Source organism: Aptenodytes patagonicus, chromosome 2 (genome assembly GCF_965638725.1).
Source record: "Aptenodytes patagonicus chromosome 2, bAptPat1.pri.cur, whole genome shotgun sequence".
Lineage (NCBI taxonomy): Eukaryota > Metazoa > Chordata > Aves > Sphenisciformes > Spheniscidae > Aptenodytes > Aptenodytes patagonicus.
In genome coordinates, this window is record NC_134950.1 from 24,986,684 (window position 1) to 25,130,476 (window position 143,793).

At 43.1% G+C, this 143,793-nt stretch overlaps 3 protein-coding genes across 5 annotated transcripts; 2 read left to right on the plus strand and 1 right to left on the minus strand.

The window, feature by feature from the left end:
* Positions 1–4,117: 4,117 nt before the first annotated feature.
* NIPAL2 (NIPA like domain containing 2) lies at positions 4,118–61,270 on the plus strand. Its single transcript, XM_076329356.1, has 11 exons — positions 4,118–4,275; positions 22,544–22,612; positions 25,322–25,493; positions 40,342–40,401; positions 42,386–42,507; positions 48,513–48,609; positions 52,884–53,019; positions 55,398–55,486; positions 57,208–57,271; positions 58,585–58,679; positions 58,995–61,270. Exons 1-11 carry the CDS (start codon positions 4,171–4,173, stop codon positions 59,087–59,089), a joined length of 1,104 nt encoding a protein of 367 aa, XP_076185471.1. The 5' UTR covers positions 4,118–4,170; the 3' UTR covers positions 59,090–61,270.
* Positions 61,271–80,866: 19,596 nt separating this feature from the next.
* On the minus strand, positions 80,867–108,092 carry POP1 (POP1 ribonuclease P/MRP subunit). 3 transcript variants are annotated; one of them, XR_012994585.1, is made up of 17 exons: positions 107,925–108,092; positions 105,880–106,056; positions 104,852–105,027; positions 102,155–102,403; positions 100,626–100,713; positions 100,139–100,314; positions 99,262–99,512; positions 99,035–99,128; positions 98,126–98,237; positions 97,032–97,151; positions 90,370–90,485; positions 88,806–88,997; positions 87,763–87,917; positions 86,576–86,920; positions 85,444–85,744; positions 83,385–83,677; positions 80,867–80,883 (listed from the first exon to the last, which is right to left on the minus strand). XR_012994585.1 is itself a non-coding variant. In XM_076329358.1 (16 exons), the coding sequence occupies exons 1-16, from the start codon at positions 108,043–108,045 to the stop codon at positions 83,663–83,665; spliced, it is 2,688 nt and encodes an 895-aa protein (XP_076185473.1). In that variant the 5' UTR covers positions 108,046–108,092; the 3' UTR covers positions 82,593–83,662. The 3 variants fall into 3 exon arrangements, 2 of the variants coding, with proteins under 2 accessions (XP_076185473.1, XP_076185472.1); XM_076329358.1 differs by lacking the exon at positions 80,867–80,883 and having other exon boundaries at positions 82,593–83,677; XM_076329357.1 differs by lacking the exons at positions 80,867–80,883; positions 83,385–83,677 and having other exon boundaries at positions 83,988–85,744.
* Positions 108,093–108,438: 346 nt separating this feature from the next.
* Positions 108,439–117,065, plus strand: RIDA (reactive intermediate imine deaminase A). Its single transcript, XM_076329359.1, has 6 exons — positions 108,439–108,557; positions 112,397–112,502; positions 113,077–113,131; positions 114,013–114,081; positions 115,724–115,779; positions 116,211–117,065. The coding sequence occupies exons 1-6, from the start codon at positions 108,493–108,495 to the stop codon at positions 116,271–116,273; spliced, it is 414 nt and encodes a 137-aa protein (XP_076185474.1). The 5' UTR covers positions 108,439–108,492; the 3' UTR covers positions 116,274–117,065.
* The last annotated feature ends 26,728 nt before the right edge of the window (positions 117,066–143,793 follow it).

Below are 143,793 nucleotides of genomic sequence, written 5' to 3' on the forward strand. Positions count from 1 at the left end.
ACTGACCCAGCAAAGATCTGCTGGTGGACATTTAACTCAGAAACATTTCTGATCATCCTGCACAAGCTTGGCACTTTTTGCACTGATCTGGCACTAGCAGCCATGTCCTCTGAGCAGCAGGTAAAAGCAAGGTTTTCGACTTTCTCCTATATCACCCAGCTGGGACCATCAATCCCAGCAGTGAAGTTCACATCACCTGGGCTCTATCGTCACAGTGGAGAGCAGATGGTGGTGGGAACACCTGGGTACCCTGGAGGAAGGGCTGTTTTCCTATTTGGCAGAGGAGGAAACCGTAACCTCTTTCATTTTCTGGCTTTAGGGAGTCTTGGTAACTGTGACCAGAGCCCAGTAGTCAAGGATATGGACTCTTCTCCGCTAAGTGTGGTTCATTTACAGTCACAAAGTGTAAGCTCAGAGAAGTGATGGGACATGGGCAGGCAAACACTAAAGGCCCTCTTGTTTCCTCTTCAGACACCCAAGTGCATTGAGTATCTGAAATGAAGTGACCCTGGTGACAGGTCAAGCTATCCATGAATGACTTCAGGAGCCTAAAGTGACTAGAGTTAGGAAACTACATTATGACCCTGTTGGCTTATGTGATCCCAATATCAGACAAGCCAGAGTTCAGGGAGACACATGGATCAAGCATTTTCCCAGATCATCTAAACCTGAGGTTGATAAAGCACCATTGCAGTCTCCAAAACCTTGTGACCCAACAGAGGAACATCATCTTCTGTTAACAAAGATCCATGCTTGGCCAAAGAATATCAGGCAGAAATTCAGCATCAAAGTGAGGGAATCCATGCAATTAAAACCCACAATAGTCCTTCGTGTCTCCATTGCACAGAAGTAACCCAAACTGTTAAAAGCCTGATGGGAGCCACTAGAGAAGGTGGATGTCATTTCTCAGGCTGTGTAACCCCTTCTCTTCTACCCCAAAATGACTGGCAATAGAATGGGAGGAGTCAAAGATTGCCACCTTGCAGATTACTTAGTTTAATCAACCTTGAGATTTGCTAGCAAACCAACTCAAGCAGCATCTACTCTATCTTCACAGGTGCTGCACTATCTATCTCCTGCTGTGTGCTACTCGGAGGGAGTGAGATGCTGCTCACAGGGAGAATCAGTCCTGTCCTGATTCTGATGTGGGTCAGCCACCACAGCCAGGCACAAACCTGTACTGCTGTTGCCTTTGCCAGGGTGTAAAGACAGACAGAGCCAGCAATAGCAAGTCAGGTCACCTTCCTGAAGAGACTTTCCCTGAGGTATTTCTTGAGCTACCCCAGATTCCTCACAGTACAACAAAGACAACAACCAAAAATACACACGTAGGGAATCATATATGGTGCATTCTGAACACACCCCCATTGATGTGATCCTGACTCTGGTGCCAGATCTCTGCTGTGCTGTTTCGCTAATATATTGTGGTGCCCACTGAAAACACCTTATATTTCCATGGTTTGAAGTGGCTCTAGTCCATTCTGCTGGCCTACCTGGCAAAGGACACCCCTGCTTTGAAGGACCCTCAAACAGAACTCGACTTTGGGCAGAAGCTTGCAGCACAGCTGAGCTCCACTGAAAACTGAAAATAATGTTCTCAGTCAAAACATCCTGCAGATCCCATCTTCTGCTTCCACTCCATGGGACGTTTCATCAGAATATTTTCAGCGTCAGTCCCAAGGCCTTTAGTACCTTTATGCCAATCACCTCAGCATCACTTTCAGACTGAAATCAGCAATGCACAAGTATAGGGACATTTGCACATATTGAGTTGGTTTTCTAACAGAGGGTGGTAACTGAGCAGAAATAGCTTCTAAAATGCTGTTTACTTTTGTAATAGGGCTGGCTTACAACATACAGCAAGGTTAAATTCATCTGAATAACTTTGGGCTTTTATACATGCAAGTCAATCAGAGATTTTTCATAAATAAAGGACGCCATAAGGGCCCCTGGTGTGTTTAGACAGAGTGGGCATGTCTAGACCCAGTGCGGAACAGTGATCCATCACTGCTAGATCAACTTCAAAAGCAATTCAACAAGGGCTCCACATAGACGTTTCAGAAAACCTGTTCCAATAGCTTTCTTATGCAAGAGAAAACCACAGTCACATTTGTATTTTAGACAGTGAACCAACAAGAATGAAGCAAAACAACGGCAACTGTCCTCAACAGATATTTTGGGTTGCTCCTCTCCTCCCACTCCCCTTACACTCCTTTTCAATCTCTTACCAGCTTGCACATTTTTGGCAACGGAGAACCATACTGCAGAGGTCACTGGCAGCCTGGTGAGGACCGCTGCGGCTTTTGGCTACCAAAGACAACTTCCCCAGCCTGGGGAAGCGTCGACCTCTTTGCTCCCCATTTTGAGCTGGGGCAGAGGTGACTGTGGGTGAAGGAGGCAGAGGAATGGGAGAACTTTCCTCAGCCCAGCAACCTTTGAAAACCAGTTGCTGCTTTTCCTATTTGCCCCAGGATCTGCTATCCAACAAGTGGAAATTGAGGATGACAAATAAGAACATTAGCCTGGTGTTTCTACTAAAATGATCCGCCTTGAAGTAGCTGATGTTGACACTTAAATTGTCAGCAGACTTCCAGTTTAGTGCTCCAGTTAGAAGAATGGGTCCATTCACACTTCTCTCTGAGCTATTGTTTCAACTCTCTCTAGACCGGGCAAATATCACTGCAGCAGTTTACACTCCAGTTCCACTTTAAAGGGGTTTTTTTGCAACCATAACCCAAATTGCCTAGAAACTTTTTTTTTTTAAATGTAAGCTTAGACTCTGGAAAATAATTACGCAACACTGTAAAAATAGTCTGCAGCAATCTACGTAGCCGTGAAATATTGGAGCTGGGTTTTTTCAGTGTACCTACGTATACATGGCTGCAGCTAGCTCCAGTATTTACAGAGAACTCACTGGAGCTGTGATCACAGAAACTGGTATTTCAAGTTAGGCCACAAACATGAACAAAACATTTCTTGTTATAAGGTAAGGTTTTGTATTTTGGGGTGTTATATCATCATCTAACTGAAGCACTACCTTGCCACTTCTGCTTTTCCTCTATCACCTTCTGCCTGGTTTCAAATAACATCCTTGTGGCTAATGCAGGCACTGTTTATGTAGTCATAGAAGAGTATTAATTTAACTTCAGTTTATTTCCTGTAATTGCATGTTTCTTCCATTTTTGAACAAGTTAATCATACTGAGGGGCTGTATCCTCATTTCTCTCTGCAGTCAACTTTGCTGCTGCTCATTTCTATTAAGTATCATATCTCCTCACTTGCTGGAAGCTCACTCCCCAGCCTGCTCTCCCACTTGCTGACTTGTTCTCTTCTCTCCTGATGCATCTTGCTGATGGTAGGACCACCTACCACGCAATACCTCCGAGGTACAGTATGAGCTCTCTATAGGCAGTTATCCTGTCCAGAGCCTGAAGATGTAGTGGCTTAATTCAGTCTTTCTATGCTTCTCTAGAAGCCTATTTCTGTCTCCCATGTAATTCTGCCAAGCTCCTGCCTTGCTAGCTCCTACTCTCCATTTAAGGAGGTCTTTTAGTTGTTGTTTTCCTCGGGAGAGCTTAAGTGATTAAATCGAAACTAACAGAACAAATGGATAAAGCCACAGCCTGGGAACAAACCCATTGCCTGAAACCTCTGCAAAGAAACTATTCAGGAAATACTCACAAACGAAGAATACATGGCAGAAGTAAGAATTTTTGCAAGTGACTATATGCATATGGGAACAACAACTTCCAGCTCTTGTAACCTAGCAGTGAGGAATTAAAAATTGACCATTAGATTTAGGCACTGATTTGAAGGAGTTAAATTCCCAGGCTACCTTTTCAGAGCAGGGTGGGGCATTGGGGAAGTCAGAGAGAGAAAAAAAAAAAGGCACCTGAATACCCTGGGAAGGAGCAGCAAAACCTTCTGTCAAGGTCCCCTTGCTCTCCTATGCTACAAATACTCCCCAGCTGAGGGTCTCCCGGTGCCCACCACCAGCCACAGCCCTCGGCTCCACACACCTGCATGCGGGGTGACCCACGCGAGCAGCCTTTCCCACGCCAGGAAGCGAGTGCCACGTCCCGGTCCTGCTCACCTCTCCTTACAGCCACCCATCCCCACTGGTGTGACAGCGCATGGCATGGCCAGTGGCTGGGGCCTGAGGGCAGGGACATGGGCATCCTCCCTGTTTCAGAGTGGGCATCAAGGAACGCAACATTTGGGGGGCCAGGCGCCGGGAGCGGGACCCTCTCCAGCCCCTGGTACAGCACACACAAGGTAAGTGCCTGCTGTGCAGCTTCATGCTGGGGCCTAGAAATGAGCGGGCTCAGGGAGAGCAGGGTAATCATTTCAGCCTCTCCCCACTGTCCTCCGAAAAGCCCCCTTCCAGCACCCATTTGCTGCTGAGACCTGTGCCCTCTTCACCCCATTGTTCAGCCTGCGCCACCCTGGCTTCCCCCTCCAAGCAGTCCTTTCTGAGTAGGAACCAGGCAGAGAGCTGTGCTGTTCTGCACTAGAGCATCACTGGTTTTTGTCATCGGTGTTTCTGTTGCTGTCAGTGCTGACAATGTATTTGGGCAACTGCAAAAGAGAAGCTGAAGTGGCCCCTGAGAACTAGCAAGTTGTAGCATCTGCTAACAATAAAAATGAATTGGAGGTTGATTAAACCCTTTACCTTTTCCCTGCTTTTTGCTTCACAAACTAGGAGGCATTGGAGGATACTCAACATTCTTATTTTCACTGCATAAGAAGCAAACCACTTTTTTACGATGCAAAGTATTGGTATAAATTGTGCATAAAATGGCTTGCGACTAACTGCTCTCCTTTCTCTGCGAGCAGCCTGGTAGCGGGTCATAAGCTGGGAAAGGTCCCAAAACCTTTCCCCTCTGGATTCTGCATTTGCTACTGGTTCGATATCTGGACGGCAGGAGGCATTTCTCAGCCCCATGTTCTCAGAGGGAAGGAAAACTGTGAATTCCTGTGCTTGGGTCCCCAGAGCAGCATGACTCCTGATGGCTGGTGGCAGTGCTTCCCAGCATCAGAGCTGGGATCTTTTATGGGAGACAAGAGTGTGGAGCCAAGGGTTACTGTGGGTTTGGGAGTTACGGTGCTGGGTCTAGGAGTGCTTGCAGAGCTGCCAGAGGAAGGCAGCAATAGGGAACTCCCTTGGCATGGGAACACCCACCTGCGCATCACAGTGGGGTTATCATTTTGTTTGCAAAACATGCCAGCCCTGCTCCTGTACTTCTTGGGGTGGTTTTGCGAGGATTGCTGTGTTTTCAGCCTGGTAGTTTTCTGGGAAGACCTGAATCGTTTTTTAGTGTTGCTTGGGTATCTGCGGGCGAGGCTGATTTTCTGTGCTTCCATTTACTTGTAAAGTTGAGGCTTTGGAGCAGGTAATGGATAACTATGGGTCATGTGTTGCTGCCAACCTTCATTTTCCCAATAGTTAAATTCTTCTGTGCACCCCCATTTTCACATTTTACATTTTTGGAAATATCAGAAACCATTTCCTCCCTTCATTCCCCGCTATCCTGGCTGTGATTCAGTGGATCAGCCCAGTTTCAGGTCTTCACACAGGGGCTCTTTCCCTTCCCCTTTTCTTGAGGCCATTTCATCCTCTTGGTTTGGTTTGAAGAGGAGCACTTTGTTTTCTGCTTCTACAAGAAACCATAACTGCACCAGCTCTCATCTGCCTGGAAACATCCCAGGAAAGCTGAGGTGAATTGCTTGCAGGGGTGGATATTTTTCAGCCCCTTCAGCCCCATGAACCATCAGGAGGTGAAAGAGTGAGATCCTCTTTCAAAAGCCTCTAGACATGAGGGGCTCAGCACGGTTTCCAGTCACAGCTGCCTAGTGCCACGTGGGCATCAGAGACATTCACGTGGCATCAGCAGATCTGACACATGCATTAGGGAAATCCGTGGCACTAGAGTAAGCCTTAAACAATGTCTGTAAACACGCAGCTCCCTGGAAGAAGTTAACGTGCCTGTGTCCACATGGCTGTGTAATATAATGCCTCCTTGTGCTGGCATTACATTTCTTTGTTTTTTTTTTAATTGGGGTTATTCTCCCGCCAGGTCCCTGATCAGGCTAATTGGTGCTAGCTGTCGGCATGGGGGTAGCAGTGGGAATGCGTGGTTCTGGGAAAAAAGGGTGGAGGTAGGAATTGGCCTTGGCATCAGCATGGATGTAGCTTGGTTGATGCTGCTCGAGGAACTGCATCTCTGAAATCTGCAACACAGGATCCTGTGCTCCCACAGCCTTCCCTGTCTCAGCCCTGCATTGTTCGTCATGGGACACAGGCGTGTTTAATGATGCAGTAAAATCTGATGAAATATGTACTTAGTTATCTAAAGTATTTCCTGACAAACTAATATTATTGTAATATTTCTGGGTCTGCTGGAGTAATGAACGTAAGAAGCCACCACATGTGGATTTGGTCTGCTTAATAGAAAGTGTATGTAATTGCTTCAGTTTAATCCTTTTTTGTTTCCCTCAGCACTTCTCAAAGGTTGTTTATTTATTTCTAATATTGTTGTTTATGGACAAAAACATTTTGCAAGATCAGCTGAGATTATTAACTACAATATTGATCTTGGTTTGACTTTGTATCAGAGAAGGAGAAAAGAGCTGGGTGGCATTGGTCAATGAAAGCTCGGGTGTAATACTTCTTCCATAACTCAGTAGTTCACAAGGCTGTTGTGTGTAGTCACTGTGTGTAGTTGTTCAAGTGCGGAAGCTAAGCTGGAGATGGAAATTCATTTCACTTCTGCTTCTTTTTTCCTCCTTTGCCTGTCTCTTAAAAACTTGGAGTTATTACTGGCTGCCCAGACACTCACCTTGAGAGATTGTTTTATTTCATGGGTTGTGGTAATAAATAATTTCGGCTTTATATTTGAGGTTTAAAATGTTGACAGCTCCTTCAGATGGATCTGTGGCCTCTTGTCCCATGACAATATATCACAGCCTGTCACAGGCCCTACGTGCAGGTGGTGAGTATGTGCAGCCAGGAAACCTGATCCTTCGTGTGGTCTAATCAGCAGGCAGTGGTGGCTGCTATCAAGTGCGATGAGAAATTCCACGGATTAAACACATGGTTGTGAGGTCTTTCTACACTGCCTTTTATCATATACATGAAATCTAGATTTCATGTGAAGTGCCACAATTAAGATTTTTAGCTCATTCTGTTCAAGGAGAAAGTCTTCAGTGCTTCAACTCACCCCACCTTGCTAAGGGCTTGATGTCTAGTGCCATTGAGCCTCAGCAAGGTTAGGGCATGGTTTGGTCCCGTTTTTTTCCAGTAGCAGCAGAGTCCCTGCTGGTACTTCTTCCGCCGTGTGGGCTGCTGCCCCTGTGCTGTGATAGACCCAGTGCAGGAGGGCAGGGAGCTGCCACCATGGGGAGGAAGATTACTTCTCCATTTCCCTTGGATGAGGAAGCACCCCAGAAACAGTGAGGGCCTCTTCAGCTGGCACTGCCACCAGAGGAAAGAGTTGTCATGGCACATCCTACAAACATTCACCAGGATATTTTAAGCACTTAAACAATGAAATTTCCAACCATAGTTTTCAATCAGGGAAAGCTCTAGAGCAAACCAAGGTGTCCATGGAAGTGTGGGTGGGAGTCAAAAGGGCAGGATGGCCACAGCGTACATGTGTTTCAACCAGGGCAGCTTTCCTCTCCAAGAAGCAACCATCAGATATTATCAGGCTATTAAAGGTGTAGGCAAACCCTCCTGGTTTTTCCACTTCAGGAGCTTTGTAGGGTTTTTTTAATGCCATTTTCTTGGTCTCTGTAGGGTACCTCATACTGCAGTCTGCTCCCTGATAGACTGCAGATGTTAACTATTTCAGGTTAATCAGTAAACCAGTCCCCGAGCATGGCAAGAGTAGAGACAAACATGTCCTCACCCAGCTCTCTGCTGTTGTACTCATCTCCGAAGACTATAGTGAAAAGTTTTTCCTCTTCCCCCCATAGCTCCTTATTCTAAAACTGTTCACTGAAAGCAAACAAGGGTATCAAAACACTGACTCTATTTCATCGTGTTGTTCTTTACCTGTCAGATTTCAGAGTTCACACAGTTTCAGTTTCCTTTATCTTATGGGGGAATGTGTATGGGAGAAAATGCACACTGTTTTCTTAGGTGGGAAATGTGTGGTATTTTCAGCCCTTATAAATGAAAAGTTAGGAAGAGGACTTTGTTCAGCCTTTCAAATACACCTTTTTTGAACCAGTCATAGGGAATCCAAAAGTCAAAGCTTATAATGAAGAAATATTGCAAACAGTTGCTGCCAGAGCCGATGCATGCTCTTCTGGTGTTGTTCTGCTGTCTGGAATCCAGCAGTATTTCCATGGCTTAGTCCCCATTTAATTAAGCTCTGCTAGAAAAGGATGTGTGGCTTTGGGTCATAAATGCAGGACTGTCAGCTGGGCCAGCTTTGCACCCAAGCTTTCAGGCTCTGCCAGAGCTGTGGGTCTGATCTGCTGGGGGTTGTGCTCTGATTAGCTTTAGTGTGAGCGAGAAGCTCACATGAAAAAGCAAAATAGAGCACTGGTTAGAAAGGATCACCCATATGTTTTTTACAACCTCATACATCCATTCTGCCTTGCCAAACATCAACTGTCCCTGCAGATGTAAAGACCACAACATGTCTGGTGTGAAATGAGCTCACAGCTCATTGTGTGCTAAGTGCCGCCTCCAGGTTAAAGAAAGATCAGCTGCTGCATGGGAACTTACTCATTACTCAAAGGTAAGGGATATAAGTACAGGAGAACCTTACCCCTTGCCTGTCCCCTTGCACGGTACCATAAGCATGTTTGTATCATCGCGACTCTCAAATTCCTTAGGGAAATGTAGCTTTTTTCGTTCAGTCGCTGCAAGCAGAGTGGGAGTAAGCCATGGAGCTGTTTATACCTCTGAAAATAGAGGACGCAGGGGATGGGGCAGCAGGTCTGGAACAGATGCCCTGGGTGGGAAAGTAGCCCAAAGACTGAAGGTAACATGCAGCTTTCTGAGCCAGCCTGAGAAGTGACCTGTTTATCTGGTTTCCACCAGGCACTACTCTGGGTCCCAGAACAGCCTGATTTCCTAGTGCTGTGCTATCGGCAGGCCTCTATCACCCTGCTTGGGTTTCTCCTACCAAGCCTGGAAGGAGTCAGGAGCCTGTGGCAGTTTCCCCCCAAAGCCCAGCAAGGTGCTGGGCAGCAGATACAGCAAACCAACTCAGCTCCACGTTTTGAGCTTGGGGCACACAGTCCCAAAGCAAATGCTATTGATGGGAGAGCTCATCCTCCATCTCTTCTGGACACTTTCATCTCTTCAGCATTGCTGGCAGACCTGTTTGAATGAGTGCTTCCTAGCCTGACAACCAACAGAAGCTGGTGAGCAAAGCCCTTTTATTTAGGCTGACAACTCACAGTTCATTTTGACCGAAGCAGTCTTAGTGGCTCCTCCTGGACGCCTCAGCCAGGACATCGGAAACAACTGCCCTCGCAGGGCTGGGGCCGTGCTGAGCACCAGTGCCGAGTGCCTGTTCCCTGATTCTCGCTGGGCTATTTTTCCCAAATCTCAGACTGTTTTCAATGCTTCCCCTCCCAACAGCTGCTATGGTAAAATGAGTTTTCAGTTTTTCTGAGGACATTAAAGAACATGTGCATTTGATTTTTTTTTTTTTTAATGATTAAGGTGACAGTGAGTTAAACAGGAGCTTCGTAATTATGCTAATCTGTTTTAAGAGGTTTGAGAATGTTAATGTGGAAATTTCTAGGCAATAAGGAACATTACAATTCTTGTCATTTGTCAGAAAGTGGGGTGCAGAAGACAAATGCAAGGAAACTTGATTCAGAAGTTACACATATCCTACCTAGTGCAGAAATTAGTTTTGCTTTGGACTGCTTCAAAATGGTATTTTACAGAAAGATTGGGGGCATAGTGCAGACTCTGTCTGATATCCAGCTCAGCCACTGACTACAGGGCTTAAAACATAGGCACTGCTCTTCAGCACAGTGATCCAGAGCAGCAGAATCAGATTTAGTGTGGAGCCAGCAGAGTAGGGTGAGTGCTCCTCTTCCCTTAGTCAGCACTGAGTAGGAAATACCAGGCATGGGACAAGTCTGAATCCCTACCCTGCTTTGGAAGTGTCTGGCTCAGTGCAGCGCTTTTCCCTCCCTACCCCCAACTTCTAGACTAATCTGCAAATAATGGACTTTAAATTAAATTGGCCATGGCTACTGTGTTGATTTTGGTGTCTCACAGCCTTGTCTGGGAGTTGCAAGGTGATGTAGGGTGAACGTCTGGCTGCTCAGGCAAACACCTGTCTGCTACTGAGATTTCATGAGGTTGCTGTGTGGATCTAGGACATCGCTGCCACCCAAAGAGGTGGTGTTGCTCCCATCTTGAAACTGTGCTTCTGCTGCTTCATTTGTCCTAGTGCTCATTTGACTCCTTGATGAGGCAGTTTGTCTGGCTAAATCGACAGGAAAATACTCATTGATATAATTTTTTAAATAAAAATTGCTCTTCTCATAAAATCTCACTTATGACACTGTGGCCCCTTACGATTCTGTGACCCAAAGAAGACTTTATTGCTCTTTGAAGCGGAAGTATGATCTTTCTCTTCCTATGCTCTTGAAGTCTGCTTTGAGCATTGAAAAAAAAGGTGTCTGAATCTTATCCTTGCATGTCTCCAACAGTCTGCTGGATCTGATTAACTCCTGTTTGAAGGAATCAAAAGAATCCAAATGACTCAAATAGAAATTTGACCAAACTAAAAAACCAAGGCTTTAGAAACATGAGCAAACAGCAGACTGTGCACTTCAGTCATAAGGGACATGAGGGCCTTTGGCTAACCTAGTAACTGGAGGCTGCAATTATTCCATTTGGAGTTTTGGTGACATGTATAAACTGTTGTGCTCATGTTTATAATGTCACCACAGATTGTCCCAGAAGAATGGCATTTGTTAATGTGAACAGTTGGGAGATATGCTTTCCATTCTGTGACTAATCTGGACTTTGAAACGTACTGCCAGCAGCTTCAAAAGACAGCCAGTTGGTGTGCGAATCAACGCCAGGCCTGGAGCATAGATCTTAAGAAATGTGGCAGTGATATTTGCAGAGTATGCTCAAAAGTAAATAGTCAATATCAAACCAAACAGATGTGTACTGCTTAAACTGAGGTTATACCAGTATAACTGCATTCTCCTCCATGATGTCCACGGTTGATTTACATCATCTAGGCTAGAAGCTTTGGCCTTGTTTGGTGATATGAACTGTTTAGCTCATAATGGGGAAATGAAGAGAGATTATGGAACTGTGATAGAGAGAAATCACAGGATCGTTGGAGTTTCACTCTTGGATGAGGCACGCAGTGCCTCTCTGGCTATATTCCCCTTCATATCCTGCTGAGTTCTGCAGAAACAACCCTGTGATGCAGAGACCTGTGGTGAATGCAAGGTCTGGACCATGATGAGTGCAAGGTTTGGAGGAAACTCCTCCATGTGCGGAAGCAATGACTCACAGCAAAGCAAATGCTGGCTCTTTGGACATGGCTTCTTCATGCTGGCTGAGGTGAAGTAGTAACATAGAACTACATCTCCTTTTGTGGACAAGCCTAGCTCTTGCTGACATTTAATCCCCTAGAACCAAATCAGCTTCATGGAAGCTAAAATCTCCACCAGAGTCTTAGCTAACATGTCCAATGACTTAACTGTCATCCTGCTCAAAACAAAGTCATTTTGCCAGCTGATAATGGATTACATTTGAAGCCTTTTTCTTCAACAGCCAAGGATATCTCCACTGGAAAGAGGTTCCTGTGAAAAACAAGCAAAATATGGGTTTTGTGTACATAACAGACTTGTACCCAGATAGTTAACTCCCAATTAAAACCTACTTTATTTTTTTGGGGCTCCAGCTTGGGAGTAAATGGATCGTGACTCCATTTACTTTGTTTTATGACTCTAACCTACTATTTCTTAATGTTCCTCTTCTGTTTTTTTTTTTTGGGGGGGTTGGGTTTGTGGTTTTTTTTCTTGCTTTGGAATTGTCACAAGGTTTTTGTATTTATTGACTTCTAATGACATTAATCTCTTTGCTCTGTTTCTCTCTCTTTCAGTGACAGTCTTTTGCTCCCTGCAGTGACTAAAGCACCATGAATATTATCATTCAGTGTCTGTGTTATCATGCAGCAATGACTCAGTCATCATGTCAAGATGATGGAGAGCAAAGCTTGTAGTGTCTGCAGAAGCTTCAGTCAAACAAATAATAGCAGCTTTCATCTGATCGAGACTCTAGCTCCATCTCTTGACTATTGTACTGGTTTTGGCTGGAGTTAATTTTCTTCATAGTAGCTTGTATAGTGCTATGTTTTGGATTGTGATGAAAACAGTGTTAATAACGTGGGGATGTTTTAGTTATTGCTGAACAGCGCTTGCACAGCATTGAGGCATTCCTTGTTTCTCATGCTGCCCTGCCAGCGAGTAGGCTGGTTGCACAAGAAGTTAGGAGGGGACGCAGCTGGGACAGCTGACCCCAACTGACCAAAGGGATATTCCATACCATATGACATCGTGCTCAGCAGTAAAACCTGGTGGAAGAAGGAGGAAGGGAGAGGACATTCAGAGTTATGGCATTTGTCTTTCCAAGGAACCATTATGTGTGACGGAGCCCTGCTTTCCTGGTAATGGCTGAACACCTGCCTGCCAATGGGAGGTAGTGAATGAATTCCTCATTTTGCTTTGCTTATGCATGCAGCTTTTGCTTTACCTATTAAACTGACTTTATCTCAACTCATGAGTTTTCGCGCTTTTACCCTTCTGATTTTCTCCCCCATCTTGCTGGGGAGGAGTGAGCGAGCGGCTGTGTGGGGCTGAGCTGCTGGCTGGAGTTGAACCACAACAACTACACGTCAGAGGCTACTAGGACAAACTAAAAAGCAATGAGTGGTTTACGAAAGCATACAGATGATAGCATCTGACTCAGGAAAAGAGTGCTCAGTTCTCCTTCATTTTTTTAATTCCTGAAAGGGAGTAGACAGAATTTATCTTCATGGCCCCATCTCTATAGTAACCCCTGTCAAGAAGAAACTTTCTAACTATTATATCCCATACTAACACTAAAATACTGGAAAAAAAGACATCAAGTTCTATATGGGAGAATCCACATAAGGTACAGTTGCTGAAAGAGCAGTAATACTCAAAACTGGGAAAAAACCCCACCACCTTGTTATCTCTTTAAGTGCAACAGAGAATATAAAAAGGTGATAAAGGTACCTAGAAGGGATCATCCAGCTAAACTGATTTCTGTTTTCTGCAACAGAAGGCAACTATGTAGTAGATGTTTTGGATTATTGTGAATCTTGGCTTCTTGTGGGTGTCTAGAACACCCACTATGAACTAGAAAATGGTAACCAATACTTTAAATCAGGTTACAGTTTGTAGTAAAAGATCAAAATGCACAACTGCAATGTGTCACAGGGCGACAGCTGGGAAAACATGAGCCCATTGCCTATATCTCAGGCCCCTGAAAGAAATTTGCATATGAGATCATTTCTTTAAAGAGTTTATTTGTTATCCCCAGATTTGCATCTTAAAGCTTTGACCAGAAGCATCTGCAAATTAAATGCATCCAGTTGTGTGTTTGTGTGTGTATGCACCCATATACATACATGTGAATATTTTAGAGAGTGCAAGACCTCCTGTTTTTAAATCATCACTGATAATCTAGCAGTTGTTTATATTTAAATGAATAATGTTGCTAACCAGAAGGTTCTGCCTTCTGGAGTCCAGTCATTTTTTTTTCATTAGGAACTATCTGTAAATGATTAACACTCTCTGTGGAAATGAAACTAGGAGAGCCAAGTGCGTGAGGTACAGGAAGGAAAGCAAGGAACTAATGTACAGCACCCCTCCTCTGTAGGAACAGCAGACTGGAAGGGCCTTTGAGCTGCCCATTCCCCTGCCATAAAATCAAGTAATTCTTTTAACAGATGGATCAAACTTCATTCTAAGTGCAGTCAGATCTGTTCTTTTTCCCTTCCCCTGTTGTTACTCCTGTTAGAAACTGTTCTGAAATGCCACTGGCTTGGAAGTGTCCTCATTTCCAGCCTACATTTACCCCTGGCCTGCATGTGTGACACCGGGGTTCAACAGCTGAGCATGTTCATTCGGGTTGTGATGTGGAGAAGCATTTTCTGTGCATATCAAAGGGAGGGTTAGTTATAGCTAACAGAGGATTAATTGAGACAGGATGGGAAACAAACCTGCCTTTTTTGGAAAGTGATGCTGGAGAGGTGCATGCTGGAAAAGACATGCCATTCCCCCTCTCCTCTCAGTTGGTAAAGGGACATTTTTATACAAGAGTTCTTTTTAGGATTTGGTATATAATATATTAAGCTGGCTACATTGCTGTCAGGGTTTTGTGTATCATCTGATTTAAGTGGAATTAGAAATAGTTCATTTGTACTCCAGCAAGACTTACAGGACAAGTACAAGGAAGTGATCGTGCCCCTGTACTCGGCACTGATGAGGCCGCACCTCGAATACTGTGTTCAGTTTTGGGCCCCCCACTACAAGAAGGACATTGAGGTGCTGGAGCATGTCCAGAGAAGGGCAACGAGGCTGGTGAGGGGTCTGGAGAACAAGTCTTATGAGGAGCAGCTGAGGGAACTGGGGTTGTTCAGCCTGGAGAAGAGGAGGCTCAGAGGAGACCTCATCGCTCTCTACAACTCCCTGAGAGGAGGTTGGAGCGAGGTGGGTGTCGGTCTCTTCTCCCATGTAACTAGCGATAGGACGAGAGGAAATGGCCTCAAGTTGTTCCAGGGGAGGTTTAGATTGGACATGAGGAAAAATGTCTTTACTGAAAGAGTGGTTAAACGTTGGACCAGGCTGCCCAGGGAAGTGGTTGAGTCACCATCCCTGGAAGTATTTAAAAGACGAGTAGATGCGGCACTTAGGGACATGGTTTAGTGGGCATGGTGGTGTTGGGTCGATGGTTGGACTCGATGATCTTAGAGGTCTTTTCCAACCTTAATGATTCTATGATTCTATAATTCTACAATAACAAGAGGGAATGAGCTAGCTATGCTTGGTTTGGAGGCATGTTTGTGTGTACATGCAGAGCAAGCCATCTCTTCAACAGTACTCTCTGTGCCTTGTCCTGCAACCTGTTGTAACACTTAACAGCGCTATTCACCCAGTTGTTCAGATAGCTGCCTTTTGAGCTTGCCTGTCTTTCTGAGTACAGGCAGAGCTAGCTCCATCTCGCAGGGCATGAACTGGTACACTCCAGCTCCCCATGAGCCCTGTGTCCCCTCCTCGGCTCTCGATTTAGGGGTCCAGGGAGTCACATGAAGCAGGGAGAGGAGCAGCGCAGCCTCTCAATGTGAGCCAGGCTGTAGCTTCTGGGAATTAATATACCTAGGTTTTGAGTGCTCTGGCTTGAACCTTACCTTGTACACCAGGTCAAACAGGAATATCCAGAAAGCCTGCTCCTGGGCAGCAATAGAGGAGTATCCGCAGCCAACTGGCTGTTCTGTGGTAGAAGCTGGTCAGGCAATGCTGGATTGCCTCCTTGTTTCTCCTGGGGGACCTGGAGACTGGCAAAAGTTTATAATCCTATTCTTGCTTTTCCTGGTATGTAATTTCTGTAGTTGCCTTGGAGGTGTTATGTGATGGTCCTTGAGAAAATCTTTCTATTAAGATGTTATCAACTATGATTGAAATTTTTAGAACCTCTGTTATACAGTCATTGGAGAGGTTTTTATTTGCAATCTAACAGGCAGTATTAAAAACATGAAATGGTCTTTGGTTATGCAGCAAAGTATCCTAGGCTATTCACCTGAGGAACAGTGTAAAAATCCATTCTTCCCCTTCCTCATTCTCCCATTTATTTCTAATTTTGAGATTTGTTTCCTGAGAATAAGATGGTGAAATTTAGGAGTTGGGAGGTTTGGTTGTAACTCTTCAAAAAGGAAAAAAAATTACTACTCATAATGCTTGTTAACATTATAGTGGATGGATATGTTTGTATATAATCCTAGTGAGCATATTGAAAGTTACTTTAGTATATTTCACAATTCATATTCTTCATCTCAGTTTGTTATCCATTATAGACATTAATTAATCAGACTGATGAATATAAATAAGATCTCATGAAAATGATTTAAAGTATGGAGATGAATAGAAGGGTCCCACTTCTATAGTTGCTTTATCCTCTCATGTTCCCACACCTTTTGATAACCTACCAGGCTCTCCTTCCAGCCTTTACAGTTTGCCTCTTTTCTGGAAAAAGATGTATTTTAAATTTGTGAGGTAATGAAAGGTAAAACCTAGTAAAGGCAATGGTACTGTAATATTCATGAGATAGGAACTTTATCTGCTGTGGTCTGGAATCCAGCCTGGTGACCTGTGTAAAACCTACAAACTGTCTTGTCTCCACTGAAATTCCTCCTGACTTAGTTACCAAGGTCTCCTCTCTCCTTCTGTTCCTTACAAAAATGGTGCCAAATGTTTTAATTCTCTCCTTCTTGTATATTGAACAATGTTCTTTTTCTTTTATGTCACAATGAACGAATCAAATGTATTTTCATTACATGTTCCAACACTGGTAATTGCCCTTTTACTCTTATTTCAGGTCTCCTTCAGTACTTCATATGGGCCTGAACCCATATATGAGTGTATGAATTGCACTATGGAAACCATTGAAACAAGGATGTTGTTTTCTTTATACATCTGTAAGCACTGAGTACAGCCAGAACTTTGTGAATAATAATAGCTAAATGATAAGCCTCTCCTAATTCCACATGGTGGCTCTTTGAAAAATATGGTTTTTGTTAAGGACTCTGAATTGCCCTTGCTTCAGAGTTAACTCAGAATTGGAAGTTTAGGAGGCATTTTTCCCCCTTTTTTTATAAGATCCATTGAGATCTGGCAAAATCTTAATTACTGGAAATGATGTGTAGTTTTTGAAGCGGTATATGTCATTACATTTGTTGGGAACACCTTTAGATCACAAATAAATGGAGAAATAAAGAAAAATAGGAGGAATGGTTTAACTAGCCTTGATAAGTGAGCTGACAGCATACATTTGAAGTGTTTTTTTCCTGCTCATCAGTTCAATTTATAGACATAGCAAGTTTCCATAAATAATGGCCACATACCTTTTACTCAATGCAAATTAAGTTAATCTTTCTAAGTTTTCATTTCACAGGCCTGGCAACTGCAGTTCAATGTGCATTAGGAAAACATACATGTAATATGGATAAATTGTATCTCGCTGTATAACTGAGTCTCCAATGCAGATTTTAGTCTGCAAGGGATAAATTTATTAGAATTAGTGCCAAAGATTTAGATTTCAGCCTGGCTTTCATTTGCCGTAAACCCCTTACTTTACTTGGACAATAAAAAGAGACCTTGCATGTAAAATGCCTTTTAAAACACTGCCAGAATAATGTGAAAAAGTGTTAGGGTAAATAAGCATCAGGTCCTGCATGAGTGTTCGAAGTAGGACTGTATGCAGCAATACGCCGTACTGCCGTTCATTTATTTTGAATAGCAATAAGTTGCCACTCCACTTGGCAAATGGACTCCTCCTGACTGATCCTTCAAACCTCCCTTCCCCATGCCTGTGCTTGTGCAAGAGCCTCACGCAGCTGGGATGGGAGATGCCAGGCAACTGCTGAGGGTGCCTTGCTTGAGATAAATTTGCCACTTCTCAAACTCTTCCCCCCCAGCAGCCCCCTGTACAGTCACATCCCCTTGGCCACTGTCACCACTGGCAAACTGTGTAGGGTCACCATTTCAAAACCCTTGCTGTGGCTTGTGAATTTTAATCTGTCTTCAGTGTTAGACATTGGCAGGTGACTTATTAAGAACATAATGCTAATGGGGTATATTTTGGGAGGGTTATTTCAAACCTGGAACAGTGTCTTGCCAGCCTCACAAATAGTTGTTTTAATGCAAACGAGGCAGTGAGGGAATGAGGGGCTAGGGGAAGTCATTCCTCAAGCCAGCTCTGCCACCAAGGAAAATGTCGGCAGATCCACAGCCTCAGTCCACAGTCTGTGTGCTCAGGGACTGCCTAGAAAGGACTGCAAAGCCAGCAAGTGACTTTCATGGCTTGTTCCAAACCATATTAAGGTGAAGTAAATCAAATTTCTGTGGTGTTTTTTTACTTTCTGGAAAACTTAAGGGCAGGATGTTTCTGTGACAAGCCTCATGCATTTGGAAGCACTGGAAGAATGCGTCAACAGTTTGAAATCTGGGGTCCGACAAAGTGGCCTGTATGTTCAGACAGATGTTTTGGTGATGAAGGGACTTGCATTTTATGCCAGCAGTTTTGAATATTTAAGGCTTTTTCCTGTAGAAGTCCTTAGCTGACTGAAGTAGCACCATGGCTCTGAAGTTGTGTCTGCAACTGAATTCCCTCATGGAGGTTTGTCTCAAGACTTGTGTGTGGGAAGCCCTGCAGTGCTGTGGATGATATCACAACTGGATATCACAACTGGAAACTCTGTGTTCAGAGAATATCATGTTTATTACTTATAAAACTGGCTGTTTCACCAGTCCTTCAGCCTCTAAAGGATGCTGAATGGCAGACACAGCACAAATAATGAAGCCTTTTACATAAGAAGATGGGAACAGAAGGGTTCTGGTGGCCTTCAGGGCAATACAGCAATCATTTTAGTTTGATAGGGTGATCTATCTTCTGTTGCAGGTCATCTTTCATTCATGCATGGTTTTACTAGCCTGAGATATGGTATCCTATTTTTTCTCTCCTTCTTTGAGCGCTGCTGTGTATGATAGCTCTTGTGCATTAGAAAATGCGTGCTGATTTAAGATGCGCTCTGATTTGTGAAGTTTGCAATCCAATTTCCCCCTTTATTGCATTTTTGTTCCCTGTTGTTTTCTTTAATATTGGCATATCTGAGTATGAAGCTGTACAAGACCGTTTTGCCATGCTATAGCTGCATGGCGTTACCGTACTTTCATCTCATCTCCCTGAATGGATCCATGTGATATTTGACCTCCTTAGGGCATCATATGCTGCTTTTAATCTTTAGGGGTCTGGGTTTGGAAGGATGGGGCTATCACCATATTAACCAGAGCTCATTAACACGTCAGTCTAGAGCAGGCAGCGCAGTATATATGCCAACAGCCATGCTCAGGTGAAACATGTGGTCATTATGATAAAATGACCTGAGCAATGAGGATAAGTTTTGAGCCCAGACTGCCACTACGAAAAACATGCACTGTTTTTCCTGTAGCTTATGTCCAGACACATGAAGTTGCCCAAGTTAGACACAAGGGAGTGTCACCTCAACAGCTTTGCCTGTGTTTGCCAAGGCCCTGAGAGCACCCACAGCCCTGCCCGTCCCTGCCCACCCCCTGGGGCTCCCCCACTCTACCCACGGCTCAGGACCCCATTTCAACCCCCTGGGGCTGTCAGTCCCTGCCCCAGCAACACTGCAGCTGGACCCATCTCCAGCTCCCCACAGCCTTGCCCTGCCCAGCCACGGGCCCCGCTGAGCCGGGCCCACTCATGGGCCCATGTACCGGCCCAGCCTTATCCTGTCCCCATCTCCAGGGAGATGCCCAATGACTGGGGCTGGGGCTGCCCTGGTGCCCCCAGCTGCCCTGCTCCTGGCTAGGTGGGAACAGGCCCAGGCTACCAGGTCCTTCCTTGCTGCCATGGGGAGCCCCTGACGCTACTGGTCCTGGGACATGTCAGTGGCAATGCTGAGGGAAATACTGATCTTGGTATTTCACAGTGAAGTACTGAGACATCAGTCACACATGCCTCAGTATTTCCCAGAAAATGAGGAGAAGACTGAGAAGACCCAAGTTTTTGAGCTGCTTTCCGTTCCTGGCAGTTTCTGGAACCTGTAAGAAAAGCAATGACTTCTGGGAGATGGTTCCTGTTCAGCCATGGTGTGGTCATCAGGTTAGAAACCTTGTGCATCCCACAAGGATATCTGAGCCAAGCTCACAGGTACCTGAGGAAGCAACCACCACAGTACAAAAGCAGTCAATCCTGGAGAGGACACCAGTGATGCAGGACATTGGAAGACTTCCTGCTGGAGTCCCTATCTGTGCAGTGTGTAAAGCCATGAAAGGGGCATTCGATTCACAGTCTCTGGAGGCAGGTACTCAGGCCATCATCAGTACCTCTATGTGGATGTGATTTTGCACATTTTTTTGGATGACAGATGGAACACATAGCCTTATCCTCTGCCCACCAGCTGCATGCAAGTTTTACTCAAGAGCTGAATGGAGACCCTCCTTTGGGCTGGCTTGAGACCACCCATGTTTCCTCCATGGGGTGCTGGTTGCACCTGAGTCCTGAGTCCTGCACAGCGTCTTGACCCCTGGCTGAAAGCTGGGAGTAAGGAGCTGCAAGGGGTTATCCAGAGATGCAGCCATAAGGGCAGGATTGGCTGCTGAAGTGGAAAGAGCTGCAGAGAGACTGGGTTCTCTGCTGAGGGTAGTGTGGATGTATTACAATTACTGATGTGAAAGCAATAAAATGATGGGGTAAATGAGGTGGCAGTTTCTATTTTCTATTCCCTGCTGTCTCCTTTTTCTTAAACCTTCATGACAAGGCTGACAAGGCCACTTCTTCACCCCCTCACAAGGGAGCATGTTGTCATTTAAAAAGAACAAGTCTTTGGGAGCAAGAAAACAATTTTGATTTAACTGCTGTTTTATTGAAGCTGCTGTGTGTGCGGGATGATGAGGGGAGTGCAATAATCCACCTGTGAAGTGCTCAAACTTTGTGCAAGATGTAGTACCACCAGCATCAAAGCCTTAGGAAGGAAAACCCACCCCCTCTGCTCCTGCAGAGCCCTGGATGGGGGCCATTTGACAGCATTTCCCCAGTGTGTAAGGAGGCTGCAAGGCTGCTTGTGTCCATGTAATAGTTAGTGCCTAATCTCAGCAGAGACATCTGTGCTGAGGTGTGCTGACACATCTTGTCACACACTCCCCACTACTCCCAGTGAAGGTGTCCCCACAGCATGGAAAATACACCGTGTGTGAGAGCCCAGGACGTGCTGCTGGAGCATCCGCTGGGGAATACTGGGATGGGGGGGAGAGGATGCAAGATGGGAAGGACCTCCAGTGGCCAGGCACCAGAGGCTATGGGCAAAACTCTTGAGTAATGCTTCTCGTTGGATGCTTCTTGCACACAGATTGTGGCACTGGTGCTGTATTACTTAGCACAGAGGATGTGTGAGCAAAGGGAGCCCTCTCACCTCCTGCATTCCCCTCTCTGCATCCCCTTGTACTCGTCAGTCATGTCTTGGTGACACCTGGCAGTCGGCCAAGCTTTTCACCCAGAGCGATTCTGTTGTCTGCATCTCCTTCTGAGTCTAAGCCACTACAGAAATGCATGGGCTGGAGACAGTTGGATTCAGCTGTGTCTCTTAAATAAGAGTATTATCATCCATTTGTAATAAGGCTGTTGTTTTTTCACACTTTTGGGAATGCTCTTTCCTAGTCCGGGAATTATCTAGCCGCAATGATAATCCCCCTCTATTGTCATCTCCAGGGGCTTGCTGGACCACATATTGCCTCTTTATAAATGTTGAGGGACAACAGTCTCTGTGGCTGGTAGGCACTGCCTGTTCATAGGTGCCCAGTGACCTTCTTGGAGAAGAGTCATAAAAGCTGAAGCTGTGAGCGCTGAGTTGGATGCTGCTTTACAGCTTGCAAACAATAGTTATGCTGGGTTATGTTACCATGACCTTGTTTATGAAAACTCACTGATAGTACGTTTGTCTTCTCTACGAGCTAATGGGACTCCTCACAGCACTATACCAGTGACCTTGAATGGATCTTGAATACACTTATGACAACGTCCAAAGTGTTACAACATTTTGAAATAGACAGGGACCTCTACCGTGTACCTGTTATTTGAGCTTGCTGAAATGGCATCTTTAAATGGCTGCTTTCCAAAATAATGAATCCTGCTTGAATGTTTTTAGTTTCTCAGCTTCATAGAAAGTTTGCAAATCTACTGAAAATTAGACAGGCTGATTAGAAAAGAATTTGATGAAATAACACAATACATTAAAGAAACTGTCGAGAGACCTATGTTCCTGGCTGCCCTGTCAAACAGTGGATATGCTAACACGTAAGATAATTATGTTCCAATATGAACGGTTCAATTGCTGTTGATTTTCCTTCTGGATTATATAATAAAACAGGACCTTTTTTTTTTGAAAAGAAGAATACATGTGTGTAGCGTTCAACTGAGACCTGTCTAGTCTTTTCTCTTTCATGAGATTTAAGAAGGTGTTCTACTGACAGCAAAACCACCTCCTGCACTGCGATGCCCTTTCTGTTCCCAGCTGTTTACTACTTAAGCCTTAGTCAACTGTGCAGACGCATTTTTTTAATCAGTTTACTCAGTGCAGCATGAACTCAGTGACTGAAAAGTGCAATAATTTGTTTTTGATTGGGTTACAATGTGCTGTAAGAAAACCACTGTTACATCGTTCTTCTTAAACTAATAAGTATTTTTGTATTTCTTTGTTTTGTGATCTTGCAGACTCAGCTCTTGGGAGTTTTACTTGCTGCTGCTTCAAATTTTCTGATTAGTGTCTCTTTGAATATACAGGTATAAAATTATTTCTCTTTATTCTAAGTTGTTTATATTTAGCAAGTAATTTATGTTGCAATTTGTTTTTATGGTGAAGTTCAAAATACAAATTTTGTTGCATTTAATAAACATTCCCTCTCTTTAACTAGTGTCCTGCTGTAGTTGTTGGCAGTATGATAGCTCTCAACCTGTTCTGTGCTGTGATTCCCATATGGGAACAGAATAAAAATTCATAACTCCTCCTTGTAATGTGCCATAAGGAAATACCAGCTATGACCCGCTTGTGGTCCTACTGGATGTCATGTGAGCCTGTCTCAGCGTCTCCAAATCTAAAATGGAATTGAACACAAGGTCTTAGGGGCTGCTTAATGGAGCGATCAATGTAATTAAATGCATAGAGACATAAAGTTTTTTGCAATATTGGGCTCCAAAACAACTTTGACTAATTTAGTTTTCCTTCTGCCATTAGGATGAAATAATCTGAGTAAATATTATTTTAAATCATAAAAGCAATGGGAGGTGTTGACCTTACAACTATGGCAAAGGGTTGTAGGATGAGACTTACTTATAAAATCTTTTCTGTATTAGTAATCAGAATACATACTCAGTAGAAAGTTAAATAATTCATTATAATCTGTATCTTGTAGACTTCACAGTATTTTTAGGTCTTCTAACAAAAGCTTTTAAAGCGCAAAAGACATTGTTGTGTAAGTGGTCCAGAAAAAGTGTTTTTGCTAGCTTGCATTTTATGAGTTGTATATGTCTCATATAAAGCTACTTCTTGCTTTTTCTGTAAAGGATGAAACAAAGCTGTGGAATATGAAATCTTCTATTCATAATAACCCATTTTATTAATGCTGGAAGGTTCTTCAATGATTCCCTTCTATTTTAAGTATCTCTAGTTGGAGAATCCCATAGAAAGAAATCTGTTTAGCCAGAGATGGCAGGCAGGTTGAGATGACTGCTGCCTCTTCAATATGAGTTCCAACCTGCTGACAGTGACAGTACTAGGACAGGCTCTGTTTCAATGGAAAAACTCTTGTTGGTGAAGTGGAAATTCAGTCTAGCCCATAATAATAAGGTTGTTCAGACTTCATATCTTTTGTCTGCTGAGGGCACTGACTGTCAAAGTGGATGCTTTGCCAGGGGATGTACTGAGGCATGCAGACAGATGTCTATTGACTTGTAATCATTAACAGCATTTACTGGATTTGAACTATCTTCCAGCTTTTTAAATGCTGTTTAGGAAAACCCAATAGCTCTGCATTGCCACTTGACAGTTTCAACTGAAATTTTTATTTATCCTCTAAAATAGGTTTTTCTCCATTTACTAACAACATCTTCTAAAGATGAATAATGACTTTCACTAGATCTCAACATTTATTTTCACACTCATATTAAATGGGCAGGCCAAATTTTATTGTTCTCTCTCCCTTTCCCACCATGCAGTCAGTTATTCTCCCTCTCTTCCCTCTAGCTGGTTGTCAGCTAAAGAACAGCCCACCATTTGCAATGTATTTCAGCTGGATTATAAACAACCTCCACCTAAATACCATCCACACACATTGCTATGCAAAGAAGGCAGAAGTCTGGAGAAAGAAGGCTGTAGGGGAGCCACTGAGCTCACCCTCCTGTGTTCATCACACATCTTTTCAATCACACTGTGCCCTCAAGAGTTATTCCTACAAGAATCTGGGGAGAAACCAGAGCTCAGGATACAGTTAAGAACTTGTCCTATTTGGTTTTCAGCAGAAACTTGGATTCTTGATTTCACAATATTATTTAATATCCATTTATCTTTTGGGCTTTGTTTGTTTGTTTGTTTGTTTATAAAAATGAAACATGCAAAATCCTGGATGTTACTGTGAATTGCTGGTCTGTGGCTCAGAGAAGTTTGATTTCCTTATGTTCCCTTTCTCCTTGGAGGGCTAAACTTCCGCCTAGGATTTCATCCCCTCAACATGTTCCACAGCATGAAGCTGCAATGATGTGCTGTATCCTCTCAACAAGAGGAATGACTGAGACTATGGTGTATCACAGGTGTTACTGTTTGGCCCATACTTCCTGGACGAAGTATAACGAGTATATATTATACCTGTTGATACAGGTTTGGCTGGTTTTCCTTCTGAAAATAAAGCTTTACCTGAGATGATCTTCTAAGGTCAAACAGGAGATTGTAGCCAAATTCTAAATTCTACCTAATTAATTTAGAGTCCTCCCTACAGCAGATGTGATTAAGTGCTGCCTTTTTCATTTTGAAATTGTATTTCTGGCGAGGATATGTATCATGGAGCAGGAACACCATGTTGTCTGGTCCCCATCTCCCAGTTTGTTGCCACAGTTCTGATTCTGCCCCAAGTCCTGCCTTTGAGTGTTTTCAGATTCACAGCACAACTGCTGAGCTTTGCTTTGAGAGAAGAACAGAGGTGTGCAGCGGTAGCAAGTAAGCACTAGCTAGTATTCACTTAATATTTTTCAGATTTATTCAGAGGTCTAATTTTTCAGTCATTTCCACCACGGCTAAGAAAGCACACATCCGAAGCAGCACTGAGCTAACACAAAGCAGTGTGTCTGCAACAACAAGCTGAAAGTCATGTTTAAAAAGAAAACCTTGACGCACCTGGAATTTGAAGTTGACAGCCCCCTTAATTATTCTACTTTTGTCAGACATAAGAACACAATGGAAGTCATTATTTTCATGCCTGTTCCTAATAATTAACTTTCTAGAAATTCGCTCATCTCCGACTGGCTTGCCGAACAGAGATGAAGCCCTACTACACGAGCAAGCTATGGTGGTGTGGAATTACCCTCCTGGGGCTTGGAGAGCTGGGCAATTTTGCAGCCTACGGATTTGCCCCCATTGCCCTGGTCACTCCACTGGGATGTATATCTGTCATAGGTGAGATGGTTTGCCATTTCTTCCTTGGGTACATACTTTAACCGAACGCTTGTTTGTGACTAGAGGAATAATACCACAGGAACTGCAGCAGGAACACAAGGGGAAAATGTTAATGTTGTGGTTTGAAAAGAAATTGTTCATAAAATTACATGAGCTGACAGTTTAACACAAACCCTCTACTTAACTCAGAGACTCTTCTAATATCTTTCTTTTTCCATAGTTTTGTCTCTTGTGTCACTCTGTGCTCTGCTAGTTCCTGCCAGTTGGTCACCCAGTGCTGAACCAGCGCTGCCGGCTCTACAAGCCCCCGAAGTGGGGGGCTGGCATCCTGCTGACTGCACAGAGCTGTGGTCTGATCCTGAGTACCTACAATGTGTTTTCTATGTTACCGTCACACCAAGCGGTTTTTGCTGCCTGTCCCCTGCCCATTACCATGATTCATGTTTGCATGGACAAACTTGCTTGACTCTCTGCGGTGTGTGACAAAAAAGGCCTAGAAATTTCCTGAAATGTTCAGTTTCTTTATGGACATTGTCAAAGTTGTTAATTTGTTCCTTCATGTGCAGATTAATTGGACTTTAGCAGGAATCCTATCCTTAGGACTCATTTGATATGATCTTACTCTTTACTTCAATTTTTTGGTAATTAAGGTATTGACAGGCATGAGATATCTGTTTCTTTGATAAAGAAACATACATTTTAAGATATGTTATCATGTTGTGCTGATGCAAAGCAGAGTGGACAGGCAATAGTGTACAGAGGCTGTGAAAACAGGAATACAGTGTGCAGCTGTATCCCTTAATCGAGTTGCTTCATACCCACAGCTGAAACATCCAGGGCTGAGATATCACAACCGCTCTGCATACGCTGGAGCTCATTCGCTTGCTATTGACAAGTGGTAACATTTCATGGTCTGTCTCTAGCTACCAGTTTCATGCTTGGAAGTGACATTGCAGTGAGTGATTCTGCATGGGAAGGTAGAAAAGATGAATTATCTTCCCGGTGGACTGCCTGGCTGTAGTGGAAGGAGGCAGCCAATCATATGTGGGTGCAATTTAGCAAAGAGAGAACGGAGGAAGGAAACTGCAGGCAATTTACCGTAACCTTTAATGTTAAACTATTGCAGAACTTTGGAGAATGAGATATAAAGCCACTGTAGTTCACCATTGTAGGAAAGATTTCTCAAAGAAAGGAATGAGATATTACCTGAAATGAAAATGTAAATTAATATGACATATCCCAGTGTGATTTTGGTGGCAGTAGTTATACCTTTAACAACTGTAGACATTTCCAGATGTCTCTGAACATAAAGGGACATCGACCAATCTAATTTGTTGCCCAAACTGAATAAAATGCAAATATAGAAAACTAGAAAGAAGTGAAAAGCAGTGGGAAGGGAAAAAATTCCATTGCTTATTAAACTGCTACAAAGAAGAGGTCACATTTAGCATTGATTTTTATCTGGGCAGATTCCTTCTTCTTTACCTTTGCAATATGCAAAGAAATGTTGCATCTGTTTCCTCCATTCTCCATTTCCCCTTACTTACAACAAATACCAATAAACCATTTTCCTAACTGTTATATCTTATCAAAATTCTCATCCACTGTTTTTTTTTTTAACTGACCCAAAATGCTTATCCTGGAAGACCCCAGAAAGCACTTTAATATCTTATATTCCATTCCCATATATCAGCTGACAGTATCCATTTCATAGCCCAAACAATAGAGAGATCTGAAATTTTATTTAGTCTAGCAAACATTCCCTTAAGGAAGGGAAAGTAAAAATTACGTAGGCAGCCAATTACAACAATAACTTCCCAGTAACACTTCCTACCGCTAGACACTTCCCTGTCTTCTGAAATTAAAGCCAGAGAGAGCGAGCATTCTTTTAATTTTAGAAGAGTTCATAATTTAGGGCAATGACAAACTGACCAAGACACAAGTGCATCATCTGCTAACAACTGGGCAAAGGGCAGCTTAGGCAGCAGGTCTTCCAATTTAAAAGATCAAGAAATATTTTTCTTATTAAGTTGTGACCTTTTTTAGGTGGTGGAGGGTGGACTTTGCACAGTCTAGATGACAGCAGTTTTGAGGTATTGTTGAATGTGTGTCTTTCATAAGTTAATTTTTTAAATGAAGAAATTAAGCACTTGATTACAAACTCCAAATGTGTATCTGAACCCTAAGTCCACCCTTCTGGTAAGCATTTTTTTCCAAATTTGGTGTCAACACATCCCACATGGTAAGAGCTGACTCTCCCTGACATTGGGTACTCAGTATGGTGCACTGAGAGGAAATGTGCTTTGCAGTATGCCCAGTCATCTAGGGGATTCTCTGAAGATCTCTGTCACTCTGGGTCTGCATGGAAAGTTTCCTTTGCTTGGAAACCAGGGTTTTGGAGGAGGATAAGGCAGACTGGAGTTTCTGCCCAGAATGGATTTGGGCTGTACCCATCATATAGCTCCAGACCTCTGAGACGGGAAGCATCCTGGGTCTTAAAATAGATGGAGCCAACATCTATTATGCTCTGCTACCACATTTAACTGCATCCAACTGAATTTTGCACTTAACCCGGTATCAATTAAGTAGTGAAAATTTTGTGTCTCATTCTATTGAGCTGGGTGCTTCTGATGGCTGGTTTTAGAAAGAATCCAGCACCACAGACCATGAATTGGCATGACACCAGTAGATTTTAATTTTTTTTTTCTTAGAATTAAGCTACAAAGACTGTATTTTTCTTCTTACACAGTGGAAGTATTTCTGTGTGTGGTTGCAATGATGCAAGCTCTACATCTGTTCAGGGTTTATAACAGTTTGAGAAGACAGCAGTTGTTTTCTTCAAGAGGAGAAATTGGTAAATTTTTAATTTAAAAGTGGAGGAGTAATACATTTTGATGTGATCATTAAAAAGCTTTTATACTTAAAAATTAAAAATCATGTTTTACATGTAGCTCGGGTAATTTTAGGCTCATTGTCTTGCTTTTGCCTGCAGAAATAACTTGGGGGTGGGATGAGGAGAGGTCAGTGGTATCAGAGATCGTTTCTTCTGCAGTTTTCATCATTCTGAAGAGAGTTGTTTTACACTTAACTTGCTTAGACTGACATTGTTGAGATCCCTTTGCATTTTTATATGCTCCTTCTAAATAGCTGTGGGGCAAGAAATTGCTTTAGGCTTTGAAAATGGATATCCCTGATGGTGCTTTAGGAAAAAGATTCTCAGATATTATTGTAGAAATGGATTTCTCCCACTCACTGTAATGTAACATCTTTGTGGCCCAAGAACTTGGGATTTTGAGAACTCTCTAACTGGGAAACATTCACCAGACTATTCTTTAAAACACTTTGTTTGTACTTCTCTAGAAGATGCAACAAAACGATTTTCAGGTTTCTTCCTTCTCTCTGCAGTGTGTAAGTCCTATAATCCAGTTTCCAGAATTAAGCTCACCTTAATGGTCTTTCTTTTGAGCAATTCCTCTGATATTTGGCTTGCTTTTTTATTAGGATATTTGCATTAAGGATGGGGAAAAATGTTTCATGTTTTGTCCACCACTTTTCCAGTACTAATATTTAATCATGTTAGAAATGTTACATGTTCAGTGTGCAGGACAGCTATCAAGAGGTCATTCACCAACTGACTAAATTCTTTAATATCTTCCTTTGTATTCAGTGCACCATTAATATCTATCATAAACTAAGAAAAGGTTTGAGTAGTCAATTACCTGTGATGAATTTGTTCCCAGATGTCTTGGGCAGAGCTAGCTCTCTGTTTAACTCTGGCTATGCATACAGCTATTCTTTAAGTTTCTCCAGATTTGTGTTAAACCTCCCTGACATAGAGATCTGGCCCTGAAGGAGACCCAGGTCCCACCAAGTCTAAATGCATCCATCCTCCTCATACCTGGCTTGTCTCCCCTGTCTACCCCAAAATGACCCACAATAGGTCAGCAGACTGGTTTTCCTCGAGCTCCTGCCCTCCCCTTGTGGTAGTATATCTGAGATGTAGGCAGGATAAGATGAAGGAGGTTTTAAGCTAATAGTCTCAGGGCAGGGAGATTCTCAGGCATGAATTGTCTATATGCAGTCTCCACCGTGGAGATGGTGCTACAGGCACTCAGACCCAGCTGTGATTTATCTGTCAGTGCCTGCAGAGTGCACAGGGACTTGCCTGTCCTTGTGCTTTGTGCACGGGCATTAGGGGCCATCTGTGCTTCCTGTCCTTCTGTCCCCCCTTTGCAGTAGCCCTTTGCATGGGAGAGAGATATTTTAGTCTGCTCCAAGGCTGTGATCACAGCTTCTTTCTCCAAACCAGCTCCTTTCCTTCTACATGTGCTTAATAAAAATGCTTGGGCACTTTTTTTAATAGTTTTTTCACACTATCCTTCAGTTAAACCACATTCCTCTCATGACCGGCAACCTCATCAGTTCAACCTTTTTTCTTGTCCCCCTCTTAGTGTGCAGCCTCTAGATCCCCCGTGGAAATATTGGTACTTGCCCAGGAAGACCTGCTCCCCATTCTCTGCCCCCTTAACCTCCTGCTCTTTTCAGCTGCAGTGATCAAATCTACTGCCTGCCTCATCATCTCTCCAGATCTTCCTGACTGTGTGGCAGACTACAATAGCTTGACTTTGGGGATGGATTAAAGCATCTCCAAGTGCTTCTGTACTGGGATGGTCCTGAATCTCTTCAGCTTGGAGGTAGACTGAGGGTCTGTCTGTATAAAGCATACTTTAAGGTCACATGTTAAAATGTGATAGGCAGCATCCTCACAGCTTGAGCACTGCTCAACAGATTTAGTGCAAAATCAACTGAATGAGCTTAAACTGCTTCATTAGATGGAGGCAGACCCTTAGGTTGCATAAAACAGCATAAATGCTTGGTCTCAAAGTGAAATGTTTTTCTTGTTGTACAAACTGGGAGAGGTGCAAACATTAAACCATAGTCTTTGAATCATGGCTAGTACTCCTCCTTTGGTACTTCATCCAGACCACCAGTGGAATGGGTACAAAAGTATTCTGCAAAATGGGTGGTTTTAAATGCCTTTACCTGACTGAATCAGTTAAGCTTAACAGAACGAACATTTGAGGCAAATATTAAATTTTGTGGTTTTATTGGAAAACTATTGGACAAGACAGAAGCAGTAAAAGCAGTCTATGCATTTATGAGGAGAGTACTAATCTATTTAAAATAGTACATAAAGCTCATCTAAGAATTGAAAAGAGGAAAAGGAAGGATATACTAATACTTGAAGTTATAAACAGTTATGAAAGGAATTATTTAGTGTAAGACCTGACAATAAAAATAAAAAGATGAGATTCATAAATAGCTTCAGTACCAGGAAAACAACTTAATCATAAATTATACTTATCTGTGAAGTAGTTTTGGGTAGGAAAAATAAGTGATGGACACTTTCATTTGAGTTTTTTAAGGCTGGATTGGACAAAATACAGAAAATACACTCTGCAGATCAGTATGTATTTTCTATCTTTAACTTCTCCTGTTGTGTATTACCCCTTTCTTAAAGAAACGAACAAGAAACAATCCTAACTGCAGCTTTCATGTCTGTCTTTCTGTTTTATGCTGATGTATGAGAAGAAGAAGTCATTTCAACATAACAATTAAGCTCCTGAACAAACTCTTTTTTTCCCCATTTTCTACCCAATAGCTTTTATTTGTCATGATTTTGATGTGGTGCCAAGTCATAATATTTTTCATTTGAAATACTAACTCAGTATTTCCAGATTGAAAATTTTCATGAGCCTTCAGAAAGGCCCTGCCATATAGATACAGATATTTTACAGGACCTATTTACTTCTCAATTTGTGGATATTAATGTAAGTATGATGCAATCAAGGCATGAAATGAACTCAAGGATTTCAATAGGATGTGTGGGTTCTGTAATGTTTAATCCTTAACAGGTCACCTCCCAGATTTTCTGCCCTTCTCTTGATGTAGCAGGCTATCTGCCACCACTCTCAGTGGGAGTAGGATCTGTGCCTAGTTTTGAAAGTTTTACCTTAATAACTAGTTAAAAAGCTAAGAATGTTCTGATCCACCCAAAAGTATACAATTCTTCTCAGATGACCAGGGATGCAGTATTTGCTTCAATGACTTAAAGGCTGACAATTCGCGCTTGGAGTTGTGCATGTGTTGTATTGCTAAAACCAGTGTTTCAAAACCAATGAGACTTCAGAACAATGATAAATTGCTTGGTTTGTTGCCATGCTGTTGCCAGCTTACACTTTGACACAATTTTTTGTCTGCATCTCTGTATTGTTGTATTCTATTGCTGACCAATTAAAAAAAAAAGAGGCTATTCCTCACTCTGACACAGATCTCAATCTCTATAACTGTCTATAGCTTTAAAAAAACCCAAACAAACAGGCAAACAAATGAACAGTTGCAAAGACACATTAATACTTTTCAGCACAGCAACTGCCCAAGTTCCTCGGTCTATTCATCCGCAGAGTTGAACATAATGTTCAGTGATTTATTTCCCACATCAGTATAATGGTGTAGGCAGAGGAGGCACACAGCTTCTGTGACAGAGGGGGAACAAGAGGACCCTGGCGTGGGAAAGGGAAAATTGGGGCTGGGTGGTAGGAAGTGAGACTCATGCTGCAGTGGTGGGGCAAAATCATGGTGAAGGGGAAGCAGGCTAGGAGGAAAGTGCGAGGGTGTAACATCACTGGTAGTGAGGAGGAGAGGTGGGGAGATGTGGTCTGAGGGATGGTGGGAAAGGAGCAGAGAGTTTGGGGAGCTGAGCACAGGGGTTTCAGCAGGGCTGCATTTAGGAGCTGAATTTGGGACGCAGTAGGGCTTTAACTCATGTATCTGGTAGGCTTAGCTGTGGCCTCTGGATGCCCACTTACTCTTCTGCCAAGCGTTTGCAGGATCCTAGAATACTTCAGGTTGGAAGGGACCTCAGGAAGTAGGCAGCCCCAGGGAGCGCTAGTGACCAGGAGCACTGCGAAAAGGATGGGCAAACAGGGCGTGGCGCATCAGCCAGGGCGTGGCGTGGCAGTTTGCATGGCAGTTCGTGTGGAAGGGCACCTCTTCAAAGGAAGGGCATTCCACTGGCCGAGTGGGAGACTTGAAGTACACATAACCTAGCAACCGGGCACCATTCTGTGACCATCTGCACAGGTGAAGGGCACTCATCCTACATGACCCTCAAGGCAGAATGGTGGGCACTCATCTGAGAGCAAAGGCTGCAGTTCCGGCTGGGGGGTCTGCACCATCTGCCCCAGCAGTGGCCGATGCCTCCACCCATGGAGCTGCTGAAAGGAGAGGTTGCAGTGCAGACCTCAGGTTGCGGGAAGTGCCTAGACTTTTCTCCTGGGGCAGGGACAGGTGGCAGACCTGCCTGCAAAAGGTGTGCCCAGGTTGAGGACCTCCTGTAGCAGGTGGCTGAGCTGCAGGAGGTGGTGAGAAGGCTGCATAACATCGGGGAGGCGGAGAAGGAGTTAGATAGCTGGTTCCAAGCACAGTCTGTGGTGGACCCACAGCCCATGGCCAAACAGCCAAAAACTCCCCCACTGGGACACACAGAAGGGAGGGGGACCAATAATGCAGAAGAATGGACGGTTGCAATGGCAAGAACCAGCAGGAGGAAGAGACTTCCCCCGAAGCCTGAGGTGTCCTTGCAGAACCGCTTCACTGCTCTGCAAGCCAAACAGGAAAGACCCGTCACACCAGGAGAGGCGCTGGAGCTAAGGCAGCCCCATCTGCTCCTCGTATAACAACCAGCACAACTAAGAGAAGGTGACAGGTGATAGAAGTAGGCAACTCTCTTCTGAAAGGTACGGAGGCACCCATTTGCCAACCTGACGTACTCTCTAGAGAGGTGTGCTGCTTACTGGGGGCTCGTATCAGGGATGTCACTACGAGACTACCAAGCCTCGTTCGGTCCACTGACTATTATCTGCTGCTGATGTTTCACGTGGGCACCAGTGATGCAGCCAGGAGCAGTCTGAGGACTATCAAGAAGGACTACAGAGCCCTGGGAGCAGCAGTAAGGGCCTCTGGAGCACAGGCAGTTTCTTCATCAATCCTGCTGGTCAAAGGGAAGGGGTTTGAAAGGGCCAGTCGAATCTGGCGAATCAACAAATGGTTACGGGACTCGTGCCACAGCCAGGGGTTTGGCTACTTAGACCATGGGACTCGCTTTGAGAAACCTACTGGGGGCTGATGGGGTCCATCTGTCAGAGAAGGGGAAGAGCATCTTTGGTCGTAGGCTTGCCAAGCTGGTGAAGAGGGCTTTAAACTAGAGATGCCGGGGGAGGGGAACCTCAATCCATCCCACTCCTACCAGTTTGATGCCAGGGCCAGCAATAGATGCCGAGAGCCTGGAGAAGGAACACAGGTCAGCAGGAGAGCGCCTGAAGAGCAGCACAAAGGAACTCCAGCCAGTGAGACAGCTTCATCAGGAGCCCAACTTAAATGCCTCTATGCAAACGCATGTAGCACGGGCAATAAACAAGAGGAGTTAGAGACGTGCGCACACCTGCAGGGCTACGACCTTATTGGCATCACGGAGACGTGGTGGGATGGCTCCTATGGTTGGAGTGTTGGGGTGGAGGGATACAGGCTCTTTAGGAAGGACAGGCAGGGGAGATGAGAAGGGGGTGTCGCCCGCTATGTCAATGACCAGCTGGAGTGCATGGAGCTCTGCCTGGGGATGGATGAGGAGCTGACTGAGAGCTTACGGGCCAGAATTAAAGGGAGGGCAGGGACAGGTGACATTATAGTGGGGGTCTGCTACAGGCCACCCGACCAGGAAGATTGAGCGGATGAGACCCTCTATAGACAGATAGGAGCAGCCTCACGCTCACAAGCCCTGGTCCTCATGGGGGACTTCAACCACCCTGATATCTGTTGGAAGGAAAACATGGCAAGGCATAAGCAATCCGAGAAGTTCCTGGAATGCGTCAATGATAACTTCCTTCTCCAAGTGATAGAGGAGCCAGCAAGGAGAGGTGCTATGCTGGACCTTGTTCTCACCAACAAGGAGGGGCTGGTGGGGAATGTGAAGCTCAAGGGCAGCCTGGGCTGCAGTGACCATGAAATGGTGGAATTGAAGATCCTTAGGGCACCAAGGAGGGCGCACAACAGGCTCACTACCCTGGACTTCAGGAGAGCAGACTTTGGCCTCTTCAGGGATCTGCTTGGTAGAGTGCCATGGGATAAAGCCCTGGAGGGAAGAGGGGCCCAAGAAAGCTGGGTAATATTCAAGGATCACCTCCTCCAAGCTCAGGAGCGATGCATCCCAACAAAGAGGAAATCAGGCAAAAACACCAGGAGACCTGCACGGATGAACAAGGAGCTCCTGGACAAACTCAAATGCAAAAAGGAAGCCTACAGAGGGTGGAAGCAAGGACAGGTAGCCTGGGAGGAATTCAGAGAAATTGTCCGAGCAGCCAGGGATCAAGTTAGGAAAGCTAAAGCCCTGATAGAATTAAATCTGGCCAGGGATGTCAAGGGCAACAAGAAAAGCTTCTATAGGTACGTCGGTGATAAAAGGAAGACTAGGGAAAATGTGGGCCCTCTTCAGAAGGAAACAGGGGACCTGGTTACCCAGGATATGGACAAGGGTGAAGTACTCAATGACTTTTTTGCCTCAGTCTTCACTGACAAGCGCTCAAGCCACACCGCCCAAGTCACAGAAGGCAAAGGCAGGGACTGCGAGAATGAAGAACCACCACCCACTGTAGGAGATCAGGTTTGAGACCATCTAAGGCACCTGAAGGTGCACAAGTCCATGGGACATGATGAGATCCATCTGCAGGTCCTGAAGGAACTGGTGGATGAAGTTCCTAAGCCACTATCCATCGTATTTGAGAAGTTGTGGCAGTCCGGTGAAGTTCCCACTGACTGGAAAAGGGGAAACATAACCCCCATTTTTAAAAAGGGAAAAAGGAAGACCCAGGGAACTACAGGCCAGTCAGTCTCACCTCTGTGCCTGGGAAGATCATGGAGCAGATCCTCCTGGAAACTATGCTAAGGTACATGGAAAATAAAGAGGTGATTGGTGACAGCCAACAAGGCTTCACTAAGGGCAAATTGTGCCTGACAGATCTGGTGGCCTTCTACGATGGGGTTACAGCATTAGTGGATAAGGGAAGAGCAACTGACGTCATCTACCTGGACTTGTGCAATGCACTTGACACTGTCCCACACAACATCCTTGTCTCTAAATTGGAGAGACATGGATTTGACGGATGGACCACTCAGTGGATAAGGAATTGGCTGGATGGTCGCACTCAAAGAGTTGCGGTCAACGGCTTGATGTCCAAGTGGAGACCAGTGATGAGTGGCGTTCCTCAGGGGTCGGTATTGGGACCAGCGCTGTTTAACATCTTTGTCAGTGACATGGACAGTGGGATTGAGTACATCCTCAGCAAGTTTGCCGACAACACCAAGCTGTGTGGTGCGGTCGACACACTGGAGGGAAGGGATGCCATCCAGAGGGACCTTGACAGGTTGGAGCGGTGGGACCATGCAAACATGAAGTTCAACAAGGCCAAGTGCAAGGTTCTGCACGTGGGTCGGGGCAATCCCAAGCACAAATACAGGCTGGGTGGAGAATGCATTGCGAGCAGCTCTGAGGAGAAGGACTTGGGGGTGTTGGTTGATGAGAAGCTCAACATGACCTGGCAATGTGCACTTGCAGCCCAGAAAGCCAACCGTATCTTGGGCTGCATAAAAAGAAGCGTGACCAGCAGGTCGAGAGAGATGATTCTGCCCCTCTATTCTGCTCTCATGAGACCCTGCCTGGAGTACTGCGTTCAGCTCTGGGGCCCCCAACATAAGAAAGACATGGACCTGTTGGAGCAAGTCCAGAGGAGGGCCATGAAGACAATCAGAGGGCTGAAGCACCTCTCTTATGAGAGAGGCTGAGAGAGTTGGGGTTGTTCAGTCTGGAGAAGAGAAGAGAGGAGAAGAGAGGAGAAGAGAGGAGAAGAGAGGAGAAGAGAGGAGAAAGGAAGGGAAGGGAAGGGAAGGGAAGGGAAGGGAAGGGAAGGGAAGGGAAGGGAAGGGAAGGGAAGGGAAGGGAAGAGAAGAGAAGAGAAGAGAAGAGAAGAGAAGAGAAGAGAAGAGAAGAGAAGAGAAGAGAAGAGAAGAGAAGAGAAGAGAAGAGAAGAGAAGAGAAGAGAAGAGAAGAGAAGAGAAGAGAAGAGAAGAGAAGAGAAGAGAAGAGAAGAGAAGAGAAGAGAAGAGAAGAGAAGAGAAGAGAAGAGAAGAGAAGAGAAGAGAAGAGAAGAGAAGAGAAGAGAAGAGAAGAGAAGAGAAGAGAAGAGAAGAGAAGAGAAGAGAAGAGAAGAGAAGAAGAGAGAGAGAAGAGAAGAGAAGGAGAAGAGAAGAGAAGAGAAGAGAAGAGAAGAGAAGAGAAGAGAAGAGAAGAGAAGAGAAGAGAAGAGAAGAGAAGAGAAGAGAAGAGAAGAGAAGAGAAGAGAAGAGAAGAGAAAAGAGAAGAGAAGAAGAGAAAAGAGAAGGCTCCGGGGAGACCTTATAGCAGCCTTCCAGTACCTGAAGGGGGCCTACAAGAAAGCTGGAGAGGGACTTTTTACAAGGGCATGTAGTGATAGGACAATGGGTAATGGCTTTAAACTGAAAGAAGGTAGATTTAGATTAGATATGAGGAAGAAATTCTTCACTATGAGGGTGGTGAGGCACTGGAACAGGTTGCCCAGAGAGGTGGTGGATGCCCAATCCCTGGAAGTGTTCAAGGCCAGGTTGGATGGGGCTTTGAGCAACCTGGTCTAGTGGAAGGTGTCCCTGCCCATGGCAAGGGGGGGATTGAAATTACATGATCTTTAAGGTCCCTTCCAACCCAAACCATTCTATAATTCTATGATTCTAAGTCCCTAACCCAACCTCCTGCTCACAGCAGGGTCAGCTTGGAGACCACCAGGCAGAGAAGAGATGGTGGGGGGAATGTGTTGGCCACCTAGCATGTTGTCCTAAACTGCCTTTTCTGGAGGAGTTAATGTCTTAAGCAGCTAAATGCACCTGAGACTGTGAGCTGGAGCCCAAAGGAGATAAGGAAGAGGGGCAGAGCAGCTGTGAGGGCTGTGCATTTCTCACTGGGCTCCTGGGGTACACTTTGGTGTCTGCCATTTGTCTTGCCGGCCAGGGAAAGCTGCAAAGCCAGCAGAAGGCAAAATGAGCAAACGCCAGCCTGCATTCCTGGGGCTCGCAGGCTCCCTTCATACCCCTCCTCTGGCCCATCGTTTCTAGTGAGCCACTGTCTGTGTCAAGCCAATCTGCCCTTGGTTTCTTTGATTTAACCTGGTTCAAACCCACCCCGCAAACTGAAGAACATAAGAGACTATTTAAAAGTCAAACTTATGGAGCTCAAAAGCCAGGAAATTAACAAAATGAAAGGTAAATTAAAATACTGTGTTAGCCAGCGTGTAATAACAAGGTGCTCTCTTGGCTGTGCTACCATAACTTGCTTAAAATTCAGCCCTGAAGGTAACAGCCAGAGTTTGCCAGGCTTCTGATCAGTCATGCATGTCCTCTAGCATCTCATCAGGTCTGTGTAACTGTTCTCTGCTTCTTCACTTAGATTTACCCCATTTGCTTTTCTTCTTCACTTGAATGCATATGAAGTATCGGTGGCTTATCCACAGGGACAGTTGTCTTTTATGTTCAGAGTCTCTCCTGGGTGTCACTCTCCTCACCTTGGTGTTGCACCTCCCCTCCTACTTCAGTTTTTCCTCCAATCCCAGATGGCCTAATATATGTTCTTAAAACCTCTCCTATTTTTATATTCCTTTACATATTGCACATCATAAAGAGCATTAATTATACATACTTTCTGTTAAGCTCATGATCTCTTGTGCACTACCAGCTATCTCTGGAGAAAGAGCTTGCCACATTTGAATGCATTATTAAAGCGGATGACAGGCTGAGTGACAAGTTTCATTATCTGGATGCGTTCTAGTGCCTCCCTGTGCCCACTGCCAGCCTCAGAGACTATGATCCCCCCAAGCTGCCATTTGTAATTTCCAGAGAAGTAGGCAGTGGAATTTTGGGCACAACTCATCTCACCCCAAATTGGGTGCCAACACTGGAATTGAGCCCTAAATTGCATTTACTAGATCTCTGCTGTATACAGAGAGCCCAGACAAGGGGTTACTCAAAAAAAAAAAAAAAAAAAAAAAAAAAAATCACTGAAGCATCAGTTCGTTAAGCAACAGGTCTTTGCTGTGACAGTGACTGCCTAGGTGGGTGGGCTGAGGTGGAGTTTGGGAGGGCTATGACAGCAGGGAGACAGAACAGTAATTAATTCCTGCACTATCTTGGGTTGCTGCTGCTTCTTTCCTGGTTTTCATCCTCTCTCTTTTCTAAACCTAGGTAGCTCTGCTATTACCAGTGTTGCCTGGATACCAGTGTTTTTTCTCCAGCAAAGTTGTCACTGAAACACTGAATAAAGAAAACCATGTCAGGCAGCTTAATTTCAGTGAGGCATTTTCAGTTGAAGATTCTTATTGCACTTACTCATTTGCATAGATCTCCATCACCCTTGATACAGTTTAAATTTATGACTTCTGCTAGATCTGATTTTCTACTGGCTGGATAATACAGACGTAATGCTGAATTCTAGTTCTCTGTTTACCTCTTGGTATGAACCTCCCTAGATTTATCTAGAGTACATCTACTAGCTAACTGCAAATTAAATTTTCCATCAGAACAATAGAGATAATGAGGCAAAGATGGTTGCAAAAAGGTTGAACCGTTATTTCAAGAATAAACCAAGAATTTCACACTGTAGGCAGGAACAGAGCTCTTGTAACAGCATCCCATGATTTAGGTTCAATGTGTCCCTTCACTGTCGCTCCTGGGCAGTCTTTCTTTGAGGTTTCTAAATGAATCTAACATTACCAATGCATCTCTCCCAAAGGCCTTTCCTCATCTTTTACATAGGAGCTGTTCAGCCTCTGTTGTTTCTTCTTAGAGGTAGACGTTCTAATGTTGTGTGCTGGAATAGAGCCATCTCTCCCAGGTGGCCAACAGTCTCATCTATCTTAAGTCCAAACCCCTTCTTCACTCTCTAGCACATGTCCATGCTGAGCTGCTTACCAGAAATCCTGGCCTGATCACTGCTGCTGCTCACCCACCCACTGCTGTCCATCCCGCAGAGGCAGGGCTAGGAGCTGGCAGAGGGGAGATGCGAGAGCTGAACAAGGGAAAGAGTCGACCAGGGAACAGGAGGTCATTTCCAGGGCTCACTTCCATTTTTCTCCTTCCTCATTACAAGTCACTCTAGAAGACCAGGGGCAGTACTCCTGTATGGTACATATGTTGGTTCTTCCACCTGCTTGTTTGCAGACATCATGACCACTCTCTTAGTTTATACTAAGTATTATGCTTTTGCAGTGGCTTTCTTCCTCTTGGTTGTACTGCTGCTACTTTTCTTATACTAATACATTGAAGTCTAAAGAAGCAGAATTTTATCCTTTTATGAGGCACTTTGCCTTGAGCAAGTCCATACAGTGAGTTGGTGGCAAAATGGGGAATGGAACAGTAAGGCTGATCGGTGCCCAGCTTTCCTGACACTTCCACGTGTGACTGAATCAGAGCAGTTTAAGCAGTGTCTGCGTGGGAGACGGGAAGGGTATTGCATCTCTTCAACCACATAAGAGCCCGCTGGATACGTTTAAAATCTTACAAAAACTGAAGGTTGGTTGGTTGGTTGTCAGAATGGACTCCTGGCTGGTTATATCATGGTATGGTGCAACAACAACGGTTATGAGATATATTTATACTCGGCCCAGGGCATCTTTTTGCTATAGCACTTGATATTCTATCAAATATGAAAAATGTCTTTATATTTCTGTTCTAGGTAGTGCATTTATTTCTGTTTTATTCCTAAAGAAGACCATGAGGGCTGCTGATATATTGGGTAAGTAAGCATTTGCTAATATGGACATGTGTGTCGCCATATGCTTAGCAAGCTGTAACTCTCACACAGCCCCCCACCTTCACACTCCCACTTTCCTGAGCAAGTGTTTTGAGGCAGATACTTTCAAAATTGGGAAGAAGTGACAAAAAGAGAGAGAATCTTCAATGCATGTGGAAAAGACTGCATTCCCAAATCCTCTGCTCTTATAACTGTAACTCATTCCTTATGTGTCCTTATTGCTCAAATTTATTTTCATTGTCTATTTTTGCCTCTGAGGTTGTATTTAGTATTATCTTTACGAGTACAACACAATTTTAATAAAACCAATGAAACTATTGAGTTATTCATTCAAATATAAGATTTTTTTTTCTTACTGCATAGACATTGCACAAAAATTCAAGCTCAATTAAAAGTGACAACTTCCCTTTCGGTATTAATTTTATCACTTCAGAGAACAAATAATCATGTTGTCAATGTTTTGTTGGGAAACACGGTCTGCACTGTAAAAGCATGTCAACATTTGTTTGTGTCCAAGATTTCTTTGCATATCAAAACTGCCCTGTTTGAACACAGCAATAGTGAGAGACAAGCATATTTCAGGGTTTGGGCTTTACGCAAGCTACCTCAGCTGGGACAGCGCACCTGATGTTGCTATGGGGCACCTGGTATTTCTGTGGGGTTCCTAGCATCTAGGCTTGATTGTCCATACTGTAACAAGGACATCCCAGCTGTTCTCATGAATGTTTTGGAGAGATCTGTTCAGTATTCTCCCAGGAATATAATATTTATTTAGGTTTGGGATCCAAGTTTGCCAGCTCAGCTGCTACGTTCAAAATCCCCCCTCCCTTGACTGATCATGTTTCCCTTATGGCCTTATACATTGTGTGTTGCTTTAACTAGTGTTCAAGCACTGATTTATTTTATTTCTGTGAGTTTGACTTTGCAAGAAGGATTTAACAATGTTGCTACATTCCATAGGAATGAGCTGTATGATGGGAAATATGGTGATGTTTTTGCAAGCACATAAATATAGAACAGTTCTGCTTTTCCAAAGGAACTGTGTGTGATAGCAGTGCCAGCAAAGTCCTCCGGATGTGCTTTGTTTTGTATTCCTGAGCCTTGTATTCCACACCAATTTATAGGTTTGCCAAGAATTTTAAAGATTACTTGAAAAAAAATTGATTAGCTAATAACTTCCTTAATCCAATACAGTTTATGAGCTCAGGATCGGCTCACTTCTATCTCAATACCTTGATGAACATCTGTGTTTGTCAGCTGGCTGTCCACAAGGCAGAACTTCCAGATTTTTATTAAAAGCACAATAAGGCAAGTTTGACCTTGAAAAGGGGCCCTGGCAACCTAATGGCTGAACAGTCTTTTGCAAATCAACCTTTTATAAAACAGTTCATAGGTCTGCAAATAGAACAGGGAGCGGCCAAAATGTTGGCTTCATGACAGCTTCACATGAGCATCGGACCGGGACATATCTGTTGTGCTTAATGTTTCCAGGGCAGGTCCATAGCTGGTGCAGATCTCTGTGGCCACACTGACTTCAGGAGAACTGTGTTTATTTACCCTGGTTAATGATCTAGCTGTCTGCCTCAGTAAGCAACTTGTCCTTTCAGTTTAGGGTAAGTTTATGTGACCTGCTTTGTGCCTGTGAGAAATACAGAGGATCGATTCTCCTTTGTCATGCACTCGGTATTAGAATTGAGAGTATTTGAAAATGCATTGCTGAGTTGGAACCCTAATTCATGAGGCTTTACTGACAGCTTTTTTCATATTTCCAATATCCTTTGAGTCTTTAATAAAAATTACACTAGATAAGACCACAAATGCAAGGCAACCCAATTACCTAAGCCCAGACCTGATTAAATGGACTTAAATTTTCTTCTAAAAACTATTTTCGAGTCAGCTGGAGAGCAAGGATGACCATGATTAACAAATATTGTATTACCAAAATAATGTATCCTTTTCTTTAAAGGAGGAACACTGACAGTAACAGGGACATACTTGTTGGTGACATTTGCTCCAAATGTACCCCAAGAGCTCACAGCAAGACAAGTACAGAATTACTTAGTGAGCTGGCCTTTTTTGCTATATTCGGTGAGTATCTTGTTCATACTACTCCCTAAATCAGAAAAACTGGGGTTATTGGGCTTTTTGCAGCATTATGAATTAGTGGCAGAAAAACTGCTCCTGAAGATAAATTGTGTGATTTTCATAGGAGAGAGAGCAAGTCTCTGGGTCATCACTCCAGTCCCCAAGCTGAAAATACGCTGAACCAAAAGATGTCCTTCGAACTACGCGCCAGGAGAAAGTCACAGTTGTGCAGGATTAACGAGAAAGGAAAGATTTTGGTTTTTAGTGGGCTTGAGGAAAAATCTAAATATTGGCACTGCTTATATTTCCTATATATGTGCTCATGCCACACTGTCTGCATGTACACCTAAGTTACAGTGCTTTTCTGGAGTGTGATGGACTTGTGCTTTTAAAAATCAGGCTACGTATGCTCTTGGTCCTGCTTTTCTCTTTCATATCACTCTGTTTCAGCCCGTGTTGCTAAGCCTGGCCAAAAGGAGCTTTGTATGGAGTTGAAATGTGGAGAGGCGGCCTGCTTCACTGCCACTCAGGTTAATCTGAACCTGAGTTTGAATTCAAATACAAAAATACCATTTTGATTAAAGTATCTGTATACAAACTTCAAATACCATACGTCTTCTTTGATGTATTTAATTAGCATCAGGAACAAGACCAGAGTGAGTAGAAGGATTTTCTCTCTCTCTTTTCTTCTGGAATGCTGAAAATTTGTTCCTCCAACTGAATGTAAAAAATGCAATATAGGAGCTTCAGAAGCAGTTACTTTTTTCCCAGTAAAGTGACTCATTTGGGTTAGACTATTAGTGCCCAGGCTTTTCTCAGTAGGAAGCTCAGTTAGAAAGCCACCGAGTAGACAGTTTAAGGACCTTAATCTTTTAGCCAGCCTGCAGGCTTTAAATACATCTTAACTATCCATGAGACTACTGATCAAGCAGAAAGTACATGCTAACACAAAAAATTCTTGATCCTCTTGCTCAATTTTTTTGTGCATATTAAAAGCTCCTGAAAGATGGTGATACAGCTCAGTGGAAGAAATGAATGATCATGCTACATAAATCATAACATGCACTTTCAATCAGGCAGTAGAGAGGCTTTTGAAGGCAATGCCCAAGAGTTTTGGGGTACTCAGTAAGGGTAGCTTCAGCCTCAGCAAGAGCTTCAGCAAATCCACATAATCAGCAAAGGGAGAGGGACTTCCTTACGAGGTGGTTCAGAACAGGGGTCTTGGTGCTCACTGGAGGACCCTCTCTCTTTCCTACTGAACATCCCCCTCTACCATGCAGTTCCACCTATAGATACTAAAACAGCCTGGCATTTTAGGCACTGATTTTAAATTGCTGCCTCATCCATTTGTGTAGAGGTGGTGGAGTGAGAAAACTCTCCATCTACGCCCAGAATTCTCTGTGCTGTATGGTCTTCACATTTTCTTAAAATCAACAGGTTGCTGGAAAAGGGCTTTTTCCCATCTGAGGACTTTTTTGACTTTGTTTCAGGAAAAGTTAATAAGAACACAGTTGAATGTCTAGGAAGACTGTGCTGTATTCTTCTTAGGAGACATTATGAGGAGGTGGTAGGTAACCCCTGGACTTTCTTTCCCCTCTTCTCTCTTTTTCCTGCCTTAGCCAGCATCCAATTCTACATGTACAGCATGAGTTGCAGGGAAGGATGGAGCAAGTACACAGCAAATCTTGTTGAGTTAACATATCAAACTTCTTTATTTGTTCCTTCTGCTCCCTGGATTCATCTGTTTTGAGCTTCCTCTGTCCAAAGAAGAGGGAGGAGTGAAAGACTCCACAAGAGACTCTGAGATACCAGCCTGATTATCCTGGTATGCTGCTGGAAGTTCAGGCAAACCCTGCTGTGAACATTCTCTTTGGGCAGGGAACTAGCTCTTCATGATTATTTGTAAAATGCCTAGCACAGGTTGGCTGCCGAGATATAAAAAAGCACAGCAGAAGTTGCAGAGTTTCCAGTATAAATATATAGCAAGGAGACAATACAGGAGTATAATGCAGTCCAACAGTCTTTCTAAAAGTAGCCCCAAAGTGTGGTCTGCTGAGAAATACAAAGCCCCAGTGGTACAAAATGTTCTGTGTGGGTGATAAACCATCCCCATGTGGCACTCCACTGGCATCAGAGGAGTTCTGCAGAAATAGCCTCTAGTTCCCACGTGAGACAACTTTGAGTCACCTTCTGAGACTTTGCAGTAGTATAATCATGTCTAAGCAAGAATGACTATCCTAGCTTGGTTTTTTTTCTCTTTTGCTTATGTGCACTTTGAGTCACTACAGAAGACATCAATTATAGATGAAGCTCTTAGGTTTCCCTAAGCAGAAGCATAGTGAGTATTGGGTTGTTAATATTTAATCTCTGTAAAATCAGGTTCAAAGCATTTCTGCTTTTCCTTCAAAGTGCCTAGAAGACCCTCCTGGTTCATTGGTCCCTATGTTGCTGTATATCCCAGAAAAACAGTTGGGGCAGACAATGTGATATTTTGTTCTGGTGCCTTCTGGTAATGCTTAGAAACATGAAAAACATCATGATTATAAAAACATGTTGATGAGATGTGGGCTTGAGGACTTCAGTAGAGATTAGTTATAATAGCAAAAATGATTGTAAGCGGGTCAAGTTCCTTCAATTCCTCTAAACAGAATATGTAAAGCTGATATAATCTATGTGCTTCCCATTCCTGGACTTTGTATTTAACACTATCACAGCTATCAACTGTGAGAGCGAACACTATTTCAGGTAATTCTCAGGACACAATCATCAGTAACAGCTAGGGCACCTCGGGAGGGTCCTTGTCTGCGTGAGGTCCTGTTAGGAGCCATGCACTCTGCTTGCAGCGTGACTCAAGGTGATGGCCTCTCCCTTGTCTTGTGATTAAAGGTGACCTGTAGGTGTGTCACTGAGTGGCAGAGAACCATGGAAGAATAGTTTGGCTGCTGGGCAGCACGAGGTGAGAACTAATTGTTTGAATTTCATGCTTAGTGTGCGAGACTTGACAGAGCTGAGTAAACTTAAATAACAGCCCTGAAAAGCAAACATCAGCTTTCTCCCTAGGTTCGGCCACAGGACTGCCATATCTGGCCCTACACCACTGCTGCTCTTGGGTCTTCCCCAGGAGGCAGAAGTAGCCAAGCACACAAACCTGTGCACCCCTTCCAGAACTGCCATCAGGGACTCTTTTATGTCCTTTTGATGGTTTTGCTTGGCTGTTTCCTTTCAGAAGTGAGTCTTCTTGGGGCGTTTGTTTGCTTTTAAACAGGAGATCACAGCGGAGCTTTATGGTAGCTTTAGCAAGAGAAGAGCTGGTGACAGGATGAGGACCGATGGAGGTCTGATGGACAGAGCCAGCAATAGTGACTTGGCTCAGTCGAGGTCAGTGGTGCTTGGCACTACCTGCCACTCTGGGGGTCGGAGTGATGTGGAAGAGGGAGTGGAGTGCCAGAGCTGGTGTGATGGAGTGGTTTGAGCCAGCGACTGTCCCTGGGCTTGTTTTTGGATGATTGTTCTTGCGTAGTTTGAAATCTAAGTCACAGGGCAGATGATGGTGCTTCCTTCTATTGGCATTGCGATTAAAGTTGTCTAGGGGATATGAAATGAATCAATACCTGAGGTGTAGCTGGCTGCCTACAGTAGGGCTGTCTCATGGGTTTCTGCACACTCTGTGGCAACCAGTCCGAGGGTCTGATGAGAGGTTTGCACTGGGGAAGGAAGCAGGTCTCACAGTGCTGTGTCACCTGCTGCCACAGGCGCCATCCCAGTAACACCATCCTGTGTGTGAGTCCTGAACTGGCACGTCATGGAAGAGGATACCTGGGACATCTCTGGAACTTGTTTCTTAGCCTGGGTACCTTTCCATGTGGGGAATATTTATTTAGCACAGCTTTCTTCCATTGTTAGCAATTGGTCACTGTCAAAACAGCAACTGAAGCTATTTGGAGGCTGTTGTAGCTGCAGCCTGATAATGTGATATTCCCCTCTGGCCCTAAGATGTGTTTGCCAGTGGCATGAAGAGCGAAGCTGCTACCTTTACTTCTCCTCTCGAGTTCCCTCAAAACCCCGTCACAGTTTTCCACAGGCAGGCCAAGATGAACTCACATGTCTGCAGATCTTAACATGACTTCTGCCTTGGTTCCCGATTTAGACATGCCCAGTGTGACACTGTTGAATAAAGCTGGGGAGGCTGACCAAGTTACTTACTGTGAGACTGAGGCAAAGGCCTCTGTTCTACCATCTGGTGGCCCAGCTTTCACCTCTGGGTGCAAGCCCGGTGGGGAGGGATGTCGCTCTGGAGGGAGATGAGACCAGCACTCCACAAGAGATTGCAAAGATTATTAAACAAGGATTAGTCCAGGAATGCTTTTTTCTAACCAACAGCAAAATGCTTTATTGTATTCAATACATTTTACAACACCCCCTCCCAACTCTGCTTTTTTTTTTTTAATCTTGTGATAAGTATTTGACATTTTTTAAAGAAATGTGGTATATATCCAAATTTGTGTTTTTAATGTTCTGAGATGCAATTGTCTCTCAGTTGTCTTTGGGAGCAAGGGATCAGTGTGAAAGTAAATAAAAAAATGAATTAAAGCATAATTATGTTCTGTTCATATTTTTGAACACTACTAAACTGAGGGAGGTGTGAGTGTGGTAGAGAATTTTAGAAAGCTGATGACTGCTTTCCTGCTGCAGTCACTCTCCAAAATAAGAAATCAGCTATGTTACATTATATAAATGCTGCTAGTAACTGTTCAGTCGCTTCTTTGGAAATTTCATCAGCGCAACACGCAGGTCTTTTCAAGTCTAGTGCTCCCTTATGGTGACTGTTGGTTTAAGAGTGGAGTGGCATTATAAAACATAAATTAGTACGTTGGTGACGAAACCAAGGAGATAGACATGAGGTTTTTTCTATTACTTGTTTTGTTGGTAAAAAATGACAATAACCAGATTCACTAATGATGACAATCTCATTTTTTGTCTTATTTCCCCCATTTGATTACTTTCCAACATGCACAAACTTCTCTCTCTCCATGCAGTCTCTAAGGCTACCAGGCTTCTGAGCACCTTTCAGTGCAGAGGTCCATCATCCCTGTTTTCATGAGTCTTCTGGGCTTCACAAAAGCTTTCTGGCTCTTGCACTCGCTGTTTTCTTTAGGCATAGAGGGGGTATTTGGGCAACGTGGGTAGGAGGGAGAATACTCACGCTTTTGAGATGGCAAAAGGCAAGAGTTATTAAGGGAATCTGCAAAGAGACACATTAACAGCAAGTCAGTAAATTTAACTATCTGTCATTTAGCTGTCAGATGTTATTGAAGGAGCAAGTTTGGATCATGCACAGTGTAGGTAAAGCCGCTTCAGCAGCTGCACATGTCCTGCAGTGTGGTCTGCTAGTGTGCCATTGAGCTTTTCAAGGTAAGCTCCTGACAGGTACCTGTGATTTGAGAATCACCGCATGAAATAAATGTTTTCTTCCTTACGATGTATGGCAGAAAGTTTGAACAAAAAGACAGCGTTTGGGGGGATTTTTTTAGTAGGACTGGGGAGAAGGACAAAAAGGGTAGCAAAAATAAGCTTGCATGTCACAAAGAGTGACACTAGGAGTACCACAGCTAGAAGGAGAGACTGTTGTTCCTCCAGGTAAGTGCTTTACTCCATAGGAATTATAAACAGAGTTTCTGTAAGAATTATTACCAATAAACATGGGTATCTTTGCTGTCACATTAAAAAAGTCTTCTCAACACTACCAGTTACAAAATGTAGCTAGAAGTGCAAAAAGAAAAACTAAAGAAATAAGAAATGCTCAAAATTTAACTTTTGCTGTAATAGGAAAGATGAATGACAACAACTGTTTGATAGCTCAGTCAACTGGCAATAAGGTTAGTTTTTGAACCTTTTGAACCTTTTTGAACTGTTAGAGCATAGAAAATGAATGTGACATCTGAAAGACTTTGAATGAAGCATTTATTACATAGTTTCACAGCTCTAACTTTCTTCCCTTTTATTTTCAGATCCTAGAAATTATCATATTCTGCATTCTCCTCTATTTTTACAAAAGAAAGGCTGTGAAGCACATCGTGGTTTTGTTAATGATGGTAGCACTACTGGGTAAGAACATATTATTCACTTTAATGTTCCTGTCTGTTACTTGATAATTCCTTGTCACTCAGTCTCCCCAGCTAGTTTAGATTAGGGACATTTCAAAGCAGTGTGCTGAAGGAGAATCATTGAAACGTTTCACATGATTCTTACTGTGGTCTCGTTTTGAAGAGAAAAGCTGATTATGAAACATAGTTTCTATGCTTATTGCTGGGACTATTTCTTTTTACAGATTTCCTGAAATTAATATGCTGTGTGCAATAGTATTCTGAAGCTTTTTTTAAATAACACGTTAGCTTTAGATCCTGGGAAAGGGGACTGTCTGAAACTTTGTTTTGGAGAGCAGGCTAGCTGTGAAAATCAGTTCTTTAGAACAGAGCAGCTTAAGACCTTGTAAGCACTCTGTAGGCAAATGCAGTGATATGCTGTGACTGTACAGGAACTTTTCTTTGAATTATCTATGCCTGTTTGCATATGCAACATTTCATGCTTTACCACCTTTCCAGAAGCATAGCAAGAACTCAGTGGGCCACTGAAGTTTGCCTTCTGATTAATGTTGCCACAATCAATACCCAGGGAAACAAGGGAGATCATTTTATCAGGCAGCTTTCAAAAAAGTTAAACTCGAATCAGTTTTGAAAAACGTCACGAGGCTATCTCTAAAGCTCTACTGCTTGCAGGCATATTTTAAGAGTTTGTCACTAACCCGTGTCTTCTCCATGAAACCCTGATGGGACACCGCATTTCTTTGGTTGAAGTGAAAGGTGCTTGAACTGTGCCACTGAAGTCAATGGTTGTCTTTTCACTGAGTTCAGCGGGTGCATGTATCAGTCTGCAAAGACTTATAAAGCACATTTCTAATGGAGCTGGTCATGAGTGTTTCGTTAAAACAGAATTTCACTAAAGTTTGCCAGTTACACCATTTGGATTTAACTGAATATGAAAAACCCTCACAGATTTATTAACTGCCTTCCTTCAGGTCCCTGACTGGTTTCTTACCCCGCTGAAAAGCTCAGACTTTCAGATCAACTTTTTTGGGACAGTCTTCCCATTTAAGTTTCCCAGTGCTAGGAACATTAGGATCTGTAGCTCTGCAGAAGCCTTGAACGATTTCCATGCTCCCTGAATGAGACAGAGATGGAAGAGCCCCAAAAGCCTTAGGTCTAACTGTTCGACTGCTCTTGGTTTGTAGGAGTGAAGTGTGAGCCCAGCCATCCCTCAGCTCCTAGCATGGAGCCTGGGAGCTTTGGCAGAGCTCACCTGAGCTGCTCTGCAGCTTCCAACCCTGCCATGAGGAGTGTGAAGCATGGTGCGCTCCTGAGCGATGGGTGGGTCCAGCCTCCTTGTTGCATAGCTGGAAGCCTGAAGATCCCCAGATGGGCTTCCACGCTTGACTGCTGCAGTTCTGGGCAGACCCACCATGATGGCTGCCCCAAGCAAGGTCAACACATGGCTCTGGGAGACCTGGGCCATTGGGCTGTGTAGCGCTGTGTGCTTATTTTGCCGTGGAGCCTGCCAGTTCTGATGCCACTGGTGCCAAAGGGATACATGGAGCTGCTGAACAGCAGTGGGGCTGCAAACCCGTGCCCCAGCAGGCACTAACTGCAGTTTGGTGGTCAGGCTGCAATCAACCAAAAATAACAATTTCAGCTGGTGGCTGCTGAGGTTTTGGTAAGCATATTCAGCGGTTTCAGGAAAAATGTGTCATTATTTCTGCTCTATTAAAAAAGACACAAACAAACAAGTCCTGGTTCATGGGAACTTTTGAAATACTGACACTTCCCTCAAGCAGGAAACCCAGAACTGTGGCTGGCTCCGGTTCCTGCAGCCATCCTGGTGCCTGGCAGTCCCCACGAAGCTACACTCAGAGCCTTCTGCTTGCTCTCTGACCTTGCTGCTGAGCAAAGTGATGGGGGACTGAGAGGGCCCAGCAGCTTTGGTCCCAGCTGTCTGACACATTAACTACCTTTGGAGGGCCCTGGCTGCTGGAGGGGTGGACGAGGCTTGGGGTGGGGCTCTGTGCAGAAAATTCTCGGTGGCAGCTCGTGGAAGGGAATTTCTGCCTTTTCTCATATCTGCACAGATACATTCCTGGTGGAGGGTTTGTACAGATGTAAATGAAATGCAGAAAGGTTTCTTTAAAAAAGAAGGCAGCCTTTGTGCTTCGTTGGATATGAGAGCTACTTTCATTATGAAGAAAATACAGAGGTGATCGGAAAATCTGCAAACAGTTTGCTTAGTACAACTCTACAAGTTCATTTGGTGAGAATTATCTTACCTCATGTATATACTGGGAGTTATCATAAGTTTGGGGGGAAATATTTCAGATTAAAGTGGGATTTCCGAGTTTCCTGCCTTAACAGCTGGAAAGTGACATCATTTGTCACACTAGCCTTGGGGGGGTCATTCTATCAGAGATAGGAAAAACATTTCCTAGGTTTTGAAACTTAGTCCAGGGCTACTTTAACTAAAAAGATCATTCCATTTTTCAAAAAAACCCAAACCAACCAAACACCCCCCCCCCCGATGCTTTCTTTTCTCGTTTGTTAAAATTATAAGGGATGGAAACTGCTCTTTCATCAGAAACAATTTTTCAGCAATCTTCACCCTTAGTTGGACAATTCAAACCACTAATTTTTACCTGTAAGTGTTCCTTTAAAATAATAACTCCCCCATGTCAGAGTGCAAATCTCAGTTTTTAAGTAGGCTGCTTGTTGGGGCTTGAGTGTATTTTTTGGCTTTTTATCATACCATTAGCACCACTGCAGGCCAGGATTTGATCTCCTCTGCTCGCTTTTACTGCTGTGTTTGTTAAACTGCTCCACCTATTTCCATTACAGAGCAAGAAGTGAAGTACTAGGTTGTCATGAAAACAGTGAATTTCATGACGGTGAACAGGATCATCACAAGATGTGTGCAACTCTTAAACTCCCCCTGAACTTTTGGACTTGCTATAAGAAAAATGCTTGCAGTCAAAACCACAGACCTGAATATGTTCTTCTTCCCCCACCTTTTCTCCCAACCCTTGGCCTGAAGTTTTTGCACAGTGCAGTTCTCCTTGCCAATCTGAATTTTGCAGTTACAGGAGGATGAGTCAGACCACCGAAATCCAACACTCCTCAGCTCTGGAAGAGGGTGGAATTGGATCCCAGCTGGGGGACGGTGCTCCTGACAATTAATTACCTTTCTTCAAAGGTCATCTCTGCACCCTGACTCTTCTTATAGTTTTTAGTTTCTTTCGAATTTGTTACATTTTATTTGCAGTAATCACAGCCTTCTTGGGTTAGCTTCAACAAACCAAGAGCACACTCCAAAAGGAAATCTAGAGTAACTCTTAGATGAACTGTCAGCCCCTTTTCTAAAAGATGTATGTTGCAAGACTTCTCTGAACTGGCGACATGTATTAAAACCATTGCCTGCTCTCTCGGATTTGTTTGTGGTGATGCAATGACAGTGACTAAGTGGATTGAAAACACACTACTGAAGTATTCTATTCAGTAATGGTCTTAAGAGCCTGGCCCCTGAAACGAAACATAGACCCCTGTGTTGGTTGTCTGCTCTATGTGCATAACCAGTGGGGATAGTTAGGTGCTTTGTGATGCGATCCCAAAAGTCAGCTTCGGCCAGCTTTGGCCAGCTCCCATCTCAGCAGAGAAATCCTGAGGGTGAGGAGTTATTTTAGGCTGCTGGTGTCACATGCAGGCTGCTATTAGGACGTGTCCCAGCTGCTTTGAACAGATAACGAGACCTCTCGGACCTCTCCTGAATAATGCAACATGGACTCCGAATTAGCAGCTGGAGCTAAATGAAGTATGTCTGGAAGATGTGGAGGCTATTGTACCACCTCTCACTGGTAGTCCAGTGTTTAGGACATGTGCCCAGCAGTGGGAAATGGATCCAGTTCTTTCCTCTACCTGAGCTCAGCCTCTCTCACACACGCACACAGAGTGCTACCTTGCAAGATTTTTATCTGACTCTTAACCTCAGCTGCTCTGCTGAAAATGGGGAAACTTTGGGTAGATGCAGGGTTGCAGACCTCAGTGCTACAAGAACTTCCAAGCAAAACACAAAGCACATGGAGTTACGGCCACTATGAGTTTAGGCAGTAGCTTAGTGAGTGTTTATAAAATCACACGCTTGGCTTTAGGTGCCCAAATCCTGCCTCAGTGTGCCTTTAGTTGATCAGCTCTGTGGCTCTGACCCAGCACCTTGTCCTCCCTCACTGATGCTCTGATGTCCCTGCTGCGAATCCTGCCCTGCTAATCTCTCCCTTTCCCTTTCAGCATCGCTGACTGTCATTGCTGTAAAGGCTGTGGCCAGCATGATAACACTCTCTGCGAAGGGGAAAATGCAGCTAACTTATCCTGTTTTCTATATCATGATTGTTTTGATGGCAACTTCCTGTGCTTTCCAAGTCAAGTAAGTGAGTTTCTACTTATCTCCTAGCCTTTGTACCCATTTATCTGTCAGTTTTGTTCAGTATTGATATCGAGTCCAGATCCAAATTGCGCTTAAAGGCAACAAATTCCTGGCAGAGCCTTGACAGATGCATGAATTGCCTACAGCTGATTATATTGTTTATTTAGGCTTTATTTCTCAGTTTATAATTGATTAATTACACAGATGCTACCTCATCTCATTATCACCTTACACAAGGTCTTCCCAAATTTAGTTCTAGTTTTGGCACAGGTTTTGAACTTATGAAATGAAATTTATGTTTATGTAAATTTTTTTTTGTTACTTTTAGCAACCTTCATTGCTGAATAATCAAATGGCCACGTTTACCCTCATTATGCCTCTCTTTTCCCTAGCTTATGTCACTCGTCAGACCAAAGAAGAGTTTACCACTGCTTTCTCCCTGCTGCTGTTAAATCTGCCTGTTGTGTTTTGCTACCCTGTATGTCTGTACCTTTTTAGGAAACAGTTAACTTTTAGTGTGCAGGGGACATCAGAGTTTTCCCTGCTGGCCTCTGGCCTGTTAAGTGATTGTTTTATGCTGCCTTTGCAGATTGCTGGGGGTGGCAGCATGGTAAAATACAGCTTGCAGCTGAACAAGAGTGTCCATTCCCTTTATGCCGGTCCCTCTGCTTCAGGTGCTGATAGCATCATTCAGTAATCTCATCTAGACTGCTCCAGTGCGAGTCTGAGTGTTTACTTGCATGATTATTTTCCGGTAGAAGAGCCAACCCAGCTTTCTCGTGGCAGAACATACCATTCCCATGTGGAATCAGAAAGTCCATGCGTTATTATGCAGTGACTCTCCATGGCTGACTCAGGAACTCCCCTGTAACAGATTATAGAGTGATTTACATCCAGCTTGTCTTCGCTGGGAGACGAGCTTAGGGCATTTAAAATAGGAAATAAAAGCTTGGTAAATAGGAAGCTGCTGAATTAACCTCTCCTTCTCGCCAGTTTTTTCTTTCTTTCATTTGCTGGGTCAAAATTAAAACAGAAGTGAAATGTGCCTATTTCATTCCCTGGGCTCAGTGTGTCTGTCTTTCTTCTCTGTTGGACACATTTTCTAATGGAGACAGTGCTGTCAGTCTAAATTTTTCATTTTATTTGTTTCCTCTCTTATTTTATTTGACTGTCGTGCTGCAACATCCTCCTGGATTCAGTGCTGGGCCTTGGTATCACTGTTTTAGTCCCTGTGACCAAGTTTGTTGCAAATGGGAGAAAATAATGAGGTGTTTTCAATGACTTCAAAATCCTGACTATCCTGCGGATATGTAGGATTTCTTTATTTTTAAAGCACCATGGAGACTGTTCAACAGTTGCTAAAATAACCATGCAATTACTTTAATGGCTAAAACAGATCCAAGCTTGGATTTTTACTGTGCACATATATTGTACCAGTGAAACATTTAAGTATGGTTCTTTTTATAAGTTTTGAATACACTCTGCAGCCTCCTGATTTTTCTCTTTCGGTCTGAAATGCACCGTTCACATAACAGAGTATCTGCCGGTGCATCCGAGAGTTCACACTCATGATTCATCTCCCTATGGGTAAATGTTGATAGCTCTGGTCTCCCTAAGTGGGTTAATTGCTTTGCCGTTTTCATCTGCTGATGCAGACTGTGCAGGCTGCTCCATGGCCAATGTCTCTGTCCTGCAGGTTTGTGTGCAGTGTATGCTCCTGTGGTCCTGCACACTCTTGCTCATGATTCTGGTGAGGGTTTGTGTTGCCTTTTTGAGGAGCAGAAGGAGCTCAGGCTTGGAGCTGCCTTCCTGGACTTTCCCAGCAGGACAGAATGTGTCTGGGGTATAACTCCATGGATAAACATACAAATATGTGTTTTAGCCAAGTTGGATTGAGCAGTAGCAGCAATGTGGACTTCAGCAAAGCGAAACAGTTCCTACGAGGACTTGCGTGTTCATGTCCGTGCTGGAAATACAGCCTTATACAACCTGTTTAAATTAGAGCAACTTGTCCCTGGCTGCTCGCAGGCAGCACTGCTTCCAAGAACTGATGCAGACCATAAGCAGTAATACCCTAGCATTCCTCCCTTATCTGTGGCAGACGAAATTTTTCCAACACTGCTTCAAAGGACTCTCCAATGACAGCCTATGGCCAGAAGAATCCATGCCAACCTTCTTGCTTTCACCTATTTGTTTGTACTCTGCAGAGACAAAACCAGAAGGTAAATTCAATATACGTACACATCTTTCCAGGGCTACTTGCTATTGTTGTAAGAAATGGTCACACTTATTGCTAAACCGACATAAAGTGGCTTAGCCTGACTTAAAGTGCGATGAACCTCTTGTAGGCATGAGGTGCAATAATGCTTGTCTTCCAGGTTCTTGAATCAAGCAATGCATCTGTACGAAGTGACAGCAGTTGTGCCCATTAATTTTGTGTTCTTCACCACCAGTGCCATCATTGCAGGTTTGTTTCTGGCCTTCTGCCTCTACAGAATGATTTTCTAAACATCAGATTTTCAAGAATTACTGCCTGTGAGCAGGAACACGAACCAGTCATGTTTGTCTTCACAGAAATTTTTTCCTAAGTGACAGGTGTTTAAGTTCTGAAAAATGAGTAAGTTCACAACTTTTGAAGCAAAATAAAAATAATCAAATTCTAGCATTTCCAGAATTGATATGTACGGTTTACTGTGCCTTGCTGGCTTACTAGAAGTACCTGCATTTATCCTAGCCTCATCCTGACATCCAGTAAATGCATTTACCATGTGCACACCAGCCTCTCCATATCCGAACTGGTAGAGTAATTTTAACAGCCTGGCAAACTACTCAAATGACAACCAGCTGTGTTTCATAGTAGTTAGTGTATATTCTGTTTCAGAAGGTGGAATTCTTGGTTAAGTGAAGGAAATAAAATGACTCCAAAGACCTTTTAAGCATTTAACATTTTATTCTGGGTGAGAACTTTGAACTCAGCATTGTTAAAGAGGGACTGCAAATCTTGGAAATGGTGCACAGCGTAAGAACATGAGCAGGGAGGACGACTAAGATGCTGTATCAGCAATGAGCCAAAATGATCATGTTGTTAGAACATTTATGACTCATTTTAACACACACTGGGGGCTTTCCTATCATTGCTGTGCAGGAGTTTCTCATGCAGAGCTGCCATTAATGAGAAGGGGAGTCAGCTTCATGCACAGATTGCCTCAGCACCTGTGTTAGAAGAGACCTACACTTTGTGACTGAGAGGAGACTTGTGCCAAAAGGGGGTTGCGTTCTTGTGACCATATGGGGAATTTGGCCTTGTGCCTCCTTAAAAGATCAAGTACCTATTCAGGAATGGCTTAATAGCTTTGAGACTGGATACACATGCATTTGCACCAGGTTAGTTAAACCAGCGCAGGGCTTAGAAGAATAACCTCTGCTGAATCTTGCTGGGGTGCTCGTAGAAGATACCTCATGTCATGATTCCCCCAGTCACAGCCTTTGAAGATACAGTCACACATCAGCTGTGCTGGTTCACACTCTGCCGTTTCTACGCAAAACTATGCTCATCAGTGATTTAAAGCTAATGTACTTGGCTGTGAATTGGGGCAGCTGAGATCCAGATACACATCTGGTTCTGTCACCTCCACTGCAGAGGTGCTAATTCCTGGAAAAGGGGTGACCAGAAAGAGCTAGTGATCCCTTCAGCCAGAAAGATTTGGCAAACTTGGCTGCTGGAGCCCTTAACTTGGTGTAAACATCAGGGACACAGCTAGTTATCGAAAACCTGTTCCCAGTTGGAGTTAAGATGTCCACGTGGTCTGTTGGAGTGGCTTAACTAAATCCATGAAGAACCCGTTAGCTATATTGGTATGACTCTGCTTGTGAATAAGACCCTGAGTTTGACCTGCATAAAAACTGTTGCTGACAATGCAAAAAATACCTGCATCTGTGCAGTTACTAACACAGCACATGCTCCAACCTGATAGACTAAATCTTCTCCAGTCCCATGCAGTATCTTGAGAAAGCCTAGCTAATGGAATATGGGCACATAAAATGAACCCATCACAATGTGTATTAATACCTTATTTGGGACTTTTTTGCTCCGTTTGAGCATGACACTGCTTCTGACCCTCCCAGCTGTAATTCATATCACTTGGAAGCCAGTCAAGATCTGCAATTCTTGTTTCTGTCACATTCCAGGGGTCATATTTTATCGGGAATTCCAAAGTGCAGCTTTGCTGAGTGTGTTCATGTTTCTGTTCGGGTAAGTGTATCGGCCTAAAATCTGCACTAACGTTTGTACTGAAACAGCATTGCCTTGCGGAATCCCTTCTTTTCTCAGTAAGAAGAAACCCATCTTGTTATTAAAGCATTATGGAATAGCCATTATAGTAGGATAAAAAAACATTAAAGGAAAGATTGATGTCTGTGCTTTGGGGGTTTGGAGGCCTGGTTTTGAATCCAAATATGTAAAAACGTGAGACACTTATGGACTACTAATCTCATGATGGAATGAAAAACCAGCAGCATGTGTTCCTCCGGCAGGAAGGAGAAATCACTGCTCTCCACCAAATATCATGTTATAGGGGGTGCCTTTACAACTGCGAGAAACCTCCTCCCATGTTACCTTCCACTTGCATGTCCGGCTGGTCTTTGCTGCCATTAAATGCAGGCAATTACATGAGTTGCTCGCCTACGAGGCAGTACTATAATATCTCTCCCTCATCTTCCTGTGCCAAGAAAGAGACAGCATGCCTGTGGAAAAGTTCAGAGCATGCTAAGAAGCTGTTAACAATAAATGTTTGAAGAAGGGCCTAGATGTTGTGAGAGCAGAAACCTTCTGCTGGTTACCAGCACCGTAACAACTCTGGGGACAGGTGACAGTTACTTGATAATGGGTGTGAGATAGTTAAAAGCATCTCCCAGAACTGCTGGAGGAGTCTTGCCACGGTGCTGTCAAATAAATGGCTCTGCAGTTGGACCAGAGTAAGTGCACACAACCGTTATCTTGTTTGACTGCAGGAAAAGTGACAGAAAATGGAGATGAGCAAATTCAACCCATGTATTTGGCAGGCAGCAATTAGTGGTTGTGTGTCCAATACAGAGCGGATAGAAGATTTATCCAAGCATAGCAGTTTCTCATTGCTCCTGGCTTACAGCTTGCCCCTGAGACACACAGTCAAACGAGAAAAACAACAGAGATGTTGATTGTCTGCAGCTAGACTGAGTTGTTAATGAAATTGCAAATGCTAGAATGCTAGCTTAGATGCTCTGTGAAGATTTGCTCAGGGATTCAAATGTTGTGGTCTCACACTTAGAGGCATTTGATTAGGTATATATTGCTGAAAGTGTAATTTTGCCTGCGGAGCCTTTGGAACTGATAATAAAGCTTCAGGAGGCAAAAACTAGACTGAAAGGGAGCCCAAGATGAATTTATAGAGCTGCCAGGAAGAAAAGTTTCTTTATAAACTGAGCAGCTTGGGTTTGGAAGTCCTTGAAAAAGAAACTTGGAGAGAAATTCTCATCTCAGATGCAGTGAACTGTTTCTAATGATACTATGCCACTGTTATTTTGCAGGTGTCTCCTATCTTTCCTTGGTGTATTTGTAATTGCAAGAAATAAAAAAGAAGAACATTTACAAATTCCTTTTATTGACTGTGGACATATTCCTGGTAAGTAGGGCTTTTTTTCTGTCTCTCTGTTTAAAAATGAGGTATCAGATAATGGGATGACCTAGGAGAGTTGAGTCACAAATGTGCTCTAGTCATATTTAATAAATATACTGTTCTCTTATTTTCTATTCCTGTTCCCAACAGATTTTTCAAAGAATTTTTCAGAGTTTTTCCAAGCTATTGTTACAACCAGTCAAATGAAAACAATGATTACTGGAGCAAAGAATGTTTAAATGATGGATTGGTGGGGGATTTGTTTTATTAAAATTCTTCACAGAGTTGGTGTTTTTCCCTTCTTTCACCCCATTTCCTTAGGACAAAAATTGACAGGCAAAATACAACCAGATTCTCACAGTTCATGCTATGGCACTTTGAATAATGAAGATGACTTGGTGAAAAGTCCAAGCTGAAAGAAGAAAGTACCTTACATGCCAATTAACAGGAGGAACGCCACTGGAACAAGGATCAGCAGCACCTTTTTGTTGGACATATTCAAGTATATGTTGAACTCCTGTATGTTGATGAGTCATAGTATTACGTAATCCTACTTAATTTATCCCATGGCTGTCCCAAATGTGTTCTGAAGATAAAGGAAGCCTTAAGAAAGACTAAATAACCATTAATGAAACAGAACATTCTCCTAGTATCAATGCCTCTTGGGGATATTTTGAGAGTCTTAATTGCGTTGAAATGCAAATAGGCACAGAACAGGATTATAAAAATTCCCCTTTGAAACCCCCCCAGGTCTGTGTAGATGCTTAAAGACAAAGGTGGCAAATGAGAAGAATTTTCATAAGTGACTTCAAAGTACTCTACTATATGTATAATACCTTTAAAAATCTGATCCTTCCTGTTCAGGAGTCAAAACTGTGGGCATATATACAGTATACACGAATATGTACACAGAAAGTATTTTACATTACGTATAGAGGGAAAAATCCTGATTATCCTCTGCCATCAGATTAATTCTCTTATCTTCCAAGGAAATAAACACTTGTGAGAGGAGGGGGAAGGAAGAGAGCATTTGCCATAAACATAGGCACATGCGCACATGCACACATTTGTGATGCCCAGCCAAGGCAGAGCTAGGGAACCACGCCTGACATTTTACATCTTCCCAGGAGAGTCCAGTGCACTGAGCTGGACTGGGCTGGGCTATACTATCTGTTAGTATAGTCTAGCCTGAGGTTTGGCCTCTGTTTTCAGGAAAACAAGGTTTTAGTGAAGAATGTGCAAAGTTCTCCAGAAGGAATGGAGTAGCCAGGCTCCCTTCCTTGATGTGTCTTGGAAAAATAATCCTAAAAGAGAAAAGTAGGGCAACTCCTGCTTCCTTCCTAAACCACTGGTAATCCTGGATGAGGAAAGGCTGTAAAAAACAGGATCACAAATGGTCACGGTAACAGTACAATTTTTCCTTCATTAAATGGTAGTGTCTGCACACTGATTTGAAGAGCCAGCAGTGATTGGAACCATGGCAATGCAGGCTCTGTGTTCAGGTCTGGGAGGTCTTGGTGTCCCTCAGTCCCAGCCTCCCGGTAAGAAAGCTTCTTCTGGGCATTCATCGTGGGTCCACTTACCCCTGCCTGGTAGCACCGATCTACCTCAGCCAGCACAGTGGGGGGCAGACACCTCCTCTGCAGAAACAAGTGAAAGTGCTCTTGAAAACTGTTCGTGTCTTGGACAAGATACTTCTTTTAGGTTTGAATTAATCTGCAGTAATGGATAGGGGCCATAGGCTGTGTGTATTGTGTTTCAGTGGGATATGAGCAAATGAGGTCTGGTTTTTTTCCCCAAATAATTGTTTATTTCATTTTATAATACGTACAGCTGAAGATCCATAAGACAGTTTCATTTCAAACCCTACAAAGTGCACACAGAGCTGCAGTTTTTCCTACGCAGCAATGTCCCAGGAGCCAGGGTGCAGGGCGGGGGGTTGTGAAGTTGTTTTCCAATGTGGATCTTTTCCAGCTGGCACAGGACAAGACTCTGTCTGCACCTTACTTGTACCAGCTGCCTGGCTGTGGCCTTCCTTTCCCCTCTTACAGCTTGAGTTCAAGTTTCTAAAGCTTAAAATAAAAAAAAAGCACATTCTTTTTGTATGCTTTCTCCAGGGAATAAGGGCACACCTCTATCTTTTTTTTGCAAGTCAAATTTGAGCCACTTTCTAAGCCTCAAGTGAGAGTGTGTGCTGAAGATGGAAATAGGAGACCTACAGTTTTTCACTCTGGGACCTGGGAAACAAATGGGTGAAAGGATTTGGGTTTGTTTCTTTTTTAAATGATTGGCCTTGGGCATCTTTCCAAAACCTGTTTCCATGATTCAGGAGGGCTGGAGGAGATAATAAGGGTTACCAGATTTTCTCTTTAAAGCAGGAAATCAAATGTAAAAATCTGTGGCAAAAGTTATTATTTATTTTAAACTACTGTATTTCTTCTTGAACAACACTTCTTTTCTTCCTATGGGTTTATAAAAAAATTATAAGGGTTAAAATGTTTTCTGTAAACTTGAATGTAATTGAAATTAATTTATGGAGCAAAACACTGTCGGGAATTATGTGCAATTAAAACCTGTGATTTGACATGATTTTTGAGATGTGAGCACGTTCCAACGAATTAATGTATTACAAGATCGGAAAAACGCAGTGATGAGAACTCATTACTGCTCTGCCAAGAAAGGGACATGGTTTGTTTCAAGAATCAGTTTCTAATCAATGTCATTTTCAGATTCTGCTTGTGATATCTAGGTCGCAAACACCACAGACAAATGCCTGCTAAAAGAAAAGCCTTTTCACTGGAATACAAAAAAGTCTCTGGAGCCCTTCTCTTTAATAATGAGTTATTTTCTTGCGATGTTTTTCCTGACATCAAAAATGTGGGCCAGATATAAGCTGCAAAACTTGCACCTGCAGACTGAACTTTCTTGAACAGATCCTCCACGGGATCTGAGGAAATCAAACCACAGGAAGGCGTGGTGGGCAGGCAGCGGCTCACGTGGTCCCCCAGGCTCCAGCTTGGGATTTTTGACAGACCAGAACCAGCAGGACTCATTCAGTCCTTGTTCCACTGCTGGTCACGCTGCGGTAAGAGATGAAGTATTAACTGGCCATGGGCCTGGAAATGGGAGCTCTGGAGTAGAGCGAGGCCGTTTAATTTTTGCCATAAAATATCAGGATGCATTTACCAAATGGTTTCAGCTGACAATGAATAAATGAATTTTGGACTGGATTTGTATTTCTGCCCATGGTAGGGGCCTGGCATTCACCTGGCAGGCTTATTACCCGCTCCTCGCCACAGCCCAGCTTTTGGTGGCTTCATGTTTTGCGTGTAAAGGTACTGGTCACCTAATACCGAAGGAGAGAGGTCGGACATTATAGGGGCTTGAGCTTCTGTGCTTTGAAACTGTGGTTTCATGCACCTGGCGAGCTCCTTGAACGGTTCAGTGCTGCTAGAAGTCTCACCCTCTTTTTCCCAGCTGTGAGGTCCTGCGTGGCCTGTGGCTCTCTGTCAGCCAGGTCAGCTCACTCACCTCACAGAAAGCAATGGCTTTCTTCTCCTTGCTGGGTTGGCTCTCTGAGCTGAGCCAGCCAGGCTGACCGGAGCATTTGGTGGGAAGGAGCGGAAAAGAAGGAGAGGGAGTGAGACCTCTCTTCTTCAGGGGGAAGTATTACATTTGTTCTCTTCTTCTGAGGAGCTTCACCATACAGCAAGCATCCTGCTAAGCTCACTCCTCATGTGTCACCATGTCCCAAATGCAGCAGTTATGAGCTTCTAGCAAAACACTGAGCCAGGCTCACTGGGCTGTGCATAGTGAGCACTGAGTGGCTCCACATGGGGCTAAGATAGGCATCTTGTGGCACGAAGAGTGTCCTAAGGTCAGCTAGAAGCCCGGACACGTGTCTGACTATACAACTTGTTCTAAGGACTGATTTTTTTCTTTCCATTGTCTGTTTGCTGTAAGGTGCATAAACAGTGCTGGAAGGATGGACTGGGACCAAAAGTCTTCTGAACTCAAAATGGTCTCCCCTTGTGATCTTTCCTTCCAACCCACTTTACGCAGGATCATTGGTTATGATCTGTTGACTGGATACGTTGACTCTGATAACACTGGGGTGCAGATTATTAGACTGAGCTGTCTTTCAGCTTGCCCTTTTGTTACTGTCCTCTGAGGCTTAGCCTTTTTCGTGTTTAAATTTGTTTATTCCTTTTGGAGAAATCAGCTGGACTGTGTTAGCAACTAGTCCAAAGGAGAGAGAGGCTAATTACCATAATTATTATTATTGGAGGGCCAAGCTGGAAGATTTACAATCTGAGGCCACTTCAGGAGAAAAAGATAGAGAAATATTTAGTGCTCTGGATTCTCAGAAGTTTGAGAAATTCTGTGTTTGAAATATTTCTGGGTTCTGGGATAGAATTAGGGATATCAGTGAATAAATAGTGATTCCATATATTTTTGTATGTGGTTTTAGTTTGGCTTTTTTTTTTTTTACTGATTTGGGAGTGAAGGATGACTAGAGAAGCAGAGAGGACATAAGACATTCCCTTGGCAGATGGGAGATGTTTCAACCTTTTGAGGCTGGGAGAAATGTAGAGGCAGCACTGGCAAATACATCACTACATATTAAGCAGTCATGACCATTTAGAAAGGATCCTTGTCCTCTTGTCTGACAAGATCAAGCACATGTAGCTGTTCTGTCCCCTTAGGCTGCACATAAATGTATTTTTGAAACATGCTGAACCAGTCTCTGGGGTCTGGGCCCCATGAGCATCCTACCAATGCCTCTTTGGCACTTACTGCCTCACATGCTGAGCTCTTGCCAGGTCCTCCCTGTGTGGAAATTAGACTGTGTGGTGGGTATGCACCACAGGCTTACTCTGATAAGAAGATACAGTATTACGAAGGAATTTCCCTTGACCTGGGAAGTATTTATAGGGTACTGCCCTACAAGGAAGTTGCACAAACCTACAGTCTTTGATTGTGTTCCCTTTACTTTGTGACTCCCCCTGCAGTAAGCAAGGGCAATTTTGGGTCTCTACAGAAGCAGAATTATTGGCACCTCAGGAACTTCCAAGCACAACAGATGGACCCTAAATAAAGAGTTAGGTGGCTGCTGAGTAGGTTTCTTATTTAATCTAAATTCCAGTTTTTCAGTTAGGGCCCTCAAGTTTGTCCAAGCCTTTGAGGGAGAAAGTGCATTTAATAGTATAAATCTGCAGTAGCATTTTGATCGCTGATGGACTCAGGCATCGGTGCCAGGGGAATATGTGTCAGTTCACAAGGTAACGATGAGGAGGATGGTGTTCGGCAGCAGAATCAGAAATGTATTGCGGTGGCAGGAGAGTTTTGCATGAACACAGAGGAATGACTCCAGGGGACCACTAATACACAGTGGTCTCCCCGGACTCCTTGTTGACAGTGTCAACAAGGCATTTGTTGACAGTTTTCAAAGTAGAGCTACTGTAAAGGAATGATTAAACAGGTGGTTCTAACACTGACTGTTTTACATGAAGTGAATGTATCACTGTAGCCCACGGCACTAATACCTTAAACATGAAAAGTGGCCTGTGGCCATTGATGAAGGAGCCAATTTCTGTATTTGCTAGGTCACATTGGGAAAAATAGAAATGATTGATTTAAGCCTCCAGCACAAACATGCGCGTGCCAGCTCTCCAGTTGGAGATCTCCACTCTTGGAATAGGCATTGCCTTGCCCAGATGAAATCTTTGGAGTCTGCTGCCAGGTCTTTTGCCAGAATCATTAAACTGGTTGAAAGAACAGCACTGTCATTTGTCTTCTGTTTGATAGCTGGTGGGCATAAATCCAGAGAAGCACGAACGCAAGATCAGGATTTTTCTCTCCATTTGAAAAAAATCTTAAATGTTTTTCTTGAGTTTTAATAGCATGTGTACCAGGCCCAGAGCTTTATGCTGTCTAATGCTCTGTAATACCCTCAGCCAAGAGTAAGACAGCAAGCTTGCATGGCACAGAGGCTGCTAATTAGGCAATTCTTACCCGTCACTGAAGGTTACTGCTGGTAACACATCATACGGCAATAGAGTACAACAAGAAAGTACTGGAGCTTCTATTCAGTTTTCCAAGAACAGCTGTTCTGTGTTTTACAAGGGAAAGGAGCTGAGGAATATGATTTACTATTACTAAGCATTGCAGTTACCCATGTGTTTATTTTTTCCAGACAATATTTAACAGTTAACTAACAGGCACGTCCTGACAATACTGACTGGATGCTGGGTGCGTGGATGTGCTGCAGGATTTGATGCAGCAGTGTGAATAACGGCAGGTTGCTGATACGAGAAGGCAGCTCCATGTCATCTGGCCTGGCCTCCTGCACAACTCCAGTCAGGCAACATCCTCCAAGCACTTCTGTGTGAACCCTTTGGCCCATCTACAGAAGAAGGCACCCCATCCTCTCCTACTAGTCAAAGTAGAGGATCCACCTATGCCATTAGTAATTTGTACTAGCAATGAGTCATTGTTTGCTTTTGAACTGTGCCTTATGTCTATTTTAACTTGTCTGGATTTAGCTTGCAGCTATTTGTCTTTTGCCAGTGATTTAAAGCACTCGGTAAGTCCCTCTAGTAAAATACAGTAAGATGACTTGGGCTTTTCGCTAAGCCAAACAGACAGACCTTTCAAGTCTCTCACCATCAGACATTTCTGTCAGCCCTCAGATTGTTTTCTGTGGTTGTTTTCTGCTCTCTCTCCATTCTTCCAGTGTCTGCAATTGGCCAAATACAGAGTAAATATCAGATCCTAGCAGCACTGAAGAAGTAGCACAGATCTGGACCAGACCCAGTGTGCCGTGATCGGGTGCCTGGCTTCCCCTCTTCCCACAGCTGCAGCCCTGCCACCTCCCCCGGGAGGTGCCTACGCTTTCTGTTTTGACACTGTAATTTAACGGCGGCTGTTTCGCACGCCCAGAGATGCAGCAGCCTCGATTATTTTCAGCAATTTGACTTCTGACTCATTGCTGAGTTCGGTGACGGTCCAAAGAGTAGGTAACCCTGCTCAGAGGTCCCTGGGAGGCCCAGCACAGCAGGAGACCCTGAAACCCTCTGTCCCAGGGGTGGCACAGACATGGTGGCACCTGGCTATGGTAGTAAGCAACCTCACAGAGCTGCCCTTTCTCCAGCACCTGAGAGATTTGGGAGCTCTGCCCGGATTTGAGAGGAGGGTGACTCATTCAGTAACTGTTTAAGGTGTAGTAAGTAAATAGGCTCTGGGAGGGTGCCTGGATGTGGGGAGACCCTGCCCAGGTCAGTTGGTCTCTCCTCAAGGATGGTGATGGTGCACCAGAGAGAAAAGGTGCTGATATTTGTTATATACGACAGAAAGGCTTCTGCTCCCTCTGCCCCTTGCTGCTCAGAGCCTCACAGCGAGGATGTGTTTTGAAAGCAGCAGTTTGGGCATCTCCCCTCTGAGAAGACGCAAGCACCTGCTAACGCTGAATGGGGCATCCAAACCCCAAAGAGCAGCGGGATGTGATGCCAGCCCTGGCCTCTTTGGCTTGTTCAGGTGATCAGCCATTTGCTTGGGTTGTGGATGTCCCCACCCTGAGGTGCCCGAGGCTCCCCACAGGGTCCTGCTTCTGGGTGGACCCTGTGCTTCTGGTCCTGGTTCTTCTCCCTGCACAAGGGATGAGTCTCCCCCAGCCCTTTTGGGGATCTAGGTTTTGAAATGTATTTGTGTTGGAGAGAACGTTGTGGTGCATTTACAGCCCAAGGTCCCGTGCTACACTACAGAGCAGGCACAGCTATTTTGCTGGTACCCTTGCACTGTGAGTAGTTTGAGTTCAGTGCTTTGAGGTGTTTGGGGTGGTTTTTCTTAGTAATTTCAAATTAACAGATCAGTAATGTCACCTCAATTAGCCTGAGGTAATTTGTGGTGGAATTCTTCATTTTAAAAAAAAAAAAAGGCTGCTTTTAATAGTGAAGTCTTTGCAAATAAAAGGCCATGCTGGAGCACTTTGAATGTGATTACAGTGACTCACATTTTTAATGGCTTTTTTTTTATCTCAAAAATGGCTTTTTTCCAAACAAAGTCCTACAAGGCCTCATATAACAAACAAGGGTTACTGCTCTTTTCCACACATAGCATGAAAAATATCCTTGAGCGGAGCGAACTGCAGCCCATCTGCTGTAGCTTGGCCCGGCGCGCGGCGCAGCTCCCTGACCATTACGCATGGCTCTTGGTAAAGCAAAACACCTGCTTCCTGCACGAGGTCCTGCCTTGAGCCTCCCCAACGCTTCTCCAAGGAGGAAACCCATCCAAACCGCTGACGGGGATGACAACCTTGGCATTCCCTTTTGCTGCATTTGTTCTTATGCCATTTGTTGTTTGCTCAAGTGCTCTGCGGACTTTCGTCTTCTTTTCCATCCAGACTAGAAAAAGGCAGGCTGCGCCAGAGATAAATAGACTCTTACTTTCCTGTTTATTGCACTCCCTTGCTCTTCAGCTGCAGTCAGCAAAGTCTTCATTTGGGAACCCAAAAGGGCACCCTTGAAAAGGAAGGAAAAGGAAAGAGAGCAGTCTTGGGGCAATTTTGCCAAGGAGTGATCTGAACGTCAGCCCCCTCCTCCCTGATTCAGGGTCTGATGCTGCAGATGCTTAACTGAGCTGAGCCTTTCATGAATCCCACTTATGTCAAGCAAGTACTCACATGAATTCCAGAAGTATCCTGGATGTGTACTTCCCAGGCACTTTACCTAGACACTTATAGCGCAGACGAACCGTAATTTTGAAAGGCTGTGCTGAGTAAAAAATGGCATTTCCCCCAGCTGCTTGCCATCACGCTCCACAGCTCTGCCAGCTGAACGGACTGAAGCCAACACCATTACACAGCACACACTGAGCATCCTCGCGTTGCCTTCACTGTTGAAGGGAGACCTCCACTAATCTCACCGTCACTGCTCAAAGCAGATTAGGGACTGTATTAGGTTTGCATGACAAGGTTTTGGTAGCAGGGGGGCTACAGGGGTGGCTTCTGTGAGAAGCTGCTAGAAGCTTCCCCTATGTCCAATAGAGCCAATGCCAGCCGGCTCCAAGACGGACCCACCGCTGGCCAAGGCCGAGCCCATCAGCGATGGTGGTAGCACTTCTGGGATAACATATTTAAGAAGGGGAAAAAGTTGCTGCACAGCAGCAACTGCAGCAGGAGAGAGGATTGAGAATATGTGAGAGAAACAACTCTGCAGACACCAAGGTCAGCGAAGAAGGAGGAGGAGGAGGTGCTCCAGGCACCGGAGCAGAGATTCCCTTGCAGCCCGTGGTGAAGACCATGGTGAGGCAGGCTGTCCCCCTGCAGCCCATGGAGGTTAACGGTGGAGCAGATATCCACCTGCAGCCCATGGAGGACCCCACGCCAGAGCAGGTGGATGCCCGAACGAGGCTGTGACCCCGTGGAGAACCTGTGCTGGAGCAGACTCCTGGCAGGACCTGTGGACCCGTGGAGAGAGGAGCCCACGCTGGAGCAGGTTTGCTGGCAGGACTTGTGACCTCGTGGGGGACCCATGCTGGAGCAGTCCGTTCCTGAAGGACTGCACCCTGTGGAAAGGACCCATGCTGGAGCAGTTCGTGAAGAACTGCAGCCCGTGGGAAGGACTCACGTTGGAGAAGTTCATGGAGAACTGTCGCCTGTGGGAGGGACCCCACGCTGGAGCAGGGGAAGAGTGTGAGGAGTCCTCTCCCTGAGGAGGAAGGAGCAGCAGAAACAACGTGTGATGAACTGATGGCAATCCCCATTCCCCGTCCTCCTGCGCTGTTGGGGAAGAGGAGGTAGAGAAAATCGGGAGCAAAGTTGAGTCCAGGAAGAAGGGAGGGGTGGGGGGAAGGTGTTTAAAGATTTAGTTTTTTATTTCTCATTATCCTACTCTGATTTGATTGGTAATAAATTAAATTAATTTTCCCCAAGTCAAGTCTGTTTTGCCCATGGCAGTAATTGGTGAGTGATCTCTCCCTCCCTATCTCAACCCACAAACCTTTCATTATATTTTCTCTCCCCTGTCCAGCTGAGGAGGGGAGTGATAGAGCGGCTTTGGTGGGCACCTGGTGTCCAGCCAGGGTCAACCCATCACAGGGACCATCTGCATAACCCCATCCTCCAGCTACACTGGGAGGGTGCACTGCAGCCCTGGGCTGAAGAATTGGGCATGGCTTCAAAGGACACAGTGCTTTACAAAACAAAGGGCTTTCCATGGCCTAAGTGAGTTCAGGGTACGCACTGCTCCAGGGTACCTCTTAGTGGTCAAAACATTAATGTGAAGTTTAAAAGTCAGAATTGAAATCCTTTCCCAGTCTGAACTGGACACCACTAACTACATCTTCAGGAACTGGAAGAACTGGGCTATTGGGGGATGAGGACTTCTGCTCGGCCATGACCCTGCTGCTGCAGTCCGGAGGGTGCTGTGGTGGCACTTCATATGGCCGTCAGGACAAGATGCTTCTTTCTGCCTACTTTAAAAAGAAAAGAAATTCAGTGCTGTTGTTTTCCTAAGAAATAAACAGTTTTCACTACCTTTTTCTCTGAAGAAGTTAAGCCATATTGTTAAATCGACTGATTATAAATAACCATCAGCAACATTCTGAGGTAAACACGTCATATGAAAAATTTCAGCTCAGATGGCAGAAATTTGGCAGAGTTTTATGATCAGCTCAAAATGGGATCTTACAGCAGAGAACAAAGCAGTGCTGCCAGCTGTGCCCGAGACTGGGACGTTTGCCTTCTTGAAATAGTGTTATCTGGAGGAAAATGTGTTTGTGGATATGTCTGGTTAACTGGGTACTTGTGTGGCATAGATTAATATCTCACTGGTACCAGCCCTATCATGTGTTCGTTAGCGTGCAACGTGCTGTGCCACTCAGTGCTCAGAGTGCACCTTTTTTTATTTCTTTCTTAGAGACTGAAGTTGTGCAACATGCAGTAAATATCATTAGAACTGGAAAAAATACTTATTTGCTATGCATAAATAAGTCTTCTAATGCAAAATAAAATCACAGCTTTAAATGTGTCATCATTAACCATTGGCCAAAAGAAAATCACAGCTTAAAAATGTATCATGTCTGGCTGGCCAAAACTCAAGCCTGTGTTAATTTGTTTTGTTATGCTAAATGGTGGCTTTAAACACACCAAGCCACGGGCAGACCTAGGCTGCAGTCGGGGCTGTATGAAACAGAATAAAATGTGCAACACACACTGCAGTAAAGCATTGGTTAAGATGATCTCAACATCAACCTACACGAATACAGTTGTGCTAAAAAATGATAGGAACGGTCCTAGCTCTATTTCAGCATATGTTGGTGCTCATAGATTGCAGAAGCCACAGCGGATACCAGAGTCCCTGTGTTTTCCTTCAGCTGCTTTATAACTAACTACCAAACTGCTGGGGTGAGCTGGGGGTTTACTGGGAGACATTCAGACCTTTGCTTTGAGCCTGTGCTTACAACAGACCATGCCCCAGCATAGGTAAGAGACAATCCTGAATTCCTGTGTGCTCGTGGGTACAACAATGTTTTGGTTCCTTTTTTCAAAGAATCTAATTCAGGTGAAGTAGGTATAGCCATAAAACCTGGCCTCCTCCTCTCTGGAGCAACCACTCCTGTTGACTCTTCCCCATTCGCTCCATTTGCCTTTCACAGCAGGACTTTGGGGTATTTCGATGTTCCCTGTGGTGGAAGAGGCACCAGAGCTGTCAGCAGTCAGGACACCAGTTTGACTCCTCTGCACACATTTGTGTTTGGCATCTTCTGCTTAAAGTCTCGTCCTGAATCCTTGTGGGTCAGCTCCATATGCAGAGTTTGTTGGGTGCTCAGCGGCGTCTGGGTTGGGCCCGTGGGTGTGACTGCAGTACAAATAATTCACTAAGATAAAAGGCAGCATGAACACAAGAATAAATAGGCTTACGTGTACCATAAAAATATGTCTGGAATGACGAGGTTTCCAGCAAGCTCTGGTAGAAGCAAGCTCTGGAACAAGGCTGCAACAAGCTTTACAGTAGAAACAGCAAGAGCAAGAAACCTAACTAGTCTTAAGATGGAGCCTGCAAAACATATGATCTGTTTGCCTGCAATAGCACAGGAGCCTCTGATGTGGAGGTCTCTCCCCGTCTTATGCTCCACAATCTGATGTAGCTGTTACATTCAGTCTTGGCTTCCTGCAGCTACAAAGCTGCAATGTGAACTTCTGTGCATAGCAGAAAGCACCTCCTTTCTGTATAGAGGAGCTGTGAGGAAGGGAAAAGACTTGCATTTGAGCTGAGGCTATGCAGTAGCTGAGATATTCCAGGAGCAATATTTATACTGGAAAAGCCAACCCATCCTACTGCAACAGTGGTAGTAAGGGCTTCAGCAGCATCTGAGGTGGTGTCCAGGAGACAAAAGGAGTGGAGTAAAATAATATAAACCTGCCAGTTTTTATTACCAGCACTGTTGCATCTAGTATGCTTCATTCATGAGTATTAAGCACCCGGTGGAAGATGGAAGCCTGATGCAGCAATCCATCATTGACTCTAAAGAGTACAGACGATGCGTGAGGCAGATACTTTGTGCCTTCCCAAATAAACAAAATAGTGGACACACTTCTCCAAAGCAGTGTTTCGCCATGCTTTTTAATACAAAGATCCCCGAACTTTTTGGAGGACTAAGCAGCAGGCTGCTTGAGCAGTCTTAATGCAGTGGTCTTCATGAATAATCAACTAAAAATTAGGCCGCCCTTTGAAAGTTGTGTGACAACATGTGTGTGTGGGTTTGGGCAGTTCTGGGATGGGGGAGATAGTGGGGAGAGTTCCTTTGTTTTAGAGTGATCTCACAAACCATTCTCTGAAGTCTTTCAGACCACGAGTGGTCCCCAGAGCACAGGTTGAGAAATACTCTCCCACGGACACAATAACATCTGAGAGCAGAACTGCATTGTTCCCCAAAGCTGCCGAATTCATGAGGGATTGCTTGGAGAGCAGTGGGTGGTTAGACCTCTCCATTGTTATTCACAGCTCTAACTTACAACAAACAGAAAATAGCGCTCTAATTGTTGTCATAGCGAAGGAAATGTCTAAACCCCAGTGCAAATGTAACTCATGCTGTTCTTCCCCAAGCATGTGTGGAAAGCCTGAGATGTAAGATCTCCTGGGTATTCCCATGAACTAGAGTGTAAAATCAGAGCTGATACATTCAATGCCTTGTACGCTCTAACCGATGTCAGTGATGATCTTTTGATCATCAAAGATCATCATTATATCATCATGCAAGAACTGAGAGGAAGTATTGATTTCAAGGAAGGTTGCATCAGCAGTCACCAGTGTAAGAGCATCCCAAGGAAGAAAGGTGGGTGGGCTCTAGAAGATACGGACAGTAAATGTATGGACCCCTGAAAAGAGCCAGGTTTCCTAATGGGTTTCTTTCATTTTCTGGGTTGAGGAGTAGCCTTTTAAGAGTCTGGAAACATTTTCTCGGTGAATGAGAGGTGCCTCAGAAATGAGACATAAAAGGATGGTCTGACTAGAATCAGCACTCCCCCCCATCAAATTTCCTTTTGAATAGTAATAAAATGTAAATATTGAGGAGTCTCCTTTCGGTACTTACAATGGTCTTGCTTTTTCTGTTCTTTTTGAGGAGCACTTAAGAAAGATACCTCTTTTTCCTTTGTCAGTAGGAAAGCAATAAAATTACAGTCATCTGAAAAATACTGGCATTAGCTCTGAAAAGGGATAATGCAGAAGTATGTCAAAGAAAAATAAGGAAAATTAAATTTTTGTTATAGTCTGTTTAAGATAACTGAATTCCTCTAAGTGAGTAGCACATTTATCATCATGAATGTCAAAATTTCCAAAGGTAACCTTCATTAAGCCTCTTAAAAAGTCAACCATCAACACCCACGTGGTTCAGAGTCTGCACAGCAAAACCAATAATAAAACCAGTAGGTGTAATAATCGCTGCTGTTCTCTCTCCCCATCGCTTGCTTTCTTTATATATAGAGTACATGCATGTGTATGTGTCTGTGTAAAACGGACATAAATCTAGCAAAGAGCAGGACTTGCTTGCCTCTGCACTTATTATGCATTGATGACTCAAAAATATATCATTCTGAAAAATAAAGAAGTCTTCCTTCTCCCATATCACCCCCCTACAGGAAGAACTTTCTTTTTCCTGCCCAAATCATCACTTAAAACATTTTAGGACTAAAACATGACTAAACCTAAACATTTTCATTTGGAGCAAGCATTTTCCAGCAGGTTTGGGTGGTCAGCTGTGGAGATCATTTGGCTTCTATGAAGTTATTTGCAAAGAAAAAAAAGGGTTGTTATAAGTGATTTAATTTTTTTTCAAAGATTGTTTTCTTGATAATGTTATACAATAAAACCCCAATAGCTGGTTTACAGGCCAGCTCCACAAGACAAACAGACCAACTACACAAGAGAAACAGTGAACAAATTGGCCTGGCCAAGGAAAGCTTTCCTAAGATAATTAAAAACACCTCGTGCCTGCACTGTGAGAAAGAAGACAGCTTTCAAAATGTTTATCTTCGAGCTAAAATACAGGTCCCAAGCCTGAGTTTGAAAAGCAGCTGAAAAATATTTGGCCCCGGTTAAGGAGCTGATGTGCAGCCGGGGGTAGGTGGGCCAGGCTGTGAGCACCACGCAGGTGGGACTGGGGCCAGCGGGTCAGCCGGGACGGTCCCGGGAGGAGGTGGGCAGGGACCTCCTTCCTCTCATTTCTGTTCAGCTTCACATCTCGGAGAGGCACGTTCCTCTGGTCTCAGAGGCGCATCCTCCGCCAGCTATCTCACAGTCCCTCCTCACATGAGGCTTCCCATTAACCCGCCCCAGCATCGTTAGCCTCTCAGTTTGTTTCTCCCTTTCGGTCCCTCCATCCTTTGGCACCTGTGGATGACCATGTGGCACCACCGCACAGCTCCTCTGCCTCTCCTGCATCTTCTGCGGACCACCCCACTGTTGGGATATCCGAAATACCCCTTTTTTGCCAACATGTCCTTCTCCTGTTGCTTCTCTTCATGTTGGTTTCATTTAAGTTATTTAGGCAATGGTTTATATGAAAACCTATGGCGAGAACAGAGGTCGACATAGTAAAAAGGCTTTGGTTGTAACCTAACTTTCAGTCCCTAACTTTAGGAAACTGCCACCTCCAGGTTTCCCGGCGTTGCAGCTGCTTGCAACTCGGTGGTTTTGTTTATTTTGGAACATTTCCTTCACCAGAAGAAAGGAAGCAAAGTTCAGCCATTACCGCATGAGCAGGAAGTGAAGAAAAAAACCCTCTCCTCATTACAAAAATATACTCAGACCTTTTCCCTGCCTTCCCCCCTCCCCTCCAAGCAAGACTTCAAAGCAAAAGGCAGTCTCAGGCAGTGACATTTGTTATGGAAGTACATTTGTGGAGTGCAGCACAGGGCCAGGTCCCGGAGGAAATTTTTGTTATTGACTTGATAGTTACAAGGATTTGGAAATCACCTAACGAGCATGTGGGGTAGGGTGTTACTGTCTCACTCACTTATTAAACCTGCACCTGGTGCATTTCTGTGCAGCGAACAGCCACGTGCAGGTCTGCTGTCTCCAGAAATAAAAGGCCTGAGGAAGCTAAGGGTCCGGAGAGAAGGACAAATCCCATGCCCGAGGTGAGCTCTTGCAGATCACAAAATTGTGCAGTAGTGCTCTCGCCTATAAGCCTCAGCCTGGCATGTTTGGCCCTCTGTTGGCTGCGGTTGAGAGCTTTGCTGAAGCTTGCGGGCCAGCTCCTGCTCACCGTGTAAGTTCTTCTGCTAGTGCCGCCTGCAGATGCTGTTGGGCTACAAAGAAATGCGGTGTGCTCTGAAAATGCAAACAAGTTGGGCATCTAACTAGAGAATATGGTCACAGTGGAATTATAGTTTTGAAGACCCATTTCTCTGAGAACTAGGGAATAATAGAGCCCAATAAGCAACACAAGGATACAGTAAATGCTGGCCATCTCTTCAGAGAAACCAACATAGAAGAGTGACATCTTTGGACAGGGATCATCTCTTATTTGTGTCTCCTACTTTCTTTTGGCTAAGATTGGCATCTCTTCTTAGTAAATACCTGATCTATCCTCACTGCATTTCGTGCTACTAAATGGCTTTGTTGAGCCAGGAGATGGCACAGAGGCACAGAAGCCCTGATCTTTTGCAGGGCCTCTGAGACATCACATCGGCTGTATCAGGAAGAGCACATAGCATCCAAGGGGAAAAGATTAAAACACCATACTCGTGAAAAAAATTGTTAAGAAAATGTTTCAGACCCAGCGGGAAGAGTTTCTGAGGCTGAAAACCAAACATTGGATATCCTCCATCACTGAAGGACTACTAAACTTATAAAAGTCGTGCAACATCAGGTAACACCAGCAATGCATCCAGATCATTATCCCATCTCCGGCCACAACCAGGTGGTGCCAGAGCAAAGGGCAGGAACACCTGTATCCAGTAATTGCACGTCGGGTGAAAGTGTTGATGGTCTCCTTATCAAGAGTCAAGGCTTCTAGGAAGACATTCTTCTAGGATGAACGCAGCGTTGCCTCATTGAAACAAAAGAAAGGGGGCAGGATGTGCCACCAGATTGTAAGGGTAAACACCAGGGCAATGTCTCTCTCCATGTGCTCATGTGCTTACTGCTGACAAGTTAATATTCCATTAAAGCAGATTTAAGTGCTGAACACACTGGACACATGAGTAACCTTGCACACATCTGAAGTTAAAAGGCTACCTTGTTTGTTGCATGATTAGCAGCTAAGGCTTAGGCAGATTCGTTACAGCTACAGCAGTTCTGCAGCACTTACTTGCACAGACAGAACAAAACACAAATATGAAGCTGGTAATTTCAGCAGTATGTTAGAGGTCTGTAGCAATACGGGAAAGGGCCAAAATGGATGGTGGCAAATAGTGGGGAAAAGGTCATGAGAAAAAAAAAGAGGGAAGTAAATTGCATTAGCAGAAAAACAGGGCATGACCCTACCATTTGGCAAAGTTACAGAAATGTTAACCTTTGGAAATGCTATTAGTTCATTGCTGTTGGAAAGTTGGCTAGAAAGGCAACACTCAGGACTGACTCAGTTCTAGGGTTTCTGCTGCGCTAAGCACAGTAACACATGAACACACCTCCCCTCTCGGAGGCACGCTCATAAGGAACAGTCACTAAATACTGTGTTATTCCTAATATTTTGCTACCCTAGGCAACCAACCACCGACTCCGCTCAGCATGACACAGCCTGGAAGAACTAGATAGTCTAGAATCAGTTTGCTACTCCAGTTGAGTTTGATTTTATGATCTTAACACTTGTCATTTTGGGAAAGAACAAAACATTCACTGTTCCCAGGGTATGTAATGCTACTGGGAAGCCATAAATTTTAATTCAGGGCTTTATTTCCCTCGCGAAGAGATGTTGTTCATATGTGCTGTCACAGTTGGGGGTTCCTCTTTTTTTTTCCTTTTGGTTGCTTGTCCCTTCATTAAGTTGGAACACACTCAGAAGCACGACAGCTTTTGTTTCTAACAATGATGGATGTTACAGTGAAAGTTTTGGTCCAGTTTCCTTGGACCAGGAATTGTTTCGCATGAGTTTTTCTGCTGGATGAGCTGGCACTCCTCGTTCCTCCTGGGTCCCTCTCCAAGCTCTGCCAATCGCTATTTTTCTTCCTTCAGCATCCGGCTTGAAGTGGCAGGAAATAGAGATTGATGATTTTATTCTTTAGAGGGAAGGAATCAATTCAGAGAAGTGCCTTGCAAGTTTATCCAAGGCTATTTCAGGGCTCGAAAGTGGAAACAGAAAACTCATTAAAAATATTTGTTTATTTAAATTAATATTTTAATTTATTGGAAAACCATACTCCTGTAGAGTTTTCTGTAAGATACATTGCTTCATATTTGGGAAAAAAATACCTGGATGTCTAAAGGCTCAGAGAAAATATCTTCTTTTCATTCTTCCCCCCTTGTATTTTCCACTTGAAAAAAATTTACCATGACAAAACCTGAAGGTACATACAGAAAAACGTCCAGTTAATTGAAGGTTGCCTACTGCAATCTATGCAAGAAGATAGGTGATATCCTAAAGGAAAGAAATGTTAATGATAGCAATCAAAGTTCAAAGAGGAATCTTTTAAGGGTTTTCTATAATTTTATCTTATGGGATAAAAGTATATCCTGTCTGCGAGGTCAGAAACCCTCTTTAGCTCCTGTTTGAGAAGGAGACTCAAACTTCAGTCAGGAGATTGGCTGAAGCTTTTCATATTTTTCAGTACTCAGTGGTCTTAACATTTTGAGGACTGAAAAGGAGGAAACAGATACTGCAACTTGTATGTTTTTCTCCAAGTCTAGGTCCCCATAGACTAATTTATATTCTTGAAAATATGCAAATTAATTTTACAAATGGATCTGGAAGAGAATCAATTTTTAATGGTCATCAATTTAATGACCTTGCAGATAGAAAAAGTCACCTGTCTTGCTTCTTAATAAACTCTGAAATCTAGCTGACATGTGGAGTTCACTTTTTTCAATGGTGAAAGGGAAGTTATTATTTTTGGTAGGGTTTTTTGTTCCCATCCCTGAAGACCACATGAAACCTGGCTACTGTCCTGGGACTTCTAGTTCAAGTTATTGTCTTTATAGTCCCTGGAGTTAACCTAATAGCCTGGGATCTTGTCTGTAGAAAACATTTGGAGAAAGATGAATTTATGTTGTATTTCCTGCATGTGTTTGATAGCTGCTTGGCCAGACTAACAGCATCCCTCCTTGTACTGTGGGACAATAATCTTTCAGCTTTTGACGGCCTTTTACAGAAGGAAATCTGAATAAAAAATACACAGTATTTCAAAATAAAGGCCAAGATTTACTCAGAGTAGGACCAAAGTGGAATTTAAAACACAGATACAGCATAAACGTGGCCTGTGGTTTCTACTGTGGTCTGTGGTCTCTACTACACTTCAACAGGAAAGTTGTCAAAAAATAAACCGATCCACACCAAATGGCGAGGGCACTGAGTACGAACTCATGGGGGGAACTCAGCAGAGGACCTCGTGGAAGGATTTGATAAGAACCAGAGTGGGGGTCTGACCCAAACCCCCCACGGGCTGAAGTCCCCTTCGGGGTGCTGCCCAGCCACACGCTGCTGGTTTGAAATACTTAGCTCTTAAAAAACAAGCATTTTAACTACTGAAAGAGGTCTATTACTTGAGACACTTACTAATGCTGTGGACTTATATCTAACTCTTCATTTGATGTGTCTCAACGTACACATTAAAGTGTATATGCTGTAGTGTGGATGCCATAGAAAATAATCCTAAGGCTACAGCATTACAATTAAAAACCTGAAGTGCTGTAAAATCATAAGAAATTAAATAGGAAAAAATCAAAACAGCAAATGGATGACTGCTACTCTTGACACAGGAGGCTCCAAGAATCAGGCTTAGTGCCCATCCAGAGAAACAGCCAAAAGTTTGTGTCGCTGGTGGCACATGTATCCGTTTCCTCGCTGTCCTGTACGAGTACAGGTCTTGGAAAGAACTCCAGGTGGGAACTGAATCCATCTTTTTAGCCCTGGAAGGGATGGGTGCCTGAGGCACTGCAGGCAGGCCAGAAGACAGTACTTGGTGCACCTTTCTGCCTTGTTTAAAAATGTGAATGACAGAACATCTTCCCCAAACATTATCTCGCTGCGATATGCTTTTATGCTCTATGTTACAGGGAGGCCTTTCCTAGGAGTTCCATTTTTCTGATGTGATCTATTTTACTGCGTCTGCAACATAATTTCGACAGGCTGCAAGGACACCTTCCACTAAGAAAAAGGAACTGAACTTGAGGCATTTTTACAAGTTAAAATATAGAATAACATTGAAATTACCTTTCTAAATAAAGAGAAAACTCAAGGTTCAAACCATAGTCCTTTTACCAGGAGAGTTTAAGATGACCTCCGGCTTTGGAGGCTTTGATTTTAAAGCTGTGTCAAGCCTCTTCTGTTCCTCAGGCAACCAAAGAAAATTATTTGCTCCAAGGGAAGAAGCGATTTAAATGTACGTTCATTAGGAAGCCTCTTACCACGTGTGTGACGTGTGTTTGCCCATGTGCAAGTACTTGCACAGGAACATCTTGTAACATTGGTGAGCTCTAGCTTTACACCAGCGTGTTTTACAACAAAAAGGGGTTGATTGCATATGATGTGAGAAACAAGCCTTCAGGCAGAGAACTGCTTTTTTCTGGATATTTCTGGTTTTGTTGGACAATTTAAAAAGGAGTAAAACTAGCCTTCTGCATGTCTACTAACTTAAAAGAGGAGAGTTTTCTTTCTTTTTTTCCTTTTTTTTGCTCTTTTTTTTTTTGGCAAATGAACCCAGAAAGGCAGGATTGGGATCTCTGAGCTGTTTGTTAGACTCGCCCTTCCTTCTCCAACACCAAAGGACTCCAGAGCTTTGCCAACAGCACGGGAAGGATGGGCTTCCACAGCTTGTGACAAAGGGTGCTGTCACGTTGCTCCAGCAGCAATTTCTACAGAGGTTGCTTTCTCACACTCCAGCGCCTGTCTCGGCTGGCGGCCGCTGGACGTGCGCACCCAGGTTGGGCACTGCCCTGGAAACCCCCTCGGTCCCAGCATCAGGTCTGGGGACACTTTAGGGGCTACAGAAATCTGTAGTTTGGGGGTTGCCATTTTAGAAGTTGTGCCACTGTGTGCTACCTATAGGCATAAAAGTAAGTTCTTAAAGACACTAATAGAAACTACAGCTAGTTTTTTTTTAAAAAAGAATTTACTCTTACTGGGAGTACATTAATGCTTACAAATCATTAACACTTCAAAATACAGTAGCTCAGTGAAAGTCTTAAAAGGAATAATGGAAACTACAATTAATTCCCTTTTAAGACTTTCCCCGAACTACTATTTTATTGATGCACTAATGTCTATTTTCATCTGCTTCTCTTTGAAAAAAAAAAACTGGTTACAGTTCTTAGCCAATTTCATATGTTTTTTTGATTTCATTTGGAACCCCCTTGATATATTTGCCAACTAATTTACAAGAATTATTGCATTGTAAAAATATTCAGAAAACCTGGATGCAATTGATTCCTGTAAGACATTTTGTCTTAGGGGAAAATAAATTATCTATCGTTAACCCTTTAATCCCTGCTGGCCTGTATCAAAACCACTTCCACATGCATCTTAAAAAAAAAAAATTAAAAATCACTGCGTTAAGCAACTGCCAATCTGAAAAGTGTATTTTTAATTGCAGATTTACAATTTGTTCTTCTGTGCACATACCCTGGATTTTTTGGAGGGCTAAGGAAAAGTAACAGACTCTGATGTGCATGGTCCCTCTTTCTCACCCCGTCCAACCCATTCTGAGCAACTGGCTTCGCCCATGGGTGAAGCTGCCTTGGGTGACACCTGGTACCAACTGGGTAAGATTTTTCAGGAGTACATGTGTGGTATTTATAATTAATTACAACTGTAGACACTTAGGATTCATCACTAGAGCCACAGTTAAAACAACTGGGATGTCTCAAGTGGGGAGGAGGAGGTGGCTTAATTCTGAGGTGGCATTTAAACTCATTTTTGAGTGATAAAGCTCTAAATAACTCAGGTTTTGCCTGTCCAAGTTTGCTTTAATGTCATCCTTTCGCTAAAAGACAAAAAAAAAAAAAAAAAAAAAAGAAGAAAAGAGCCTTTTTGATATTGCCCAATGTGAAAAAAAGAACAAAACCAGAAATTAAGAGAAGCTATGTGTGAGAGTGAGCCCTGACGGGCACACGGGTTTACAGATGCATGAGCTCTCCCATCCGTCACAACCATCATATTCTTTTTAAAAGAAAACATTTTCTGGGCTAAGAAACAGGATGCTGAGAGAAGGACTGAGCTGAAACAAACAGCCTTTCTCATCCTGGCTATTTATTTGATCTTCTTGAGATGAAATGAAATATTGAATTGCACCATCCTTTCTAGAAATTACAGCAAATCCTCACATATTTGGATCATGAAATTTGAGCCGCTCTCTTCCTTCAGACTGCTTTTTCATTCTCTGCTTTACTCTTGCTGTGTCCTAGGTGTCTTCTTGATTTCTGTTTCTTAAGAATCAGGTTTAGCTGTGCAAGGCTGTCAGATTAGCAGTACTGCTGTAAGCCCATGACGAAAAGACAGCTAAAATGTGTCAAGCAAGCTGGTGCTGGTACATGTTATGCACATCTTGGAGTGTCTAAAAAAATAAAAAAAAATTCATTCTGTGTAGGCATTTTTCCTACTATAGAAGAAACTATTTCTGTAAGAAGAGACCCAATGCAATAAATGAAAGCTGTGTTTTGTCTATTCTTTTGTTCTTTTGTCACCCCACCTACTTTGCAAACTACCTCGAACTCATTAATTTTATTTTGTCCAGGGTCAAGCAGGCTCTGACTTTCAAAGCTGCCACAAAATGGTTTCAGCCCATCTCCTCTGTCCTTTCCCAGAGCCCTCATCATTCAGTACAAGTTTACTTGCTCTTGCAGGGATTTGATGAGACCAGTGTTCACAAAGAAGAATTTTAGTGCAGCTGAGTTGAACTTGCAAGAGGTAAACTATGGGTGCTATTTAGATTGTTGACTTCTGGGACGAGCATTTAGAAGCATGGGACTTTGGGGCTAGGTTTTTTTGCATGTTGTATTTTTGGAAAATAAAACGCTATTGCTTTTCTGCTTTTCTCAGTCTTAGTGCTTCAGAAACCTGCCTTTGGTAGTTTACTCCCCCGAGCTCTGTTCCTACTATCTACCTCACATGGACATGTGAATGGATCAGGTTTGACATATCGGGCTCTTCCGGATTTAGAGCACTGAAAGAAAACTGTCATGCTGCATTTGACTACCCTCTGTCTGCGTGTGCCATGATCCCCCAAGGCTTCCACCTCCATCAAGAGGTCTGTCACCCTGCCAATTATTTTCCCAGATTTGTTTCAACAACCCCAGCTGCCTTTCTGCCAGGTAACTTCTTCCATTACTTACGCACTGCTAAACAAACCGATTGCCCCGAACATGTGTAACAAACGCACAAGAATCTGGCCAGGGTCCCACCTCATTCCACAGAGTAATCATCACCTCTTCTGCAACCTCGTTTTCTGGATCTGCAATGGTAGACTGCGCACCTCAGAGCCACGAGACCCTCAGCTTGGTAGGGTCTATTGGTCACTGTGCCTGTCTTAACGTAGCAGGCAACTACCACGTAAGTCATGGTTCAGGCTGGGAAAAGACCCTTCACCGGGTGAGTCTAAAGTACAGCATTTATTCAGCTGCTGAGGGAGCTGTAGGAAGAGCTACAAGAGCAGCGCGGTAGCATTCAGGCTCTTCACAGTGCTACAGATAATGCCAGAATTGCCTTCTGTGCTTCACATCAGCTTCCAAATGCTCTTGCCAAGCAAGGAATGAAAGCTAAGGGTTTGTGCTGGCATCCATTTTGAGAAAGTTATCTGGAGAACAGCATGGGAGCCGGAGAGCTTGTGAGAGCTTCTTTCATTGAGCGAGAGCTTCCTGGGTTCCCAAAAATGCTCATGTATCAGAGCCCACGGGAGCTGATCCAGATGCTCTGGGGTAGTTAACCAACGGGTACTAACTGCAGTAAGATGCAGCCCAAGAACAGGGGAGGTTTAGATTGGATATTAGGAAAAATTTCTTCACCGAAAGGGTTGTCAAGCATTGGAACAGGCTGCCCAGGGAAGTGGTTGAGTCACCATCCCTGGAGGTATTTAAAAGACGTGTAGATGAGGTGCTTAGGGACATGGTTTAGTGGTGGACTTGGCAGTGCTACGTTAACAGTTGGACTTGATGATCTTAAAGGTCTTTTCCAACCTAAACGATTCTATGAGTCTAACAGATGTGTGCTGCAAACTACACCTGATTCAACATGATGAACACAGACATACTGTCCAGCTGATGCACAGATAACACAGGTTTAATTAGCCACAGTTTGATTATCCGGTGTTGACATGGTTTTTATGACTAAGTCACCCTTGAGATGCTCAGAATCTGGAAATCCCAACCACAGATAAAAATTTCCTTGCAGCCACATAAAGTCACAGTATTTTTCTGACAAACTTTGGCTGAGAGTTTTGAGCATTTTTAACTTATCGGGCATGCAGTGCATTTTACAAGGAGAGTGAAGTCTTAAGGCATAAATCATTGACTTAAAGGAAAACAACTGTGTAACAATATTACAAGATACACAGAACAGGATGCACTTGGATTCCAGTTTCTGTTCATTGGCTCACCAGAGAGAAGGATCATAAATCAGAAATAGAGAATGGAAATCAAAGAAAAGTAACAGGAAGTGTCAAAATGAAAACCTGGCAGAAATTACCAATAGGAGGAAAAGAAAAAAGACTCCAGATGTTTTTTAAAAAAATAAAAACCTGGGAAAGATTCAGTGAACAAAAGATCTACAAGCAGAAAAGAAAAAATGACAGCTTGGGTGGGGGGCTTCTTCTCTTTCTTTCTCACATACAAGCCAGGTCTATCTACTAAGATGAGGGAGGTGAAAGGGGGGAAAAGCCATATAAACATCACCTCCCGTCCTTTCTTCCCATGAAGCACAGGTCTGGAAACTCTGATCCTAGAAATATTTCAATCGGGCTCACAATTCAAAAGGTTCATTAAATCCAGGATTATTACCATGAGAGAACTTGATCAGAGCAGCCAGGCTGTAAAGTTTAAGGGGCTCCTTATTCACACATACCTACAGCCTGCAGTGCTCACAGTCACACAGCGAGGAGCGTGTGAATGCCAGCCCTGTGCAGCACCAAGCTTTTTCCTCTGGGGCCATCTGCCGGCTTTCACGCAGATGCTTCTCGGGACCTTTCTGGGACAACGATTGCTTTATCAGGTGCATCGAAGGTGAGCGATGCTGGAGACATTAGGCATGATTTCTCACGGAGCTGTGGTCCAAGCTGTGCTGGAGGCTGTGTCTCCCGTCCCACATGCCGCTGTAACTCCAACTAGCGCGTGATTCTTAAATCAGTCTTCTAAAGACTAAAAAAAAAAAAAAATCCAGCTCCACTTCCCATACTTCCCTTGCAATCAGAGATGTTCTCCCCCCTTCCCCATGTGTGTGCCATGTTTAATCCAACAGTGGCCCTGAATTTTAATAATTGTGAAGGTACTCTAAATTCTTCCTCCAACAAACAACTCCAAACAACATTAATCTATTCACCTAAGATTTTTTCAAACAGAACTGTGAATGAGGGAATTAATTCGCAGACTGATACTTAGAAAGACTAAGTCATTAACTGATCCATATTTAATTTCTTAAAGAATCAAGCTTAGTCAGTAGACTCCTGAATCAAGAATAGATTAGATTTTTATTTGTACATGATCGTTTCAGGGTAATTTTACCAACTGGTATATATTTGTATCATGCTGCTACTAAACTACAGTGTATTATTGTGAACTCATTTTCAAGCTGCTTAACTCAAGAATGGCTAGAAGCTTAAGGCTATCATTAAAAAAATCCCAACAAAACACCAAAACCAATCAACCAACCCACACCACCCCAGTCAAATCAAACACCTTTCTCCTCTCACCCCTCCAGCATACTTCACAAGTTTTATGAATTTGAACAACATTCATAAAACGTACAGTAAAATGAAGAAACCTTCAATCCTAGCACATTCCATACAAAAATAACCTCGTGTTTTAAGGAACTAAAATATCCCCTATTATTACAGAAAATGTATGCTGACCCACCAACAGCAATTTGCATCTGAAAGGCTTACTACCTTTCAAAACCAGAGTTTTCTCTCTCAGACTAGAGAGAGAGACTGATATGCTTTCCAATTTAAGAGCTCCAGTTGCTATAATTCAAGATTATATAGCTGGGCTATATTTTATTTGCATTTCATTTAAGCACAGAGCTTTTCCACCAAAGTAAGTACCCTTCTGCTTTCTTAATAGATTTGTCTACTTAGCTCTGTTCCACTGCAGCCACATGCATTCAGACACGAAGAATCGGGAAAAGCCACTTGCTGTATACACTGGTCCAGACTGCATGCACTTACATGTGAACAACGCACTGGAAAGTTACAATCCATCTGACCAAAAGATTTCTATAAGGAAAATAATAATTTTCTGTGTATTGTGATAGCATCCACTGCTCTGAGGTGAAAAATGAACAATACGCTTCTTTAGAGATAAAGATCATGATAATGGATGCGTTACTGTTAGAAATCCTTAGCAATGCAGACATCAAAAGTAGTATTAGGTCTGTTTATGCATTAGCTATTTTCATAAATAATGCTACAAAGCTTTTTAATTATTTCATAATCCTCAGGATGCTGGGGCTCAGAATCACCTCAAATTTGAGACATATCAGAAAGGCCACAGAAGACAAAACAGACATTCTTTGGTTTTTTTGGCATTCTACTGCATTGCAATGATACTTAAACCTCAATATTAAGTCTTGCAAACCTGTACTGTAAAGATGCTGGAGTTCTTAACAAAACGAGCCCTTTTTTATCTGCTGGCTGGTTGTGTAACATATAAAGTAACCCTGTTAAGCTAACAAAACCCAGTGCTTCTCCACAGCCCGCAGCCAATGAAAAATCCCCTCGAGTGACATATCCCAAGAGAGTTCTGGAGCAGTGGGAAGTAATATCTGGGAGAGCGTCTGACCAAAGACCAAGAATGAGGTCTTCATGCTCCTCAGTTGTTTCTTTATCTGGAACGCTCGGGGGGTCACTTTCTAGAGCCTTTGTGTTATCCTTTTTCTTCTTCTTCTTCTCCTCTTTTAGTTTCTGTACCTTGTGCTTGAATATGTCACGATGTTTGGGTTCTTGAGGACCACAGAAGAGTTTGTCTTTGCTTAGATGCACCAAGTCATCTTCTGCTGGGATGCAAATCATGGCATGTAACTCAGGGTTCCCCTTTCTCAAGAGAGACAAGTTGACCCATACAAGAGCCCTTGGATAGCTCATCAAAATTGGCAGAAAGACATCTTCAGTCATTTCCTTCTGTCCCAGTCGAGAAATAAGGCGGAGCCGCCGATCTTTTCCAGCAGTGGGATAGCACCAGGCTGATAACTGCATTAGTAGTTTCTCGCTCCTATTAATAAACATAAGGATAAATAAACATCAAGGATAGTTATTAACAAGTAGTACAACAGAAATCCAGCGCCCCCCATATTTGCAAGACCGTGGTTAAAAAAAGCCCTGGGGCTTTCTGCAACCTTCCAAGCTGGTATTTGTATCACTCTGAGCACAAAAAGAACATGGGTAAGTGGAATTCCTGTGTGAGGCTGTTCTTCAGAAGGAGACATTACCTGTTAAAACCCCCAAAACTTGTTAAATCACAAATGTTCTAAAACCTTCAGTGACATTAATGCAGTCCAGAACTGCCAATGTTTTTTTCCCCCCTATCACTACACAAAAATGAAATACCTGCATTCAGGCACTTTCCAAACACTGTTGCTGCCCTCATGCGTTGCATTGGAATGCAGGGGATTCTCTATTTTCTTTATAGACCTTACTAAGTAGTGCAAGAACCACCTGTGATGATGTATTAGAAAAAAGAATGCAAGCTGATTTATGCAGCAACAGTTTTAAAATCACAAATATGAGCCTCTAAAAACTTCCTCCACCTGGAAACAGACAGAATATGCCAACTCCAAGAACACACTGAACTCAAGAGTGTTAAATTTAAGATAATTTAAGAAATTTACTTCATCTAGTCACCAAGTTTGCTGGGGAAAAGCAGGAGAAAGACTTCCACTCAACAGCAAATTCTGATCTGTGACAAAACTATTTAATCTCCTTACTGTATTTGGATCAAATAATTCTCTCATCTTAATAATCAAGGCTGAGCTCTTCCTTTCCCCAATTCAGTAATTCCCAATAAAGAAATAACACCTCACATGCACGTATCATTTTGACATACCTGAGAACAATAAAGTCACTTGTTGTCATAGTTTCATCTCTCTCACCAAACTCTTGAGCGCCTATAACATCCTCTGTCTTTAGGACACCTTCAGAGCTTATTATTTCCATGGTCTCCTCTACCTCACCAGTCTCAGGGGAAGCTTCTTTGACCACTTCTGCTTTGGAGTCACAAAAGCTATGCCCTTCAGTTGCGCAGAGCTCAGGGTGTGGGGAAGAAGGATGTACAAATTCTCCTGAAGCTTTCATTCTTCCTTCCCAGTTCTTCGTCAGCTGCCCCCAAGGACAGACGAAAGGGGACAGAGTGCCCAGCTTGACATAGTTTGCCCTTTTTGCAGGTGGACGTCTAAATGATAAATCAAATAGGTAAGAATATTTGTTTCCTGGGTCCTTATTCAGTCCCTAGCACTTCAAAAAGCTGTCCACTTTGTCCTGCTGGTCTAATAATGTTTTCTGTTTTCAAAACCAAGTATTTAGAACAGAAAGTTAACTGTGCATTCCTTTTGTAATCTCGTTGAGCAAGAATTTTAAAGTTATACTTCTAGCCAACACTGCTGTATTTCTGACCACCATATCCTTTCAGCCATGCTGGATATTTCTAGCTACTGTGACTGACACCACCACCTTTTCCTCTAAAGTTCTCCTACTTCCCCCTCCTACCTGGAAGGGGAGCGAGCCAACGCCAGTTGGTGCAGAGGACACTTCCAGCTACCCCATACTCAATAAGAGTTCTGTGTTTACTGCAGTGAAAATGAAGGCAGACTTCAGCATACCTGGTATTTAAAAAGTGGACACTGAAATATACCTCTTCATTCACTTAATTCTTTAACACTTAGTACGTACTTTGATATTCTGCCTTTGCCTTCTCCTACCTCCTCCCTTATTTGCTGCTAATGGAGCTTGAAATAGCTTTGTTCATTTTACTGTTATGCAGCCTTGTTACAGCCTAATAACTGAGCATATCACTGGGAATAGAAGGTTTTAGTTAATTTATATACACTGTTTAGCAGAGCTTTTCTGTTAAATACATCTAGAATTCTTTTCTTTTTAATAATATTAGGATTTAAAACACTAGTGAAAGATCTTAATAAAGTCCAAGTCTAAATGAACATAACAGATAATTAAGGGGATATTTTAAGCAATATTCATTTTTTTCATTCTTGCAATCAATTTTGAAATTGATATTACCGTTTGAATTTTTCAAGAAGACTGGTTTCCAGTTCTTTGGCAAATTGCATTCCTGCCTGGCAGTCTGGGAAGTCATTTGGAGCGTGAGGTGTTCTTTGATATTCGGAATGCTTTAAAGCCTCTTGCAAGCCACCGACTCGTACACCTCGATATATCTGTTATAAAAACCAAAACCCAAAAAAGCAATGTTTGTACTGATTCCAGGTTCCTAACTGAAAAAAAACCCAAAACATTAATGCTCCAGAAGCTACTGCCTTAGAAAAGGGAAAGTCTATCACTTTAGCTTTAAAAAAAAAACCAAAAAAACCTTAAGTATGTTTTTCACAGTTCTAGATGCTCATTTCAACAAAAACGTTAGTCATGCTCTTTAAATTTAATTCTGAAAAACTATCAACAAAACTGAATTTCACAGATTCTGATCTTGTACATTGCCAGGAATGTCATATTACTTCGACAAAGTCACTGCCCAATTTATTTTAATTGTACAATAGGTATCACTGCAATTAATCCCCCTGCATGTCCAAAAGCATAAATTTAACTGCAGAAGGAGAGTAAAACTGCCATCTAAACATTCAAAGCAGGATGCTCCAAACAGCACCAGAGTATTCAAGCTTAACTCAAACTTTGTGTTTCAAGCTCTCTCCCAAATCAGAGGCAACCAATTCGTTGACAGAGTGGTGGAGATAGCCAAGCTGGAAATGGATCAGCAGCAGGCACCAAACGATTTGTTTAGAAACGCAAAACCAAAGAGCTATAGCATCAGCTTTCTCTCCTTACTTCTCACTCTGATTTCCTGCTTTAGACTGCCATACAGGCACAGTTATACCCAACAGAAGATAGGGAAAGCTATTGTTTATTTTTAAGATTTTAAGACCAAGCCTCTGTCATCAACCAGTTCATACACCCCCTTTCAAAGTGGGATTTTGATCCTGTAATTGTGAATTGGTTAAACAATGTGAAGTATACTCTCTAAAATTGATTATTTTAAACCAAATTATGTAATTTGTCATATTTACTTGCAATTTGCAATGAAAGTCACTTACAAAAGGAATCCAGAAAGCCATGCCCCAGCCCTTTGGGAGATAGATATCCCAGCCACTCCCCCATCCTGGTCGATCTTCTCCAGCCATTTTCCCTGGCTGCTGCACCAACAGTATGGGAATCTTAGATTCACAAGGACCCAAATCAAGGTGTGATCCAGGTACCAGTAACTGAGCTCTCATATGGTTTAAATCCTGAGAAGGAGGAGACATTTTATGTAAGTTAGTAACCATTTTTCCCTCTTCTAGATACCCTTCCAAGATACAGAGAGGAGGTGAGCTTATAACTAGGAAAAATATACTAGTAATATGCTACACATTTGAACTGACCTTCATTGAGGCATGAAAAATGTTTTTAGAAAAAAAGTATTAAGCACCCTTTTTCTCCCATTCTTACTTCCACAGACCTTGATGGAGGGCAGGTACTGAAACTCAGAGCAAAAATGTACAGCACAGATGAAGGAGGAAAAACAAGTATTGCAACTCGATATTTATAGATTTGTGCACGAGATTAGACTGAGCAGGTGCTTTCAGACATTCTGTCAATACACAGAGCAAATCTGAACTACATCCAGGGAGATGGGATGAACATTTGGTCACGAAACAGTTTCACATAAAGCATGCTGGCACCAAGACTTTGTCAATCACCAGCTGTTGTATTTCACTGTACCATATTAAGAATACATTTATAAAAAACCAGACCATCAGAGTGCCTCTTTGCATGTCCCTTCTGCATCAGCTGTTTTATAAGGTAAATGTTACATTTCATGACAGTATGAAGAACACTGTCATACACAAAAAGACTGTGCTGGTAACTGTTATGCACTAGTGTAGTATTTTGTAAGTACTCTGCTTTATTTACACTACTGCAGCCAACTTGAAAGAGCACAAAACTAATTTTCATAAAGAGAATATTTAGAGAGATGTTTCTGCCATACAAATATTTTCTCTTTTTGATTACAATGGTGCCGAAAGTTTATCACCTCTTGTGTCTAAATCACCATTTTACCCATGCATTTTATGGGTTGCTCCTCCATTGCCAATGGAAATGCCAAGATCGGAGATTTCAAACCCATAACAGCACATTTAAAGCTGTCTACAAATCACATGTATTGCCCAGAATGCCCACAACACAGTGTGCTGCAGTTCAGAACCAGAGGGATTTATTTCCTTCCAACTTCCACGATTCTTTTGTCAGGAGAATTGTCCTGGCTATGACTGAGGAGTGAATGGCCACAGCCTCTCTATGCCACTTCATCCCTTTATCTGCTGCACAAGAGTCAAGGTGACGTAGGAAAATCCAATTCCAAACCCTTCTGATAAATAAACCTACAACTATTTAGTGCTGTAGACAATCCAATAAAGCTTCCTTTTAATTGAATCATGAACAATGGTTGTGCAAGAACGTTACACAAAGGGTACAAAATAAACACTTCAACTCAGCAGCTGGATACCGTGACATTAGGAAATTACTGCTCTTGGATTTATACAAGTCTCAAGAGTCTCGCTCTATGGACTCTATGGACCATTAGCCATTTTCTCCATGGCAATCCACCTTCTTAGTTACCTGCTCTGAGATTTTATTTTCAGTGACGTTCTTACAGATGTCCTGGTCCCAGATAAAGCTGTGAGCACAGTCTACAGGTACACCCTCCAGGTACAGTTGCCTAACTTTATCATTATCTACAAAAGAAGAGAATCTTCAAACAAAATTCAAACAATTTTTGTGGCTTAAGTATCAAATTACCAAAACAACTCCACTATCATAAGTACAGTGAGCAGACAACTAAGTAAACAGACTATTACAAACTTAACAAGCATCACTGCTTCTGCAATATCTTACTATCACGTTTTTCCAAATACAAAATATGAAATAAACTGTTAGTTTTTGAAGCATTAACCTGGCATTCTCTTACAAATAGGCATTTCTTATTACAAATGGCATCACCTTTGGCAATGTAAGTTACCTCTTTAGCATGCCACCTTTAATATTCTGGAATCTGGCCTTTCAGGCAGAGTGTGAAGCTCAAGAGGTTTCGTGAAAATCAGAAAAAGCAACATTACAAAGCCTGAAATAAGTTCACCTAAGTAAACCGGTAAGAGAAGTGAGGATGACCTTTAAGAAATGTACACACAGGAAATACCTTTATGGATATGACTAGCATGCAACTACTTATTTAGCACTAGCTTCCCACTCTGGATCTTTCCAGGCTCTGCCCTTCAAGGAAGGGGCTATTCTTTGCTTATGTCTGCAAAGACCAACAGTTGTGTGTGTTACTGAAGATAAATAACACTTCTAGCTTTAAAACTGATTGTTGAGGTATTAAATAACCTCTCTCTTCTTCAGCTCCACAATCTAACCAAAGCAGAGAAAACGTATACCTACCTTTAGTGATCTATGGATTAAAAGCCTTCCATGTACAGTATATAATGCATGCTGATCCATATTTTAAGTAAAATAATTCTTACCAATAAACAATACAACGAACCTATTAATAGTTCTGTGATTAAAACTTACAGGGACTGTGCTCATTTTGTCATCTACAAGGTCTTACATATTAAAGGAACATAATGTGTTGGGTTTTGTTTTGTTTTTTAAATAGTGTTTCAAAAGAAGATTCAGCTAATTTTTCCAGCTGATGTTGACAAAGACTTTGAGCACAGAAGATATGGATTATTCAGTGGTACTAACAATACAATAGGTACTGCCAAACATAATTGCAATAATTATTTATTTAAAATCTATAATCTTTAAGATGTCCCCATTATTAAGAGTTGCGAAATCCTTTGAAAGAAATATTAAATACGGCAGGACTCCTGACAGTTTGATGGTGTTATTATGCTGATGCTTGCTATGCATTCTTGCTGATGAGTTACATTTACGTGAGAGGAAGAAATACTAAAGAAATTATCGGATTAGGGTGGCATTCCTTCAAATTAAGGACGATACAACTAAAAAGGAAATCCTTGCCAATTCCCTGACAATTAAGCCAGAAGAATTCCTTCTCAGACCAAAAATTAAGGACAGGAACCTGAGCAGGAACCTAGAAGAGCTCAATACTCCTAGAGGCAAAGCACGTTCTGTCTCGAGATACAGCAGATATCAATGCCTCAAAGCAAGGAGAAAAAGACAGCAACAAAACTGTGTGCAGTGGTGGTGAGGAATTCCTTCCTGACTCTTACAGATAACCAAGGGAGAAGGGCACATAATTACAAGCAAACATAAAGTCAGGGAACTGACTTTTCCATCTTCTGTACAGAAAGCATTCATGAACACCAGAATCTCTTTGTGTTAAATTATTTAAACATGTTCTAGTTCCTTCAACTGTAAATTATTCACTGTAACTTTCTCTGAATTTTTTTTTTATCACTTCTTTCTATTACCACGGTTTCGGCAGTCTATCCCTGTCATATTCTTGGAGTTCTTTACAATTCCTATATTCTATAATGTGATGAGTATTTGGTTTTCCACTTTAGAAAGCACTTTTCAGTCAGACTCTTTCCATCACCACAGGCTACCCAATATCTCCCTCACTACCCTAAAATATCCTTCTTTAACTTGGTACATTCTTTCTCCTTGATCCCCACTGAACTTGGAGAATTTAATCTCTCTGCTAAGCATAGTATAATTCAAATCATAATCCCAAATTCTCACACCAGTTCTCTTTATTGCTTACCTCTCTCCTGTTTTCTTCAGTCCACATTTTAAGATTGCTGGGGAAATAACCCTACTGATGAATAAGTTGCTGATGATAGTGGAAGTAAGACGTTAGAGCTAATATAGGAAATAGGGAGTTGTATTACTAAGCACACAAAGCTCAGAGAGAATCAGCACATTATCTACTTCTGCTGGTGTCAATGGTTGGTGCTTAGACAAATCAGGCAGATAGAGGAACATTTCAACATTTCAAGCTGTTGTTCTGATTTGTGTAGCGGATTATCTTAACAGTCTTAGAAGACAGGCCTAAGAGTAAGAGTGCTTCTATTTGAAATTTTTCCTTCCCTCTGTGAGGAAAGAGCAGAAAAAGCAAAATATAAACACTGCTAGGGAGCAGTTTCAGAGCCATATGTAGGTAGGGGTGCGTGGTACCAGGACAACTGATGACAGATACTTAAATCTCTGCAAGAGGTGCATTTACAGGCAAGGACTCAGGCTCTGTGTCTGCAGAAGGAACTTCAGCTCACTTATCTTTCATGATGCATTCTCCTTCTATGCATCTCATTCACTGATTGTTTAAAAGCTCCACCATACTCCGTGTTGAGCAGTTTTTAAGGCAGTGGAATTTGTATTCTCCCACAGAAGACAGTAAAAGCATATCAAAATGTTGGAAGCATACTTCAAAATGGGAGAAAAGACCAGCACTAATTTGCAGTCATGTAAACACTGACTGCTTCCTGGGAGTCTTGACTTCCAGAAGGCATAAACCTGCTGAGAAGGCAGTGAAAAGTGATTTATTCACAAACTTTCTATCCCCCAGCCTGAAGAAATGAGGACAGTTCTTTGATTAAATCCCATCAGCACATGTCTATAACACACAGCTTGCACACATGCATATGCATTCAGGAGTAAGAGTAACTGGGAAAGACTGAAATTACCTTTGATTTGTTAGCATGTCACTCACAGGGGAAAAGCTACACAGGCATATCTTAGAACAGCATTTTGAAAAAAAAAAAAAGAGATATGGACAGATGTGTATCATTTCACAGATTGCATGTATGACAATCCACAAGCGAAGATGATGGCTGTAACTTACCTAAGCTATTCACTCATTTGACAAACAATGCATCTTTAAATTAGTAAAGATTTCCTAAGAAAATCAGTTAGCTTTTATACGACATTAAAGAATAAGAGAGGCTAAAGCACATACAGAATCTGCTAACGTATGCAGTGCCATTTCAATCTTACTAATAGTAATCCTAATAGTATTTGAATGTCCAGGAAGCAAAAAGGGAAAAAAAGCGTGGAATACAGCAAGGGTTCCTTTTTATTGCTCAATCAATGTGACACGTCATTAAGGTAAACAAATGACTACTAACATTTCTTAAATTAAGATCAGCTCCCTATATTACCACATCTGAGTAAGGTTACATCAAAACCAAGAAACTCAGAAAGTTTATGCAGTTCTAAGGCTCATAAAAAGACTTCTTCTTACAGAAGGGGCAAATTAATACCACCCAAATGGAATTACAGATCTTAGAGAAGTCTAACTTTTTTGGGAAATGTTGGTAATACTATTGCTGTAGTGATGTATACTATGTGCCATAATTAAATTCCTTCCATTTTCAGTTAAACAAATTGCCTTTCAAAAAATTGAAGAGGAGGATAGTCTCGATTCCTGGGTCACTCCTGGCAAAAAAACCAGGAGAATGAGGGAACAGAACTGGTTGGAAAAATGCTGGCGGAAGTGCTAAATCAAACTAGAAAAATCTTTGAGAATATGTTGCTTTTGATGAAATTCTTGCTGGATATTTCAGTAATCTGACTCCAAGTATAACCAATAACAGGGTCCTGGGGAAGAGCACAACACTAGAATCAGTACGTAGTGTTGCATTTCCTCACTCTGCCAGTTCCTGTAAGCCACTTGTAGCTTACAGACTTCTTCAGTTAGAGGTGATCCTTTTGCACTGAGTGGCCTTCAATAGGTTCTCCTTCATATATTTAACTGATTTTTTAACTCCTGAAAACCTGCCAGGCAATCAAGGAGGCTTATAGGAAAAAGGAAAAAATCTAATTGGTGTATAGAAGCAGTGAAATATGCAACAAGACCCCACGCTCCAAGGAAATTACAAACTAAGCTGATAGAATTCAGGAAGACCTTATAATGGGTCCTGAAACAGTAAATAGTGGCAAGAAAGCATAATGCTTGCATAGAGAGAACAGATTAGACGTAAAATGCATTCTGCACAATAACTGATTATGTCTAGGCTTCCTTCTATTAATACATATGCATTTTTACTTTTTCTTTCAAAACCACCAAGAATTAAATGCACTTAAATGCTTTCCCCTGACTAGAAAATTATAAAAAGTATCTGAGCTTAATAATCTAACATGGATTAATTTTCTAGAAGTATTTAAACAAATGTAACTTCTCTGCTTTTAACTACTTGAACAAGGAGGCCCATTAAGGCAGAGATATAACACAGATGGTAGCTGTCACATAGCCAACTACAAAAGGAACAACAGTCTCTGGAGAGTAACAATAGCCTCTCTTTCCAGCTAACACCTAGGAATACTTGATGAGGGAAACAGGAGAGTGGCAGTTAGACCTCAGTCTTGAGTTTCTCAGGTAGGAGAGATTAACTACCATGCCATAGGATTCCCCCACTGCACATGTAATAGGTATGCAGGAGACTGTGAATGATCCTGTAACTCTTCCCACACAGCGTTAGGAAGTCACTCAGGTGGGAAACATGGAAAACAGCTGCCACTTTCCCTGCTGAACCATTAGTTCCCCGTATTTTCTCCTTAACTGCTTCTTGTAGGAGGGCTGGCCTCTCCTTTTCTCCTCCCTTACTATGATATCTTTTTGATTTTCTACTAGAAGACAGCTGTATTGCCTGTCTTCTTTCATCCTTCTGCCTACTCAACTTATTTAGTAGTGATGTGCTTGTGTAACATCAAGTCCTTAGCAGAACCTAAATTAGAAGGTATCATGCAGTTTACCTTTACGTTTCCTTGCTAGCTGATCAAGGTCCTTCGCCCTCTCCCAATAAAAGTCAGAGAGGGCAGATGCAGTTTTAAGTTCATGATGAAACAAAAACACACTCAGAAAGGAACCAGAAAGCAACAACAGATTTTCTGAATGTTTGTGATTTAGAAGATTTTTTTGCAAGTGAAGGATAACCTCAAGTAGAAAGATCTTAAAGATGGCCATTTCTAGCCAGCCAAAGGAAAAAAGAAATAGGTATTTTCTTCCTCTTGACTCCCTATCTTACATCATTACCTCTTTACCATGGCCCTCCTTCCTGAGGGACATCCAGCTCTGGCAGTGGGAGAGAAACTACTATGAGACTTTTCCAATGCCTAGATGCCTTCTGCTGATCCTGCCTTCTTGAACACATCTTCACAGACATGACAAGCAGAATGAAGGGAGCCGAATTACTTCTTGAAGTTGCTAACTCCTCTACCAGCTCAAACCAGCATCTATAAACAAGTGCTATATAGCTCACCTTACTTCTCAGGAGGAGGGAACCAAAGTAGAGGTCATGTATGCTGCAGCATTTCCAATGGGAACATTAATGATGAAAAAGTTAGCTGAGCAGAACTAATTAACAGGAGAAAGGCTGTTCTAGATACAGAGGGTAGAATAGGAGAATGTAAGAAAATCCAGATAAGAGAGTTGTGCAGAGAGCTAAAAGACAGTAACTGAAATAGGTGTTCAACTTGATTTAAGTGAAAGGTACGGCTAGATTATTCTAGCATCTTGCAAACACACCACCAAGGAAATGAAGTATTTTCAAGTGTCTGGACCTTCAACTTGTCCTGTTTGCTACTGTTTGCTAGCTGGTTATTAGGTTTCTCATATTAGGTGAGGCAGCCTGTGTCCAGTAAACCTAATTGGAAACGCCTACACAGCACTATACACAAATCCCATTGTATACTGTATATACTCTTGAACATTTTTCAAGGACATTCAAATCCAACTGAACTTGAATTTTGCACTGAAATGTTGTGTAAGTCAGCATTGAAATGAAAGTTTCAGAAGTCACACTTGCATCTTTCATTTTTCAACATAACCAGCATCTTGGCCACCTGAAATGCTAATCTTGCAGTGGTAATTTTTTTTTTTTCCAGTGGAATTGCACCTTTCATCATTGTAGGACTATAAACCAGAGCAGCAGGTATCTTCTTGGAGAGATAAACAGCATCAGGAAGACTAAACACCAAACAGAAACTTACTAAGTAGCTTTTAGCACCTGGTTGGCCTTGCCAGGATTCGAACCTGGATCATCTGTATGGTCAGACAGAGGCTTCCACTGAGCACAAGACCAGCTTTGGTGCATGTCCCTCCCTCACAATTGCTGTTCTAAAAGCTATGCAACTTTGAAGCTGTTTCTGTTCTGCCAGGGGCTGTGGAAAGGGGAAGGAAACATTCTGAAATCGCATGCTAGAGGAAAACAGCAAGAGACAATCAGTAGAAGATGACAGTAAACGAAAACAAAGAGAGAAACTGAATCTCTTGCCTTTGGCAGTTCCAAGGCAAGCATAATATAAGCAAGGCATTTTACCTTGGTATTTTTCAAAGTCTGGCATGGCTTTTGTCTTCTTTTTTGGCAAATTGACTCGAGGATCTCCAACAGTGAGGCCCAGTATTGTACCTGGTGGCATTTCTGATGGTGAACTCATCCCTTTAAAAATACACAGATGAACATTGCCATGAAAACACCAATTAAGTTGTGATCTTTTTCTGCACTACTATTCTGTGCATTTTGCCTGCAGGGATGTGACACCACTGTAAGCCAGAGAAGCAATCCAGAGTACTCAATTTAACATGTTTTGAAAACTCACCAATGCTTGTTAAATGCCCAGTAACAAAAGGCAACAATAGCAGCGTAAGACTTAGTTTGCAATTACATTTATGCTTAGCATAGAAGTGAGGTCACTCTCGCAATTTACAGACTCAATTCATCCTTTGCATTTGGCACGTCTCTTAAAGAACAAACAACCTTTGTTTTATACTTGTCTTCCAGAGAAAGGAAATTAAAAAAATGTTTTTTGAAAGTTTTACCTCATCTCTGCTTAACTGCCTCACATTGGATAGCTCAAGTATAGTGTGAGATCTACCAAAGCCAGTTCCTTACCTGCTTCAGTGCTAGAAAGTGAGGAGATGTTGTTAATTTTATGATACTTTACAACTCAGCCAAATATACAACTGTTCATTAGAAACAAAAATGTATAAAGCAAGGTATAATACTTTCACTTTGGGTAGGAGCCTACCATTTTATCTGTGGAGGTACTGTACAACTTACTGCCTTAATTTGGTGTGTATGGGGAGAGAGAGAGAGAGAGTATACGTCATACTGTATATCCCATCAGCAATTTCAAATCTAAGTTCATGAAGTAAGAAACGAGATTCAGTTTATCTATTAAGAGTTTGGACTACACAGAGGATTAAAATTCCCTTAAAAAAAGGTAATGTAACATTTCTCAAATCCTTGCCATGCCACAGTAATTACGTAAGCATATGCTCAATGGCATCTCTCTCTTGATCAAGCAAAAAATAAGCATTTCCAAACTGAAGTCAACTTATTAGCATGACAGTTTTGACCACTAGAGTTTAAGAGTTTCCCCTTCCTCCCATAGCACCCACATGCCCAAATACCTTCTAATAGCTCAAAGATAGCACTTTGGCGCTGATGAAGAGATACTTTTTCAGAGTCCTTGCAGTTTTCTACCCACCAGTTATTCAGTTCTGTCTCTGAATCTGCCACCTCCTGGAAAACAACACATCTAATTAAACTCAACTGGTCATTCAGTATTTTCTATCAGTATGAATTCACTATCAGTTTGCCTTAATCACTATGGTTGCATTCTTCCTCTTCAAGTTTCAAACCAAAATCATTTTTTCCTGATGCAGTCTATTCCTATATTCCACCTTAGAGTAATCCTCAAATAACCTGTTCAGTTTAAAGCTGTGTTCCAAAAATAAACAAAGCAATCCACAATGCTTCCTAATTCTGTTGTTAATTATTTCTTACAGAAGGCCAGATTTCACGGCCTCATCAAGTTTGCTGCAAGAGACAAAAAACCCTATTAAAACCACAGTGATGCTATGTGCCAAGAGGTGGACAAAATACTAAACCCTGGAGAAATTACATATTTGACTGAAAACACAAAAGCTTTCCATATCTTATATGTCTTGCCCTTTAGCTCTAGGTGCTCTAGCTCATTGCTCGAGAAACATGATCTATGGTTTGTCAAAGAGAATATCAATTATCCTGGACCTCTCAGCACAATATATCACTACAGGAGAAACTACACAGCCTGCTCAAGAGCACCATTGCTTCTATTTTCTTCCTACCCCCAGTTAAAATCCAGATAGGAGTCCTTCCTGAGATCAGCGTTAGTCAAGTAGCTCAATAAAGCGAAGCTAACAGAGTAGAAATACATAGGTTAGCCTTTATAAGAAGTAAGGCTAGATAGTTTACGATTCTTTCTAGCAAAAACAAGCTTGCACGTTCTAGAAACCTTATCAAAATTACAGTAATATCCAAACTGCCAATTTCCTTACTGTTTGGAGAGAAGCAGCTTTCAAGGTCTCTGTAAGGACGGAGTGTGATAATGGGCCAATCAGCCGATATCTGAGAATCTCCATAGTTCTATCACTGAAACAGAGGAAAATTTCAGGTGACTGTACAATCGTACAACACACAATTTTTTTCCCCAGTAGTGTTAAGCCAGAATTCAGCTACATTAACTGGTTAAGGGTCACAGTTTCTGACTCTACTATGAACAAACCTGATCACAATGCCAGTAGTCTGCGAGATCCAAGAGTAGGACTGGAATGGATCTCTAGTGCCGTCACCAATTATTTTTTTCACTGGCACAGCTTTTTCTCCTTCTTTATCCTCCTTCTTTCTTTTCTTGCCAAGGCTCAGAACAACATCCACTTGTTTTTCCTCTTGAATTGTTGTTGTAATAGGCTCAGGAATATAGATTTCTTCAGGCTCTGAACACTGAAAAACTGCTTTTAACTCTCTCAGCATGTCCTTAAGAAAAATGAGAAGTTTGGATTAGGATGATAAGCAGTGCATTGTAAAGCTTAAGTACAGTTTTAAGAATTACACTCTACTATTTTATTTTCCTATATGGATTTAAAGGAATAAACTTCATTCTGCTGAAGTCCAGGGCTTACTATCAAGAGCTGAAAGTAATACTGAATGTTGCTAAGAATTCACTCTCACTCAAATTAATGCAAGAAAAATTGCCGGGCACAAAATTTTACTTATTTTTATTTTTTTTAAAGTTCATAGCTAAGTATCAGATTATGATTATCTGTGATAAGACCAAACTTAGCCTGTAGGCGGTACCAGTGGGAAGGATGTGAATCAAGCAACATCATATTGCAAATGTATCCTGAAGCAAGTGACACTAGAAAACTTTTAACAAGCTCAAACACTAAAAAAAACCTGAGAGGCATGCACCTTCTGTACAAGCTGTATAAAAACAAGCTGCAGAACATAAATATTGTTAGAGTGGAAACAGTCTTCCAACTTTTAATTCCTAAAGCCATGTATTATATCCAGCTCTTCTACACCTTTCAGAAGGTATCCTCAGCATTAAAAATGCGCAATGCATAAAGAAATCAGAGTTTAACTATAAAGAAAAAAAATACCTGTTTGAGAGCTGGGTGCATCCAGATCCACAGCTGCCTGTTTTCAGACCCATCCCTGGGTTTCCAAATAAATGTAATGGGACCAAGCATATCTTCAGGATAGCGATCTGCTCGGTAAAGATTCAGAGAACCCTCGAATCTTCCAGACAGACAACAAGCCTCTTCAAATGTTAATCCTAAAGAAGAAGATACTTATTGAAAACCAAAATAATCTCTTGTTTAAAAAGAAAAAACTGAAATTCAGTCTGGCTGCTTGGACAGTATCAAAGAAAGAACACGTACCACAACTAGTTTATTAATAAGCAACTGAAAATAAGAAAGTCTAGTCCTACGAGACGTTTTAATTATATTTTTCAACCAAAATCACAACTCAGTATCAACTCTGTTACTACTATTGAGATTGGTAGGATATTAAAAAAGGAAAAGGATGGGTCATCCTTTAGTCTCTTCAGAATCTTAACTTTATTTTGAATTACATAAAATTTACCTGTGTCAATGCTACATATTCGAGCAAGTTGCTTCAGAAGCTCATTCTCTTTACCAGTCAACTCCAGGCAACAATAATATGATAAGTCCTGAAACAATAGGATAGTGGTAAAGTGAGAATAACTCTTGAAAGTGAGCCTGGCAAGGAAGGACCAGACAGACCTTCACGATTTACACTGAAGTAGTAATTTTTCATTCACTAAAATTTGTGCCAAAGAGAAATGAGTTTTCTTTGTTAACTTAAATTTGTTAGTTATTGGAGAGCTGTCAGGCATTTCTCATTTGAGGGCCAACCTGCCTCTCAAACCAAACAGACCAAAAAGAATTTTAGAACCATTAAGGTTGGAAAAGACCTCTAAGATCATCGAGTCCAACCATCAACCCAACACCACCATGCCCACTAAACCACGCCCCTAAGCGCCTCATCTACATGTCTTTTAAATACTTCCAGGGATGGTGACTCAACCACTTCCCTGGGCAGCCTCTTCCAATGTTTAACCACTCTTTCAGTGAAGAAATTTTTCCTCATGTCCAATCTAAACCTCCCCTGGCGCAACTTGAGGCCATTTCCTCTCGTCCTATCGCTTGTTACTTCGGAGAAGAGACCGACACCCACCTCGCTACAACCTCCTCTCAGGGAGTTGTAGAGAGCGATGAGGTCTCCTCTGAGCCTCCTTTTCTCCAGGCTAAACAACCCCAGTTCCCTCAGCCGCTCCTCAGAAGACTTGTTCTCCAGACCCCTCACCAGCCTCGTTGCCCTTCTCTGGACACGCTCCAGCACCTCAACATCCTTCTTGTAGTGAGGGGCCCAAAACTGACACAGTATTCGAGGTGCAGCCTCACCAGTGCCGAGTACAGGGGCACGATCACTTCCCTACTCCTGCTGGCCACACTAGTTCTGATACAGGCCAGGATGCCATTGGCCTTCTTGGCCACCTGGGCACACTGCCGGCTCATGTTCAGCCGGCTGTCAACCACCACCCCCAGGTCCTTTTCCACCAGGCAGCTTTCCAGCCACTCTTCCCCAAGCCTGTAGCATTGCATGGTTCTGACCCAAGTGCAGGACCCGGCACTTGGCCTTGTTGAATCTCATACAACTGGCCTCGGCCAACTGTATACAACTGGCCTGGGCCCATCGATCCAGCCTGTCCAGGTGCCTCTGCAGAGCCTTCCTACCCTCGAGCAGATCAACACTCCCGCCCAAGGAGGAACATGGAACAAAGCGCCTGTCTTCAATAGCATCCTGCTCAGGAAGATGATGCAGGGATTCATTGAATCGCTCAGCTCTTGAGAAGACTGAAGATGCAGTATTTCAGTCATAGTTACCATAAGACTCTTTCAAAGGTTCATCTTATTCTCTCTGATACTTCATTACAATTACGAAATCACTCATTTCATACTTAGCAGTTATTAACAGCTGACACAACAGTATTTCAAAGAGACAGAAATATTCATTATAACTGAACAGTTGATTACTTCACCTTGGCAAAATAACGAAGAAAACAAACAAAAAAGATGTAAATGTGGTACCTGAAGAAGGCAGTGTTTTGTCATGGCTCGGTAACAAGCCCTGTAGCTCTTCTCTGTAGGGCTATCTCCTAAACAGTATCCCCATTTCTTTACCATATGAAATCTCTTTGCATGCCAAATATGCGTTTCCAGCCAAATATTCTTTCTTTGCCTGCGATTAAACTCTGCTACCAAATTTATGTGGCGCCTTCTAGCTTTGCGGCATTTAGTCTTTGACTGTTCTTTTTTCTGATGTACAGCTTTCTCTGCCTGTTTTTAAAAGAGAGGATATTGAAGTAAATCTCAAAAGGACAAACTTCTGTGGAAGAAAAAGGCTGACATATATAAGGATACAGGAAGCACTAGCATTAAGTTATACTTTATTCTGATGTTAGTTCTCCATAATTCTTGAGGCTAACTAAACACTTTGAAACTTTATACACAAGCCCCATCCACACAAGCGCATCAAGGTTTGACTGGAACCCATAGATAAACCAAAATCCCCACACGTTCAGAAACTTACCAGTGAACAGTAAGATCTGCTACTTCCTGTGTGAAGTTTTTGCCCAACATCAATATATCCACATGAACAAATGAACATGACATTAGGAACACCTGGAGATTTGAGCTCATACAGAAGCAGTACGGACTCTCAGACTGCCAGGTAGGACCCTAAGGATTCTACAATGTGTAGAAGCGAACAAGAAAGGACTGTGGTGATGTCTTGACCAAATTCTTGATAAATAGCCAGTCAAGGTCTGAATTATTATGGGTGAATGCATGGCTGGAGAGGAAGGCTTGACTCTCTCAATCAATGTTTGATTTGTCTTCTTGTGAAGAGAAGTGGTAGAAAGAAATAGGGACTATAAGACATGCAAAAAAATTCTTGGGATGTCCTTTGAAAACTCACCAAGGAATAGTTGACAACAGACCACTGGTTATAAGAATAGCAAAGGAATGAGAATGCTAGAAGATCACTGCCAAGAGCACAGAAAACATGGAAGCAACCCATGACATCAAAATAGAAATGCACAAAAAAAAAAAAATTGTTCCCATCAGACCCATCATTCCACCACAGAGTAGGCAATATAAGCCACTGGATCAATGGTACGTGACTGATTGGTTCAGAAAGACAATTAGAGAAAAAGGGATGTGGTATTGTAAATGAAAAATATATGTCTTTAAGCTTTTGAAGAGAGAAGAGATGGTCCAGGTAAATGTTTGCATGAAAATGATCATGATAAAGGATCTAAGAAAAAGGAAGAAAATGCATCAGAATCCGAACAGTTAACTTTGAAGAAGCAGACTTCAAACACTGAAAAGTAATAGGCAGAACCTTTACAAACGGAATGTCTCAGGAGATATGACAAGCTGCAAGAAAACATGAAACAAAACAGCCTGCGCAAACACACAAACTACACCAAAAGACCTGAGGAGAGAAAACATAGCAGAAGAAATACAGCTGCACCAGGGCCAATTAAATAATCTCAAAAATCCAAGAATCATACAAGGAGTGGAAACAAGGATGGGAGACTAAGTGTGAGCATGTACAGAGAAGTTAGAAATGCTATCATGTGAAAGGAGTTAAAGCAGGACACAAAAGAACCAAGCATAAACATTAAAGAAATCTAGATTATTTAACAAGGATAGAGCACATAACTAACTACACAAAATAGCCCATGCCTTCTTCCTTCAGTTCTCAGAAAACAGGCCAAATTGCATTTCTTGTCATCACTAACAAAGCAAAAAAGAATGCCAACCAGAGCAGTAAAAGAAGAGATACAGGTTATGAAGATCCAATAAAACATGCCCTAAGGAACACGTGTAGAAGTACCCGAAGCAATTTCTGAATCATGAACAATTATCTTCAGGAACTCAGGGTGGAGGCGGCAAGGTCTCAAAGAACTTAAAGACAATGCAAGGGAAAAAAGAATGCAAGAAATACGTTCATCAGGCAACCTTAATACACAGAAAACTTACAAAGCAAACTCTCTTGATCACTTTAAGAAGTGTCTAGAGACGATAAAGTGATCAATGCCAAACATCAGACAGATCATTTCACAATAAAATCCTGCTGAACCAATTTTTTTCTATTTTTTTTTAAAAACACCCAGGAAGTTCACAGTGAGCAAGGAGCAAGCAACTCCACATGAGCATTCTGACTAAACGTTGAGATACTGCCACAAAATGAGAAAGTTTCATGAGCAACCAGGAACAGTCAATTAGTAAGTCTTAAGCTGCCTGCAGCCTGCCAACAACTCCAGTGTAGCTCCCATGTTTGAGCTGTAATACATGAAGCACCATGCTGGTCATGAATGGGCTATACTGGCTTGAGGCCAGCAGGGTCACACCCGACAGCTGTGGTGGGGTGCAAGGCAGAGAGGTGTTATCGAGGACTCCTGGATCACCTGGGACCAATGCACTGCCTGAACAACCCCTCCTGCAGTGGACCCTTTTATCATCACTACTCTAATAACTTTTCAAGATGTCCAATAATCACAAAGCCAAGTGGTTAGTGAGATCTACTTGAGCTACCGTCTAAAACTGAGGTGTTCCCGCATTTTGAATCCAAACGTCAGTCAAAGTTTGAGAACCTGTGTGCGCAGGGAAGTTTTGCAGATAAGCTCAGGTCTGAACATTAATAAATGTACAGCTGAACACTGTGCATTACCTATGCCCAGTATATAGTCTGTCAAATACTATAAAATGCACTTATACCTCTTTCCTGGCAATCTCTTGGAGCCGCCTGGGTAGGCGTTTAATATTGTGACTCATAGCTCGCCTTCGCATGTGCCTAGGTAGAGTCTGGAAAACTAGAGAGTTTGAAGACTTCTGCGCAACTGCTTTCAACATGGCATTGATCTCAGCAGCACGAGCTTGAGCAAAGGTAGACACTGCAATGAAAAGAACTGCATCAGAGCATGACAAATGGCAAAAATCAAAGAAGGGGACACTGTACGTAAATTACTGAATTCCAGCAGAGTATTCCTAGTACATCAATCTAATGACTTCTTGAGATAAAAGTAAATACTGTATACTATTACTGAAGAAATTTCAATTCTTTAGATATTCTGAAGCTTACAGATATGGTTAAGCAAATACTTACACACGAATGAATCTGAAAGCTGTGGTATAACCAAGAAGTCCTATTTGCATCAAGTACCTCTTTATTAAATTAGAGTAGCAATCTTTTCAGATGGTATTCAGAGAGATGAAAAAAACTTCAGCATGAAAAAAAAAGGAAGCAGTAATCATATTACAGACTGTTTTAAAATGATAAAATAAAAAATCCAGAGGTTGGTCTTGTTTTATGCTTATGGAAGTGTATCTACTACCAGAGCACCGCCACATTTTGAAAAGCTAATCTGCTCTCCTAGATAAACATCCTGTTAGATGAAAAGTTGTCTTTAACTCACATCATGGGCAAAAACAGTTGCACTAGCTACATTAAAAACAGATGACTGTCAGTACCCATTTTGCTGGCAAACAGAAACCAAAATGCATATCCCTCATTACAAGAAAGTGCAACTTTTCAACTCAGAAGTCTGAAAGGACTCATAGAACAACAGCTGGTCATTCATTCCAGCACACAACTACCTCTGTATTTTGGAGAAAATTAGGAAAAACAGAAGAACATAGCATCAGTTCTAATTTTTGCTCTTGCACAAAACCAAAGAAAGACAGCAAACAATCACCAGCAAGTTGCCCTGGACATACAAATTATGACCTTTTTCTTATATACAAACCTGTTATGTATTTCGGCATTTCCTCAGAAACACGTCCTCCTTGCCATCCTCCTCTTCCTCTGCCTCTCTCTCCTCTATTCTGCCCTTTTGGAAAATACTGGTCTTTCCTGTAAGAAGGCCCAGATGACTGATTTGAAAATTTCTGCTGCTGATACTGCTGCTCAGAACGAACATCTCCTGGAGGGTTCAGAGATGAAAAGAGGTAACAGAAATGCAAAGCAGTCTGAGTAACTGATAACTATACACAGTCTTTCCTCATAAGATTGCATTGCACATTCCTCTTATTATATTTAATATATGTACCTGAAAAAGCCATCAGAAATCAGAAGAATTAAGTTCTTTTTTATAACAAGAGATTAAAAAAATCAGTTTTCAGGTTGACCAGCTTCTTAAACAAGCCTATCACATTGTCCCAAAAATGCTATCATTGGCATGACAAACATCCAGGAGCAGATCTACCTCCAGTAGCCTCAATTTATGTGAACTTAAAATGTCAAGGAACCTCCTTTTTCCATTTCAAATAAGCATGAAGCTGAAGTTTTATGTTCAGCAGCAATGCTGTTGCAGCCCCGACGCAACCACACATCATGCAGAACTGCAGTAATTCAGATGAAAAAATAATCTGGGGTAGAAATAGAAGTTAGCTTTTATGTGGAATAACTCCCTGATCTGGGTTCTCCACACGGCTGAGAGCAGCACCGTCTAGACAGTGAGGTGAAGGCGAGAAGCAAACAGCTGGGAGAGATGGATGCTGCCTCAGCCAGCAAATCTGTGTAGACCTACAGCCCAAGTCAATCGTCAGAGGATAACTGGACAGCAATTAACTCATAACACAAAAACACTCTTTCACTATCAAGTTAGCCCAAGAATGGAGGAATTGACTATTTTAATCACAAGATGGAAGGGTGTTTCAAAAGACAGTGACTGACTTGATACCTAAAGAAAAATTAAATTATTTCAGGTACTATGTAGATCCATAGTTTTATAACTCCTATTTAGTTTTTTTCTTTCCTGTTTCTACAAAATAGCCCTATAAAACCGAGATACTCACTAACGCTACGGAAGAATGTTATATGGATGAAAATGCTGTTTAACAGGACAGAAAAACATCACCACATAATCTTAGAAGTTCCCTGCTACAAATAAAGTCAGAAAAATGTGTTTAATCTGGCAATACTCCTGTAATGATATTCCAAAATCTTCAGACAGGGCTGACCATAATTTGCTGCGTCATTCTGTCTACTTAGGAACTCTTCAGCACCCTAAACACAGTGTCACTTAAGCAGTTTTTTGTTCAACCACAAAGATGCAAAATGTCAACTTCTGAAGGCCTCACAGTAACAGGCCCTGCTCTTATGTGTGCTTTTTTTCCCCAGAAACAATATAGATAACAAAATAAAAACATGAAATGGGGGGAGGGTGTAGGTATGGAAATCAAAGTCCAATTGAAGCATACAGAATGCAGGTGAAAACACACAGACAAAAAAAGCACCTGGCATACAGGTTGACAGGATCCTTCAGTCTTCAGCTGCAAAGGTTACCTGTGTACAAAATGCTCCAGCAATGACCTAGCAACACTGCCATTTTAGGGAAACGCCTTGCTGCCTCCTGCCAATACTCTTCCATAGATACAGGAGCCACAAGCGCCAAAAGGCAAATTGGTTGGGCATGCCGATCTGATGGAAAAACAGTGCATTTATCATAGGGCAAGCTGGCTAAACCAGCGGCTCCCGGGTCTGACAGAAAGAGGAGGGAAGTCACAGGACGGGGTATAACATTCACATTCATTTTAAGACTAGTAACCGCAGCGGGTGGACAGGGACTTGTTGTGCCATCGAAGGGATGGCGCAGAAAAACGTGTATTAAGGAGAACCATGGCTAAAGGAGTCAACGACAGGGGAGGAAGCCCAGGGGTGTTCCCACAACGGGCACGCCTCGCCGGCCGCCGGGGCTGAGGAGACGGAGACACCCGGCCCTGAGGGGGGGGACACACCCCCTCCGCGGTCACCCACCCCGGCCCTGGGTAGGGGGTCCCCCAGCCGTACCTGAAGGCGGGCAGGCTCTGCTCCCGCCGCCGGGGAAGGGCCCCGGCTCGGCGGGAAGGGTGACGCTGGCCGGCTGGTTCCTCATCTTCTTGGCCCGCTTCTTCTCTCTCGCCCCGGACATCTCCGACAGGGCCCGGGGAATGTGCGGACAAGAGGGTCACACCAACCCGCCCCTCAAGCAGGCCTTAGGCGCCCGGCGGGGTCTGCTCGACCCCTCCGTAGCGAGGGGGGGGAGGAGGAAGGGGGGGAGGAGGAAGGCGGGGAGGGGTTGGGGAGGGGTTGGCGAGCGGTGCAGCCGCGGGCGGAGCAGCCACCGGCGCCGGCCCGGTACGCATCCGCAGCTCGGCCTGCGCCCGCTACACGCGGCCGCCCGAACCTGAGCACCGCGCATGCGCGGGGCGCAACCGCACGCACCCCCACCCCACCCCCTCCTCGAAGGACTACATTTCCCAGAAACCCTTGCGGGGTGATAGCGGTAGCATGTGCCCTGCGGCGTTATCGGGTGGGCGGGGGGAGGCAGCAGTTGGCGTGGCGCTGAGGAGAGGGCAGGAGGGGTCCGGCGGCAGCTATGGCTTCGCTCGTGAAGAAAATAATCAGTACTGCTAGGGCCCCTGCTGCGCTGGGTCCCTACAGGTATGCCTTAGCGAGAGGCAGGTCTCTTGGAAGGAGTAGTGGTGAGGGGGAGCAGGTCCCTGGAGGGGGGGGTCTGTCAGGCAGCCCTGGGGGCTGTGGTGAGCGTGCCCCCCGCCCCCCGCGAGCAGGGACTGATCTCCTCCCCGGTAACCCCCCCAGGGACACCTGGGGCCCTACAGCACGAGTGGGTCTGCAGGGCTAGCGGCAAACTTCAGCCTGACTGGCGGGGGCGGGGGGGTGTCCTGATAGTTTTAGGTGAGGTTTTAAAATGTCTCTCAAAAAGTCAGTTTGGGAAAATAATTCTGAAATTAGTGATAAGCAGTGAATGAAAAAAAAGTGCAAGAGAAAGAATGATTCCTCTCTAGGAAAAAAACGTTTGCCTAGAAAAAAGCATGTTGCATAGGCAAGTTAACAGTGAATGCTGCCTCTGGAGGCGATGGACAGTGAAGGCTGAGCCCGACCCACGACGTGCTTTGGCAGTTGGAGAGTTCACTGCCTGGGAACTGCAAATCTTTTCTTACTTTGAATGTGGCTGCCAGGAAGTTTAAATGCTTTTCAGTCTAAAAACTAACTGCTGTAAAAATATATAAGATGTTGTTCAACATTTTCACAAGTAAGTTGTTAGTTGCAACAGTTCTGAATGCAATTAAAAAAAAAATCCTAATTTTAATTGGAGAAAGGTTTCTCTTTGCTATTTGGATGTGAAAATAACTATAAAATAACTATGTTCAATAACTATAGTAGACTCTTATATCTAAGGTACTGAGGGACTTTTACCAGGGCATTTTCTAAGAACTTTTAATTCTGCTTTCAGGCTTTGTTTTCCCAATATAAACACAGACTCCTTTGTTTAAACCTTTCCGCTTGCAGCATCTTAGTGCCTTCCAGGTGCATTTTTGTCTCCATTACTTTGAGTTTTCTGAGCTTCAAACTGTGTGTTCTTTATAGGAATTATAAAGATGGAGAAATACAAAATGTAGAAGCAGAGAGACATGGCATGAAGGTTAACCTCTCTAAACAATAAACTGGTTTGCAGCCAGGGGCCTGGCATCGTTTGTAGTTAAGAGAACATCTAAAACATGAGAAGGCAACAATTCTTCAGCTACACACACACCCTACCCCCAACCGGCCTAGCCTTCAACATAGCTCTCCACTTCTGTTGTGGATTAACTGCACTCCAACATTTTGTGTTTATTCGTAGTTCTTGATGAAATACTGCTTATTATGCAGCCTGTTAATTGTATGACGGGTCTAACATCAATAAGTTTATCGCTAACTTAGTTTATCAGGTTTCAGTAAACTTGTCAAAGTCCACTGAGCAAGAGTTGCATAAGAAGTAACTGCTACATCTCTGCTGTGGAGTCTGAGCATGGTAACAGAGGAATGAGGGCTTAATATGGAATGAAGAATTGGGATGTGTGGGCTGTGTTCCTGGTTCTGCTACAGCCCTTCAGTGTGCTTTTTGGTGACCTATTTTTAATGTATTTCTGTATTTCCTTTACTGTATCAAATTTCCAGTACCTTGAGGTAGGTAGGTAGATAGATATATGAAAAGACTTATATGTGTGAGTGTGTATGTGTATATATACACATCTCATTAATGATATTAAACTTTTGAAAAGACACAGCAGAGATACTGTTCTTGTATTAATCAACCATCATTTGTGTAAAAAAGATCTGATTAACTTTGCAGTCTTGTCTTTAAAGAGCATGATTCTTAACACCATCTCTCTGATGGATGATGTTGTTCTAAGATTATAATGTCCGTCCAGTTATGCACTTAGGTATACTGAAACCTGAATGACTTCAGGCACACACTCAGATCTCTGCTGAATCAGAGATTAAAGAGTAGCTACGATTGACCCTAGTTAGAGGATACATCTGCAGTTGAAGTGTGATAGGGGTTTCTGTAGTTGAAGTTTCTCTGAGCTTCACTCATGCATTTGACTGCAGTAGAAGTATACCCTTTAGTTGGTAAATTGTTAATAGTCTCAGTGAATGGAGGATTCCACCGGTAATCATACCAAGAGAAGAAAGTTGAGGAGCAGAGAAGGGGCCCCAATAAGACTGCTGCAGATGTTGATCTGGCAGTGGTATCAGAAGGCTTCAGCTTGGGTTTTTTCCCCAATTATTCATGATTTAGGACTGTCTGAAGGCCTTTGTTGGAATAAATGTTTCGTTGTGTCATTTGCTTTATAATAAACAGTACAAGACATTCTCTTTTTTTTTTTTTTTGGGAGCTCATACCTTCTTGTTGCATGTTCTCTGTGCTTCAAACAGAAACAGAAGTTTGTGGTCTGAGGGCCTGTGCCTCAAACAAAGCAGGGCATGGTAGGAAAGAAAATAAAATTAAAGAAGCATGTGTGTTTGGTTCATACACACATTTTCTATCAACAAGACTGCATTAGCTAGAAAACTACTTCATTCACTAATTTCTTTTCTTTAAATGGTGCAGCATTGTGATTTAGTCCAATTTTGTTAGTTGATGATAGAGAAAACAATCACCATATAAGATGTTTTACTATATCAGATAAGTTACTGGCTGTTTTTCCCCCTTATGAAATTACAGGAGAATGTAGGACAGGGGTAAAAGGAAAGATGGGAGTGATGGCGTTCTTTGGATTGCCTAACTGTAATCATTTCACTGAGTCCCTAAAGTAGGTTGATCCCCTGTGAAGTCAATGGGTTGAGCCAATCCAATTGAGTCAATCTCAATTAAGAGAAGAGATGTAACAGAAATGTTCTCTGAAAGAGTCCCTTTCTTTCTCCATTGACATTAAAGGGAAGCTAACCTCCTAATTTAGATACTTCAGGGAGGTGCCTAACTCTAGTTTGTGTAACTTGAGAGGCTTGTTGAACTTGCGTTTTCTTGTGGAATGGGAAGAGGTAAGAAAAACGGTGTTGACACACCACGAACACTTTCAAAAGAATCTTTCTCTAATTTCTTTGAAAAATATTTTTGATTACCAGCTGAAGAGAAGTAAATTATGTCTCTTGCATAATGTTTGCTAGGTAGTTTAAATCTTTGTTTTAATCTTTTAATCTCTTTGTGGTAATTAGAGGCGTTAATAATTGCCAATTCTACTTCAGCAAAAACACACCTGACATTTTTTATATAAATGTTTTGCAAATAGCTTGAATTCTGCATTCTTCTGAACTAACCCAGCCAACAGGTCATCCAAGTTATTTTGTGAGAGGAGAGTGATTGTTCTGGGAATGGAGTGATCAAGGTGGCGTGCTGACAGGCCAAATTCATGACTTTGGAGGAATAATGCCAGAGAACTAGCATGCAAGGTTTCACCTCACAGCTGTAACTCGTTTATCATGGTGCCCATTTGAGAAGAAAATGGCAAATTTACTAATCAGCTCTTTTTTGCTTTTTTTTTTTTAAAAACTTCATTGCTCTGCAGCTGAGATGTAGATGAAAGGTATTGTCTACCTATCAAATTGGGATGGAATATTTATCTGGGCAGGTGCAAAAAATGTTTATTTACTCTGCCTCCCCTCTGTGCTATCTGCAGTGTGGAAGCTGTGTAGCTGTGTTTAGTGTTGGGTTGCTGCACTCATGCCTTTTGCCTTTCCAAGAAACAGGGTTTATTACCTCAAACAGAGCTATGCTAATGTAGCTATGTCTTTCCATAGGTGATCTAATCCCAGGTCTCCCAAAGCATAAGCAGATTGAACGTATGACTGTGTGTACAGACTTGTGCGTGCATAACTTAAGTCCTCCATCTGTCTGAGATACTATAAACTACTGAAGAAAATGTGAAGTGTGCTTTCAGATAGCTAAATGTTTTGATGGGGAAACATTAAACCTAAAATGTTACTTATGTTTTCAGCCAAGCAGTGCTGGTAGACCAGACGATGTACATTGCAGGACAGATAGGTATAGAACCTTCCACCGGACAGCTTGTCTCTGGAGGGGCCAAGGAAGAAGCTAAGCAGGTAAGATGTCTTCTAGCAATAAACTTGTCATGGAGCTGGCATGTGCTTAGTTAAACATGGACTTATGAGAAATTGAAGAGCTTTAGAGAGCGCATTTCACATGCTCCAAGATGAGGGGAAAAGCAGGAGGAAGTCATTCCATCCTATCCCTGTCATTTTCCACCCAAACAACATGGAGGTCGGGGGAGGAATCTGTATTTAATGTAGGAAAGAATCAATGTTTGCAACAAAGGTTCAGACCCTAGTAAAAACCCTGGCTTTGAGATGGGGAAAGATTTGTTCCCCCAGCAGCAAAGAGGTTGTGTGAGGTAATAGGTAGGATGAGATGGCGCTGCATCATGCATTTACATCTAATGAACGGATGGTTTAGTATTTGTGGTTTATTAGAAGCTCCCTTTTATTAATTTACTTTTTAATCTATTTCTGATTTTGCTTACTCACTGATGACAGTTGAAGATTTGCTGGGTGAATTTGTACTATAACATGGATGTAGCCAGATTACAACTCATATTTACATACTTACCTAAATACAACCCATCTGATACTTAAAGATTTTTGTCTCATTTTTCATTAGGCTCTAAAAAACATGGGAGAAATCCTGAAAGCTGCAGGCTGTGACTATGGCAATGGTAAGTGTTGTGATGATGGTGGCAGACAAGTGGTTGTTTTTACCTACCTGGATTAAAAGAAAAAATTAAGTGACCTTTTCAAGAAAAAAAAAAAAAAGGCTGTTTGCTAAACATGCAGTTGTTATCAATAGCTGAAGGAGACAAAAGGAATCATGAGTCTGGGTTAAAAAAGAAAAGAAATAAATCAGTGTGCAAGTGTTTGTGATGGGTATCAATGGGACACTACTTTTCACCATAAGTTCCTGTCCACAGTACTAATATTTTAATTCTAACTGATGAAGCTCAGGTATAGACAGAGCTGCAACTGACTACAAGCATTTTAAGCATCCTAGACTTTGTTCCAGGTAAAAGCTTGTCTATATCTATGGTGTTAATATTCTAGGCACTTTCAGTGCCTTTTTTGAGGAGGACTCTAATAGTGGAGCCAAACCAGGATTAATGTTGGCTTGGGCAGTCATGGGTAAAACATTCTAGCATCGACTATATCTTCAGGCCTTTTATGGACTTCTTTTTTGGCAGCAGATACATGATGTAATTTTTGCCACCAGTTTGCTTACAACAGCTTTTTTTATTCGACCTGCTTATCAGTTCTGTGCCTCTTGGAAGAATTGGGCTTAGAACAAGACTTAAAACAGATTATTTTCAGAGCTGGCCAGGAATGTCTAATTCCTTAAAGTTTTATTATGTACTAGGTATTCGGGTTTTTTTAGATGGTTCTGTAGGTGGTAATTCTAATGGTCAATATCTGTTTACAAAACTTTTCAAAATTTTTAGAATATTTGAGAGAAATTTATGAAATAAAAGCAAGAAATGCACTAAAGATTTTCAACTTTTATACAAAAGTCAGAGGTCCAAAATAACTGCAGTTATGCAATTTCTAGTTGTGAAGACTACGGTTTTGATGGCAGACATGAAGGACTTCAATGATATTAATGATATTTACAAACAATGTAAGTAGATCTTTTGTTTCTGTTTTACCAGTATGGCTTGTGGAACAAATTATATTCACAGTAAGCAAAGTGTTTTAATGACTCCGATGATGTAGTTCCAGATTCTTTGACATTGCAGTAGAAATACAACATTTTAAAAAAAAAAAAAAAATTTGCAAGCATCAGATCAAGCACAGCCCAATTTCTTGTGGATTTGTGTCGTATCACCCCACTAACTCACTCTCATGTGAAGATCAACTCCTGCTACCCCTACAGGTTGATCTTCCATGCCTCTTTACCTTGATAGATGCTGTGTTGTCCCTAATATAATTCTACTGTAGGCAGCCTTCAAATGCTTAATTTCAGATTTTGTATCTCCATTTCTTTAAAATCTATTTGTATCTTTGAATGATTTGTGGATTATTGTTATGGGACAGGGCTCATTTTTTTTTTTTTTTTACAAGGATGAGCCACACTGCTCCACTTCAGGAAAAAAAGAATAATGCTTGGTTAACAAAACTGAATGTAGACTGAAATAGGCAATTCCAATGAGCCATGTTGTGCAGAAGAATTTGGGAGAGTATGTACATCAGTTCCTTATTTATATAGCTTTGGGTTTTAATTGGATAGCAACATCTGGTCTTGAATGAAGTCTTTTATTTATGAGCTATCAGCATAGTCTTCTGCATGTCAAAATGGAATTGTGTGTGCATTTAAGCACGGTAAAAAAATAACCAGCTGGATACTTAGTTACTTGTTGCCTCCTACCTGTAGTTCAAGAAAGCAGTTGTTGCTGTTCTTTGATTGTGAGTTATTATCCTGCCTTGTCAGTGCAGGACCCTGAAATTAACATTTCTGAGCTTAGTGTTAAGTCTCACTAGTAAAACTTTCATTTAATTATGCAAATTCCTTGGAAGTGTTCAAGGTCAGTTGGTCGGGGCTTTGAGCAACCCGATATAGTGAAAGATGTCCTTGCCCATGGCAGGGGGGTGGGTTGGACTAGGTGGTCTTTAAGGTCCCTTTCAACCCAGACTATTCTATGATTCTATACATTCAGCTCTTATATCTTGACCAATACCCTTTTTTCTCTCCTCTTCCCCCCACCCCGTCTTTTAATATCCTTGAGCGCCAGGCCTAATTGTGAATGGAGGAATAGGTCAAGGGCCTATTTTAACTCTGCCTGCCTTTGATATGAGTAAAGTTGGCCCCTGTTGACCTTAGGCAAATCTGGGATCTTTGCTCATGACTCTTTTGGCAGGGGCCTGTTTCTCCCTCTTGCTCTGTCTGTGAAAGAGCCCTCTCCCACTCTCTGGTCTTTGCAATTGGATGATCACCGTTCTGATTTAATCTTTCTTTTTCAGCCAAGTTGGTGTTAAGGCCATGCAGTGTCAGCAGAGTGCAAGTTATCACTGGCCGTTAGGTCACAACTGTAGCTGCCTTCTCAATGATGAATGGTAGCTTGCTGAGATGTTAGACCAGTCAGTGACCAAAAAAAACCAACAAGGGGGAAATGATAGCTGGCACAGAAGACTATTTGTCTTGTAGCCTCGCACCTGAAACTGTTCCAATGACTGCATTTTATACAGATTACTTTGAACTGTGTTTTATCAAGCGAAGTTAAGTGATTGGTGGATGTTGGTGGATGTTTCTGTTTAAATTACAGTTTTCAAGACAAACTTCCCAGCCAGAGCAGCCTATCAGGTTGCTGCTTTGCCAAAAGTAAGTGTCACTTTTCTGCCTACCAAAAAATGAATTTTCTGAAATTCCTTAATTCTGAAGCATTCTGACAGCTTTTCTTATTCTGGAATAGCTTCAATTGCAATTACTTTAATGAATACTCTTAAGTATTTAGTTTTCTTCTAAGTATACCAGTCTTATTCCCACACATGATAAGAGATCTAAATATGAGAGATACATTTCTCTATGGTGGAAGATGGCTACAACACTAGAAATAAGGGGTTATGATACTTAATTAAGAGTAAAGTGAATTTTTAGTATTACTTAACATTGCTAAATTAGTAATACAACTGTCAGAAGTGTAATCTCCCTCAAATGTCACTCTGTTCTTACAATGCTGTGTTACACATCCACTTGCTTCATAAAATAGATACATCAAATTTCTAATACGTTTCTTCATTGTTTTCTCACAGGGTGCCCGAGTTGAGATTGAAGCTATTGCCATTCAGGGACCCCTCCAAGATGCTTCAGCCTGACTATAAATAGAGACTGAATATCCTATGACAGCAGTTTTAGATTTAATACTTCTCCCTTACATCCTGTTCCTACAATCGACTATCAGCAGTTACATACAGCTGAAATGACTAAACTTACCGAGGAAAGGTGCGTTCTTCTGGATTGTGGTCTTGGATTCTCTAAAATACAAGCTTACAGTGAGTTCTATGCAGGCAAACCCTGAAACCTCCAGGAATCCTGCTAAAATCAGCTGAGCTTGATTGCAGGACAGAGCCCTTACTTTGTGATGGTGACTGGATATTCGGATATTAAGTACACGTTTGGACGTATGACAGTTATACTATGGGTGATCTGTACACGGAAAGCTGTAATGATTTGTAATAGTTGTTTTTTTAGTAACGATTTTAAATAAGAAAAAATGACAAATGGGAAGACAGTAGAACTCTTGAATTGCTTAGCGTACGTTTTCACTTTTGTGTTTTGGGGAATTTTGCTGTATTTGTTTCTGAACTGTCTTAAACTGTCTTTACAGAATAGATTACTGTTGGAACTCACATTTTTTTCATATGGAAGCAATTGCTTAGGAAAGTTAATATTAATTTCAGAAAGAAGAAAATTCTGCTTTTCTGAAATAAAGTGCTACCTTTATAAATCAGCTGTAAATCAATCTCTACCTGTAACCTTTCTCATAATCTTTTTCGTAGCAATTCAACTGTTACTATCTTTTGATTTAAAAACGAAAAACACAAAAAAAAAAATGCAAAAAAAAAAATCGTGTTTAATGAGAATAAATGATAATTGCATCTGTAAAACTGTGCTTGTCTATTCTGGGAACAAACTTTTCTTTTCCTGGTTATGCTTTGATACTCCATTACAAAAAAGTCCCTATCTTGCTTATTCAGTAAGAAATAATTCAAACCAGAGGAATAGGTTTATAATCTATCTCCTAATAGCTAAGGATGAAAATAATCCTCCAAGACAGGAAGCTTTCAGCTACCGTGGTGTTATAGTTCTTGGCGTTTTTCTCTCTGCCATTAAGGACAGAAGCATCTGCTTGACGGGGTGATTAAGCAATATTGAGAAGTCAGACTGGTGATGCTAGTAAGTTATCCCATCCCTCTGCATTTATCTTCTAACCAAGTAGAAATGGATACCGTGTTTTTAAGGAACTAGTTTGAAAGTCATGGTAGAGTTGATTCCCTGTCTTCCCCACAGCCGTATGACTAAGCACGGTATTGGTTTATTCGGGGGGAAATGAGCAGAAATTCTTTTCTGTTGTAGTCTGTCCACCTCAACGTCTTTGTTTTGCTCTCTTCCGTAAAGATGGCCGTCCAATTACATATGGGATGCTACTGTCACTGTATCTTCACTTGCTTTGTGTAGAAAGTAAAAACAGCTATATACAGCAGCTTAGAGAATGTACCATTTCAGTGGTAGAAACGTGTACCTGCTTTATCAGATGTACTGTGAGAGGGAATCCTGTAGGCTGCTCCTTCCAGAGGCTGCTGCTTGTACGCCAGAGTGCCGTGACTGAGCGCTTCAGAATCTGTTTCTAGTCCCATCTCGTGTGATCAAACTCACTCGCTTTTGGTAAGCCACAAAGCCAGCAGTATGGCAAGGAGAGGGCATAATGCTGGTTTGCCACAGGTCAAGTCACAATACTGTGGGTTCAGCCGTCCGACAACTCAAATCCAAATTTCAGTTCTCCTGTGTGTGTATCGTTTGTCTTCTGTGTATAATGCCTACTGATGATCATCTCACTTTTAATCGGTTAATGATTTTTCTTACGGTAAGCATGCAAGAAAAATCCAATCTGGCAGCACCGCGTTGCTGTCTACCTTTGCATGGCACGTGCAGACATTGCCTCGTCTGAAACTCCCCCTGCACTGAATACCACAGCCACGTTGTGTGAATCACCTTCCACCCTTGGGTAAACTGTAAGCGCCCCACTTGTGGTTCCTTACCTTCCTGCTTGCCAGCCATGCTTTCCAGCTCTCCTTACTCCAGCTGCACTATTGCAGTAACTGTATTTTGTATTTTTCACGCGTTCCTGGTATCACTTTAGCATACACCAGAAGGGCAGTTGGAAAGTTGTGAGAACAGTCAACCCTATTTACCCCTTCTAGATGTGGTGTGAAGCGGCCATTTCTCCTGCTTTTTGCTGAGCTTGTAAATTGTATCTTTATAGAAAAAAGATTAATAACGAGGTTGTCACAGCAAGTATGTACAGATGTATGGATTTTTTTACAGCATTATCTTGCTTTCCCTTGACAAAACGGGAGATACTTATTTGTATTAGAAGCAAGATAATGCTTTTGGTATTTCAAACAGTGAACTTCCAAGCAACAACCTTTGAAAAGTACCTGACTTTTCTGCATATAGCCTTCCTACATATAAACTTTATTAGTCTTGGCTTCTGCTTTTGTTCTTTCTCCTTGGCTATGCTATTCATGTCTTTTATGCTCTACAGCTCTGACTCAAGAAGCAATCCCTCCTAAGAAAAAACATGACTAGATTTGTTAGGAACTGGTACTAACATCAATATCACTTTCTAGGAAACACAGAGCACATGTTGCTTCACTTTGTCAGTTAAGAATAATTAAGAATAACGAAATTGAATGGAGTTACATTTAAACAGATTCCTAATTTATATTTGTGTTTCTCTGTTACAGCTTTGCTCAGATATAATTACTTTGTTGGAACATATTTCACTTATTTGTAGCAGATTTAGTTAAAGTTCACCTTCAGCAGATTTCAATAGTGTTGAACATGAGCTAAGTTCAGCCTTGTATAATGGCTACGGTTATCCCTTCTTACCTCTCATGTTATTCTGCACTGCCTTACTTGTGCTGTGCTGCCTCTTAGCCAACCTTGAACCTAACACTAGATGGCAGTTCTGATTTTTTTTTTTGGTGTGTGCTGACTTGTCCATTTGCTGATATAAGTTCTTCATAGAACTCCTTTGGGTGTCTTCACTAGTACGAAGGGGTGTGAATACACCATTGCTTTCCACAGTAAGGTACAGTCTGAGACTGAAATGTAAGTGAAACACCTGAAAAAAAATGCATGCTGGATGCAGCTAACAAGCCACCACACATATTACTTCCATTAAAAATATTTGTATCGGTAAGTAGGTGCCATTCTGCAAAAAGTCGGGAACTAAAATCCACTTTTAGCTCTACGATTCTTTAGCTTTTAGCTGGAGACCAGTTGCACAGTTTCTTGAATGCCTCAGATCTAAATATGTATTCCTCAGGTACTGGAATTCTAGAATAACTGAAATAAACTCTCTTATTTACAGCTATAACACAGCAGTTCTCAATACAAAGAATCAGCCTTCCATAGAGATGTTTAAAACTTTTATTTTTTTAAGCAGAGTTATATTATTTGGTTCTATTCTTTAAGACAAAAAGGCTAAGTCCCATAATTCTCCAATATGAAAAGCAAATATTGTGGGTATCTCTTAGGTCTTAGTTCAGCAAAGTACACAAGCATTTAAGAAATCCTGTTTTAACTAGAGCTAAGTTAAGCTTAGCTCTTTTTGTTTGCTAGACTGAGCCTTTAGTGTGCAACATATGAAGTTGCATTTCAGCTTGTGGCAAACTAATTGCACCATTTAAAATCTGTTTCAATCACATGTAACTTTTAAAGAACCAACAAAACAGGTCCTCTATTTCTGTGAAAGTAAAGCAATACTTAGATTTACGTGTTCTACCAGGTGTTTCTTTGAAGTAGGGTTTTTTTCTCCAAAAGATTGTATTCTCTACAGATTAAACAATGCAAAAATAAAGCTCAGTACATAATTTTAATACAACGTTGTTCTCTGTTAAAACATATAGCCAAACTTAAACTGCCCTAATCTTCTGCTACAAGCACCTTGCTCTTGCTGCAGTTTTCACCTGAAAGCGGTTCCGCACTGAGTGAAAGAGCCAACCCTAGCCAGCCAGAACGCCAAGTGTCTTCTGGGATCCTAACACAGTGTGCGTATGTGTCTGCATAGAGCTGACAGGGTGCAAATTTAACCTCTTCTAGGGCTGTGTTTATTGGTAATTGAAACAAAATTCCTACCAGAACTTGTTAGCTTGGAAATTGAGTTTATTCCTTCCAGTGTCCTGCCCAGCATTCCCTGTGGCATGGAATGATTCCCTCCACCTTGGATGAAGTTAAGGGCTGAAAATTGTCTAGATTGTGATAAACGTTTCTGCAGATTGTTTTGTATTTTGATTATGTTAAAAAAAAAAAGCTAAAGTATATTGCCCTATCTCTGGAGGTGTATCTTGTAAACATGGACATCGGAGCTTATCCTCTTCTCAGCCTTTAACATGAGAAAGCTCTTTGATCCACAGACCAATTTCTGCCCTTGGCAACCTCTGTGATATCCCAGGTTTGCAGAGGCAAAAAACCCACACCTATTTTGGCCCTTTATGCATAGTACATGCTTTGGTAGCTTACAGACCAGGAATGCTAGGCCCCAATGTATTTCTCAAGGTAGGGGTGTTCAGCATACATCTGGCAGCCAAATTCTGATGTTGTGGTAATTGAAGTGATTAACATTTCACGTTCAGCACCGTGTCAAGCACATTTCATCTTTTAGAAAGGAAAAGGAAAAATAGCTTTCGTTTGTTGTAACCAGAATATGTAAGGACTGAAGATGACTGAGAAGGGCTGATACTGCTGAGTCATTGACTGGCTTATACTCCTCTTGTTTCCAATTAGCATTACTTAATGACCTGAAAAAGTTGAACAGTGAGGAAAGGACGTATGTTGTCACCCGTCTTCCTTGTAACGACAGTGGTAGAAAGAGCGACTCCGAGATGAGCAGGTTATCTTGACTCCCTTGTATCTTCATATTTTATTTCCAAGTGCAGCCTCCTCTGTCACTATTAATACTACTGATCTCTGTCACAGAACCCCTCTTGGTTTATGCTTTTAAATTGTTCAGTGCAGCGGGTCAGCTGCAACTCATGATCTAACACACAACTTGCAAGTAGTCAGCACGGCTCCCCTGCCGATTTCATCTCCTGTGTTTGGGAGCAGGACTGTGCTGGCACAGGTGCTGGTGGGTGAACTGAATTCCCAGCTCACAGGAGGAAACCAGCCACCAGAAGGAGCTGACGGTGGAAGTTCCTGGGGTGTCCTGGACGCTGGCTGTACGCCCAGCCCAGTCCTGTATCACCCCGGGGAGTCCTCATCCCACTCAGTACCTGTTCCCCCACTCCTCAGCTCCCCCAAGTGCACGGTATGTTTCTCGTGGCTTTTTGTCACGGAATGATTTGGGCGTGTGGACAAAAAGTTTGACTACCTCTGTTTGAATTTTTAATTCCCACTTTAATGTCAATAGATTTTTAATAGAACTAGCTGCTCGTTTTAACTTCTCTATTATAGAAGGCTAGTAAAAATAAAAAACTCTGCAACATCCACCTACCAAAAAATTCCTAAAAAAAATGAAAGTATGCATTTTGGTTATAAAAGTTTATGGTATTGCCTACAGGAAGTTGACATTAAATGAAGCTGACAAGTTTGTAAGAGTGCTGATAAGCAGAAAACCTTACACTTAGTGATACAGCCAAGGAGTATCAGCTTACACAAAAGACTGATAGGCCAGGGATACCAATTAGATTATTTAATACAAACCAAAGTCAGCTGGAGTCAGATGTGCACATGCAGCACAAAATTTAGCTCTTAGAGGGGATTTGTATAATTTGCTAGTGACAGCAAAATTTTTGTGATATCCTTTTGTACAATAAAGCTAATAAAATAGCAACATGTGCTTGCCCCTTTTAGATAACTGACCTTTTCTCCGTATTCTACTTCCTTATGCCAGAGAATCCTGCAAACACAGTCCTCAATGATAACATATAGTCCCTTTGCAACATTCACCATCAGAACAAACTTCTATTCTCTATCAGATCCGTAACATCAATTATATTCAGGGCCCGTTTTCACAGGGAATTTGTTTGAAAGCTTTGCCATTCAGCTTCAGCTCCAAAATGATTATTTAGCATTTTGGAAAATAATCAAGACAGTCCCTGATAGCATACTTCTTCTAGAGGACAGCACTATAGGGAAATAAAATAGATGACCTCTCCTTTGGGAACAGGCCTATATATGTCTCTGGTTAGAAATCTATTTTAGAAGCCACAAATGCATTATGGGGAGCTACACAGCTAAAGACAGGTTATTAATCACCATGAATGTTAACAGCTGTGAAGTTATCTTTATATTTTAAGTGTGCTAGAATTTATAAGACTAAACCATCCTTCTCATAGTTAAAAATGCCCTCTTCTCCCTGTTTTTGCAGAAGTCATCACATCATATATTGTACTACTAGCCTTGCAATAAATTTGTGTTTAAAAATGGAGAGGGAGCAGCAGACACCCACTTGGGTCCTGGACGCCGCACCCTGTATATCTTCCATTTGCTGAAAAACTAACCTCTGCGTTTAATTACAGCCTGGTAAATGGGCACTCATCTTCCAGTCCTCTACGTGCTATACACTTCAGCAGCTCCATACGCTGGTAGTCCAGGCACTTGGAGAAATTTTAAAAAAGCTACAGTATATTCTTTATCCTATATAATGCTGGTTGAAGGTTTCAAAGGCCTGAAGTTAGTTATCTGAACCTGGAAAAAATCCTAATTGAAAACTGGATGGTTATACTGACGTCGGAAAATGATCCCACTGTGCTAGACGAGTACAGAAGGCACCCTGTGGCAGGGAGGTGAAAGGTCAGGTATTTCAAACACTTGAAGTCTTGGCAGCTTGACCTCAAAAAATATATATTATATAAAACTCTTTCTGATGCCTCTTATGTTCGTGGCTCGTGGCTCAATCCATAAAAGCTTTTCTATTTTCCCAACCCAATAAAATTTAAAAATGTTCATGTGGACAGAAGAGCAGGCCCAAGAAGAGGATGTTCATAGAGACATAACTTCTATTCCTTGTTATTAGCTGTCTCTGAAACACAGGGAAAAAATTAATTTAACAATTAATTGAGGGTACAACTTGATATTCAATAAATCTTACAGGAATTAAATGTGAAAGTTCCCTGGAAGCATCACAGCATGAAGGGGGTATCTGCTCTTCTCCCAGATCTGTAAGGATGTTCTGTGTGGACCTGAAACAGCCACAAGCATCCACTGGCTCTGCTTCCTCTTCCCCCATCCCATTCATACATAGTCTTCCTCTTACAGACATTAACATCACCTATGTGAAATCCAGTTACGCTGCAACAGTTTTATGCTCCTGCCCACCCTGCTGCATTTTCTCTTAACTTTTTAAATCACTGCATAATTTCAGTCATATTTGATATAGAGGCAAAGATCTCATAGACATTAAATCTTACGGTAGTCTTAAATAAGGACAAGAAGCAAAGGGCGTAAATTCAAGTACAGGAAATTACATTTAGATGTAAGAAAACCTTTTTTTTACTGTAAGGGCAATTGACCAATTGGAATAGGCTGCCCACAGAGTTTGTGGCATCTCCGTCCTTGGGGATATTCAAAACCCAACTGGACAACCTGCTCCAGCTGACCCTGCTTTGAGTAGAGGGGCTGGACTAGATGATCTCCAGAGGTACCCTCCTACCTCAACTGTTCCACGATAACGTACGGCTGAGGAACTGCACCCAGCCCCTGAAACTATATGTGTTGGCCATCAGCAGCTGAGAAGCAACGAATCTCGCTGGCTTGCTTGACAGCTAAAAGATGGTGCCCAAGGGGATGACTGGCAGAAATCACAGTGTTGGACCACTCCAGCTCAAGGTACTTCTTTCCCAGCCAGAAGACCCTGCAAGGGTAGGCTGGGAACATAGGAACATGGGACTTCCTTGTAGTGCATGGTGGTGTTACCCCAAGGCTGGGTAGGGAACACAGGGAAGGCGGGAATTCTGCAGGGCAATGCAGGTGACAGGAGAGAGATGTCCAACTGCAGTGACTCTCTGCAACAAGGAGTCTGACAGTTAACCTGCATGAACATTGCTAATATAAGGTGAAAAAAAACCCAAAACCTTTTAGTGGTTTTGAATTCAACATGCTTAGTGTGCCACAGAGATGGACCTCAGCTACCTCTAGAGCACTGTTTATTTTGCACTAGGATCAGCTCATATCCTCTTAGTCGTACCCTCTGAGAGGCAAGACTCTGAATGTTTTTGAACTCTCTCAAAGTAAGAATTTTTCCATTCCCTTTAGCGATCTTGCTTCCCTGCCCAGAATCTTGTTTTAGTTCTGCAATATCCTTTCAAGATGGAAGAATTGCTCCCTTACACAACAGCATCCCAGATTTAAATGGCCACTGTTCCATTCTTAACAATGTTTTCTTTTCTTGGCTACAGCTGGTCTCTGAGCTGTCTGCATCGGTACACTCCTATCATCTGAAATGCATTATGGACACAGAAGCAGGGCTGCTCTTTCTGCTTCCTTATTGTCAAGGCAGGTAAATGCAGAAAGTAAGTATTTCAATAAAGCTGTAATCATTACATGATGAAATCTCTTATTCTTCAGGAGGAGGATGATGCTGCTCTTTGAGGTTTCCCAGAAGCAAATTAAGTGCTTTTCTGAACTCAGAGCACAGACAGATAATTCTTTGCAAAAGCACTGGGGCAAGACATTAAAAACAAGTTGAGTGAATAAACTTTTTTGGACTTCATAGGCAAAGCTATATGGCGTAAGTTTGAAGATCCTGCAAGAGCACAGTTGCCAACAGCCAACAATAGCTTGTCTTCACAGGCTAGCTTAAAAAGTAACAATATGAAGGTCACCAACAGTTAAACAGATGAGAATTAAAGGGAGGTGAGTGCCTTTTTTTGGCCTCTGCTTATCTAATTTCACTTGAATAATCACAAGGTCATAAAGGCACATATACCTTGACCAAACAGCTTGACCACCACCCTACTGGTCTGCCAGGCTGCAGTGCTCATGCTGCAAACCATTTTCCTTAATCCTGTAGCGCAGATGGAACACGCTGGCTTGCTGCTGTCAGTGTGACTAAGACAAAACAGCACAGGCATGCCTAATGTGTATGGCAAAACTCACTGAACAACCCTCTTTACAAGTTTTTGTGGACAGCTAAGAGAAAATGATCTTGGGCACAGTTCAGTGTGTAAAAGACTCAGCAGTGCCAGCAGCCATGAGTAAGACAGGCGGCTGCTCTGAACTGCCCTGTAGTGCAGTGGCTCTTCGTATTTTGTCCCTCTTGTTTAAGAATTTCTTACATGGCTGCTCCCTACAAGGCAACCATTGCAGATATTCAATGTCTCCCCACTTTGAAAAGAACCTGTCTTTCTCCACCAGTTACATAAGGTGGCTTGCAAAAGTCATAGAATCATAGAATCACTGAGGTTGGAAAAGACCTCTAAGATCATCGAGTCCAACCGTCAACCCAACACCACCATGCCCACTAAACCATGTCCCTAAGCGCCTCATCTACACGTCTTTTAAATACTGCCAGGGATGGGGACTCAACCACTTCCCTGGGCAGCCTGTTCCAATGTTTAACCACTCTTTCAGTAAAGACATTTTTCCTCATGTCCAATCTAAACCTCCCCTGGCGCAACTTGAGGCCGTTTCCTCTCATCCTGTCGCTAGTTACTTGGGAAAAGAGACCGACACCCACCTCGCTACAACCTCCTTTCAGGGAGTTGTAGAGAGCGATGAGGTCTCCCCTCAGCCTCCTTTTCTCCAGGCTAAACAAGCCCAGTTCCCTCAGCCGCTCCTCATAAGACTTGTTCTCCAGACCCCTCACCAGCCTCGTTGCCCTTCTCTGGACACGCTCTAACACCTCAACGTCCTTCTTGTAGTGAGGGGCCCAAAACTGAACACAGTATTCGAGGTGTGGCCAATCCTTTCAAATGTCTTGCCAATCCTTTCAAATGCTCGTTTCTGGACCTGCCCGGCAACACTTCTGCCCTGCTGGAACACGAGTTTGGTCCTTCCCATTTATCTCCCACCAAACAAAACTCTGAGTCCTCCCAGCATATCAGGAAAGATGACAGATTTAACACGCCTTGCTGGGCTGTTTAAGGGAGCCCTCACCCTTTGTACTCAAGAGCTCAAAGGCCGGAGCGTATACTAGCACTGGGAAGGAACCAAAGACCTCTCATCCCAGGTGCAAGAGGTTCATTTGGAAGTCATGAAAGGTGCTGGTGTAAGATATCTCCCACCCTTCCTGCTGAAGCTGTCCTCTTCTGAATTACAGACATACTCACTAGCCCATAGAAGTTTTGAGCATGGCTGCGTAGGCCAGTGGTTAGGAGGGAGGGGAGAGGGGAAAATTGGGTTCAATCATTGCAGTAACGTTCACCGGGTGAAGGGAGAAGGCATCTGCATTGCCTGCTCATCCTTTTCCACATTCCAGCAATACCACAGAGTAACCTCTGCCTTCTGTGGCATGCAACTACCTTACGTGATGGACTTAAAATAAACGAGTGTGGGATTCTTAGTAAATGTGGAGGAAGAAGAAATAACTTTTGCAGAAAGGCTGTGACGACAAGAATTGTGAAACATAATTTCCAAGTCTGCTAGAGGGACAGTCCTATCCCCTCAAATTCTTCTCTTCACTGGTGTTACGGTTTTCCAAAGGCACTTTATTTGGCCTGTGATTTTTCCTTCCCACCACGTGACTGCATTTGCTGTGCAATGGGCTTTCATCCCAGCGCTACACTGCTGATTTCAGCTGATAAGGAGAACGAGGGGATCTAAAATGACTGTCTGGCATAGAATGGAAATCACAAAGCAGCATTAAGGCATTAGCTCATAAAAACAAGCCTGCAAATAATAACGAGCAGAGTCATGATTTTAACATAGGTTTTTATTTTCCAAGACTGACTGTTACAGTCTAGCATTCTCCCCAAACAGGGATAATTTATCACCGGTAAGACTCATGTAGTATATAAAGATGACCCATGTAAAAAGCATGACTTCCAGTTGATTGCTTCCAAAAATATCTCTTAATGTAAACAAAAGTATTTATGACTCTCTCTCTTGTGTTAAAATGCAGAAAGCAGCTGTACGCTGGCAGGGGGATGACAAGATGTGCTCATTAAGGACAGCACAGTCTTTTCTGTCTCCTAAACAATAACCCACGTGGTCCTTCCCTCCTCTGTCAACATACCTATCTCTGTCGCTGCTGCACCATCCACAGCTTCTCCTGTTTCTTCTTCTTTTGTTTCAGGCCCTCCACTTACTATCTCACTGAGCAGCTCAGTTTCCACCTGTTCTCGGGTCTCACCTGGGAACGGTAACCACGGAGATCAAATTAGGATCCACTGAGAAAAGCACCAAGTGCCCCACCTCCTTTCTGTAAACCTGACTTGACTTTGCCAGCTCTCCAATGCCTCTTACCAAGGTACCCTCCTGAATGAATCCATAGGGAACAAACAGGATGCTCCCAATCACTTTCCATCATCCAGCTACATGCGTGCCGCATGCCCTTAAAGTTCTCCTGATGCTTTCACAAAATCCCCTTGACACTCTATTCAATATACATTATGAGTACTATTTATGTTCAAATTATTTTTCCTGGATTTTATTTTATATATGTGCAGTTTTATTTGAAATTGGAACAAAACAAAAACAGAAAACATGGTAACATGCCAGTCTGGCTGAAACTGTGCTTTCCCTGGGAAGCTGCTAGCTAATTAATTTACTTGCACAGCTACTGAAGAATAAAGGAAAGCAAAACAAGTGCTAAGTGTCCTATGCACCACAGCATAAAAATGGAAGGTCCCTTCTTCATCATATGCCTCATGGAAAGATAATGCACACAAGATATTACTTCTAGCTTGGAACAAATAGGAGCAAAACTCTTTTTCCCAAAAGCCTTGTTCACTCGCCCTGCAAGCAGCATGAATCACTTGGTGGTCAAAGCCCCCAAGTTTGCCCAACTGGCAAACGGTCAGTTGTAAACGTGTTTCCACGGACATGAGGTCATACCACAATGCTCAGGGCGTACTGCTCTGCCTCCAGCACTATGCCCCGAAGCTTAGAAATGGTCATTAATGAAATTGGAGCTTCCAGCTGGGCAAGACTATGTGTTTTACAGGTGAGCATCCAGTCATTTACTGCTTACATAAAACGAGACTTCATTCCAAAGGATAGATGCCCATTTTATGTAGAAGAAGCCTCAAAATTCTTTTGCGAAGAGACACAGGAGAGGACAAGCCAACCCCCATGCTCAGCTACTGGGATGCAAGGAGTCAGATTTAGATAGCCAGTTCAGGGACGTGCACAGCAAAGCCACAGGGTTAGTGGTAGCGCGTGTAACTGGCTCTGGGCTTCACACAGATCAGTCCTTCTCCTGCATCTCGCACTTCAAGGGAAATGTGGAGTGAGGAAGGCTGCTGATACGATGTTCCCCTGCAGAGAAATACTTCTCATGCGCTTCACCTGCTTATTCCCTGAAGAAATGCTCCCCCAGGAAGTATCCAATTCCTCACCGAGCTGCTTTGTACCATTTAGGAGAAATCCGATTCCTCCTGTGAAATGTTCACCTTCTGCATGTGCAGTCCGTGGGAGACACACGTCCTCTGGGCACTGACCCAAAGATGAGCACAGCCTGCAATCTCTGGCAACAGCCATACCTCCTGCTAAAGGTCCCTCTCACAGCACATGGAAATACCTCCCATCTCAGACACCACTGCTTCCTCACGCAACTTTCCTCCCCAGCTAGTCAGCTCCAAACATTTTTGGAAAGTCCATCCCTATGTCCCTTCACTACTACTTCTATTCTGCTTGTGTAGTAGCCAAGCTTCTAGGACAGGCTGGATATGCCAAGCGTGCATCACAGAGATGCTTTTTCTTCTACATCCAGACATGCACTGGATGGAGTCTTTGGTCTCTGTAAATATTAAAGAACGTGTCTGAGCTACACAGAAACACAGCATTTTAAATGAGGGGTATGGTGGGGCATTGTACCTGCTAAGAACAAAAAGGGCATGAAATAAATTAGCAGAGATAATGACTGGAAATGCTGATTAAATTTATTACAGCTTGGACTTGTGTGTCTGAGGCTTCCCCAGCCATGTTCTTCTATGCTCCACATTGTACAGACTCCCCGGACCAAATTCTGACTCCAGAAGCTCATGTGAGGCTCTCAGTAAAGTCAAAAGGACCCACGCACAAGTCCCTGCAGGCAGAATTTGGTCTCCTGAATTTATGAAAGCACAAATATTACCCTCAGTGAGGTGGTCCTCTTCAGTAATATGTACTTTCTCGATGATTTCCACTACAGAGCTGTCACTGCCCTCTACCAGCCCACTGTCCTCTGCTGGTCCTGGCGATGGTGCCCCAGCGTCTTCTCCCAGTGCTGGAGGTGAAGACCCAGCGCTCTCCTCTTGCCATGCAGACGGCAGCTCAGAGCTCTCCTCCGCTCCTGCAGGCAGGGGCTCGGTGCCCTCCGGCTCCTCCCTTTTACTGACCGAATTGCTCTTTCCCTCTACGGCCAGAATCATGGCTGCAGCCTCCTCTCCTGGCAGATGCTCGCCCGGGTTTGTCTCCTCACAGGCAAGACTCACATCCTCCGCTGGGTCCAACTGTGTTTGGTCAGCTATGGTTTCATGATCGTCTGCAGTCGGGGTGTTTTCACCTGATGATGCTTTTAGTTATGGCAGAGCAAGGAAAGAAAAAAAGAGAATTGCAGATAATTGGTGAGTGGGCATGTAAGCTAGATGAGAACTAGACCCATAGGGGACCGCACAAGCACTACCTGTCAAAGAGCTCCCAGCTGGCTATGAACAACACTCCTTCGCCAGGTCTGCTGCTCTTACACATATCCAGTAGAGGATGGTTCTGCTCTTACATAAAAAAAAAAAGTTTTGGCTTGATGCACATCACATTTTTATATGAAGAGAGCTGACCTGTTTACAGGCCAATGTCCTATTACATTTTGCCTTACAGATCTGAAGTGTGTAAAAGGTTTGCCGGTGACGGGATGCTATGCAAGGAAGCACCTTTTCCTGCCCCAAACCAGGCACAGAATCAACGTGCCGAGCGGGAGGGGGCTGCTGCCATGGGCGGCACGTGGGAAACTTCTGGTGGTGCCTCTGGCTGGGCTGAACGAAAAACACTGAGAAGAACCTGCTCATCCCAGAGGGTGAGCAGTGCCTGTTTCTTAAAACAAAAACCAGTTTGTCTGTCTTTTTAAATACTAATATACTATTCATAGTACGCTTTGTTTAATAAAACATTCAACAACAGGAAGCCTAAACAAATTAAAACTTCTGCTTCTTTCATCCTTCATCAACTTATTGGCTAAGTAAAGCAATGGGCCTTTTTGGCAGACAAAATTTATGAATAAAGAAATGGCAAAATTACTCTGACAGGTATTTAAGGATAAAAGTTGAAGACTCAAAATGAGCTATACCTACCTATCAGACTGACTTAATAACTTTCTGATTAAATTCAGTTTGACAAGAGCTTGCACTTAACCTTCTCCAAAGGAATGTCAAGATGAAAACCCTGGGAATTCATGCATGAAATCTGTTTATATAATAATTACAAAACTGGAAAAATTGTATTATTTTCTGAGAAAATGATGACTGCAGTGTCAAAGCCAGTGAGCAGAACTGTATGATACTTCATACACACATAGATGAACAGCGAAAAAATGTAATACATCCTGTTCTTAAAACAGCTGCTTGAATACTGCTGCTCTTAAGATAACTTCACAGTTCTTTCGAGGCATTCAAGCAAAACACCTCCCCAGCAATCGTCACCTAGTTAGTGCGTGCCTACAGACACGGGGAAGGATGGCTAAGCCAGGAGAAGAGCAAGAACAGGGAATCCGGAGTGTCAAGACAGACAGAAAACAACTTTGACTATGGGACACATAAAATCTCATTTGTCCCAGGAACTGTAAAACCACCCCAGGTCCAACCAATCCCTCCAAATTCACAGAGGTATAGCTATTTATAATGCAACTCAAAGAAAGCAGGTAAGCTCAGCTACGCGTGTCAGACCACAGACCCACCCAGGGCGGCACCCTGCCTCTGACAGCTGCCGAGGGGCAGCGGAAAGGGTAGAGGGACCCAGCCCACACGGTCGGGTTTCAGTCCGTCCGCGGACATTCCTCTGTGAACCTGCCCAAGCCCCTTTTCAATCCATTTACACTCTTGGCCCCCACCATGAGCAGTGGCAATGAGGTCTACAGCCCACTTACACCCCCTGTAAAACCCGTTCTTGCTGGTTTTAAGCCTGCTGCCAGTCATTTCATCAAGTGACACAGTTCTTGTGTTACAAGAAACAGCAAATATATTTCCCTATTTACCTTCTTTAGATCTCTATCACACCTTGTCTTCCAGGCACTCCTTTTCCTAACACCAAGCTCAATGTGAAACAGATACCGAACAAAATAACAGCAAGTAAGTCTTAAACTTAAACTACTCTAAGCAGTGACTATAAAAAAAGGAGTGTATGTTCAGAGACCAGACACTTGATCTTTTCACATTGTATTTTTTATCCCTTTAGACACTTCTCATGCCTTCACCTTGCTTGGTACCAGGTGGACAGGAAGCATTTAAAACCTACAGACAGAAATAAATGAGCCATGAAAACTAGCATGTTATACAGAGTTTTCAATTGGTGTTACCAGTAAAAGAAACATTTCAAACCCATTATTACTAGGAATCTCCTGCAGCTCCTATAAACATCAGCCCTGAAAATTCCAGCTAGCCCTCTCTTCGTCAAGATGTTTTATATAAATTGGATTATAAAATACTGCCATGCAATGCGAGATCCGCACTGCTGGAAACCCTGGAAGCGTTCCTCCGCTCTCATCTGAAATGCAAAGAATTCTCTAACATGGAAGAAATAAATCCTCCCAGTAATCTGTTCAATACCTTTATCCCCAAGAAGAATGAACATCATGCGGCAGTCAACATTCCTAGGATGCCTTCTAGTTTTGTTTTATTTTTAAATTTATAATTTTTATATTCCCTGCTGAAGACAATTTCAGCTGGAGAAACAATGAAAAGCACAGTGAATTTAAGTGGGCCATGGCTACAGTATTTTTCCCTTTGCCTTCTTCCTTTCTTTTTGGAAAATCCTCACATTTTTGTGAGTTACACATCAATGGAAGGAAATTAAATACATTTTTTTCCATTAACGCATTTAGAGAAGTTTCTTTCAAATTATCCTCTCATAAAACTAAATTAGAAAATAACTAACATATCTGGCTGGTAACAGTCAAATTAATGGAAATCTTTCAGCTGTAATTACAAACTGCACTTTATCATTATCATGACATTAGTTTATGTATTTAGTACATTTCATAAGCTATCCTAACATGAACAGGCCTTTAGACAGAATTCCTAAAATACTTGGAATAAATTACTTCATTTTTTTCCCTGAGCCCTTCAGTGCAAATATCTTTCAGTAGAGGATGGAATTTGGTACATTGACCAGGTGAACAAGACAGCAGGTACAGTATAAAGAGATTTCTGCTGGTATTTTCAGCAGGGCTCCTCGGTTTGCAGATGTGTGCTGGCTCTATAGTGGCACAGACAACGCTCACCCCATACAACCCGCTATCATCTCTGCGATCACAAACCACAGCACCGCAAGACAACAAATGGAAAATAGACCCATACAGAAAACACGGACGCTGCAGCCAGAATAACAGCAACAGATGATATTTATAACTCAAGAATACAGGAAAGAAATGCAGTAAAATGAAATGCAAACAACTTTTATGTCTCCGTCTTCAGGATGTATCTTTCTGGAGAGGCCAATAATTGTAACTGCAGCATTTAGGTTCTTATAAAAGTGTTTCCAAACCTCCCTTGGAGCAAAGAGCTAAGTATGATGAATATGGAAACAAAGTTTTATTTAACTTCCACTGAATAGCAAGGAGATTCTTATGGAGCATCCTACAAATACGCCTTGCGCCCAAAATTAATTGCCTATGACTTGAGACAAATCAAAGTCACAAGCGTGTTGCCGGTGCTGTAAACTGTGTTGGGGTGGATGTACAGATTTTGTAAGAAAAAGGAAGGATCGCGGGGTCAGGTATCGCTAGTTGACTATTATTTTAAAGGGGGGGGAAAGCCCATTGGATTTACAAGGTATTATACAAAAGGACCTGTCTGTAAACTAAAAAAAAAAGTCTGCGGAGAGGAACGGAAGCTAGTAACTTGTTCATCTGCAAGAAGCAGCGGTTTACGAAGACATTGTTCACGAGGCGCAGCTCCATCGACAGCGTGGGCAGAACCAAAAGCCGAGAAAACCCCACGGGCTCCTGGCCCCCGGCGGGTCGCCCACCCGCGGGGCCCGCCCGGCGACGGGACCACCCCGCGGGCCAGGGGCGGCTCACAGCAACGCGCCTTCCCACCCTCAGCGAGCTCCGCGGGGAGCCCCCGGCGCCGCCGCCCCCCGCCCGGCGCCCCCCGGCCCGGCCCGGCCCGGCTCGGCTCACCCCGCGGCGGCGGCCCGGCGGCGGCGGGCGGCGGCTCCTGGGGGCGGCTGCGGGCGCTGCTGGAGCAGCCCATGGCGAGGCGCGGCGGCCGGCGCTGCAGCCTCTTCCCGACTGCCCGGCCCAGGGCGGGGTGAGGAGGGGCTGGAGGTGCCGCCGTGCAGGACCAGAGACGGAGCCCGGGGGGGGGGGCCGCAGGGGTGGCCCTGGCGATGGTGCCTTAAAACACCCCCCCCCCGCCTCCCCCGGCCGGCGGGGCTGCCCTGCTCAGCCCGGGCCACCCGTCTTCTTGTTCATTCCTGCCCTCGAGGCGTTTTTCTGTGCTATGTGCGGGTGCCACCAGGTCTGAGTGGCAGCAGCCGAGAAAGGACCTGCAGGTCTGTGTGACAGCAGCTGGAGACCCATGAATTCAATCCTGGGTGCATGTACGTGTAGGTAAAACTCGCTAGCAAACTTCAAGCCAGGTTAGCATCGAGGAGAGGGAGACCCATACACCGGGTAAGAGGGTCCAGGGTCCGGGCGGGGATATTAGACGGACTTGGAGGCCATGCTGATGTTTGAGGGTCCATGAAGGTGGTTGTGCTTGTGAACCTGAGACTGTGGGTGTGGGGTTTCTCTAGGGAACCCCAGTCTGGACCAGCCGGAGAGGAGCAGCAGGACTGGGCTATCGGCACTTAACGGTGTATGTGGTATATGTAGGTGCTGCTAAGTGCAGTGCTCTGTCTTAGCGTCCCGGGTGTGTGTGGTTGTACACACACAGGGGGCTCAGCTTCGCTACTGGCTCTCCCTGCAAACGGGAACAGCAGTGGGTGCATCCGTGGGACTGGGATGGGGATACCTGTGGGGTCTCAGCAGCTGGGAGGCAAGAAGGAATCCCCTGGTTGCAGAGTCCTCTGGATTCAGCAACCACCTGTAACATCCTTACCATCAGCCTTAAAGGTAAAATAAAGATAGTATGCTTTTTGTATTTACATGTTGGCAAATCAGCAGATGTCCAGGGAAGTCCAGGTGGCTTAGGGTCATGGTTTAATCTCAGTCGGCAACTGAGCACCACACAGCCGCTCGCTCACTCTCCCCTGCCCCCCCGGTGGGATGGGGGAGAGAATTGGAAGAGTAGAAGTGAGAAAACTTGTGGGTTGAGATAAAAATAGTTTAATAATGGAAATAATAATAATAATGATAAAAGAATATACAAAGCAAGTAATGCACGGTGCAATTGCTCACCACCCGCCAACCAATGCCCAGCCAGTCCCCGAGCAGCGGCCCCCCCGGCCAGCTTTCCTCCAGTTTATGTACTAAGCATGACGTCACATGGTATGGAATGTCCCTTTGGCCAGTTTGGGTCAGCTGTCCTGGCTGTGCCCCCTCCCAGCTTCTTGTGCACCTCCAGCCTTCTCAGTCGGTAGAGCATGGGAAGCTGAAAAGCCCTTGACTAGTGTAAGCACTACTTAGCAACAACTAAAACATCGGTGTGTTATCAACATTTTTCTCACCCTAAATCCAAAACACAGCACTGTACCAGCTACTAGGAGGAAAATTAACTCTATCCCAGCTGAAACCAGGACACTTAGAAACTTTCCAATGAGTAAGAACGAAGAATGTTTGCCAGATATTTTCTTGCATAAGCAGGTCCAGTGTATTTTATTTATTGCACCCAGGACATGTTTCATTATGTCCTTCAAATTTAGAGTAATCACCCATTCTTCTAAATAAACATTTTTTATCCATCCAGAAACTTGTCCAGACAAAGCATATTGTCTTTGGACATCTATCCAGGGTTTGTTGATGTCCTGCAGCCAAGGTGGAGCAGTAGCAATAACTCCAGCCAGGCTGCAGGACATACGGAAATCCTGGACATGTGGTATACCACATGGTATGCATACTATCACTGTAGCACAAGTGTCAAGTTCTGGCACACCTGGGAAAGAGACTGATACAGGTAAGGTATGTATTGTATGGATATAAGGTGTACCCTGGAGCCGTCAGACTCACTGCATGTGCAATGCACACTGAGTGCACCTGTGTCACTCTGGGAAATCACCTGGCAAACATACGAGGAACAACACAGGAGGGAATATACCATGTAAGCCTAAACACGTTAACTTCTGCTTCCTCATCTTGAGTTCATTTTTAGGACATTTTTTAAAAATAACAGAAAAAACTGTAGTCTGTATAGATTTCTCTGTGGCTATATATAAGATTTCTACCAGACACTAGATAGTAAAATGCTGGTAACTTTAGCATTAGCAAAGCATGCTGCTGTGTAAGCACAAAAGCAGAAGTGCAACCAAGGTCTTAGCAACTTCAAAGTTAATTTCAGAAATATCTGACGTTCATGCTGCTGGTGTGAAATCCCGACAGCGCTGTGGTGGGAGCTAGGTTGGTTCCCTACACAGCACCTGTGGGTTCCCTGTACAGCACAGATGCAGGTGCCTCAGCACCAGAGGTGGATGTGTGTGTGAAGACACTCGGGCACCCACCTATTGCCTACCAACCGGGACGGGCTCTGCTGCCACAGGAAAGTAGAAGCTTCTGTGCTTGCGAAGGAGTCCCGACAGCTGAGGAAGCTGCCTGCAGACAGCATATATGCAAGGAGGGATGGCAAATGTATCCGATATCCCACCTTTCTTCTATGATGTTCTTTCAGAGAACAAAGCAAGGAGGCCAGGCCACCAGGACAGACTCATCGAGCACTGGGCACTGAGGAAAATAAAAAAGGGAAAGCTACATTCAGTTCCTTCTCTTGCCTGTGGAGCTTTGTACCTGCTTCCCTCCGTGTCCTAACCAAAGGGTAAGTTGTGCAGAGTGCACCTACCATCCACCTTACTGAAACAGTGGAGAAAGGAATTCAAGATTTACGAGGCCAGAGAGAGGAAACGTGTGGGCATGTATCAGCAGCCAAGGGCACTCACCGGGGCGGGCATGGCTGCTCTGTACTTCATGTTCTTTAAACAGACCTTGAATAAGGTACAGAAATAGGAATGAGAACCCAAGGGCTATTTGGCAGGTGACTCCCGGAATCGCTAAATAACAATTTCATGGTCGTCTTCCCTCCTCCCATGAGTAAAGGAGAAGTTGCATCTTTTCAGCAGGAAGACTGGACACAACAGAGCCAGTGCTGGAGCTGAACATAGGTAGGGCCATGGTAGGACAAGGCTGCACCTCAGTGTATCAGCAATATTGCCACGTACCAGGTCAGGCTTGGACAACGTGTGCCTTCTGCAGATCATACAGCACAAACACATTCCTGTGGGATAACGTGCTGCTCTGCAGCCACCTCTGTGCCACTGTCCTACCTCGCTGGGAGCACCAAGATGCTCACCCCTCCACCAAAAGCGGTAACTCCATGGGTTTACCATGGAGGCAGGTTACACATGCTGGTGTAGATCAAGAGTTCACTGTGCAAACACGAACTGGTGCATGCTCCCTTCTTCAAGCCTCTGTACGTCCAAGCAAACACCACTGAGGCCAAGATAGGGCTGGGGCTGATGCCAGTTAGGCTCAAACTTTTTAATTCTGCTTTCTAGATAGAGTGTATCCCTGTGTTAGCATGCTCACCTATTGGCCAGGGCAAGTGGTAGCGACATGCACTTTCCAGTGAAGATGCAGGGTGAGGAGCTTTGGAAGTAGGAGTCTCAGGGTTGGGGAAGTGAGACATAAGTGTGAGACTGAAAATGAGATGAGGTTCCTGGGTGTGTGACAGTCGGTGGGAGAAGGCAGGGGCAGGGAGTGAGAGGGTATGGGAGCAGGGGTTATGGCAGTGGCACTCACAAGCTATGCCCCACGCTTGTACAGAGTCTCAAAAAAATGACTGCAAGCAATCCAGTAACTGCAGCATGATGTCAGCTGATGAAAATCCTCGGTAGCCTTCCCATCCCTTCCCCTGGGCAGGGCACCTCTCCACAGACTCCCTGCCTTCTCTAATCTGAACCACCCTGGTACTGCCCCAAATGAAGGCAGTACCAAAGTAGCTAAAAATAACCTTTAACAACAAACAAACTAAACAATCATCTTGAATTAATTATTTTTACAAAGGAAAACTATTTTATGCAGGAATATAAATTGGGAAATTAAAATAAAATGTAAACTGGGAGTGTTCAGTGATAGCTGTATCTCCAGAGGTAAAGCAACAAATACCTATGTCCTCTTACACACAAGCAGAAATACACTTCCAAAAGCAAACTTTGTAAAGGTTTCTCTAAGGTCCTGGCAATTTTTAAGTTCCCCAGGTCAGTACTACATGATCAAACTTGTTTCACTCATTCCAGAGCTCACTAGCTGTTAATAATTTTGAATATTTTTAGATATGATTCCTACTGCAGCTATTAAATTCATATCTACTTCCTGATAGACCCAAATCCCGGGACTTTCCAAATCACAGTAGACTTTTCAAAACATTATATTAATCATGAGTTTTCCTTTTTAAACTGTGACTCCTTTTCTCAACTCTTTGGCTATTCTGTACAGAAAGACCAGTACTGACCAGGCAGTAAAATATTCTAAATCATTTATTGTGGCAGATAATTCAGGCCAAATGTTCCACTGATGCAAATTTGTGTAGTTCCACTGAAGGCTGCTCTGTGATGCTGATTTATGAACTGCAGAGAACTGCCTTCTGAAACCGCTGTTTTTGTTTTGCCTGGGATGGCAATGACCTTGAAACTTAGCTCCTAGGACATACCTTGTAATTTCCCGGAAAGGAGGGAATCTGAAGATCTTCTTATCAGACTAATTACTATCTTTAGAAATCTGCACCTGTGGATTTCTGCACAATTTGGCCCTTAGAAAATGCCAGTATCTTGTTGTACTGGCACTATATTTAAGCTGGCTACACATATAGGTATACAAATGTATGTATTTATATATGTATATATTTATATATGTGCACACACGCATACTCCTTAGCATCCTTTTGCTGGCTGAAAATATATCCAAGGTGTGCAGATATCCAGGTATTCATGATAGACAGTATTTAACCTCCAGATTTTCCCTGTTCCCTAATGAGATAACCTTTCTGCATTTGGCCCATTTTCCTCTACAACTCTTTTCCTTCCTTCCTTCCTTCCTTCCTTCCTTCCTTCCTCCCTCCCTCCCTCCCTCCCTCCCTTCCTCATAGTAAAGCCGCTGGAAGGGTGGCCAAGGAGAGGTTTGCATCCGGATCCAGGGGACCTGTGCATTACTGGGATTCCAAATTCCCAGCGATCTGAAACAAAGAGCTGCATTTGTCTGCCTGACAATACAGGGGATAGTTCGGTGCATGACCCTGTGAAAATCGGATGAACGTGTTTGCATTTGCTGTAAATGCGATGATTATCAGAGAATACAGTCTGTCACTTCTAATAGCCCTGACAAGTGTGAAAGGAGAAAATAATGGCTGCAGGTGTTCACGCAACGTTGTTGTGTAATTGTGCAGAGATTTTGACGGGACTAAAAATGTAAGAAAGAACAGGACTGTATTTTTGCATATTTTCATCCTATCAAAATAGTATGCTTGGTCATATTGATAAAATAAAGATGTAGGCCTAGCTTTTCAAAAGATCAGTCTTCTTTTTTGAATTGAATCTTGTCTTTCAGGGTTAGCGTGTGACCTCTGGCACCGGAAGGATAGCTAAAGCTACGCTGCCTCCCCCTTGCAGTGGCTTTAGCAGAGGTTACAACTTGAAAGCCTCCCCCAATGACATCGCACAACATTTCCTGGTTCTTTGCTGGTAACGGGTCAGTACCTGTCATCATCTCAGGAACCCAGCAGTTCTGACAAGGAGCAAGTGCTGAGCTCTACCCATTGCCTGCTGATGCTCAGGGAAGGGGGGTAAGCAGGGGTACAGCTTCAGATGTTCCTCTGTGTCCCCGGCTGTCAGGGTGATCCCCACTTTCTCTCAGGGTCAGCAGTGCTGCTGCTTCAGCTTTATAAAGATCTCAGAAGTTCAGAGAATTTAACAGAATGATCCATCCTGGGTTGTGCCATAGGGTCTCCATGTACCGCCCATTTTTTAGACTTCAGCATTATTTTTTCTCTTTCTTCTTTTCTCTTTCTCTTCTTCTTTCCAACCTTTCCTCTCAGTTAACTATATACCATCTATAACAGCACACGTAATTAGCACACATACATTTTTTCTTCGTGCCTCATTTTACTGTCATTGGATTACATGTCATTTTTTGATGAGCAATGAGACCACCCTGTAAACAAGCTGACAGTATTATTACCATTGCATTTGAGGGGGCAATGTTTGGGGTTCCATAACGTGGAGAAAAAGTTGCTTTGGGATTTCTCTGTAGAAATGCATGTACCTGTGCTGCACGAACGGGCCTGCATCTGCAGTATGCCCGGTGCTTACTCCTTGCAGCTGAAGTGCAGCAAGAGACCCCACAGGTGATCCTAGCCAGCCCCAGCCGTGAAGTAAAACACATGAATTTGCTTGTCTGTCCTCAAGTATGAGTATACCTGGCCACCATGGCTTGCACTGTCATTTGCTGATACGCTGGCATCGGTGTCAGCGCTGCCACAGGAGCTCCCTGCCTTGCCCTTTTGTCTCCCCCTACCCGGCCACACATTTCCACCCCTAGCAGGACAACCCCCTGGCTGTGTCAATACTGCTGTGGGACGCATTACCAAATGAAGCACTCACTTGACTTAAAAACAACTCTGAAAAAAAAATAAATGGCTCCGGGTGGGAATTCCTTTAGCTGCCATCTCTGCTGAAGTTGATGTATCATGAAGTTATGGCCTCAGCTAAAGGATGGCCATTAGACTATTACTCCAGTCATGACTTGCGAACTGGAGTCAAAGGCAGCCAAGTGGTATGCCACAGCTGATGTCGCTAATGTGTTTTTCTCAATCCCTTTGGCAGCAGAGTGCAGGCCACAGTTTGCTTTCACTTGGAGGGGCGTCCAGTACACCTGGAACCGACTGCCCCAGGGGTGGAAACACAGCCCTACCATTTGCCATGGACTGATCCAGACTGCACTGGAACAGGGTGAGGCTCCGGAACACCTGCAATACATTGATGACATCATCGTGTGGGGCAACACAGCAGGAGAAGTTTTTGACAAAGGGAAGAAAATAGTCCAAATCCTTCTGAAAGCCAGTTTTGCCATAAAACAAAGTAAAGTCAAGAGACCTGCACAGGAGATCCAGTTTTTAGGAATAAAACAGCAAGATGGATGTCGTCAGATCTCAATGGATGTGATCAACAAAATAACAGCCATGTCTCCACCAACTAGCAAAAAGGAAACACAAGCTTTCTTGGGCGTTGTGGGTTTTTGGAGAATGCATCTTCCAAATTACGGTCTGATCGTAAACCTTCTTTATCAAGTGACCTGGAAGAAGAACGATTTCAAATGGGGCCCTGAGCAACGACAAGCCTTTGAACAAATTAAACAGGAGATACTTCACGCAGTAGCCCTTGGGCCAGTCCGGGCAGGGCAAGATGTAAAAAATGTGCTCTACACCACAGTCGGGGAGAATGGCCCTACCTGGAGCCTCCGGCAGAAAGCACCAGGGGAGACTCGAGGCCGACCCCTAGGGCTTGGGAGTGGGGGATACAGAGGATCCGAGGCCCGTTATACTCCAACTGAAAAAGAGATATTGGCAGCATATGAAGGGGTTTGAGCTGCTTCGGAAGTGGTTGGTACTGAGGCACAGCTCCTCCTGGCACCCCGACTGCCGGTGCTGGGCTGGATGTTCAGAGGGAGGATCCCCTCTACACATCCTGCAACTGATGCTACGTGGAGTAAGTGGGTCGCACTGATCACACAACGGGCTCGAATAGGAAGCCCCAGTCACCCAGGAATCTTGGAAGTGATCACGGACTGGCCAGAAGGCAAAGATTTTGGAATATTGCCAGAGAAGGAGGTGACATGTGCTAAAGAGGCCCCACTGTATAATGAACTACCAGAAAAAGAGAAGCCATATGCCCTGTTCACTGATGGGTCCTGTCGTCTTGTGGGAAAACATCGGAGGTGGAAGGCTGCTGTATGGAGTCCCATGCAACAAGTCACAGAAACTGCTGAAGGAGAAGGTGCATCGAGCCAATTTGCAGAAGTAAAGACCATCCAGCTGGCTTTGGATATTGCTGACCGAGAAAAGTGGCCAGTGCTCTATCTCTATACTGACTCATGGATGGTGGCAAATGCCCTGTGGGGGTGGTTGCAGCAACGGAAGCAGAACAACTGGCAGTGCAGAGGCAAACCCATCTGGGCTGCTGCACTGTGGCAAGATATTGCTGCCCGGGTGGAGAACCTGGTTGTAAAAGTCCGTCACGTAGATGCTCATGTACCCAAGAGTCGGGCCACTGAAGAACATCAAAACAACCAGCAGGTGGATCAGGCTGCTAAGATTCAAGTGGCTCAGCTGCATCTGGGCTGGCAACATCAGGGTGAATTATTTATAGCTCAGTGGGCCCATGACACCTCAGGCCATCAAGGAAGAGATGCAACATATCGATGGGCTCGTGATCGAGGGGTGGACTTGACCATGGACGCTATTGCACAGGTTATCCATGAATGTGAAACACGCGCTGCAATCAAGCAAGCCAAGCGGTTAAAGCCTCTTTGGTATGGAGGATGATGGCTGAAATATAAATATGGGGGGGCCTGGCAGATTGATTATATCACACTCCCACAAACCCACCAAGGCAAGCGCCATGTGCTCACCATGGTGGAAGCAACCACCGGCTGGCTGGAAACATATCCCATGCCCCATGCCACTGCCCGGAACACTATCCTGGGCCTGGAGAAGCAAGTCTTATGGCAACATGGCACCCCAGAAAGAATTGAGTAATTTCTGAAACAATCTCATAGACACCTGGGCCAAAGAGCACGGCATTGAGTGGGTACATCACATCCCCTATCATGCACCAGCCTCTGGGAAAATTGAACAATACAATGGACTGTTAAAGACTACGCTGAGAGCAATGGGTGCTGGGACATTCAAACATTGGGATACACATTTAGCAAAAGCCACCTGGTTAGTCAACACGAGGGGATCTGCCAATCGAGCTGGCCCTGCCCAGTCAAAATTTTTACGTATTATAGAAGGGGATAAAGTCCCTGTAGTGCGCATGAAAAATATGCTGGGTAAGACAGTCTGGGTTATTCCTGCCTCGGGCAAAGGCAAACCCATCCATGGGATTGTTTTTGCTCAAGGACCTGGGTGCACTTGGTGGGTAATGCGGGAGGATGGGGAAGTCAGATGTGTGCCTCAAGGGGATTTGATTTTGGGTGAGAACAGCCAATGATCTGAATTATATGATGTTAATTGCTATGTAATATTATATGCCATATCAATGGTATTACAATAAGAATCACCCAGATTAATGAAGAATGAACTTTGATGAAACTGAGCAAAGCGCAGTGATGATGGAACCAGAACTGACTTCAACATGAAACAATGCAACACCGCACACCATCTTTCCTGCCCTGAAAGATTATTATGACAGATGGAGCCCAAAGTCATGGACTAAATGAATGCAACAAACATTTTATAGGGACAGTCCATAGACTAAGGGAATGATATCTGTGTGTATATATCAAAAGACAGGAAAAGTGGTGGTGATTAACTGGAATGTATTGGAAAGCGGGGGACCTGGGCATGACGTAGATGGTATAGAATAAGGGGTGGATACTCTCCTGGTTTCAGCTGGGATAGAGTTAATTTCCTTCCTAGTAGCTGGTACAGTGCTGTGTTTTGGATTTGGGATGAGAACAATGTTAATAACACACCGATGTTTTAGTTGTTGCTAGGTAGTGCTTACACCAGTCAAGGACTTTTCAGCTTCCCATGCTCTACCGACTGAGAAGGCTGGAGGTGCACAAGAAGCTGGGAGGGGGCACAGCCAGGACAGCTGACCCCAACTGGCCAAAGGGACATTCCATACCATGTGACGTCATGCTCAGTACATAAACTGGGGAAAGCTGGCCGGGGGGGCCACTGCTTGGGGACTGGCTGGGCATCGGTCAGTGGGTGGTGAGCAATTGCATCGTGCATTACTTGCTTTGTATATTCTTTTTTTATTATCATTATCATTACTATTTTATTTTATTTCAATTATTAAACTGTTCTTATCTCAATCCATGAGTTTTCTCACTTTTACTCTTCCAATACTCTCCCCCATCCCACTGGGGCGAGGGGAGAGTGAGCG

Coding starts and splice junctions, on each gene's coding strand:
- NIPAL2 (XM_076329356.1), top strand. CDS start 4,171: ATGGGCATCCTCCCTGTTTCAGAGTGGGCATCAAGGAACGCAACATTT. Junction 48,610..52,883: donor AATGATGGTAGCACTACTGG/GTAAGAACATAT, acceptor TTTCCCTTTCAG/CATCGCTGACTGTCATTGCT. Junction 57,272..58,584: donor GTGTTCATGTTTCTGTTCGG/GTAAGTGTATCG, acceptor GTTATTTTGCAG/GTGTCTCCTATCTTTCCTTG.
- POP1 (XM_076329357.1), bottom strand. CDS start 108,045: ATGTCCGGGGCGAGAGAGAAGAAGCGGGCCAAGAAGATGAGGAACCAG. Junction 99,129..99,261: donor ACTACTGGCATTGTGATCAG/GTTTGTTCATAG, acceptor CCTCTGTTTCAG/TGATAGAACTATGGAGATTC. Junction 90,486..97,031: donor AGACTTTGAAAAATACCAAG/GTAAAATGCCTT, acceptor CTTCTTTTGTAG/ATAATGATAAAGTTAGGCAA.
- RIDA (XM_076329359.1), top strand. CDS start 108,493: ATGGCTTCGCTCGTGAAGAAAATAATCAGTACTGCTAGGGCCCCTGCT. Junction 112,503..113,076: donor CCAAGGAAGAAGCTAAGCAG/GTAAGATGTCTT, acceptor ATTTTTCATTAG/GCTCTAAAAAACATGGGAGA. Junction 113,132..114,012: donor AGGCTGTGACTATGGCAATG/GTAAGTGTTGTG, acceptor TGCAATTTCTAG/TTGTGAAGACTACGGTTTTG.